This window comes from Micromys minutus (genome assembly GCF_963924665.1).
Source record: "Micromys minutus genome assembly, chromosome: 11".
NCBI classification, from domain to species: Eukaryota; Metazoa; Chordata; class Mammalia; order Rodentia; family Muridae; genus Micromys; species Micromys minutus.
Genome location: NC_137980.1, coordinates 34,792,597 through 34,936,775, shown reverse-complemented (window position 1 = coordinate 34,936,775; position 144,179 = coordinate 34,792,597). Strand labels below are relative to the sequence as shown.

The window sequence follows — 144,179 nt, the reverse complement described above, 5'->3', positions numbered from 1 at the left end:
GTGAGCCTATTTTGCTTTAAGCCGGTGAAAACTGAGGGTTCTTTCGTGTGAGCACATAATCTAACATGCTCTGGTAAATGCAGTCAGGATACCTGTCTTCTGTCCACTTCCCCTGAGCCAGAGTTGACTCTAGTTTTGCTTTTTTAAATTCCCCTTTGTGGCAATTTTTTGTCATTTGAAATTATTGAATTTGTCTGTTGTGTCTTCATTTCATTAGTTTATAGATGAACATGGCTTTACATACTGTCCTTATCAATTAGGCTGGGTCTGGCATGTTACTAACATCATGACAGAGGGGCTTTGTGGAGATAGCTTAGTTAGCAAAGTCTGAGTTTGATCTCTAGAATCTATGCCACACTAACTAACTAACTAACTAACTAACTAACTAACTAACTAACTAAACAAACCTGGGCTTAGTGGCATACATCTGTAATCCTAGTTCTGGGGAGAAGGAGAAAGGCAGACCCCTGAGTCTCACTGCTAGCTAGCATTAACCTACTTGGTAAACTACAAGCGAGTGATAGACCCTGTCTAAAACAAGACAGCGGAACAGCCTTTGAGAAATGCGCATATCTCCTCATGTACATTGCCTTCCAGCATACACGTGCACACACACACACACACACACACACCCGCACACCTTAACATACTCTCATGCCATGTAGCAGCATCAGAACATGGGACAAACATGCAGAGTGGCACTGTGAAGCCCTCCTGGCTTCCCTGTGAGCATCTTTGTTTTGGGAACACACTGCTAGACATGTTCAGGAATGCTACTAAAGAAGACATGAAGCAGAAGCACAGACAGTTTATCTAAGAGTCTGGTATCTATCGCTCTTAGTCTTATTTGTTTCCTTATGTATGATGTCTTGTGTTTTTACCCATCACTCCACTTAGTTTTTGAGACAGGGTCTCTTACTGGACCTGGGGCTGAGGACTTGGTCTAGGACTTCTGGTTGATGAAGTCTCATGATCCTTTTGTTTTCTGGTCCTGTGCCTTTCCATCTATGTGTTATATGTTTGTATCTATCTATCTATCCATCCATCCATCCACCCACCCACTGTCTGTCTATCCATTCATCTATCTACCCATCATTTTTACATCTGTCAGTTCATCCATCTGTCCATCTGTCTGTCCATTCATCTATCCTATTATATCTATGATGTGGGTCCTGAGATCTCAATCTTCATGTTTCCGTAGCAAGTACTTTATGTACTGAGCCATCTTACCAGGCCCTCTTTTAAGTCTTTTTAAGGATGCTTTGAAGGATTGATTGCCTCATCAGTAGTACTGACAGATGGAAGCAGGAAACAGAACACGGACAAACCCGTTAGAATGAGTCTGAGCTAAGAATGATTAGTGGTTAAGTTCAGTATGAAGTAGTTTGAAGATGACCAATCATGGTTCTGCTTGAGTCTAGCCTTTTATGTATGCGCAATAGTAATATGTGATAAAAGGCTGTCTAATTAAGTCTCAAATAATTCTTTCAATAAGTAAAATTAAAAATTTTCAGTGATAAGAAAGCATTGTGTCATGATTAATTGGCAGCATATTTCTCTTTCCTAGGAGAACAAAAAATAATGACGCCTTTTGCAGTTATGGGACTTGGGGCTGAAGCAGTGCAGCATTTCATCAGAAGCTTGTCCTATCACGAAGACATCTGCTATGTCATCCAATTCAAGTTCAACTGAGTTGAGACAAGGCCTCTGGACAACTGGAAAACTGGCTTCTTAGGACTGTGAGGTTCCTGAGGTTTCAGAGTAGAGTTGGCTGCACTGGAGAGAAAAACTGATGTCCTACTTGTGACACAACTGGCCTCAAAAGACACAGCTGCTGTAAGATCCTGAGCTGACTAGGATGGGACTCAGCTCCCCAAGGGGAGCCATTGAAGACCATGCTCACGTAGGCACCTCTAAGCACAGAACTCTCCTCTCCCTTTCCCTCCCTACCCCTTCCTTCTTCTCTCTTCTCCTTCCCTCCCCTCCCCTTCTCTTCCCCCTCCTCCTTCCCTCTTCTCTCTTCTCCTCTGCTCTTTTCTCTTCTTTCATTACCCTCCTTCATTTTGTACTCCATATCTTTCCTTCCTTCTTTCCTTCCTTCCTTTCTTCCTTCTTTTTATCTTGCTTTTATGAGACAGGGTCTTATGTATCCCTGGTTGGCTTCAAACCTCATATATATCCAAGTATGACCTTGAATTTATGATCTTCCTGCTTCCATCTCCTAAATGATGGGATTGCATGTATGTTCCATTATGCCCCCTTCTTCTATACAGGGAACCCAGGACTTCATGCATGCTTCTCGGGCAACCTATCAATTAGACTATACCCCCAGTCCTACAGTTTTTATTTTCAGTATAAATCAATTATTTGACACGTATTCAATGAATAGCTTTTTGTGTGAAGTCTTTCATTTACCATTGTTATAGGCCACTGAGATTTCTAAAGAGTCTAGAGAGATCCCAAGGACTGTTCATCCCATTTCCCCAATGTCAGTGGTTTGTATTTCAGACAGGATCTCATCATGAAACTTTAGCTTGCCTAGAACCCTATGTAGACCAGGCTGGCCTTGACCCCAAAGAGATCTACCTGTCTCTGCCTCTTAAGTGTTGAGATCAAAGATTTGTACCAGCATGCCTAGTTAATGTCAAGGTTTAATGAAACTATTTTACAGTATCAAAAGAAGGAAACCAACGTGGGTGCCACAGAATAAACCTTTTCTAAAGACTTCAGTTGGCATTCAGGAGATGCTCATAGTCTTCCATGTCTGCATGTGTGCAGTCCTATGCCATATTGTCATACATGTGAGGTCTATCCCTCTAGCCAAAGATATTCCTGGCCTGCAACCTCATGATCATATCCTGCCCTCATTGCTTCTCTGTTTCCTTAGCTGTGTCGTTATGCAAAGATTATTTCCAGTGAATATGCTAATGAGAATATGACTGTTTCTCTCCACTGAGTTCTTGAGATTTCACCAAATGGCTAGATATGTCCTGGATGGATGTATCCTGGGTATTCTTTTGCTTTGAACAGTGTTCCACAATATTGGTTTCTTACTTGTTAAAAGAATTTTGAGTTGTTTCAGATTTTGAGTATTGAAATAAAAGTGCCCATAAATGTTGATACACACTTTTTGTTACATTTTATTTATGTATTTTGTACACACACACATATACACACATACCCCACAGCATTCTTATGCTATAACTTTTAAGAGTCACTTCTCTCCATTACCAAATGAATGGGGATCAAACTTATTATTAAGGTTTGCCTTTATCTACTGAGCCACCTCATTGGCTCCAAATACAGTTTTGTATATGTAATACATATTCATTTTGCTGGGTTGTCTGGTAAAGTACACACTATAACTGTTTTCTGTCAACTTGACACAAGCTAGAGTCATCTAAGAGGAGAAACTTTCATTTCAGAAAATAAAGTTAGGGGCTGGAGAGATGGCTCAGTGGTTAGGAGCACTGACTGCTCTTCCAGAGGTCCAAAGTTCAATTCCCAGAAACCACATGGTAGCTCACAACCATCTGTAATGGAATCTGATGCCCTCTTCTAATGTGTCTGAAGGCAGCTACAGTATACTTACATAAAACAGATAAATCTTTAAAAATAGAAGAAGAAGAAGAAGAAGAAGAAGAAGAAGAAGAAGAAGAAGAAGAAGAAGAAGAAGAAGAAGAAGAAGAAGAAGAAGAAGAAGAAAAGAAGGTTAGGCTATAGGCAAATTTGTAAGACATTTTCTTAGTTAGGGATTGATGGGAGAGGGCCCAGCTCACTGGACTGGTGGTCCGGGATTCTATAAGAAAGCAGACTGAACAAGTTTGTAAGCAGCACTTGTCTATGACCTCTGCATCAGCTCCTGTTTTCAGGTTCCTACCCAGCTTGAGTTCCTGTCTGACTGTTTTTGATGATGGACTGTTATATGAAAGTGTTAGTGAAATAAACACTTTCTACCCAGGTTGATTTTGGTTATGTTGTTTCATCAAAGCAATAGTAATCATAACTAAGACAAATTGGTACCAGGAGTGGGGTATTGGAGACAATTGTGGAAAGACTTTGGAACTTTGGACTAGAAAAACCATTGAGTGTTGAGAGCATGGTGGGCTGTTCTCTAGGAGCTTCAAGGATAAGAATGTTGAGAGCAGTGCAGACAAAGAAAACCTCACTTTTGAAGTTTCAGAGGGAAGGGAAAACTTTCTTGGGCCATTTGTGTGAAGAATCTGTGGGCCCGGACAGCTGTAGCTGAAGAGTCAGCTGTGTAATAAATGCCCAGAACCACTGAGGCAAAACTTTTCCTCTGTCTGAACAATGGTTACTGATCAGCTGGGGCTGAAGAGTCAGATGTAATTAAGAAGAGACTAGCATCATTGAGGTGAACTAACTCTTCTGGGAGTATTTCCTCAGCATCAGCACACAGAAGCTGTGCTCCAGAGGTGGCTGAGGTTTTTCTTATTCTGGCAGCTAAACTTGGTAGTGTAAGAGTGCCCAGGTGGCACTGGTTTTGAAGGCATGAAGGAATCATGGAGAGAAGCTGTGGTTTGGCACTGTGTGACAGGGCTAGAATCTCTTTAAAACGCCCAGGAGAGGCTGTTGGTGCAGTTGCAGCAGAAGACCCCAACATTTTGAAGATACTTGTAACATGAGATGCCCACCAAGAACAACAGTAGTAGAGTGGAGCCATCCAGAGCCTGGAAGACGTACTGTATGTGCTGCAAAAGGCAGAGACAGAGCAGTGAGGGGCCCTTTGAAGGGACCCAGAAGATTATGAGTGAATCCCAGACATGGACATTGCATTATTTAGAGTGTTATAGCCCGGTTTTGCCTTGATCTGATTATGACCTTGCCCTGGTTCTTCCCTTTGGAATTTAGGAAGTATTTAACATAATTTTAATTTTTATAGGAGCCTACATTTGAGAGACTTCAATCTTTCAAAGGAGACTTTGGACTTTTAAAGAGATGAGATATTTTAAAGAGACTGAATTTTTAATGTGTTTGAATTTGAAGACTGTGGGACTTCTAAATTTATTTATGTTTTATATTGTGTCGTTAATATCCCATCTCGATGACAAATGAGAAAGAAGACATTCTAACTAAAAAGTAATATGTTTGTGTGTCAAGCTGACAAGGGGTCAGCTCTGATAACTAGCTTGTATGTCAACTTGACACGAGCTACAATCATCAGAGAGGAGGGATCCTTAATTGAAAAAAAAATGTCTTCATAAGGTCAGGGTGTGGGCATGCCTATAGGGCATTTTCTTAATTAGTGAATGATGGGGGTGTCAACCCACTGTGGATTTTGATGTCCCTGGGCAGGCAGTTTTGGATTTCTAGAAGAAAGCAGGTTGAGGAAACCATAAGGATAAAGCTAGTGAGCAGCACCTAATGGCTTCCGCATCAGCTCCCGCCTCTAGGTTCCCGCTTGCTTGAGTTCATCTTCTCCCTGATTTAAATGATGAACTGTTTTGAAGCCATAAGAGAAATAAGCCCTTCCTCTCAAATTGCAGTTGTTCATGGTGTTTCATCACAGTGATAAAAACCCTAATGAAGACAGCACATGTTTAGTTTTATAAGAAACTCCCACACTGCTTTCCAGAGTGGCCTTCCCATATAATATTCACAGTGTAGCATGTGAATGGTCAGCTTGTCTACAACTTGTCAGGATTAGGTGCTGGCATTTTAGATTCCAGCTGCCTTATAGGATAGTTTGCCCTGGGGTTTTCATTTCCTTCTTGAACAAGGTCTTATGTACCCCCTGGCTAGCCTAAAACTTGCTCTATTTCCCATTATAGCCTCAAGCTTGAATATATCCTTTTTCCTTAATCTCTCAAGTGCTAAAATTGCATCCTGGATTTTTTCTGCAGTTTTAAATTGTGTATTCTGATGTAAACAATATTGACCACCAATTTATGACCATCTCTGAGTAATGTGTGTGTTTACTGTTAAGTTTCAAGAGTTCTTTATATATTCTTGATATTGGGCCATTGTTAGGTAAGTGGTTTGCAAATATTTTCTTTCAATTTAAAGACTTTCTTTTCATCTTTTTAGGAAGATCCTTTGCAAGCCAAATGATGGGAATATTAATAAACTCTAATTTAATGATTCTTTTTCATTGTATTTTTGGTGTAATATCTAAGAACTCCTACCTTTAAGCCTAAACCTCAAAGTTTTCTTCTTAATTCTTAAATTCCTCTAGAATTCTTATAGCTTAACTCTGTTTTAAGTTTTATACAAAGTAAAAATTCTGTCTCCCCTACTTCTGACCAAGTCAAACTATTAGACATTATTCATTGAGAAGATGACTCTTCCTGCATTAAATTCTTGCCTCTTTTTCTGAGATTGTCTGACACAGTACCTGGGCTTATTTCTTCACCCTTTGTCCTGTGTTATTGAGCTGTGTCTATCCATCAAGCACCACACCGACTTGGTCACTGTTGCAATAAAGAAAGTCTTAAAATTAGGTGTTGAGATGCTTCTAATTGTTCAAAACACCATATTATCCACTCTGGGTCTTTCAACTATCTGTGTGAACTTTGATGTTACATTATAGTTTTCTTTAAGTTGACAGTTACTATTTTAGATACATATACCAGTTTTATATATCAAGTAGGTTTGTACTGTCATAGTTACAGTGAGCACGCATGTAACTATTACAGTTCTGAGATTTTATCTTTGAACCACGAATAGCAACCTCAGGAACTGATAGATTATCAAGGACCAGACTGTCCCAGAATCCAGGACAGAAAGCCTGTGGAATGCTTATCTCTCTGAGGAAGCTATCTTTGCATGACCATGTCTGTGCCTTGTGCCTCATTTGGTATAACTGATGGCCCTGTGTAGGCATATGAGGATAGCTCTTGGTGGTGGAACCCAGAGGAAGAGTTCTATTCAGCCAAGGGCCTCCATATGGTTCAAATGAGCCATCCAGAGCTTTTCTTAGTACAATCCAACATCACATGGAAGAAGAGGTGTGATGGTATGCTAGGCCCAGGGAGTAGCACTTTTAGAAAGTGTGACCTTGTTGGAGTAAGTGTGGCCTTGTTGGAGTAGGTATGTCACTGTGGGTGTGGGCTATAAGACCCTCATCCTAGCTGCCTGGAAGTCAGTATTCTAGCAGTTTTCAGGTGAAGATATAGAGTTCTCAGGTCTTCCTGCACCATGCCTGCCTGGATGCTGCCATGCTCCTGTCTTGATGATACTAGACTGAATCTCTGAACCTGTAAGCCAGTCCCAATTAAATGTTGTCCTTATAAGAGTTGTTTTGGTCATGGTGTCTGTTTACAATTGTAAAACCCTAAGACAAAAGTTGGTACCAGGGACTGAGGTATTGCTGTGATAGGCCTGACTTTGTAGCTGAGAGTGAATTGAACCTGTGCAGACTTGGCCCAAGAAGTTTCAGTGGAGAAGAACTTTAGAATGTAGCCTAGAGACTGTTTTTGTGGTAATTTGGTGAAGAATGTGGATGCTTTTTGCCATTGTCCAAAGAGTCTGCCTGAGGCTAAGGTAAAGAGATTTTTTATAATTGCTTTGAAAAAGAAATTATAAAAACAGCCTGGTGTAAATTCTGTTGTGTATTTAGTAAAGTTTATTCTTATGAAGAACATTTTAATGAAAAGGAGCAAGTTGAGAAAGGAAAAATACAAAATATATGGTTCAAGGGTTCAACTAAACGGGCACCAGGAAGTAGAATAGAGCTAAATTCTATGTTCTAGAAGATACCAGATTAAGGGAGTGGAATTTTGGGGCAAGGTCCCACCCTGCTAAGTTTAGGTCCAGGCATGGTAGTACACACCTTTAATCCTAGGAGACAAAGCCAAGCAGATCTCTGAGTTCAAGGCACCAGAAAGCTGGTAATAGAATGGAGGGGGGGGGTGTCATGTTCCAGCCCCAGAAAGCAGTAGAACTCAGCGGCTTTACCCATTTGGCTCTGGCCTCCTAGTCTAGAGGAGAAGGAGATAACTGGGACTATTGATGCTGGTCAGCTGGAGCTAAGAAATTAGTGGTGATTAAGAACAGACCAGCATCACTGAGGTAAAATCTTCTGGGAAGTATTTTCTGAGAGCACAAAGAAGTTGTGTTCCAGAAATATCCAATGTTCTACCTTGTGCTGCAGCTGGACTTAATAATACATAAGAATCACCCAGGTAGTACTGGTTTTGGAGGCATGCAGGAGCCATGGAGAGCAGCTGAGGCTTGGTGCTTTGAGAGGCCATGGAAGGCCATTGGTGAAGGTGCAACTTTAGTTGCATTTGATGATCCAGGACTGAGAGAGTCATGCAAAGAAGTTGGGGTTTGTCACCACGAAGAGAGCCCATGAAAGTCTCTTGTTGATGCCTAGTTGCATCAAAAGCCCCCAGAGTTTTGGAGATACCAGTACCATGGGGTGATCACCAAGAACAGCAGCAGCAGTGGAGTGGATCAAGCTGAGCCTAGAGCGCTGCAGAGGGCAGAGGTGGAGATGTGACCCAAGCCCTTTGGAGGATCCCAGAAGATCATGTGTAGACCACAGACATTGGAAAAAGAAGCAGTGAAGTTGTTGTATTGGAGACCACAAGCTGTTAAAGATGTCAGAGGCATGTGATGCCTGCTGAGGAAAGCTGCTAACAGGGAATGGAACTAGCCCATGAGAAAGAAGTTTATTGCAGTCAACAAAGATGAAAAAGGAGTAGAGATCTGAAGATAGCTTTGATATAAGACATGGAGATGCAGGGTTTGGAGTTTGCCCAGCTGGTTTCCTGTCTTGCTTTGGGGGTTACAGTTAAGTGATTGGATGAATCTGAGAAGAGACATAGAATTTAGGACTTTTAACATTGTTGATACTGCTATAGATTATGGGGATTCTGGAAGTTGGACCAAATGTACTTTATAATTATGCTATGGCAAGGTATGGCCCTATAGATTCATGTGTTTTAACAAGCCTGTGGAGACCAGGGAGTGGAATGTGATGGTTTATTTATGCCAGGCCCAGGGAATGGCACTATTAGGAAGTGTATCCTTTTTGGAGTAGGTGTGTCACTGTGGGTATGGGCTATAAGACTCTCACCCTAGCTGCTTGGTAGCTGGTATTTTACTAGCAACCTTCAGATGAAGATGTGGAACTCTCAGCTCCTGTACCATGATTGCGTTTGATGATAATGGACTGAACTTCTGAACTTCTGAACTCTGTAAGCCAGCCCCAATTAAATGTTGTCCTTATAAGACTTGCCTTGGTCATGATGTCTGCTCACAGCAGTAAAACCCTAAAACAAGGGACAATAGATGTCAGTGGGAATCTGTTGAGAGCCATGAGGAGTCATGGAAAAGAGTGTCCAGAGCATGCAGAAAGATATTTCCTCCCCTGGAAAGAAGGGCAAATTTCTATGGTGGGAAGCTGATACTCCTTGGGTCTAGACAGAAGCTGGGAAAGAAAGGAGCAATACCATCCAGCCCTGGTGCTGTCCCAGGTCCTGAGCGGGCTCTGGTGTCTCAGAGCCATGTCCTTGTCCTCCTCCACAGTCTTCCACACTGAGAAGGTGACTCCTTAGCTTAGGATTCATAGAGGGCTGAGGGCTAAGATAATCTTAACACACAGAACCTGGCCCTAAAAGGTGGAACATTACAGGATGAAGAAATTCCCGTAACCAAATGATCTTGGTCAAGAGCAAAGGGAAGAGCCAAAGACTGGTCCTTCCTTGTGTTCTTCAACATGAAGAAAAAGGCTCAGGGTCAGAGTCTCACAGAGGATGCTGGATTTTAACAAGACTACTCTATTGCAATTGTGGGTTTTAAATTATTTTATTTCTGTGTCTATTCATGTCTGTGTATGTGAGCACACATGTTGTCATGTGTGGGAGGTCAGAGGTCAACTTCTGACATTGTTCCTCAGGCACCATCCACTTCTTTGAGGTCAGGGTCTCTCACTTGCTTGTGACTCATGGATTAGACTGGACTAGTTGCCGAGTAAGCTGGGAATTCATCTGTGCCCACTTCCCCAAGGCTGATGTGATCAGCACACCATCACAGCTGAGGCTCTCACTGAGGTGTTCATGCATGCTGGAAAGGCCTTTAACCCCTGAGATTTCATAGCTCCCTAATCATTGACCAGCCCGTGTTTCCTTCCTCAGGTAGCATGGTGGAGGTTGCAATTTTCAGCCAACACATGATTGACTTGGATCTCTTTTGGATTCCTTTTTGATTTTTTGACTTTGTTCATCAATCCAATTGTAAATGTTTTGGGATTTTGTTCCTAGGGTTTAGCAAAGGATGAGCTTAGGAGACCAACTGTGTAACCAGCCTCATACCGTGTCCCATACAGGGGCACACATGTTCTAGAAAAACCTGCATGATAGTGGAGGTTACAAGCTGTTTCTAGGTCTCCAACAACAAAAGAAGGCTGTGTAACTCTGTTCTGAGACCACATCAGAAACTTGGCTACCCATTCTCCCTTCAGAGTTTCCCCCAGATGTCCTTTTGTCCTTGTGCTCTAGGTGGGCTTGTCTGTGCCTTGCTGACCTATGCCTACATAACTCTACAGGGAGTGTACCTCTTGCTTTTTTCCTCTACTTTTCCAGGCCTGATCCCTGAGCTGGAGGTCTTACGGGAATGGGAGGCCAGAGTGCCGTATAGTCTACTTTGAGGCCCTGCAGTAACCGGGATACCCGTCTGCAGTGTGGCCTCACCATCTCCTCTGATTGGCTGTTAATAATTGCCACGTGCCAAGCACCGCTGTGAGTCCTGCTAGTTCTTGCCTTAAAAGAAAATTCTCAACCAGGCCCGGAGCATTAGTGTTGTCGACATGACCATTTGCTTCCTTAAGAGTGAAGGTCAACATATCATTTTTAACTTTGTTTAAAGCCTTTTTAATGGGGTCTAGAAAATGCTCTAATTATGAGCGATTATCTGCTGAAGTGCTCGCAAGTTTTTTAAGCCTCTCTAAGCTTTTCTATACTGGTTCACTATACTCACAGGGTTCAACTTGTCGGAGGTACTTAAGCAAGATGAGGCAGTTTTTTTCTTTCCTTCCCCTTTTTTCCTTCTTCCCTCCCTTTCTTCCTCTTTTCTTTCTTCCTTCTTTCCTTTCTTTCTTCCTTTTTTTTTCTTTCTTCCTTATCATGTAATTTAGACCATTTACCAGGAAGGCTGACTCTCTCTTTTTCTATCCTGTCCCCCCTGCCCCCCCCCCCCCCGTAAATAAAAGCTGTCAAAATAAACTCAGACATCATGGTTGCCTTCCAAGTATGCACAGAACGCTCATGTCTTTCTCATCTGCACTCCACGAGGGAACCCACTCAGCAACGGTGGTATTAGGGATTGGATCCTCTTTGTGGGGCCATCGTCTGCCCTGAAGGATTTTCAGCAGCATCCCTAGTTTGTACCTTGGCTGTAACAATCAAACCATTTTAGACATTTCTGTATCCCCAAAGAACAAATTATTGGTAGCTGCCAACAGTAGATTCAGACCACTCTGCACAAGTGAGAGGAACCTGGGTGAAGGGAGGGGTCCTGAAGCCAGGGTGGGGGCCCTCTTACACACTGCTTAGGTTTTGTCAACACAACAAAACCTAGCATCACCTGGGAAGAGTCACCTCCACCAGATTGTTCTATAGGCAAGACTGGGATTTTTTTTTTTTTTTTTTTGATAATTGATGTGGGAGGTGGTTGGGTGGCCCTGGTTTCTGTAAGGAACCAGGCTGAGCAAGTGATGGGGAGCAATCTGATAGGCAGCACTCTCTGATGGTGTTTGCCTCAGCTCCTGCCTCCAGCTTTCTTCCTTGAGCTCTTGCCCTCTCTTCCCTTAAGACTGTGATCTGTAAACTGAAGTAAACCTTCCCTCCTCAGGCTGCTTTCGTTGGTGTTTATCACAGCAACAGGAACTAATAGGATATTCTATTTGTATTAATGGCTTCAGACATCCCCCTGTTCTTTCCTCTTTTGTCCTGCCACACTAATGTCTCCACCGTCTTTTGTCATTGTCTTTGCAGCAAGGATGCCTCTGTCACCTTGCTAGGATTTGTGCTTCGGGATTCTGAGCTTCTGCCTTCTTGGGGGGCAGGGAGCAGCCTATGATATCATATCTCCCAGCTTGGGCACAGTCTGTGGCTTGGAGGTGACAGTATACCTGAGAGCACCTTTCTGCCTCCTGTGGCCCCTGAGTTGTAGAAACGAAGAAAGACAGGACATACTAGCAGGTACCCACAGTTGTGAGAAAGCAGTCGTCCGTATTTGCTCTTGTTTGTGACAGAGCTGTAGTCTCAAGTTCATTGACAACTGTCTGCAGTACCAGGGGGAGAGTCCCAACTGGTGAACTCTGAGCTGCCTCATTTGCCCCTAGACCTCTCATCTAAAGTCTTGGGAATACCCAAGAAGAGGAAAAGAAGCTTCTCTGCTGCAGGACTTTTCAGAGCCTTTCCCTGCTGAGAACTATGATTATTCCGAGCCACAATGCTCCGTGGCATTTCTCGAAGTAGTTTGAACACGGAATCCATCCACTTCATTTTCAAGCAGCACCTCCTCCCACTGTTCACAGGACGTCCTTTGGAAAGAGTGTCACCTAGCAAAGGCAGTGTTTCTCATCTTGCTCCTCGATGGCTTGTTCTAAGGGAGTTTTGGAACCAAGAAAGACCACATACCTTACAACTGGATTTTAAGAGGGACCTTGGAGGAGAGAGTGTTGCTTAATGAATAGACCTGAAGGCTGGGTGAACATCTTACACACTGGTTTCTGTCTATACACAGTGGTAGTCGTGGGTGTGTAATGGCTGGAGGAGATGGGGTTGGGAGAGGTCTGGGGGTTCAGCAACCACCCTGATCTTCCTCCAGGGAAACCTTCGAGCAGAACAGAAGGAGAAAGATCGTGGAGAGAAGGAGAGCAGAACTTTCCATTTGTGCCCAATGGGTTTTTTTTTTTTTTTTTTTTTTTTTTTTTTTATCTGTTTGCAAATGTTCAGTGTAATGGTTTGAAACCCAGCCGTGAGCTGCCGCCGCCCACACAAAGCTGCCGTGGTGCTGAGCTCCGGCAGGCAAGCTATCTCCCCTGTGTCGGCCATTACCCCGAACCCACACCAGGGCAGGCTGCTCACTACCCCCCACCCGGGTCCCTCTGCCACCCCCCACCGCCTCGGCACCCCCGACTCCCACCACCCTCCACACACACACCATCCTTCTTTTTTTAAATCTCCAGCACTCGGGGTTTTCTCTAGAGGAGGCACAAAGAGAGCAGAGATGGGACGAGCAGGCAGAATGCTCCTGCCTCATCGGAGCCACCAGCTTTCAGGACAACGCAGCAGCCCCCCCTGCCTGTGGACTGACCACTGAAAGGTGAGAGAGGTCTTTGTGATTTCTTTGTGCAAGGCCAGGTGAAGGAAGGGCTCTGATGCTTGTGCCTGGTCTCTCGTCTCCCAAGCATGATGGGTACCTCTTTCCAACACATGCAGTTTCTGACACAATCCCCCACTCAGAGGCACACAAGAGCTCTGGAATACAGGGGTTTCTGGTCCCCACCCCAACCCCCATCTTCCAGCACAGTCTCCAAACCCTGAGGTGTGGAGCAATGTGCGAGCCTGCCTTCACCTTGACCTGTTGATTTCAAACAAAGGCTGCCGGCCCTTCCTCCCTGGAGTGAGCAGTGAGCCACACTTTGGGGGCCATATGGAATGGTCTTCCATCCAAGGGGCTTTGGAAAACCTCTTTCCCTAGTGGCCCCAAGCCGGGTAATCAGAAGCTATCAGATCCAGCTGTCCAGCTAATCTGTATGAAATAGGCTTCCTTCCTTGCAGAAATCAACAAAGTTTAAAATAGATGGGACTGTAATCGGAAACGAAGCTATAGAGTTGTATGTGATGTAACGGGCAGAGGTATCCGCATGGAAAATCGGAAGTACAAATGACAGGGTAATGACAGGGTCTCGGACCATGGGAGCCAGGAAAAGCAATGATTTCCTTGCTTATTAAGCATGTTTGTGGGTCATAGGGTAGCTAAGTGGGACCATCACTTCCAGAAGTGAGACCTCCCAATGCAAAGAAGAGAAGAACAACAAAGATGGGGAGAAAGAGGAGGGGGGTAAGGGTAAGGGAGAAGGAGAAAAAGAGAGGGACTGAGGAAGAAAGAGAGAGCATAATATATCGCACATGTAGAGAAGAAGCTGAGAGAGAGGCTCTGGATTCTGTGCAGTCAGAGATGAGTCAGTTGGCAAAAGCTCTATTTTTAGTTTTCCATCTCTGCTCTTGCAGTTTGCCTGGCATTAATTAATGTCACAGGCATGTTCCATACAAGGTTCTGAGGGGCCTTGGCGTGCGTGCCATTTAGGCTGGAGGTGTTGATCTTAAGCACGGATTCTCCACAAGGCCTTTCGGGCTGGTCTCTGACAAAAGCCTGTCCAGAATGTTCTGCCCTCTGCCCTTGGCCTCTCCGGGTGTATCCGCTAGTGTCTTGGCTCCCGCCCTTGACAGTCTGGCCATTGGCCAGGGGGAGAACTACAATTGTTATGCCTTGTTTTTCTTAAAGGAAGGGTTGTACAAACTGAAATTAGTGAGCTGTTGGGGCCGGGGGTCTGGGGGATGTTGGGTCATGGCTTGCGATAAGAAAGAGAGGCCCTGGGGACATTTCTAAAACTTCAGGAAGAGGGGTGCTGGCTTTGACAAGGTTAGTTTTACCCACCCCCTGCTTCAGTTTCAAGAGGAATGTTCTTCTGAAGAACAATATCAGAGCAGGAGGCCCCTGGCATGGAGCCATGTTTTTCAAGGAGAAGACAGAGGTGGTGGGCAGGTTGAGCAGAGGCAGAAGTAAGGATGGATGGGCAGTAGGCATTCCGGGTCTGAGGTAGCTGCCTCAGTGTATTAACGTCCTCACCAGCCCAATGAGAACAGCGAAATCTACCCACCATAGTCCTATCTCAAGAGACAAACCAACCTTATGTTCTCTTCATTGGTCTAGAATATTCTCCCACAGCTGGGAGTAAGCCTGAACCATCCATGGCTGTGTGTTACATCCATGGAGGCCAGCACACAGGTTTTTATCAGTGGATAAATGCCTTCTGATTGGCCAATCAAAGGCCAGGCCTTGGATAAACTCTTCGGAATGGGGTAGAAAAAGTCCCGCTGTACCCAGAGGCACATGAGAGTTCCCTCTGCATTGTGAAGAAAACTGAGTAGAGAAATCCTGATGATCATGGCCAGTTTTAAATTCTCAGGCCCTGGGGAATAATCTCCTTTTCTGAACTTCTGAAGCCTTGTGGATAATGGGCAAAATAGAGGTTGTGTGGCGTCAGGACACTGGTTCAGGTGTGATGTGGTCACTCCCACTCTTGCCTGGCATTCAAATGGGAGCATCAAGGACCCTGAGCCATACCATTGCAGATTCACAGGCATGTTCTATCCCCTACGCATCCCAAGTTCCCTGGCCACTTTCTCTCAGTCGTCCCCTGAAGCACCTTTGACCTAGGAAAAGGTGACCAGATGGATGCTGTAGGCCGGGATCACCGTCCACAGGAGATAAGTGCAGAGGACAGGTCTTTATTAATTATGAAAGTCCATGGTCCTTTGTAGGTTGGCCATACAGGTCCATGGTTGCATCTTGCCGAACCCAAGAGGAAAGTGATTTTTGATGTTCCTGGCCTCTGTTAGAGGTCTGAACGTAGCACACCATTAGCAAGCCATGATAGTACCAGGGGTTTCCTCAATGCTCTGGCTGCTATTGATGCTTAGGGTTTGACCTTTCACGCTGAAGCAGACCCACCACTGTCTCAGACTTGGTAGAAACATAAGTTCCCGGAGGGAAGGTCTCATCAAGGCGGTGGAGGCAGGGAAGAGTGACACTATCTTTGTGTGATGTCATCTTTGCAACTTGCCTGAAGGGTGGAAGCCTGCCCAGCATTTCTTAATGGGGAAGAATGTGGAACCCTGTGTTTTAATTTTTGGATTTTATCTGTTACTACATGCCAGGATATATCCACTGACTTTACCATACAATTTCTTTCCTGCACAAATCTTCAAAAGAAAAATTTCGCTCTTGGGTGCAGCACATGTCTTTTAGCAGTGTCCCTGTTCCCCAGGGTGAAAGGCCTGATCTGGCAAAGTCCTTAGGTGCAGAGCTGCCGCTCTCCCTAGTTATCACACATGGCTCATACGCCAGCTTGGTGTGTGCTCTCTCACCTTTCCTGGCTCTCAGGTAGCCTAGGATGGTCTGGAACTTGCTATATAGTCGAGAATGACCTAGACAGTCTGATCTTCCTGCTTCCACCTTTGTTGGGTGTTCTTCGCAGTCTGTAGGTGACAAACCTAGGGCCTTGGGCATGCTAGACAAGCACTCTACCAACTGAACCAAACTTAGACCCCTGGCTCCTTTACTAGTGTTTCTGAGCAGGCAGTGGAGCTGGGGTTTGAACTCTGATGCTGAGCTCTGCCCCATCCTGCACGGTGTTTCGCTTAGATACAGACTGTAGTTGGGTAAGTCTAGCATCATACTGAAGGTGGATCAGGGAAGACAGACTGAAGGCTGATCGAGAGCTTTGTAAATAACCACAGGGTTGGACTCCTGCTCCAACCCTGGACTGAAACAGCTTGCCTGGCCCACATGCAGTCTCCTTCCACCCCACCTCCCGCCCCAAGCTGTAGCTCCTGCCGCAGCTTGCCTCTTCCTCTGTGACCTGCCGCAGGCCTCACATCCTGTGAGGAGGCCCTAGAAACCAGCTCTGTTGATGAAAACACGCGTGCTCTTCACCACAGGAAGCATGGCCTCACGTTCACGGTGATAACCGCCCAGTCTCATCACAGAGAGTGAAGGGGAACACAATCTAGCTTTGTACCTAGATTAGGAAGCACATGTTCTCCTCCTTCCCCCTCAGCAATTCTCAATTTGCCTCACATGAAGCCTCCTGCCCCCCTGCTTCCTATCCCAGAGTAGGAAGCAGGACATTTGGGAAACAGAGACCATGTCCCCCCAGAGCTTTGTAAGGACGGTAAGAAAACAGGATATTAGTAATGACAGGAGCCCCCGGCCTTGGGCCCCAGGTAAGGTGTTTAGATAAAAATCTCGGACACAGGGCTAAATTTTGAATTTCAATTAAACAGTGACTATTGTCTTAATACACGGAGGCTGTATAGAAGCAATTCTTTCTGAAACACCACTCAACTAACTGTTCCCAAGAAATATAAACTGAAGAGTCCTGTAGTTTTGAGTTTGTGACAGTCACTGAGGCCTAGGGAGCCTACTTCTTCACCCAGAGGCGATTCTTGGACCTGTGATGCAGAGAAAGACCTTTCTACGTGTAAACAATATTTCACCCTGGACCTTTTATGTCAAAAGATTTTGCATGGAGCTGTCTCAGTATACATTGTCCAGGGGAGAAACTGAGGCTGGGAGGTTGTGTGAGTCTCTGGAGGGATCTGCTCTGATCTGCCAGCTCCCAGCCGGTCTCCATGCATAGTACTCACCGGCAGTGGGTGGGTGAGCGGCGGCGCCAACTTCAGAGAGGCAGTAATAACAGGTTAGCTTGGGAAAGCTCTGTGCAGAGATGGGAAGGGTTGTGTCAACACATGCAAATTATATGCAAATACACTTGGCCCTCCTGGCAGGCTCACCTAGGTGGGAGAGCCTTGAGTGCAGTCCCCAGTTGCCCATGGGTTTCTAGCAAGGGCAAAGGTAGCAGGTAGCCGCCGGCGTTCTCAGCGCACGTGGGCTGGGGTGAATGCACACACGTGTTCTCGTGTTCTCTCTGCGCGGATTCGGATGTGAGGGGGCTGGTGTGGAGGTGGATGCATGAGGCTGTGGGGCGTGGTGATGTGTGCGTGACCTGTCACCTTGATCTGTGTATTCCCAGCAAGCCACAGGGCTCCTGTCTCCTCAGATAACCTCCCCCCCAAAGCTCTGGTGTTGCTCTATGGAGAGAAGGAAGCATCCTCTTGAGACTGTGTCTACTAAGATGCCCTAGAACAAGAGGGGAACCCTTGGAGGATAATCCTAATCCCAACAACACTACCATTAGCTGTACCTGGCCCTGGGGCTAATGCTGTGTATTTAATTATCCAGGCCTGGGGTTTGTGTTGCCCTAAGGGAATACAGTAGGGTAGGTAGAGTCCCTAGCAGAGAATCAACTCCAGCGATTCTCTGTGATTTGTCCATGTCTTACCACAGGGGACCAGGAGAGTAACACATGCTGCATCCTGGTATGGATTCCCCACAGAAAGGAAGTTCCATGTGACAAAGGTTCTGCACATTTAGAGTTAGTAGGGTGGGCTTCCTATTATCACCAACATTGTCTGTTGGGAGATATTCTCCAGGGCAGAAGGCTGGGCTGAGGAGACACCCGGAAGAGAAGCCTTCCTGGCTTTTCTACTTGGCAGTGTGAGGGAAAGATCTCCACCAAAGGTTAATCTTACTTTTTAGAAAGTAAGAAAATGGGACAGTAACCTGAACCCATAATTTGACCCCTTGCTGGCTAGTCTAGGGCAAGTGACTTCATGGCCGTGGGCTTCCTGTCTTCATTTGTGAAATGATATATTTGGTAAGGTGCTTCTGTACCACGTAGCTTAGAGGTCTCACAGGCGTATCATTTGCTGGTCATACTTACTAGTGTAGAGATAAAAAGGGAGTCTCTCTCCTTTGAAAATCTTAGAGTTCTATGAACAAACCTAAGCCCACTGCAACACAAGACAGGCAAGGATTTACCCAAGAGGTTATCACAGATGTGATGTTGGTAGAGTTTGGAATATGGAAAGACTTCTAGCTGGAAGAGGTTCCTTAGGGCTTTGAGGAGGCAGCCCTTGGGTTCCACCATGTGTGTGTGGAAGGGGGCGGGGAGTAGGCTTTGACTGTGTGAATAAGGAAAGGATGGTAATTCCAGGTAGAAGGGGGTGACATACAACAACTATGAAGGAGAATGTTTAAGAGGAGAAACCACTGTTTGGCTGGAAGGTTCACTTATCCATTCACCCACCCATTTACCCATATATCTCTTCAGTTACACATCCACCTATCCACCTATCCACTCATCCATCCATCTAGCCACTCCATCATCCACTCATCCAACCACCCACCATTTACATACCTATCTATCTATCATCCATCCATCCATCCATCCACCCACCCATCCAACTACCCACCTTTCCACTCATGCATCTATCTACCCACCAGCACACTCACTTCTGGATAAGAGTGTAGAATAGGTAAGAGAATGATGCTGTCCCATGAGAACTATGTAACAACACATTTAATAATCACCACTGGCTGAAACAGCAGCTCAACCTGTGGGTTGTGACCCCTTTGAGGGGGGTTACCAATCAGATACCCTGCATGTCACATATCTACCCTACAATTCATATCAACAGAAATTTACAGTTACGAAGTAGCAATGAGGTAATTTTACAGTTGGGGGTCACCACAACATGAGGAACTGTGTTAGAGTGTCACAGCATTAGGAAGGTCGGGAACTGCTGACTCAGGACTTTCCTAAAGATGTGAAAGGTTAGCAAGAGATGGTGAGGTTTGGGAAGAGCATTCCAGGCCACGAGTGTGGCTCTCTAGAGACTGTGACCCAAGCAGGAGTTCAAGATGCTAGAGGCCAAAATGTGACTTTGCTGTAGATGACAAGAGGGATGGGAGGCAAGTGGAAGAAGTAAACATAGGACCTTATGAACCAGGAGACATCTCTATATCCCAGAGCAACAGGGCTGTTGATTTTCCCAACGAGGTTTCTCTTTGCCTTTGAGAGGATAGGCAGAACACATGTCCTGAACACTTGGACAAAAACCTCGCTTGGCTCCTAGCACCATTCTCAGTCTGGTGTCCTCAGATTCAACAGACATCGTCTCGGACCAACTCTGTTCCTAAGCTCTATGTTCCACTTGGCTCTGTGTTGCCTTTGCTTCAGAGAACGTGTGTGTGTGTGTGTGTGTGTGTGTGTGTGTGTGTGTGTGTGTGTTGGCTCTGGCTATCTAGCTCTGAGTTTGTCCTATTTGAGCCAAATCTCAGGGAATTTCACTTAAAGGGAACAGGAAGTTCACAAGATATGAAACATGCTCAAGACCCTACTGCCTGACTTTCAGGAAGGTCAGAGGCAGATTTCAGTTTGGCCCTCTCTGCTAGGCTGGGTGTATCCCATGGGGTGGATCCCTGAGGACTGAGAGGCTTGGCAGAAGCTGTGGATTGCTTCATGGAGAGTGAACACTGAGGCATCTAAGGTGAAATACTTACTACTACTCTAAATGGCTTGTCTGGGTCTCGCACAGCCAAGATCTCTAACTATGAGGCTGAAAGAGTGAGCTTGCTTCTCCCCTGGGTCACCAGCATGTCTTAGAAAGTGGCAGGCAATGTTGGTAGACGTGTTCCTGATTTCTGGGAGGTCAAGGACAGGGCCTGAGGAGACTTTGGTCCCTATGGTCTTGGAGAGCAAATTTTTTTGTTTGTTGTTTGTTTGGTTGGTTGGTTTTGTGTGGTAGTAAACTCTCTTAGAGAAAACCACAGGCATTCTTTGTTTCCAATACTGCTCAGGCTTCCCTGGGCAATCGTTCACCATGGGCTCACTTTGAATTACGTGACACAAGCTCAATGTTTGTTCACATTGTTAAGGAATGCATGGTTTAATGAGAGAGGCTTGACCTAAGGTTTCAAGGGTTCAGAACGTGCCCGGGGCTATGAGACCCTAGAGGCAGATGTGACTCCCCATGCCTCTTGGCTGCGTCAGACCTTATAGAAGGGACATCTGGGACCTGGATCTGTTTTTCTCACTTCACGGAGAGGAAACAGATGCATCCAGAAACTGGAACATCTCCAAAGATATCCAATATACATTTCCACACACCCTGGTGAACTCTATAGAATGCACACGTAGCCCTACGGGAAATGGAGCTCAGGCAATGAGCCTCCAAGCTGTTCTCTGGACATCAGACTAAGAGCTACAGACAGAGAGGCGCCAGGACTTGTCTCTTGAGCACTGGGAAGAAGCAGGTCCACCTCCACTCTCCAGGAGCTCTGCTGTCTGCTTATCCCATAGAAACTCCATATTCTGTTCTTCCTCCTTCTGTCCTGACCTGGGCATTTCTCCCACCTCTTCTCCCAACGCCATACCAAGTCCAGTGCTACTTGGCAGGCTGTTTCTCCTTTCACCAAGGGGATTCTGTGTCACATATCCCCTGCACGACCTCTGGCTTCTCCCGGCACTGTCTCACTAGCCTCTTGTTGGCTTTTGTGGCTTGCAAGCAAAAGGCCATCTCAAGGTCTCTGTGTCTTCTGTCTTCTCTGCTTTTGTCCCCAGATGTCTGTGGCTGGGCCCCCTATATTCTAGGTTCATGTGTGAGGGTCTCACTGTGGTGACAGCTTCTTACAGCTCCATTTCTTGCTCCCCATACATTCATTGGGGTTTATTTAATTTAACACACTTTCTTATTTATGGACATCTCTCCCAGACTGTCAGTCTCCTGAAAACAAGACTGAGCCATCTTCTTCTCTACAGGTAATCTGGCTGCAAGAAGGCCTGGGGCTAAGTTTGGCATTCCACCTGCATTTGTTGAACATTTGCATGATGGTTGAACGGGACTTTCCTGGTACCTGGGAGAGCATGTATAGTTTTCCTTTGTGGCTCTTTTAGTTAGAGACCATTCATTTAGTTTTTTGGGCATCGTTGCTCTCTCCAATTATCCTGATTATGATGCACCACACAAAAGATGATAGGGGAGTGGAGCAAAGACAAAAGAGTCCTTGGCAGAGGGAAGGAATGGAACAAATTAGAAAAAGTCAGAGCCTCTTTCAGCCACAGGGAAGTAGGCCACACTAGGTATGAAATACACTACTAATAATTTTTTTTATCTGCAAACACCTGTGTGAGTCTCTGTCTGTTAGTGTACTCAGAACACACTGGTTTGAACAGGAAAAATGGAATAGTGGTGGTTTGGGCCATGGTTGAGGGTCTGGTGAGAGGTAGGGCAGTTTCCATTTGTTTCTTCTCTGCTCTGTGCCCTAAGATAAGACAATGAGTGTCAAGTTGGTTTGAGAGCAGATGCTAAATCTGACTGAAGGGAAGGAAGTTTCAGAAGTGACTCAGGTTCTAGAGCAACATCTGTTGACATGTTGAATGAAGGATAATGGTGGACTGGACTTGACTTTGCTTGGTTGGATGAAGCCCAAAGCACTGTGGGTTCTTGACTTGGAGGGCCTTCATGGGCAATGAGAGGTGACCATCCCCTGGTAACTCAGGGGTGAGTTTAACTATTTTTTTTCTGAATTCTCAGCACCAAAAAATGAATCACTAGAAAAATGTGATGCACTGGATAATTTGGGGCAGAAGGTAGAAGGTTCTATACTTGTGGAGTCTTCACACCAATAAGGTGATTCAAATATCTACCACCGTCTAAAGTTTCCTCTGGCATCTTCTATCAGTGTGACAATTCTAGCAACAAAACTTACCTTAGCCTCACTCCCTAAGAACGTCTCCATGGAGAACTACAGGGGTGTTAGTTCCAGTGGCCATCTTGTATAGACCTCTGGATGCATTTGAAATGGTTAATATTAATATCGAATCCAAGTATCTTGAATCACCTACAGGACTAGCATCTGGGCATGCCTGTGAGTTATTATCTAGATGGAGCTTATTGAGTGGGAAGACCAGTGAGTGTGGGCAACAGCATCCCATGGTCTGGGGTCTTGGCTGAAACAAAATGGAGGAAGCAAGCTGAGTACATTGTTCTCTGCTGTCTGACTTTGAGTCCCATGTAAGGGATCAGCAGTTTCAAGCTGCTGCCACTCTGACTTTCCATGTCGCGCCATGATGGACCATACCGTAGGCCGGAACAATTAAGTTGCTTTTGCCAGGGTATTTTGCCATAGAAACAGGACAGGTCACTAACCATTAGAGAATCCATCCACCCCTTTGGCTATTTCCTCTACCCTCCCTGCTCATCACCATTCAACTCGGCTTGGACGTGTCTCTTGCACTGCCCGTGTGGCAGGATGCAGGACTTCCCGGTCTTTATGCCTGGCTTGCTTCCTTAGTATGGTGCTATCCGGGTCTGCACTGCTGTGAAGGCCAGAGAAACTTTTGTGTTTTTCAAAACTGAATATTTCCAGAAAGTACTTTTAATGAAGAACACACACACACACACACACACACACACACACAAAGTCCTAGTAGGAGCCAACTGGTGATCCCCATGCTTAGAGACAGAAGAGATGGCCTGAGGTCATATCGGTGCTTCCCTTTTTAGGGGATGTCAACTTTAGCTTAGGAACCAAACTGAATAGCTTTTGATCCCAGTTCTGCTTCTTTCCAAGAATGGATTTGAAGGGACTCAGGATAAGAACACAGACAGTTGAAAGTGACCCACAGGGAAAGCTCAAGAGACCACAAAGTCCCAAGGATGGTCAAGACCAGCCAGATCAGCCCTTGGATTCACGGACCAATTGTCAGCTGGCTTCACAAGGACAAAAGTCATCTTGACTTATAGAAATGCCTGGCTGAGGCTAGCACACACATCTGTGTTTTGATCTGTCTATTGAAATGTTTAAACACACTGCTTTTATAAATATAGCCAACCAGCACCAATTAGCCAGCCTTACCACCCCACCATGGCAGGTGTGGCAGGGTCTTACCCAGCCATATTGTTCTCCATCTGGATTGATGAACCCATCTCTTAAAAAGAAAAGAAAAAAAACAATCATTTACTTTGAGAACATAAGGAGAGGGAACAAGCTTTTGTTTGTTTGATTTTGCTGAAATTTCATGATTTTTCTTCTCCTTCTTTCTGGCCTCAAAAAATTTAATCTACCAAACAGTAGGTGATGCCAACAAAATCACTTCCGGTGCTGAAAGAAACAATTTCATTTTTACACTCTGTGATTAGAAATGGGAGAGCCAAGAGCTCAGGAGCCACATCACAGCTTCCTGAACAGAGACACAGTCTTAGGGAAATAAACACTCTGCTTTCCCCCTGGTTTTTCAGCTGTCACTCAATGCACTTTCATTGCAGGTGGCATACAGCCCACAGCGACAGTTTGGGCAATTACCTGCAGAAGAACATTGGTGTACCAGCCCTGGAAGGTGGCCATTGTACCTTTCCCCCAGAGTATTGGTCACAGCCTTCTGGATGGCATTAACTCTGCCAATGGGAAAAGAGCTGTTCTGAAATGAGCCCTGGGGGCATTTATTTCCCAAACAGCCTTGGCTGCTCAGGGATGGAGTGGGGCCACAGGCCAGAGGAGGTGAGAGGGTACACGGAGGTGTAGCTGCCTATTTTGGGGTCAGAAGGATCCTATCTTTTGAGCTCACCGAGGCTCTGTATCATTGTGGAGTATCCATCTCTCTGCTGTCTGGCACTGTGTCTACAGGGATTTGGGGTTAGAGAAAGCAACCCATGTGCCATACATTTGTTCAATGTATGGAAAATCACAGATGTGTAGGCCTGGCCTGACATCTCCCAGTAATGGTCTGCAAAGCCCTATGGATACTTGGTAAATTTTTGTTTTCTTGTTGTTGTTGTGGTTGTTTTTATAACACTTTTTGTAACTCTAGAAGGGACTCCTTCTATTATTACAAAATAACAACAATACTAGTTATTATTATCATTAATAAGCACACTGGTAAATATAGAAATTAGTATTGTCTTTGAATAAATTCTTCATTTGGAATTATTTTCCATTTACAGAGAGCTTGCAAACTTATCACAGGTGTCCTTATTCTCTTTGATACATTGACCTTCATGTGACATTGGCCATGACTGAAATGCACAAGTTGAAGCCCAGCCTTCTCATGGGTGCCACCAGCCTTGCTGGATGCCACCCTCTGGTTCTTGCTCCAAGCTGGGGTTGGCAGTATCTTTTGCTACACAACTTCTTAAAAGAGGTGCACTACTTAGGGCTGGGGAAAGATGGCTAAGTGGATAAAGTGATTGGCATCCGAGTGCAAAGGCCTGAGTTTAGATCTGTAGCACCCTTGCAAAATGCCAGGCCAGGTCTTCCTGTAATCTCAGGGAGACAGACAGATCCCGAGAACTTGTTGGCCAGTCAGTCTAGCTGCCTTGGTGATCTCCAGGTTCAGTGAGAGACCATCTCAAAAAAAAAAAAAAAAAAAAAAAAAAAAAAAAAACAAGATGGAGAGCTACTGAAGAAGATACACAACTTTTGCCATCTGCATATGCAAATGTGTGTATTCCTAGGAACACATACCACAAAGATTATGGAGTATTTTGTCATGTATATTACAAAAATGCATTATTTTAAAGTACCGCTTGGGACAAATGAGATGTTAAAAGCAAGCCTGCATGGCTGCAGGTGCCATGCATACAAATGAGCCACCACAGAGCACACGTGAGCAATGGGAGCAGTGGGACACATTTCTTCCACAGATCCCTAGGGAGGCTGATTTACTTCTGTGCTACTCTGTGGTTTTGGAGCCATGTCCTCGCTGGGGTGGGGCGGGGCTTGCAATATGGCATCCTTTAGTGGGGCACTTAGGACCTGGTCCCTGGTGCAGGGAGCTATGGAAACAAATGGAAAGGAGAGGAATCTCGAGAAGAATAAGGGTTTCCTTTTCAATTATTCAGCTGACCCCTGACCCCCGTCATCACAGGTAATCAAAAACTGCCTGGATTCATTGTGCTTGAAGTAAAAACATCATTTAAGTGGTCAGAAGACATGCAGACAGGTAATTGCACACGGTGCTGGGCCAATTACACTTCTAGAGATGCCCTTTCCTGTGTGCCGGCTAAACAGCGGCCCTCAGCACTCTCTCACACATCTGTAGAGTGCTCCTCCTTAGAGAGATGCCAAAGGCACAGCCTGGTTTCTCACACACCGCAATGGTGATTAGCACCTGCCTTTGACACTGGAAGGAACTCTGCAGTGGCTCTCAGGGAGACCAGGCCCCCAAAGCCACCAGCTCCACAACCCTGGTATAGGTGTTGGCAAGGCAGAAGAGTTGCTGAACCCCACAGGGACTCCTAACATGGGAGTGGTAGCTCTCCTCTTTGTTTCTCCCTGACCATGTTTTGAAGCTCTTGAGGCCTTTCAGTAATGAAGTTTCGACCTGGCATGCCCATTTTAAAGTGTCTCTAAGTCATATCAGGGAAAAAAGGTCTTTGACCCAGCACCGTTCAGTGGATGTTGACTGAGAGTTAACTTTGTTCTTGGAACTTAGCTCCGGAGAACCCAGAGCTAAGCGTGCAGCCATGTGTGCGACACGGATGTTCAATCTATGACGGCACAGGTGGTTGCCAAACTAGAGAAGGGTTGGGGACATACACTACGAGCAGGCTGCTGTGTGTCTGTAAGGGGATGAATGTCCGTTTCTCACAATAGGATGTGGGATGTTGACTCTTCTCAGATTGTGTCCTGCAGTTTAAGATCTGTATTGAAACAAGGGAGACCATTCCCCCAAATCCATTCGTTTGTCAAACACATACTTTGAAGGTCTTTCTGAGAATGTGAGAGGCAGTCAGTAGGAGGGGTGGTGGCTGGGCTCTGGCTCCTAGAAGGAGTCTTAAGGTCTCCTAGGAGTCTTAGGGTTGCCATGGATTTGACTTACAGAGACACCGGAAACCTTGCACATTGCTCCATTTGTCTTGAATCCCCGCAGTCAAGGCCCTCTGCATGGGTCAGGGACACCGTATCTGTCCCTGTAGCTTATCTGTCCTGTCCGGACTTCACATTCCCGAGGCCTCATATCTGTGGTGGCTTGTCTGGCTCATGCAGGAGGCCATGGGGAATTTGCTCAGTCTGATTCTTCCAGAGTCCAGAGGAAACAGCTCTTCTCCTAATGTGACTGAAAACGAGGTCGAGGCCTACAACCTTCATGATGTTGTGCAAAGGAGCAGCTGTCTCATGAGTTTCAAAGTCATGAACAATAAGTTGGCGGAGTCCCAGCCTGCCATGTCTCATGACCTTTTCTTTTTTGCTAGATCCCTTTCTGCTTCTCAGATTGCATTGCTAGAGAAACGCTGACATTGGAAGGCCAGCAGAGTACGTGCTCCTTCATTACTGCCCTCAGTGCTGCCTGGGTCACTGCCAGAACACAGTGGACACTGGGGTAGAAAAAGCAACTCCTTTCAAGGGAGAGGATTTGGGTGTGATATTCTAAGATAGAAATCCTATCTCCACAGACATGTGGACGTATCTCTCAAAACTGGCCTGGGCTCCCTGGCTTTCGAACAGAGCTTTGCTGGCTGCGAACTTACAGACATATGGATAGGCAGACATATCTGCATTGACCAAATTCACGTTTTAACTGAAAACAGCACCGCAGTGAAAAGGGATGCACCCTGCTCCCCTGCCGTGGCCATCTACAATGGAAGTGCTCATGCTCCGCCTTCCGTGCCTTCATGTCAGCCTACGTTCAGGAGGACCAACGCCTTCCATCTCATTCAGCATCATCTCTAGGGCAGAACATTGCACAGGGCTTTCTGGGCCTCTTGGGTTCCCAGTCATGGTCTCTGAAGGCCTTTTCGGTCTTTGCTTCTCCTGCTTCCTGTTTTCTGGGTGTCGCTACTGTCCTGTTGAGTCATTTGTCGAATTTCGTTTACTTCCTTTTTCTGGGCCAGACCGAGCATCTTCTCTGCTGCAGTGTCCTCCAGGTTTCTCAAGACACTTTGGTTTGTTTTCTTCAGTGAAACATGGAGTTGACTCAAATGCCAGCCTCTGGAACAGGGTCTTGTCTCTTTCCTGAGGTGTGTGGGGCATGTTTGGGACATCTGTCAGTGCTGAGAGTCTACTTGCAGAGCAAACACTGATAGAGACTGATAAAAGACCTTAGTGGCAGAGTAAGGGGGAGAGGGAGAGCGAGTGAGCGAGAGAGAGAGAGAGAGAGAGAGAGAGAGAGAGAGAGAGAGAGAGAATGAGAAAGAGGGGGAGGGAAAGGAAGAGTGAAGGAGAGAGGGAGAGAGGGAGAGGGAGAGGGAGAGGGAGAGAGGGAGAGGGAGAGAGAGAATGAGAGAGAAGAGGAGGAAGAGGGGAGAGAAGGAGAGAGAGATTGAATGAGAGGGGGGAGGGAGAAGGAGAGAGAGAATCAGAGAGGGGAAGGGAGAAGAAGAGAAAAGGAGAGAGAATGAGAGGGAGAGGAAAAGGGAGAGGGAGAAGAGGCAGGGGGGAAGAGAGAGGGAGAGAGGGAAAGAGAGAGCGCCCTTCTAGGATCCTCTCACTTCCATGGACCTGTGGACGTATCTCTCAGGACTAGCTTGGGCTACTTGGCTTTAGAGCAGAGCTTCACAATCTGAGAACCTACTACCCTTCATAAAGGTATGTGAATCTTGCAGGACTCAACATATAGAATCTTCTGGACATGTTTGTTTGTTTTTTTTTTTAAGCAACTGAATCTTTTGGTGTGTTTACTTCCATGGCTGTACCTGTTAAAATGTTTCTGCTGCTGACAATGGTTGTCAGAGACCAAGCGCATGGTCTGTGTTCTGTTAAACAGAAAAACAAATAAGAGGGCTGGAGAGGTGTCTCCGTAGTTAAGAGTACTTGTTGCTCCTACAGGAGACCTGGGTTGGCTTTTCTGGACCCACAATTGACCTAGTGCTCTCTTCTATCCTCCTTGAACAACAGGCACACACATGATGCACACACACACACACACACACACACACACACACAAAATACTCACACGCATAAAATAAAAGGATCCGCATTTTTAAAAGATTAATAAGGAAACACATTGCATTGCTTTATAACCCAATCTTCACCAAAAGTGGCCTAGAAACATATATTAGCCCAAGAGTTTTGAAAATGTACCCCTCCATACTCATCCCATGTCTCTACATCCATCCCTAAATATTCATGTATCCGTTAGTAATATCACTTAGAGCCATTCGGAGCAGCCACCCAGGAGAATGATTCCCACCCCCCCCCCCCAGTGGGAAAGTTGGAGGAATCTCAGATAAGTCTGGGAGGCAGGGCTGTGGGTAACACATCCTTTCTTGTCTTAGAGAAAGTATAGAGTTTAAGGCTGAGATGTTATCTGCTGACCCAGCAAGGGATGAGACATACTCCAGAGGTGTCATGAGTACAGCAGGCACAGTAAATGCCTGAGCTGATAACCCCCAGCCACTTTACCCATCTTTCCACTGAAAGCCAGTGTTTGGGATCACAGGTGAATGCAAACCAGAGTGGATGTTGGATTTGGGAGGCAGTTTTGGGGTTTGCAAGGAGACTCCAAGGCTGGATGTCAATCGTGGCTTTCTTTAATACTTGCTGGGCAGCCAAGGGAGGAAACTCTACAAAGGAGGAGCTCTCTGCTTGCTGGGTTACCCAAAAGGACAGAGAGACTGAGAGACTGCAGCATAGCTGCCTGGGGAAATGAGCTCACAGTGAGGGGCCAGGGGTCACCAGCCAGAGACACCTTTTCCCTGGCAGAGGCCATAAACATTGTCTACACAGAGCCAGGCCTGGAAAAGGAAGGTGGGCAGGCCCTGACTTGATGTGGGATAAGTCAAGGGGGAGCAAGCCTGGGCTACCAGTCACAGCTGCTGTCTCTCACCCAACAATTTGAACAAAGGCTGGAGAATCAATTGTGAGACATAGCAAAAACCTCAGAGAGAAGTCTCAAGATTTGTAGATAGCAAAGATGCAAGAATACAGTTTGTCTCTGGGGTCTCAGGCCTGTGTCACTCTGATGCACTAAATGTGGGATGTTATATATGTCAGTCATTCTGCAATGGAAGTTTGAGGCAGGGGCATCACTAAGAATTCCAGGCCAGCATTACGGAAAATGATCCATCAGAATCCATCAGTGGAACTCATGGCTCGGGGCATAGATTCGATTCTCTGTGGACATTGTGCTGAACGGGAACTTTCTTTTCCTTTTGGTCTGTTTATTCACTTGCTTTTATTTTAATCCTTTGGTCTTTTATGGAAATAATGGTAGATTTGTAAGAATCAAGCTGACTCCCTGGGTGCGTTTCATCTGCTTTCTGCACTGGCAATGATACAGGGCTCACCTATCGACTAGTCCTGCTAGTGTCTCCAACCTACCGTCCCATGTCCTGCCTTCCTCTGAAGCTTGGGTAGCCATCGCTCTGTCCTTTTGCCCTAGAATTTGCCACATTAGAAATGGTTTATTCTAGGATGGTGGGAGAGCCTAGCAGGTAAAAGCACTTGCTGCCAGGTTTGACAACCTGACTTTCATACCTAGGACCCTCACGGCAGAAAGATTTTCCTCTGGCTTCCACATTTGTGATATAGCATGCTCCCATCTGCACACCCACACATACACACAAGCTAAACAGATACACAAACGAACAAATGAATGCACGTAAACTCCAATTCTCCTTCACAAAAATTTAAGAAGAATATTTTATATATTGAAAAATTATATCGTATGTAGCTCTTGGGGTTTGGCTTTGCTCATTCAGTCTAATTCTCTGGAGATTTTCCCAACTTATTACTCTGCCCTCTTCTTCTTCTTCTTCTTCTTCTTCTTCTTCTTCTTCTTCTTCTTCTTCTTCTTCTTCTTCTTCTTCTTCTTCTTCTTCTTCTTCTTCTTCTTCTTCTTCTTCTTCTTCTTCTTCTTCTCCTTCTCCTTCTCCTTCTCCTTCTCCTTCTCCTTCTCCTTCTCCTTCTTCTTCTTCTTCTTCTTCTCCTTCTTCCTTTTTTTTGTTTCTACTTTTAAAGTTTTGGCGTTTGTGTTTCTGTGTGTGCAGGTATGCATGTATATGGGGGGGACATCATGTGCACGCATTTGTGTGTGCATGTGTGTGGAGGCCAGAGGTTAAGCTGATGCTTAATACCTCTTTAGGTATTATCCGTCTTATATTTTGAGATGAGATTTCTCACCAGTTTACAACATGCTAAGTAGATTAGGCTTGTTGGCCAGTGAGCCCCATCGATTCCCTTGGTTCTGCCTCTCCAGTGGTGGGCTGGCAGGAACCACACCCACCTTTTTTCAGGTGGGTTTTGGGATCGAACTCAGGTCCTCACTCTACAATGCTGGGTACTTAGGCCACTGAGATCCTCCCCCAGCCTCTCCTCTCTCTAGTCGGTGTCTTTTAATTGCTGAGTATGATTCTATGGTACAGATGCATACAGTTGGCTTAAACTCACACCTGTTGAAGCTCAGTGGGGCAGATGATGGTTTGGGCTATGAGGTATGAAGCTGGTGTGAGCATGGACAGTGCAGATGTGGGTGAGAGCATGCTTTTGTCTCTTTGGAAAGTTCTAGAGCTGTGTAGGGTGGTAGCTGGCTACATGCTTGTAATGGTCACACAGTCTTCTCGAAGGCTTGCAGAGCTGTGTGCCACAGGTAGATCTTTGTTAGCCTATCTCTTATACGCTCTGTTCATTTTCTACCTGTGTTACGGATGGATTTTTCCATGGTTAAGTGTCTATGACTCTTTATGAATTCTAGGTATGAGTCCTTTGGCAGCCATGTTGACTGCAAACACTTCCCCCCACCCACGTTTGTGGATGTGGTTTTCTCCTCCTTCTATAGACGGGCTTTTCACAGAGCAAAGAGCTTTCATTTTGGCAAGGTCTAACCTAGTAAAGGTCTAACCTTGTTTCATGGTCTCTGCTGCTGGCATTCCTCCTTAGGTCTGCGGGTTTTCCCTTGGCCTTTTCCCTTCGGAGAGTCTTACTTTCATAGTTTGCACTTAGCCTTACTCTGTGTTTGGAGTTCCTGTTTCTATAACTAAAGGTGATCTCATGTTAGGATCTCCCTTCTTGCTTTTGTGCCTCCACCGTCCCCAAAGAGTTGATTCCTCAGTACCTGTGTGTGGCAATGCTAGGCTTCCTCCAGTGAATTGTCTTGAAACTTTGTCAGAAATCAACTGGGAACACGTTTAGCCCTGCCCTGGAAAGGCAGAGCAGGTGCATCCCCGTGGTTTTGAAGCCAGCCTGGTCTACACACCTTGTCTCAGTTGGGTGCTTTTGTGTAGGTCTGTTTCTGTTTGTTATGGTGAGATGTCTGGCCTCCAGACAGCATGGCCTGGCCTTCGTTACCATGGTTGTATAATGAGTTTTCAAACCATGTGAATCGGGCTTTTCCTCATTTATTGTCCTTTTAGATTTTAAGAAATTCTTACTGGGATTTTAATAATACTTGGTCCACATCTTTATACCAATTAGGGGGATAATTGGCATTTTTTTTTCTAGGTTGAATCTTCAAACCCAGGGACTCAATAAGTCTTTTTTATTATTTATGTCTTCTTTGGGTGATTTTGTTAGTGTAAGATGCAATCTGTGAGCCCTTGGAATGTTTAGTTAGCCTTTTACATAGCTGTTCTGGGTATACGTGACATTGTAATTTGAATCTTGTAATTCACAAGTAGCATAGAAATATAATTAATTTTTGTGTGTTGATCTTGTAGCTATGGAACTTGTTATATAAAACTCCTAAAGGTTTTTCTTTTTAATTCTTTAGAAATTTATGCATAGTCGCGTTTCCTGCCAACAGGGACACTCATTTCTTCTTTTGCAGTCCATGTGTCTTTCATTGCTTGGGTTTTACATTTTTTTTTTTTCCATTTTGGGGCACTGAAGCTTGAGAAGTCTGTTGGGTCAGAGCAACGGACTTCTCTCCTTCCTATGGTTTTTCCTCTTACTGGCAAAGGTTCACTTTGCAGTGCTGCCGCCGGTACTTGAAACACTGAGAAGACAGCATTTTCTTCATGATGGCTGCTGGCTACTGGGTTGTGTAAAGCTGCTTCTGGGGTGACTAATGTAGCCACGTGCTTTCCTCCTCTACTCTGCTAATATATCTCTGCAGAGTATACTTGGTCATGGTGTGTGACGCTTCCTATGTGTTAGTTAGTATTTAATTAATAATGCTTTGCAAAGGGGGTTGGGTCTAGATTGGTGAGGAGTGCTGATCTCTGCCTGAACTTCCTGTTGGTGTGAGGATGACATCTGAGTCCATAACAATTCTCTCCTTCCCAGTCTCTGTTTAGAGCCTGTATTAATTTCTCTGGGAAGTTAATTTTCTATACCAGCATCTGGAGACTTCTTATTTGTGAGCTTTTTAAAAATCACAAATTCAATTTGATAATAGTTAGAACGCTGTCCACGTTATCGATTTCAGATGAAGTGGCTCGTGGCAGTTTATGGCTCTTGGAGAACTGGTCTACTCTGTGCACGTTATTGAGTGTGTGGGGTGGAGAGACTCCCTTGTGAGTCTTTTGAAGCGTGTGGGGTCTGTTGTGATAGCCACTGGTTCATTTCTGATATTGATAGTCTGTGTCTTATCTGATTCTCCCTTTGTCTGTCTTTGAAGAGATTCTAAATCAATTTTATTAAACTTGTCTAAGAACAAGCTTTCTGTTTCATTGATTTTTTTCCTTCTGTTATTTTTGTTTCAATTTTATTGATTTCTTCCCCAACCTTTATTATTTTCTTCCTTCTGCTTAGAATGGTTATACTTTTTTCCCTTTTTGCTAGATTAGATTGCAGAAGCTTTCACCCAAAAACTCTTTTTTCTAATGCAAACATTTCATGCTACAAATTTTTCTTTCACTACTCTCTTAGGTGTGCTCTACAGATTCTGAGCTGTTATCTTCTCGCTTTTATTCAGCAATGTTCTTTTGATTGCTTCTGAGGCCCCTTCTTTGGCCCATAGGTTATTTTCAAGTGTGTTGTTTACTTTCCAAGCATTTGGAGTTTTTCCTGTTTCCTCTCTCTTATTGATTTCTGGCTTTAGTCCATCATAGTTTAAGAACACACTTGGTCTAATTTTAATTCTTTAAATCTGTTTAAGCTACTTCAGAACTTAGGATTCAGCCCCTCTTTGTATAGCTGTTAGGATCTATCCAAGATGCAGAGGGCATAGTGTAGGTAAAACAGGAGATATTGAGAGTGGCTAGCTCTTCAAGAACCCCCACAATACAAAAGAGTATCCCACAGGAGGATGAAGAGAATCCTGAAAAACAAATAATATGGAGGAAAGCTGGACCTCTGCAGGTGATGTACTCCAACCCCTAGGTAGCAGAGCTGCTGGCTTATTTAGCCGGACTGTAACTTGCATGGAATAGCTAGGCAAATGGTAGGTTACATTCCAGAGTCTAGTGCACTCACAGCTAGAAACATAGGTGTGTGCTGAAAGCTTGGGTGTTGGGACACAGGTCTTCCCAGCTCACAGGTCACAGGGTTGTTCTCCATGGACATGCTAACCATAGGCAGACAGCACAGACTGGCCTTGTCCTTGTGTATGGACAGGTGGCTTCTCAGGTGAGGTGGCTATATCTCTGAGGAAGTGTGTTTGGAGGCTTATGGCTTGGGTAATTCCTTGGCCAACGCCACACCAACGCTTCTGACCCTCAACGTGCAATGCTTGGAAACTTTTGTCTTTTGAAGTATCCCTCCAGCCTCCTCTATTGGGAAAACGTAGCTCCATGTATGGTACAAGGAAAAAAGCCAGATAGAATTGCTCTGTTTCCCATACAGACTCTCAGCAGTGTGTTCCCTTGTGTTGAACTTTTTTCCAACCACATAGAGCTCTGTGTTTGCTTCACAAGAGGGGCGCATCCTCCCTGCTGAAGAGGTTCTCACCTGTCTGCAGGGTGAGAAGGTGGGGGGGGTGCTGTAGGCTGCAAAGGCTACACTCACCACTTCTCTAGCTCAACGAGGCCCTCAGCAAATATTTTCTTTGCTGAAGGCCAAGTCGTGAAGCTAAACACCAACACCTCAGGTATAAAATTAGAAGCAGTCAAGGAGTGTGGCCTTGTTAACAAAGACAAAGATATCCATCTGTAGTGTTCATAGAAAACCTTACACAGCTACCCAAGTGGCTTACTGGTTGTGTAACTGCTTAACAGCTACATTTTACTGCTTTGGCGTTCTTCTTCAGCAGCCATAACAGAATTCCCTCTCCTTTAGCTGTTTGCCTCTTGGAGAACCTGGTAATCCCTAAAGAGTATGAGAAATCCCTCTACTGATGCCACAGGCATCTTTTGAGAGTCTTAGGGCAAGAAGCCTGAGTGTCTGAGAGTCTGTGTCTACAGACTGTGTGGAGAGGCCTCTCTTTCCAGGGCAGGTAAGGGACCACAGATTTGTGACTTCACTCTGAGAAGGCAGGTGGGTGAGAGCTGAGGGTCTCTACCTGGGGGTTGGAGTAGTTTTCTTGTCCTTGATATCCTAGCAGGCTGATTACTCCTCCACTGCTAGGCACATCATGGCTCAGCAGCTGCTGTTACCAGTCTTCATGGGCTCATTGTTATCTGCGATCGACATGCCTATCTAGTCTTTCTGAATAAGTGCCACAGGAGGCTCTCCCTCCACTGTTCTGGAACCATCTCTGCCTTGTGGTGATAGAACGACTTCTCAGGATGGCCTCATCCTCAGGTCTCCCTGTCAACAGAGCTTGAGGGATGTGGGGACTCCCCTAAAGTTCTCAATGTTCCATCCAGGTACAGATGAGTCTTTATGAGAAATGAAGTTGGCCTAGGCCTTTGGGTTCCCTTGTCCTTGTCACCATGAGGGAAGCCTGGTGCTTTAACTTCATTAATTGGAGGCCACCATCACATCCAGATCTTTGCCTTCAAGCCTAGGACACAGGTAAAACTGTATCTTGCTGTGTGAACCAAAGAATCTCTGGGAACAATCCCTGTGTTTGTGAACTCCCAGGATCACTTCTGTTGGTCCTATCCTTCCTGATGGAAACTCTCAGGCTCATTTGCATATAGCGCTTGGTGTCTGCTGGTGTCTGTTACCATAGTCTCCTTGGTTGTCCCATCTCTTTCTTTTTGGACTTTACTGAGTGCTTCGCCCTAGTCATACAGCTCATGAGTCTCAGTAAAACGGAGCACCATTATGGTTCCATAAAGACTCAGCCATCTCTTAAAAGGTATCTGTCCCAGGGGCAGGTCTCAAAGGATCCCCAGATGACAGTGACTATTCAAAGAAACTAGAGGGTTCAGAGCAGCTGACTCATTACAACTCATTTCTATGAGTCTGGGATATTCCTATTCCAAGCTTCAGGATCCCCGTTAACCACCACCCCCCATCCTCACATGAAAACTTGCAAGACTCTGAATTCATCAACTTACATCAGCCAATTCTGTCTTTGATTTCCACCCATGTCAGCCCCACAGCTCCAGGAAACAAGAGACTCTTTCGGGCTGTCATGGAAGCCGTACGACTTTCAGAGCATGACCTGAGGTGGGAGTTAATGGGGCTGAGATTGTCACTTTCTCCGTATTAGAACTCAAGGACACTTAGGAAAATCCATCCCGCACCACAGTCCTTAAGTTCTGCACTGCTGTTACGTGCTCAGTGGAACTGCTCTGGTTCCCGGGGAGCCAGCTCTACCTGTCACTTTGTCTCAGTTGACCCCAATTGACAGCTTGATTAATTGTGATGTCCTGGCATGCCAGGAGTTTCAAGACTCAAATTTCTCACTGGAAAGGAACGTAGCATCCTGTTTGAGTGTAAAGCCATCTAAAGTCCATCCCAATATCCTGTCAGGATCTCTCCTTGGGACCAGTCTATAGTCTCAATCAGGAGACAAGCTTCATCCTGGATGCTATGTTGGGCAGTGTAACATAACAACAAACAGAAATCAGAGAATAGATATGCCAAGGAGTTAAAGGCATTACCATGAAACAGCACGTGTGGGTTGGTTTCTAAGCTTCTAGAGAAGCTGCAGTTTGGACTACCAGAGTGGGGTGCAGGTCTCTGGTTTGAGCAAATGGGGTCGGTCAGGATGCTGTGGAATACATGTTGAGGGGAATCACTAGCATGCAGGGTATGGCCATGCATTTTTGCTTTGGGTCATTTGCTGGATCAGCAGGTTTAGAATTTGTTCCTGGGTCATAGGGAGGGAAGCACGGCTTGGAGAGAACTCTGTTTGTTTGTTTGTTTGTTTGTTTGACAGCCAGGGTTTCTCCATATAACCCTGGTTGTCCTGGAAGTTACTCCATAGACCAGGCTGGTCTCAAACTCAGAGATCCACCTGCCTCTGCCTTCAGAGTGGAATTAAAGGAATGCACCACCACCTCACAGAGGGAGCCTCTTTATGTGGACTCCTGGCTACAGGAAGACATGTGTAGTTCAGACTATCACTGATCTGAGGCTGAGAGCAGAGATGTCTTATTTGTAGCCTGTGGTTTGAGAGGTTTCAGGGGACGGTTCTACGCCAGTGACTGCTAGGTACAGTCTGCCTCTGAAGTCACAAGTACTGCATCTGTGGCTTCAAACAACTGTGGACAGAGTGTATCTGAGAAGGCCTGGGAAGGTAACCCAGTGAGAAAAGGCACAGATAGCCCTGGGGGAACAATGCCTACCAGCCAAGCACGAAGATTTCCCTTCAGACCTCTAGCATCTATGTAAAAAGCCAGAAGCATCAGCACATGCCTATAATCCCAGAGCTGGGGAGGCAGAGACAGGCAGGTGTCTGAAGTTCATGAGCAAGACAGCCTAGCAAATTGATGAGCTTAATGTTCAACATGAGACCTGGCTCAGAAATCTAAAGTGACTAAGGAAGACACCTGACATCAGCTTAGGGAATTACTCATATACATATGTGTACACACACCAGACATGTATGAAGAAAGTAAGAACTGGGTCAGTAAAGACCTTTTCCTTCTTGTCAGTCTCAAATGAGACAGTCTGATAACCATTTGCATAGTGGCTATTTACACTAGGTACTGTAGGTCAACTAACTATACCTAAAGGCAACAAAGCATGTGTGTGGTTTCTACACAAAGTGACGCTAGTCTATTTCAGGGACTCGAGCATCCCTAGATTTGGGTATCCTTGGTCCAACCCCTGTGCACACTGGGGGAGTAGATTGGTCTGCATGTGTGTGGCTTGCCACAGTGGGTGGTTGTTACTGTTAGAGAAAAGTCTAGAAAGCTCTCTTTACTTTTCATTTTTGGGCATGTGTATGGTGCACTGTGCATGTGCATGCACGTTTATGTGTGAGTGCACAGGCACATGTTATCGTGTAGATGTGAAGACATGGATGGACATTAGGTACCTCTTTTGCTTGCTCTCTGCCTTTATTTTCTGAGAAGGGTCTCTCACTGAACCGGGGCCATCAATTTGGCTAGACCAATGAGCTTCAGGGATCTACTTGCCTGTACCGCCCACTCTCCAAAACTGGAGTTACAGGAACACACGGCCACGATCAGTTTCTTGTGTGGGTGTGGGTTTGGGGGGCCAAACTGAGCTTTCCATGCCTGCACAGCGTACACTTTATTCACCACTGAGCCAGTTTCACAGCTGCCCCTCTCTTTACGTCTTGAATTTAAATTGCTTTCTGCACAAATACCCAACACCATGCCAAACGGTATTCTAATGCTTATCTTAGCCATGAAACATAATTTTAAAAGTCCAAGATAATTTAATAAGTTCTCTCCCTCATACTTTCCTCTTTTGTGCCATTCTTGCTCATTTCTGCAGTCCCAGGGGTTTTCCCTGCTCCTTCATCTACACCCCCTCTGCCCCTTGAAGAGCTAGTGACTCTCAACCATGGAATTGTTCTGTCACTACTTTATAATTCTGCACCGTTATGGATATTAATGTAAATATCTAATATGAGACTCCCAAAGGGATCGAGACCCACAGGCTGAGAACCAGTGCTCTGGGTTGTCCCCTTACTGGAGACCATCTTGTTCCATCTCCATCTAGAAGAGTCACTGAATAAAAGAGTTAGTGTTGGCTGCTTTTCTCTCTCATCCCTGGACAGTGTCTTAGCCTTCTGCTGGCCCCCAGGTGCTGAGGAGATGCTGTCCCAGTGGGAAAGGTGCCTCATACCCAGCATGGTCAAATTTCTTCATCTTTAGACGCAGAAGTTTGGCACTGATGTGATGTAGTGAGGAACTCTGTGTGTTAAGGTTGGGATTGGGAATAGGGATAAGTTTAGGTTTTAGGATAGGACTGGGGTTAGGATTAGGGTTAGGAATTAGTTGTTATTCTTAGGGTAAGTGTTCAGAGTGGGGCAAAGTTTAAGCATAGATTTCGATTTGGCTAATGTTCATATTTCACGTTGGGTTGGGGTTTACTGCACTTAATATAAATATAGGTTATGCCTTTTGCTGTATTGGAGCTTCCATTAATATTTCTTGAATACCCCTTTGTTTTGTTTTGTTTTGTTTTGAGAGAAGGCCTTGCATTATAGCCCAGACCAATAATGAAATGAAAATCTTCCTGCCTCATTGCTAGGGTCACTGGAATTCATTACTAAGCCCAGTTCTTTCAGAAACTTGTGAATGCATCCTCCTTCGTAAGGTGTTTCTGTGTCTGTGTACATTCACGTGTGTGTGTGTGAATGCAGATTTTCACATGCCATGCTGTGCCTGTGGACGTCAGAGGTGTCAGCCATCACTCTCTGCCTGTTTGACATGGTGTATGCTCTGTTTTTCATTGCACTGGCCAGACCATCCAGCCCTCGGTCTTCATGCAGACATCCTGGCCACGAGAATGCTAAGATCACAGATGGGCTACCACCTCGGGCTGCGCTGCAAGCACTTTTACCCACCCAGCCATCTTCCCAGCCATCCATCAGCATTTGTAATTCCCACCTTCCTTTTCCTGTTTTTCCAGATTTCTGATGTCATAAATGTCAGATCCTTTTTGGTCTCCTGGGTCTCCGACACTCTTGTCTCTATTTCCTTCTGTGTTTCTTTATGTTGTCCGGAGAGGTTAGCCTTAATTATCTCATTGTTCAATCTTCAGTTCTCCTTGTTGCTGCTGCTCTCTTCTGTTTCCTGGCGAGCCATGTACTGAGTATTGAAACCTTTGACTAGAGCATTTCCCTCTCCACCTTCTAAAATAACTGTTTTCCACATGCTCACAGTTTATCTGCAAATGCTCACTGAAACAGTCTATCATGGTTGGCTTTCTATTGGCCAGATAACGGATTTCTTCCTTGTTGGTTTCTCTGGATCTCTGACCCCATCCTCTTTGAAGTCTTCCTGGGTCTTGATATGACTTATGCTTTGCTGGGCATTTGGGGAATTTTACTGTGAGAGTCTGAATCTATTGAGCCCTCCGCTGGAGCTGGTGTGTCTGCTGCTTCCCATTGTGGATTGGTTAGATCGCAAAACACCCGAGATGAGGAGAGAGGTCCTTTGGGTACATCTGTGAGGGTATTTCTAGGGAGAGTAAGATGGGGGAAGAAAACAAGACTGGCCTGGATATGGGGATCACTGTCCTCTGGGCTGTCCATGTCCCATGTGACCTCCTCTGATAGTGCAAACATCAGGCACATCCACTGATGGAGTTAAACTGAACAATGAAAAGAAGAAGGCCATTGAAGCACACTATGGTGTGGGCAAGTCTCAACAGCATTGTCTCCAACATCAGATGCAGGACTGAACATGCTACTCTTTCCACACTTCCATTACATGATAGTCTAGAAAGGGCAAACTTTGGGCCTAGAAACAGATCTTTGGTGACCAGGGTTTGGTGGTGGGAGGAGCAGGCTTACCACAGCATGGTCTGGGGAACCTTGGAGGAATGATCTACTTTGTGTTCATTCTGTTGGATGTTATACGGTTATATCTGCATCTCAAAGTATATAGAAATGTACTCCAGAGAAGGTATGTACTTCACAGTATATACATGGTGCTTAATTAAAGACCAGCTCCTTGTGGGGATGGGTGCTCAATTAAAGACCAGCCCTCTGTAGGGATGAGGAGCTCTGAGAGCTGCTGTTTGTCCCTGCTCTGTCGTTTGCAGCCAAAGGATCTTAGTTTCAGCTTTCCAGATATAAACCCTCAGCTCCCATGATGCATTTCTATTTCAGGTGTTTATACCAGACACAGTATTTGTACAGAATATGCCTATTGCACTCTGTGTTTCCCGAGTGGATGGCTAATGTGGTAGTATACTGTCTGCTTTCAGGTCATCTTGACAAAAGTAACTTAGGGGAGAAAGGGTTTATTTTAGATCTGTACCTGAAGGTTCCATAAATCATGGAAGCTATGGCAGGGCGGCAGGAGAGAGCAGCTGCTTGCTCACATCTGGATGGGTCAGAAAGCAGAGATAAATGAATGCTCTTTCTCTTTCTCCTTTTTATTCAGTTTTGGGATGCTGTGCTTCCTGAATTTGGGGTATGCCCAGACATGCATCTCGTAGGCGATTCTGAGTCCAGCCAAATTGGCAATGAAGGTTAACCAGCCAAGCCATTCTTCCTTGCCACCTATGTAGCCAAGAGCACTCTAAGCCAGGAGTGTCCAGCCTTTGGGCCACATGAACCCAGGATAACAGTCATGCAGCCTCAGTTCACTTAACCTATCATGAGACTTGCTTTGTTTTAACTTGATTGCCCAGTTTTCTAGCACAAACTTTGTAAATGACAGAATGGCCCAGAGAAGCCGAATTTTTTTTTTTCTTAATCCAATCAAGGTGACCTTGGAAATTAGCCGTCAGAAGGGGAGGGAGGTGTTTAACTCTTGCAGAAGGTTGACTCACACAGGCTCTGGGGACTCTATTATCTCGCTTTGAACTCAGCATGCTATCTGTTTGCTGCTTTCCTGGCAAATTATTGTAATTATATAAAACAATAACCATCCACAGTACAGTGTTCAGAATTACATTATCTCGCATCCCAGCAGCTCTGTTTATGACCTAAGGCAACTGAGAGCAGCATCATTTCATCTGACGTGTTCTAGGGAGCAGGAAGCATGGACAGCCTCCAGCTACCCTTGGGCTCTGTAAGGCTTGGTGTTCACAGAAGAGCAGCCCTGGCTGGTTTTTTGGTCTCAGCACCATCTTCCAGTGAGTAGAAAGGCTTAAGACCTTCCTTTTCTCTGCTTGGCACACAGAACAGCTACCGCAGCCTGAGGCCAGTCTCTTCCCTTGTCACTGAACAGAGCACAGTCTCCAGTATCCGTCACCTCAGGCCTTTTTGTACTTTTGTTCTTTCTTTCCTCTTTCTCCTTCTCTTTCTCTCCCTTCTCCTCTTCCTCCTCTTCTTCTTCCTCCTCCTCCTCCTCTTACTTCTTCTCCTCTTCTTCTTTTACCCAAAGCCCCAGAGAAATAAAAGACTTGCCCAGAAAGAATCACAAAATATTGTCAAGCATCTATAAACACAATTACTTTAACTTAGAGGGAGAAGCCTTAGGGCCACGAATGTGGCAAAATAAAACAGTACTTGCCTAGAAGATATGAAGGCTTGAAGTCCCCAGGACATGAGAAATGTATCTATGTCTCAAACATGTCACGTATGCTCCTGGATCAGGGCTTTTGCACTGGCTGTCTATGTTTGGTTTGGGTCTTCTGTTTGTCTTTCCCTTCCCTACCAGGTCCCAAATGTGTTCCTTCACAGGTTTTATACCAGGATTGTTTCAACTTTCTCTGTGAGACTTGCCCCGCCCATACCACTTAAAATGACCACCCTGAAGCCCTCCCCTCCCCCTTACACCCTGTCCTGCCCTCATCAACCCCTTTCATTACATGTTTTCCAGCACATTATATAATTGTTTATTCATAAACAATCTCTTGCTGCTTAACTAAACTATAAGTCCCATAACCCAATTTCTTTTATTTAGTGGTGTCCTGTAGTACTTAAGTGATCAAATCATAAGCCCACAAGTCCCTCATCCTTGGAGTTCCCTCTGTTCTAGCAAAGATGAGATCCATGACTGTCAATGTTGAAGGTGGTGCTTTGCTATAAGCAAATGTCAGAACAGAATGGGTGGGTTTTCTACAGGTGAAGGCTAAACTGGAATTCACAGTTACCTGGTTTTTACAAGTCACATGCCTGTTTAATGTCTTTCAGGGTCTCATTTCATTGTCATTATATCAGACTTAGTGACTATGAGCTACATGGGTCCCAGTTGATGAGCCTCAGTGTGGTAGGCTGTGTGGAAGACCTAAGCCGAGCACTGTTGGTGGTGTTTGGTATCCCCCTTTCTCAACTGAATTCTAGCAAAATCTTTGCCTTGAAACAGTGTCAAAAATGTATCTAAGCATCGGGGAGACGTTTGACATACCAGCAGAGGGACCTGAGTTCGATCTACACCTGCGTGTAAAAGCTGGGTGTGGTGACTTGTTCTAGTAACTCCAGTGATGGGGAGGCAGAGACAAGCAGATCCCTGGGGCTTGCTAGTCAGCAGGCGAGTCTGATGGGCGCATTCCAGGAGAGGCCCCGACTGGATCAAATAAAATAATCAGTGCCTGAAGAGCTATGTCCAAAGTTGACTTCTGGCACCCATGTGCATGTCCTTATACCTGCACACACACACACACACACACACACACACACACACACACACACACACACACACACCACTACTGTTACCTCCCTTCTAAAAGAAAAAAAAAAGATATAAGTAATTGGAGCTAAGAAACCAAGAAAGGGAACTTTCCTGATTTTAAATGCATATGAGTGGACTGCCCAAGGCTCTTAAGAAAGGCAGATGGAAAGCTTAGGCTACCACACTGGCTTGGGGTTCCCACAGGCTGAAGGAACTCTGGTTGGGCTCATACTATGCATGGACATGGTTCTTCACCATGGCTGAAGAAATGGTGGGTACCTTGCAATCTCTTCTCAGGCCCAATGACATCTTTTAACATCCATAAGTTCATGACCTGTTCTAGCAATGCTACCTGGGAAAGTGGGTGTCAGCTGGTCATAAGGCAAAGACATCCTTGGCTCAAATGGCCCTTTAATGCTCTTCAGGAGACTGTCTTCATGCAATTCCTCTGGACCTTGCTGTCTAACATCACTAAACATGGCCATGTAGATTGACCATCTTGTGTTTGGTTTGTGAATCTGTGCAGTTTAAATCTGATTCCCCATAGTGTTCTTCTTGTTTTGCTGGCATATGGAGCTGTCCAAGGTTGAGGGAATGTCTGCTGGGGTTCCACTTACCACCCAGTACACTATCCTGGGCTAGTTCTCATAGTCAAGGCAAGAATACTATAAGCATCTTGAGTCTTGGGCTCAAGTCTTGAGATGATGATGCTCATAGATCACCCAGCACTGAGAAATGGTTCAAAAAGTGACCACATCCGTGTGCCAGAGCTGTAAGGTAGAAACAAGGAAAAGAAGGATGAGGTAGGTGGTTTGGAGTTGGCTACAAATGGCATAATTTTTAAATATTCCTACCCAGCCAGGTTGCCCTCCATGTTGAATCTTATCATGTTCTATAAAGTATTTTTTTTCACTGCATTTATATACTTTAGTGTGCATATGCACCAGAGGGGGCTATCTTGTGTGAAGGTCAGAAGACAATCTGCAGAAGTCGTGTCTCTCCTGGGGATCTATTCAGGTCATCAGGCTTATTCCACTGAGCTATCTTGCCAGTCCTGCCATGTATCTGTGTTAATTCAGCAGATGCATTGAAGGCTTACATTTGATGCACACTGTTGCTGCAGCCACACTTGGTACACACAGTGGAAATGAGGAGTACTGTGTGCCTCAACCCACTCAGGGAGCCTGGGCTGGCATCTCTTCTTTTCTTTCAGCTGTGTGGTTACTGTCTGCTGACTAGGGCAGTACCCAGTGGAAAGGGTCTCTCTCTCTCTCTCTCTCTCTCTCTCTCTCTCTCTCTCTCTCTCTCTCTCTCTCTCTCTCTCTCTTCGTTTTTGTGCAACCCACAAATGAACACTGGGGGATTGTTGAGGGAGGGTGTTGTCATTTCAGAGCCATTGCATTGATGCTGTACAATGAGTTTGGTAGTTCCAGGAACTCAGAGATAAGAACTGTGTGGCTCCATTCAGGGAGAGGAACTCTAGCCCCAAGGTGATCGTGGTAAAACTGAATTTTCTGGGAAAAGCAATATGTGAATAGTTTTCAGCAGACTACTCTCGTCTGGCTGAGATAGAGATTTTGGGAGATCCCGAAACTTCTAGAAACTTACTGAGCCATGCAACTTTGTCATGGATTGTATTAGTTTCCTACTTGCCTCTTTGCAGCAACAAAATATCTGACAAAAGAAACTTCAAATCCCCGGAATATGAAGGGATACAATCCATCATGATAGGGAAAGCATGGCAGCAGGAACATGAGGCAGCTGGTCACATTGTATCCACAGTCAGGAAGTAGGGCGACTGATTACATTGTATTCACAGCCAGGAAGTGAATAGAGGGTTGCTAGAATAGCTTTCTTCCTTCTATGCAGTCTGATAACCCCCCTCCCCTGAGAATTGCCCCATTCACATTCAGGGTGGGTCTTCCCACTTCAGTTAACTAAATCCAGACAATCTTCACAGTGTACCAAGAGGTTTATCTCCTAAGTGGTTCTAGAATTTGTCAAGGTGATGCGTACCCTGAGTCAGCAGAGGGCCAACTTGGGATTTAAACTTAACATTTTTTTTTTCTCTATTGAGCCTAAGGCAAAGCCAGTTGAACACCAGAATTTCTCCTTGGAGCATCTGCAACCTATTGCCAATCTTTACATGAGCCATGCCATTTGTGTATGAAAACATGGGTTGCTTTGTGCTTGAATTCACTCACTCATGCTTTCTGCACATTGTCTCTTTGTAAACTCTCTCTTGGCCTGCCCAATTATCCTAATTTATTTAAGCAAAACATAATTTCATCACCAAATAGAATTAATTTAGGTGAAACTCTAGTCTGACTAACAAGCAATTGAGCCTGGCAGGTCCTGCGCATCCTTGGAGATGGGTTCTTTTGTTCAGGGGATGGAACACAGAACCAGGAAATCCTGCCCTTGTATAGACCCTTCTAGGTCTTTTATGACCATGACAAAAGTTACAGAGACTCCTTGTGCACACACACACACACACACACACACACACACACACACAGAGGTGCTCATGAGTGATTCAGAACTTTGTGTTTGTACAGAGAGGGCCTAGTTAAGGGGTGTGGATGCTTAGAAGGTAACAGGGCTGTTGAGGGAGGGTGTTGTCATTTCAGAGCCATGATTAAAATGGGAAGGAATCTCCTGGGAGAAGTGTGGTCTCTAGTAGGGGCCAGAGGCAATCAGAGCTGGTACCTACCTTTCTTCTTTTCATCTGCAGTATCTCTCATAGAGCAAAGCCAGCTGGTGCCAGAGGACTGACTGGGAAGCCATTGCTACTGTCCTGGGTATTCAGGGAAGGGAGGAACTGGTATCCCAGGTTAGGATTTAAATTAGAGAAGTCTCAAGGGTCACAACCACATCCTGTGGCCACTGATACACACACTTCGAAACAATCTAGAGGCTGTGTGTTTGTTTTAATGTTTCCTACAGTGACAAAGCACAGTATTTGTGGGAACACCTGCCTGTTGTTGGTAGTGAGGACGGCCTTCTGTTCATGGGTAATGCTTCTAAACATTACTTGGATTTTTTTTTTAAACGTAGTTGATACACATTTTAGAGCAGTTTTAGGCCAATTAAACAGTTGGGCAATGGCTCCACCCATAATATACTTATTTCAAAAGCCAGAGAACTTGGTTTTGATTCCTTAGGACCTATGTATGAAACTGGGTATGCCAGTACATGTTGGAGACTTTTGTAATTTGGATAGAGGAGGGTACATGGACGATCCCTGTACAGGAATACCCTATGTAGCCCAGGCTGGCCTTAAACTAGAAGCATACCTTATACTTATCAGTACTGAGATCATAAGCAGGAGTCACAATGTCCACCTCTCTTTACATGTGTGTGTATGTGCATGTATATGTACATATGCATGTGTGTATGCATGCATGTGTGTGAGCATGCGTGTACATGTGCATGAGGGTACAGACAGATCCCTAAGGCTCCATGGCCACTTAGCCCAATGGAACAAGTGAGCTCCAAGGTCAAGTAAGTAACTCTGCCTCAAGTGGAGAGTGATTGAGAAAGATACCTGCCCTCTATGTACAGCTACAGACACATGTGAATATGAACATGCACACCTACACAGGCACATGTGCATATGTACCTGGACACACAGAACTACAAAGACACATGTACATCTGCACACGTGTACCTACACAGTCCACTGTGTCCAGTCTAGTGATCCTCCTGTCTTCATCACCAGACCCAGTGTTGGGATTACAGGTGGGCTCTGCCACACCTCACTTTATATAGCTTCTGGGAATCCAAACTCGGGTTCTCATGCTAGCAACAGCAAATGCTTTATTCACTGAGCCACCTCCTTGTATCTGGTTTTTGACAGTGGTCTACTGCCTGCTACCCCTGGACTGTATGACCCAGAATGGATTCATGGTTTCGAGTATCGCTTGGGCTATGTCTATTTACCCCTTCCTCCCCTCCAATCTGTGGCACTCACAGATCTTATTGGTCCACATTTGTTCTAGAGTGCCTGAGGCTGGAGTTACACAGGGAGCAGCCTGCTGAGAGTGGCTTCTTTCGCTTAACAGCATGCACTGAAGGTTCCCCGTGTTTCTCTGTGGTTTAACATGTCTCTCTGTGGCTTGATGGCTCATTTCCTTTTTATTTCTGAATAATACACAATTGTCTGGCTGTGCCAGTGACTGTTTATTCTTTCCCACACCGAAGGACATCTCAGTTGCGGCTCTGTTCTTCACTGTGACATTAATAATTAATAAGCTGACATTAATCATCTGTGTGCGAGCTTTTTGGGTTTTCAGCCCATTGCAGGGTGATGACTTCTTACGTTTGAGAGTCACAGGAGAGCATGGGCAGATACAAGAGTCACATTATGTTCACGCACTCTCAGGCATCCAATTCCCTCTTAAAATGAGGAGTTTTTCACCCCCCCACCAAAAAAAAAGGAAGGGGAAAGAATTATGCAGGAATAGAAAGATAAGAAAGCCTACAGTCCACACTGGGTGGCCAAGCACCGTGGCACACAGTGGATTGAAATTAGGCAATGCTGTCAGAGAAGCCACTACATCTGCATCCAACACACTTAGTGACTCTGGGGGCTCCACCGCTGGCCCCCTCATGCATCTCACCTTGGATGTGAACTTTGCAAACTCATCTGGGGTTTATATTCCTCTCTGCCATGGCCCCCTTAGGGGCTGGCTGTTCTTGCTATCAAAAGCTTTGAAAATCACCATTGCTACCTTTGTCCTACCAGTCTCCTCTTGGATAAGGCCAGTAACTCCGTAAAGCCAAAGGTCTGTGCTGGAGAATGTGACCTTGATGGGCACGCAAGTGGCAGGACAGGGGCAGGAGTCCTGTTATCGGTGTGATAGCCCTTGAGGGAACATTTGACATTGGGTCTAGGAGATTGAGCAATCTCGATCTTGCTCTTTCTTCCTATACCCTTCCATCAATCCAAACAAGGATATCACAACTAACCCTTTCTTGATTAAAATCAGCGGTGCCTGCAGAGTCTGCCCTGGACCAAAGGGTCATTATCCCAATAGAAGGGTGTTATTTGTTTGGTCCTAGCAGGCATCAGCTATGATTATAGATCAGGCTCAGACAGCCAAGCAGTAAGTGTGGCAGGTGGGTCTGCTCTGTTTCTAAATGCTGAGCCTCCTACCCACGACAGTCAGTCAGTTCCGGCTGAGATTTTCATTCTCCCCAGTAATGGGCTTCTTTGCCGGGAGCCACCTGTCACTGGGCTTCAGCTACCCAGCTACCTGCAGAGACTCCTTCCTTATGAGGCATCTTCCCCCTCTGCAGGGACACAGCACTGTAGGAGGACATCAGGGCTGCTGGTTACTCCCAGGCAGAGGACTCTGTGGGCTGTCTTCCCCTCCCATCAGGACACTTGCTTTTTGCAGACTGCCTGGCATGGGGTCCTACTTACCTCTCCCTCAACTCCCCATGAGGCAGGCTGAGGTGGGAAGTACTCCTCCCTTCCTTCTGGCTCCCCTCCCTTCCACTTCCTCCCCACCCGCCTACTGGGACTCTCAGAGAAGTGCTAGTGGCTCAGGCTCTGCTCAGAGTACTTCCTTCCTTAGAATTTGGGCTCAGAACTTCGTTGTCTTGACTGTGATTCTGCAGCAGGGACTTCAGCCGATCCTCAGGCACCATTTCAGAACCAGTTGGGGCATCTTTGCCTGCTAGGTCCCAGATGCCAGGAGACAATGTCTCCCAGGGCAGTCTGAGGAGGTCAACCCCAGATTTGCTGGCAGTCCCTGTGCCCATGGCCAGACCTAAGGGGCGGTACAGCAACTTGGCCGTGTACTCCACTACAGTCTTTCTAATTACCTCTCCCTGAGACCCACGCTAGAGTCACATCCCATGAATGGCGGGTGAGAGGTGGATAATGCCGAGGGCTGGAGAGAGAGGCAGGGGTGAGAAAAGTCACTGGATAATAGTTCAGAATATCATATTATTTTTGAATACTATTATTGAAAACAGAGATGAATCCAGCTCTTCTCCACAGTAAATGCAGACATAATTTTTTTTCCACACAAATTATTTCACCTACAAAAATTCCTGGCAGTACATATTTGTAAACCCAGTATCCAGAGCACTGAGACTGGAGGATGGCAAATTCCAGACCATCCTGGACTCCACAGCCAGATCTTAAGTCAATAAGAACAAAGAAAAGGAAGAAAGGAAGCAAGGAAGAAAAGAAATTATGTTGGACATAGTGGTACATGTCTGTGATCCCAGAAATCAGGAGACTGAGGCAGAGGGATTGCTATATATTCAAAGTCAGACAGAGGACATTATCTTAAAACAAAACAAAAGAAAACAAAACAGAACAACACGAAACAAAATTTGATGAACCGAGGGGCTTATTGGGGTCATAGTAACACAGTGACAAAAGCATCCACGTTACCTGGGAGCTCAGACACAGTTTGCAGGCATCTCCACCAAAGAGTCTCCTTTCTCAGCACCTATACTATGTGTAGAACTTGAGGGCAGGCCCTTGTAACTTCCCTAGCCTTGAGTCTGCGGAACCTAGTTACTTCTTGTGCAAGAGAGAACATTTGAATTCAGAGGAAATGGTCACATACTACCACCAAACTGTTTTGTGGAGGCCTCATGGGGTCACCCTTACGAGGACTTGACTCACTATACTCAGCTCCCTGTCCTTTCTGTGCCATGCTAGCCAGTGAGAAATAATCCTTTTGGCTTTTTCTTTCCAAATGTGTTTTAGGCAGGGCCTTTCTAGGTAGCTTAGATAAAACCCAATCTTGAGATCCTCTCATCTCTGTCTCTCCAATGCCCTTGCTCATTAATTACACTTATTTAATTGTGTATTGTGTGTGTGTGTGGGGGGGGACATGGTCATGTATGGAGGTCAGAGGACTATTTGTGGGAGTTATATTCTTCTTCCACATGTCAGCCCCAGGGCTGAAATTCAGGTCTGTACCTTTACCCACTGAGCTACCATTTAGGTCCTGCTCATTTTAAATTTGAATCATTTGGATTTTTGTCATTGAGTTCTAAATAGTTCTGTGTATGTATGTATGAGTGTATACGTGCTTGTGATCACATGTGTGTATGCGTGGGAAGGTCAGAGGTCAACTCTGAGCGTCTTCCTCAACCTCTCTCTGCTTATTAACTTTTATTGCTTTGAAGTCTTTTATTTTATTTATTTATTACTACTATTTGAGTACACGTATATGAGTGTGTGTGTGTGTATGTGTGTGTGTGTGTGTGTGTGTGTGTGTGTATGCATGCATGGTGGTGAACTGTGTGCATATACCACAATGTTCACGTGGAGTCAGTTCTTTCCTTCTACCTTTGTGTGGGTTCTGGGGTTTGAAGCTAAGTCGTGGGGCTCATGCATGAAGCATCTTCACCTTCTGCATAGTACTGCTGGCCCCTCAGCTTTGTCGCAGCAGAGCCTCGAGCTGACATTGGAGCTCACTGGTTTAGCTAGTGTGGCTGGGCATCAAGCTCCAGGGGTCTGTCTATCTTGCCTCCCCAGCACTGGGACTACAGGCATCCACCACTGCACCTGCTTTCACACAGGCGCTGGGGATCCAAACCCAGGCCTCCATGCCTGTATGGCAGACACCTAAGCCCCAGTCTCATGTCCTTTCTACCGTCAGATTTTTCATTTCCTCCCATTGTGTGGCTCTTTGCTCTCGTTAGTGTTCTTAACATACGAATGTTTTAACAAGCCAATTTTTTTTCTACTTTTCCTCTTGCTGGCCATGCCTTCGGCATGTATCATGGAGCCACTGACAAATCCAAAGTCCAGATTTAACTCTCTGTCTTCCAAGAGTCCTATAGCTTTTGATCTTTCATTTATGTCTCTGATCTATTTCGAATTATTCTTTTGCCTATTGCATGAAGCAGAGCTAACTTTAATCCTTTGTGTGTGTGTGTGTATGTGTGTGTTTGTGTGAGTGTGTAAGGCCTCAAGTTGTAAAACGTAATAGCTAAAGAGACTTAGTGCTTTCGAAAGTCTGGTGTCATGAGTTCAATCCTTGGGACTCACATAAAAGCAGACAGACAATTGATTCTACAAAGTTGTCCTCTGAGCTCTGTGCACCCACACATATCATGCACACATAGTAACAACAGTTTCCGAGAAGAACATATGTAATTGTAGTATCTTTTCTTTCAACATAATTTATTTCCTAGCCTATTTATAAAACTTCCTTTTTTTTCTCAGTTTCTTAAAACAGAGCATTTCTATGTGGCCCAGGCTGGCCTGGACCCATAATCTTTCTGCTTTGGCCCCTAAATGCTGGCACTGCAGGCACACACCACTACATCTAGCACAATTTGATTTTAAGTGAGGTTGTGTTTTGCACCTGGCCCACAAACTTGCTGGAAAATCAAAGATCTGCTTTCCGAGCCAGTGCTTGGTCACAGTGGCCTTGTTATCCTAGCACAGTGATTTGTGGGGAGGGGCAGAGACAACCTGCTAAAGACTGGAGTTTTAGTTTCTTTGAGGAACTGTCCCATGGGTGGTACAATGTTCACATTAGCTTAGGTGGGGGATGGATGTCACCAGCCTACCTAACATGTCCCTCTAGCATCTGACTTTCCCTGCATAATTTGAAGAATGCATGTAGCCTGGTAGTTAGTGGTTTATCTGCTCCTCCTGGCTTACCAGCAATTGACTTAATCTCAACTGTATGGGACAGGGATTTGAGTAGAGACATAGGCTTCATCCTGAAGTTGGATGAGTACTTCTCAGCATAAACACAATCCTTTGGGCGCAGGGACAAGCTTATACTATGAGAACTCATTGTGCAATATTTGGGCCATGCTTCTATGCGTTCAAAGTATGTTGTGGTAATTTTTCTGAAATTCAAGTTTGTCTCACAGCCCTGTGTTTTAGTTGCCTAATCTAGGAAGCCCCAGTCCTACTGTACCCTACCAAGGTCGGTTCTTACTATAGTCCTCCTGGTCGAAGGCTCAGAACATCAGGGTAAGAAGGGCCTTACCCTGGAATCTTACAGATCTAGAAATAGCATCATAGGCAGGAAGGGGATTTGCACTTGCTGGAGTAGTCAGAGTGGATGTTAACCACTTCAACAGGGTGCTCCACTGTGTGCATGTAGGTGTGTGTGACTGTATAGGTATGTGTGTATGTAGGGGTGTGTGTAACTGTCTGTGTGCAGGGGTGTGTGTGTTTGGCACTGAGTATTCAGCTGAGAGCCCTGTTGCGTGCTCATTAAGTTTTCTATTACTGAGGCACATCCCTAGTTCTTTCTGTATGATTTATTTTGAGACAGGGTCTTACTCTGTTGAAACGGGGTTATAAACTTGTAGTCCTCCTGCCTCAGACCTTTGAGTAGCTAGACTCACAGTTTGGTGACACTACATTTTTTTGAACTTGGGGCAAGAGATTGTTGTTGGGATTTGCAGAGGGTACTATTATACCTTCTACTGGGGAGAAAAAAGACCCCATGGTAAAGCGTGGTTCTCACCCACAGGTTGACATATCCGGGACCACTCAGAGGATGAGGAATGGAGACTTCAGAACCTACCCGCCCTACCCCATCGGCCACGGACCAGCTAGCTTCTGTACCTGGCATTCCAGGCTGCCCAAGTGGGCAGGCCTCACCTCGTCTGACCCTGGGTCCTGTCATTCTGCCACCAGAGCAGAGCCTAGCCCCAACTGTGTTCTTGAAGGCCTTGCCTGTCCCATTATACCACACGGTACCTCCCGGGGGCCTCCAGCCACGCGCACCCCTGGTGACAGGCAGTCTGGAGGGAGCCAGCATACCCTTCATCCTCAGCCCCTTGCTTCAGCCTGAAGGGCCCAGTACCACCCAGGTGGGCAAGCCAGCCACCCCAGCCCTGACTGTGAACATCGTAGGCGCTCTGCCTGTACTGTCCCCAGGCGCGGGGTCCGCACTGGTCAGCACAGGAAGGGTCAAGAACACCGGTAAGTACCTGTGCCCACACTGTGGCCGGGACTGCTTGAAGCCCAGTGTGCTGGAGAAACACATCCGGTCCCACACAGGCGAGAGGCCCTTCCCGTGCCCTACCTGCGGCATCGCCTTCAAGACCCAGAGCAACCTGTATAAACACAGGCGGACACAAACACATCTCAACAACTCCCGCTTGTCCTTGGAGTCTGAGGGGAGTGGGAGCAGCCTTCTTGAGGAGGGAGACAGGCTCGGAGAGACTGCCTCAGTGGATAGTCGTGGAGATGAAGGAGCTCCAGAGAGAGCCCTTTCCCCAGGCGCCCATCCCACCCTTGCTGCTCAGAACAGGGAAAGGAAGGTAGAGTCGTCTCTCTCTCTCGGAGCCACCCTTTCCCACAGGGAGGCTTCTGTGGATCAGACCCAGATGGTGTCACCAGAGTTCCCACTAGCCAGCCCGCAACCTAGGCGGAAGCTGCCAGAACCAAAGCCATGCTTCCCGCAGCGACAGCAGGAGACCTGTTCAGAGAAACCCTGGGACCCCAAGGCCTTGGAGGGCCAGTTGAAGAAGTGTGAGAGCACAGACTCTGGCTACCTGTCTCGCTCAGACAGCGTGGAGCAGCCCCCGGTTGCCTCTAGCCCTTTGCATAGTCTATCAGAGCACAGTGCAGAATCTGAGGGGGAAGGAGGCCCTGGCTCTTCCTCTTCAGGCCACAGGGCTGAACAGGGAACACCAGGGCCCAGCCTGGAGATAGAGAAGAAGAAACTGGAGGAACGAATTGCCCAGCTCATCTCTCACAACCAGGCGGTGGTAGATGACCCACAGTTGGACCATGTGCGGCCCCGCAAGACTGTGCTGTCCAAGCAGGGGAGCATTGATTTACCCATGCCCTACACCTACAAGGATTCCTTCCACTTTGACATCCGGGCACTGGAGCCCAGCCGCCGGAGGGTTGCCCTCAGCCCGGCCCGCTCCACCTTCACACCCCTGGAAAAGGCCAGACCTCTCTTTTTCCACTCAGTCCCCACTCAGCTCTCCACCACAGTGGAGTGTGTTCCTGTCACCAGAAGCAACTCGCTGCCTTTCGTCGAAGGTTCTAAGGTGTGGCCAGATCCTCTTGACTCACAAGATACTGTCCCAGGGATGCAGAAGGCCCTGAGCCCCAGGCTCTCCTCACCCCGACTAGGGTGCCGCCCAGGACTGACCTTGGCAAGCATCCCCAGTGGTCACCCTCGGGCCCTGGTGAGACAGGCTGCTGTGGAAGACATGCCATGTACCCTCACCGGAGACCCCTCAGCTGTTGCTGAGGACCTAGATGGAAAGAAAGCTGTGGCAAAGGAAGGCATGGTATACAAGGGCAGAGCCAGTAAAAAGTGTAGCCAGAGGAAGCAAAGGATGTTCTCCCAGGAGAAATGGCAAGTGTATGGAAATGAGACTTTCAAGAGAATATACCAGAAAATGAAGAGCAACCACCAGGGAAGACAGAAACACAGGGAGGTGAGGCAGGGCCAGGGAACAGAACTGGACCTTTCTCCTCCTCAGGAGCAGCTAGGAGGGAGTGATGACTCAGGCCTGTCTCAGGACAATAGGATCCCTCTCCTTGGAGACACTACAGCAGGGGCCAAGCTGGGATCTTGGAGAAGTCAGCCCACCCTGGAAGAGTCACTGGAGGCAGAGTCTCCTGAGCAGCTGAAGGCAGTGGCCAAAGTCAAGTCATCTCCTACCCTTGGCAGCGCAGATGGCCTTTGTTTGAGTGGAAAAGGCCCTTTGCTTTCTCCAAGTGGGAAGTTGGACCCGGGATGCCAGCTGCTTCCAATGTCTGGGCCTTGTCAAAGAGGAGACTTAGAAGCTCCTGAGACAGCTTCACCAGACCCCAGTGCTGAAACCAGCCCTGGGGTCCAAACTGTCCTCCGACAGTCCAGTGGTATGTCTGTGACTCCACAGCTTGCAGAAGACAAGTTACCTTCAGAGAGGAAGAGACTGAAGGTAGAGGGGCTGGACCACCAGGAGCAGCCAGGGCCTCTAGAAGCTGAGACCTCAGAAAGCTCTGTGCAGGCTGACCCTCAGCCATCCCAAAAAAAGGACAGTGACCCTGGGGAGGTGCTAGCTTACTCAAATAAGAGTATTCAGCATGTGACCACAGTCCCAGAGCCCCCAGATGTCTCCTCAGCTGCTTCTGCTGTTGCCCTGAGATGGCCAGGGGTAGGAGACAAGGATTCCTCAATGCCTTCTGTACCTAGTCCTCCTGGGCTTCATTCCCTGCTGCCTGCTCAGCCCCAGGATCCTGGTGTTCCTACTACTCAGTCAGGCGGCTCCTTTGCTCCCAAGTACCACCTCAGGTTACCCCAGGGAGAGAACTCCTCATCCATGGTTGCTCCAGGTCCTAGAAAAAGCCCAGACTCTCTGTTTACAAGTACTCAGCCTGTAGAGCAGGCTCTTCTTGTTGGATCAGAACTGGGAATGCTCCAGCCACCTGGAGCATACTCAGGCCCAGGAAAGGCAGGTAGTAGCTCAGAGGACCCTAATTGGTCCAAGTCAAGGGATGGAAAAGAAGAGGCAAAGATAGGAAGAGAGAGAAGAGACAAGACCAACAACAGCATCCCAGTGGCTAGATGCTCTCCTGATCCCAGTACTAGCATCATGAAGGAGAAAGCCTCCATTCTGTCTACTCACTCCTGTGACATTCACGTGGCCCAGGATGCAGTGAGTGAGACTCACACCACTCATTGCCTCTACATAGAGAGCCCACCAGCAACTGGTAGAATGTATGGGAATCTTTTAAACCCTTGGACATCATCCCAGAAGCTGGGGATACCTCCTAAGAATACCCTAGAAGGTCCTCCTTCAGAAACCAAGGAAGAGCTGCCTGCCTGCTTTTCCTCTCAAGCACACTATTTCCTTACAACTTTCACAAAACACCAGGATATTTCTCTGAACCAGCATAAACCAGCTTTGTCACACTTCTTAGGAATCCCCAGGAGCTGTGAGGCCCCAAGCTCCTTCCCCTCACTTAAAGCTGAGCCCCAGCTCACATGGTGTTGCTTGAGTCAAAGCCTGCCCCTGTCTGCAGAGCAGCAGAGGACAGCTCCTGGACACTTGGCTTCATCCTTGCCTAATAGAAACCTCCAGGGCGACAGTAACAAAACATTGCCCAAGAGCAGTGGAGGAAGGACCCAGATGAGCCGAGGAGGAGAAGGGTCTACACAGGCACCCGAGGTAACACCAGCTCAGCCTGGGGCCTGGGCAAGCATGAGGATGAGACAGGAAGAAAGAGAGGGAGGGAGAAAACGGGGAAGAGAAAGGAGCTCAGGAGTCTATCTCTGAGGATATCATTAGGACCACCAGTAGGAGGTCCTCTGCCCCCGGTGGTCCTCTGTTCCCAAGAGAGACTAGTACTGCCATAAATGCGCTGGGAAAAATAAAGGCCCCAGATATGAACAAAACTAATCAAATTCATAAAAATAACATAGTTAAAAAAAAAAAACTATTGTACTAGGGTCTGGGTCATGGCTGAGTTGGTAAAGTACTTGCCACTTAACCATGAGGGCCTGAGAATCCACAATTAAAAAGCCAAGTATGATGGCAGAGTGTGTTCTAATCCCAGCACTGGGGAGATGGTCTCTGGGGGTTTAAATTAGCCTAACCAGTGAGTCGCAGAACAATGAGAGATCCTGGCTCAAAATACAAGCTGATGGCTCCTGAGAAATCACTCTGGAGATTGTTCTCTATCCTTTACATGCATGTACACACACACACACACACACACACACACACACACACGCACGCACGCACGCACGCATGCACGCACACATGCACGCACACACAGAGGGGGGAGAGATACAGAGAGATAGTCAGACAGAGAGACACACAGAGAGAAACAGACATAGAGACAGAGAAAGAGAGACACAGAGAGAGTGACACATAGAGAGAAACAGAGAGAGAGAGAGAGAGAGAGAGAGAGAGAGAGAGAGAGAGAGAGAGAGAGAGAGAGATATTTTACTAGCATATCCAGGTAAGATATTTGCGATTAGACATAAGATTTCATTTTATTCATGGTAATAGACACATAAATAAAAACAGCAGAAGCAACAACAACAACAAAAGCATTTATTTTATTTTGAATTATGTCCATGTGATTCAGAGAACAGACATCAACTCCTCTTGAGCTGGAGTTAAAGACAGCTGTGAGCCACTTGATGTTGGTGCTGGGACTATTTAGGCCCCTTGCAAAAGCAACAAGTGCTCTCAACTTCTGAGTCACCTCTCCAGAAACTAGAAACTCATGCTGATGGGTAAATTCCAGACAGAAAATCAAAGCAGAGCAAACGAGGGAACACATAGGCTCTTCAATGGAGAAACTCACCATCCCAAAGGCACTAGAAAAACTGCTCCACTATAATCACCAGAGCCATTCACACCTAACTCTGAGGGTCTCAGGAGCCAGTCTTAGTCCTGTTAAGAGATGGCTAAAGGTAGCAATGAGACCTCAGCTTTAATTGGGCTTCTGAAACAATGACAAGGGTGGCACCTGAGACTTACAAACAATCTTGCTTCCCCCCAGGGGCTGAGAGTAGGGATTGAAGGACTGGTTTAAATCTTTTTCTTCCAAATTGTAGGGATTCCTGAGGGTGGGGGACTATGGATGATGGTTAATTCTCTACTAACATCAAAGGTCCAGCATTTCCACTAAAGGTCTACCTGGGCATGGTTCTGGAATGTTCCATGTGGCACAAAACCATGTGGCCTGGTAAAAATACTGAACAGGTTCAGGGCATTTGGTAACACAACATTTGGGTGAAATGATTTCCATAGGTAGGGTCCTTTCTGTCCAGAAAGAACTCATCATGGTGGTCCCCAACATGAGGGCTTTGAGTGACATAATGCCAACATGCCTGGTATTTTCAGCTTCCCTATCCAACAGTCCCAGGGCTGAGGGCTGAGGACCAAGTGTCCAGACCACGGTGGAAGAAAGAACTGTTGCGTAAGAGGATGAAGACATCTCGTGAGAACACCAAGCAGAAAAAACTGATGCCTCATTCCAAGAGGTAAGATACCTGGCTTCTTCTTCTCCTTCCCTGCTAGTCTAGTATTAGGAACAGCATATAGTTACTTAGTTAAACCCCCAGGAACTTAATGTGGCATTAAATGGCAGCTCAGCTCTAGAGGGAATCTCCTATTCTATTGGTCTTAAATTTTGTGGCTCCAGATCTGCTTCTGCTACCCACTGCCCATCTAGCATGATCCCACTAACCATGTAATTGTTTACTGGTATATTTCTAAGAAAAAACACAGCAAATATTTGAGATAATCAAGTTAATCAAGTTGAAAATCCATCTATCAAGTTCTGTGAGAGTATGTGTTAATTATTGCTTTTAAGCCTTTTTTTTTTTTTTTTTTTTTTTTTTTTGCAAGCTATGTGTATCTTTTGCAGAAAAAAAATATTTTTTTAAATCCAGAGAAGCAAAGATAGTCTCTCAGCAATCTTAAGGCTTGGTGATACTGCTATAAACATTTAAAAGAACTATTTTCTAGGTAAGGCCAGAGACATCTTTTAGGAGGCCTTAAGAGCTCAGCAACAGCTCTTGTGCCAAGAGTATCAAGCAAGGGGTCTGTCTAAAAATTACAGCAACATCATCAAAATCAGATTTCATACAAGTGTCTTTATTTTCCATTCATTTCAAGCTATCAAAAGTTGTGAGGACACAAGACTTGTCTTCTTGGGTGGTCAAAACTGGGCAGAGAGTAGTAGTAACCACCCTGTTAGGTGGGAGCTGTGCTTTGTGAATACCCTGGTTCCTACCTCTCTCAGTATTGGATCTTCAACTTTGTTTTTCAGCTGTCTTACATACATACCCCCACAGACTATTAAATTTGAAGATCTTTATCTTAATAGTTGACTTTTTGGGAGTCAAGAACAGGCATCTTTTTTAGGGAACCTCTCTAGAAGATTCTCAAAGTTGAATATGTGAAGTTGGGCACAGAGGAGCAAAAAAGCTCTGAGCAAGGGCCTTGTCTGAGTTACTTTTCAATTGCCTAAAAAACACCACGACCAAGGCAACTTATAAAAGAAAGTACTTAATTTGAGGTTCATGATTCCAAAGAGTTAGGGTACGTTGCCATCTTGATAGGCAGCATGACAGAAGGCAGGCAGGCATGGCACTGGGGCAGTAGCTTGTGTATTTATCCATCCATCCATCCATCCATCCATCCATCCATCCATCCATCTATCCATCCATCCATCCATATATCTAGCTGTCCAGTTACCTACCTACTCACCTACCTATCCATCTTCCTGACATTGCTGTGAGGTATTACATTCTGTGAATGAGGTTCACTCTTCTTTGATGCTTGTTAATGTTAACTGTTTTGAATCTTTTAAATGATGAATATAATTTACAGGATCCTGTGAGAGTCTAGATAGTATAGATTTTTTACCTGTTAAAAGTGAAGTATACATTCTTCTGTCTAGAATTTAGTTTTTAAAGCCATCTTATTCATCTTGGCCTATGAAATTGCCTCATTTTTTATTTCTGGATGCATTTTGGATCGTCCTAGTGGTATTCTCTTCAGGATTCCTGCAAGAAAAAAAAACCTACCCTGGTTGTCATCAGTTTGAAATAGCTGCATTCATCCTGATGACGTGCAGTATTTCTTATGGCTACAAAGCTCTAGCTAAACACTCCTTTTCACTTGGGGCATCAAGGCTCTTCTTCCATCATCTTTACTTTCTGTTTTGTTGAAGTTTGATGTCAGCCACTTCTCTGTCTATGAAATGTCTTTATGTCCTGCTACTGTTAAAGCTGTTCCTTTAGTGTTTGTGCTTCACCATTTTACTATGATGTGTTAGAGGTTACCCTTTATGTAACCAATCTAGAATCCTCATCCATTATTTCTCAAGTACCATTTCCATCCCACTCTCTCCTTTCTTTCTAAATACAGAAAATTAATGTTTCTTAGACTTTCTCATCTGTGTATATGTGTGTGTTTGTGCAAATGTGTATGTGCATGTTCATGTGTATGTATGTTCTTGTGTGTGTGGTACATATATATGAACATTCACATGTGTACCAGTGCATATGAAGGCCAGAGATATATTTCAGGTCTGTTCTCAGCTTCACTTTATTTTTGAGTCAGGATCTCTTACTGGCCTGTACCTTACTCAGGCATCTGCTCCTGTGTGCTTTCCCAGTGCTTGCATTACAAGTGCATGTTAACATTTCTGTTTGTTCTTTGGTTTTGTATGTGGGTTCTGAGATTATAGCTCAGGGATTTGTTCATCTCAGGTCTTCATGTTTGTTCAACAATCACCAAGCTGGCCTGCACTGATGATTCTCCTGCCTCAGCCTCCTGAATGTGGTCTCACTGAATGTACCACCAGGCCTGACTTGCATGTCTTCTACCTTTAATAACATTTGTGTCTGTATGGGTACACAATGTGGATGCATTGTTCAGTGGTATCCTTAAAATTTTACTAATTTTCTTAGTTCATTAAGTCACTTCTTTGTTAAAGCTTTATTGATATATAACTGAGTTTTAATAAATTTCATATCTTTAAGACATATAATTTAATTGACATAAATATGTAGTACACCAATAGAAGAAAGTTTTCACCACATCTCTGATACTCCTCTCTTCTGTTCACTTTGCCTCTCCTGTTCCCAGTGAATCTTTAATGTGCTTTCTGTCAGTATAGATTTAATTGTTTCTTCTAGACTAAGAGAGAAACAAACTCATTGTCTTTGTGTAGGAGTTACTCTTCTCTGAGGTTAGCTTTCCCAGACACCTTGATTATTCTCAGACTCATTGCTTTATTGGGTTTAATTTCTGTTGCCAAAGTAAAACATAGTACAAATAAAATGCCAGAAGTAAGCTTATGGGAGAAAGAATTTATTTCAATTCACAGTCCTAAGTTATGGTTCCTCATAGCAGGGATGTCAAGTCTACAGTAGCTAGAAGCAGCTGTCACATGACTGTCACTTGACACCTACAGTCAAGAGCAGAGAGAGAATGAATGCATGCTTCTTCCTTCACTTGCTTGCTTGTGTTTAGTTTGAGTTTTTCATTCTTACATGCCCCCGGAGTCAACACCAGGAAGTGATGTCCACTCTGGGCTGGGTGTTCTCACATCAATTAACGTAAGACAACCCCTCACAGACAAAGTCTCTGGCCAGCCTGGCCTGATTAGTTCCTCATTGTGATTCTCTTCCTAGGTTGTTTTATGCTGTATTGAGTTGCCAGTTAAAGGTGACCACTACATTTATGTTGTGTGCATGAACACTTTATCTCTTTTTGGTCGAGTTGTATGCCTGTGGCTGTCTGGGACTCAGCTCATGTTTAGGTAGCTACATTGGTGATAGTTTTTGAAGGTAAGCCCATAGATTCTCACCAACATGACTACCTAAATATTTTTTATTTTTTTTTTGAGACAAGTGTTTTCTGAATGTGAGACTATGGGTATGTGCTACAATGCCTGGTCCAAATAGTTCCCTTATTCTTTATTTGGGTTCTTGGGACTAAACCCATACAAATGTCAAGCTCTACCACTGTCCTACATCTCAAATTTGCAGGTTTTATTTCCCTTATGTCTTCAACTTTGAGAAATACATTTTCTTCCTTTCCCCTTTTGCTGTGCTTGCTCTCAGTGTAAGATCTCCAAAGTTTCTTTCTGACCATATTATACACTTTCCCCACCACTCTGTACCTTAGGCTCCACACTTAAGCCTGGGCTGAATCTTCACTTCACTTTTCTCTGTGGTATGGGTTATGGATAAAAGCTCAGAGTTTTGCTGATGGCCATCTGCTTGTCCTGACATGGGCAATTTGTTTATTTTGATACAAATAGCATTTTGATTATAACACCTTAACCCAAGAGTTTTTTTTTTTTTTTTTTTTTTTTTTAATAAAGCTGGTGAATTCAAAACAGTGTGGTACTTCTGTCAGAATAGATGGAGATGGATTGGAAAGACAAGGTGGTGAAGAGGAACTTTTGATAAGATTTTAAGGGAAAGTCAGGTGAGAGAAGGAGCAGGGATTGTCGAAAAGTCCCTGGTAAGCAGAAGGAAGCCTTGGGTGGACATCTCATCCCACTCCGCTCTAGGGAGTGACTTCATCACACAATGTCCACCAGTCCACACAACGTCCAGATTGTAAGTCAAATGAATCACCCCTCATCTCCACCTGTAGCTTCCCACAGTGGTCTCTTGTTCATTGACATCCTGACCTTTTAAACAGTTATATTACATTTATTTGTTTGTACATTCTGTGTCTGTTGAGGTCAGAAAACAGTGTGTAAGGTCTCTCCTTCCACTGTGTGTGTCCTGGGGATGGAACTTTGATTCTCAGGCTTAGTGGCAACATCTTTATCCATTGAGAGAGCGATCTTAAAGCCACTGATTTTTTTTTCAAATGTAGTTATTCATGGACATTGTGTTTTATCTCCAAGAAGTTCATACATACAGAATCTTTCCACCTTATCCTCTGAAGTGGGGAGTCTTACTGAACCTGGAGCTTGTGAATTCAACTCGGCTGTCTGGCCAGGACAGATCAGGCATTCTTCCTGCCTGAACTGCCAGTGTGTCAGCCGGCATGGGGTAACACACTCTCACAGTCACTTTGCCTGGCTTTTGTGCTCATGCTGAGTATCTAGAGCAGCACGGTGTTAGCATGGCAAATACCTTGCTGACTTAGCAATCTCTCCAGGCCCCCAATCCTTTTGAAACTGCACTTCAGTTTTTGAAACTGCTCTTGACTATCCCAGCAGTTAAAGTCCCCGGTCTGCCTCTGTTTACATATTAAGTCTCACAGTAACTGACTTCCTTATGTTCATGGTATGGGAACACTGAGACCTGGGTTGAAAGCACCCCTCTTAGGGTGCAGTGGAGAGTACTTGTTTTGCTTCTGTGAACCCGGCCAGGCTCTAGTCTAAGTGAAGCTCTTGATGTTTTAAGGTTTTCCTGGTCTCAGCCCACAGGAATCAGGGAAGGTCTCTTCTGTTTATGAAGGATTTCTCCCTATTCCCTGTGGGCACTCATTTCTCAGGAGTGGTGAATGCATGGCATGAAGGGGCCAATAGGAATTGCCCCCTTGAAATCCATTAAGGTCCTGTCCCATCAAGCTAGGGGACATATCCAAAAATCACGGGGTCTATAGAAACCATTGAGATGAAAACAGATTACCTACCCAGGTTTTCTTTCTTTTGTATTTTAACTGTTTTGTACCTTCCAATCAGACTATCAATACATTTAAATCTATTTAACTTTTAAGAACAACTAACTTAAAGTTGCAGTTGGTTTTTGTAAAAGGAGGACCTTGGGACCAGAGAGTTAGGTCAGGGCTCAGAACTCAGGAGACTAGGTTCACATTTAATTTGTTGTGCCTTATTTTTAAGAAGTTGCTTTTATTCCTAATGTTTTAAAATTCTGGTTCTGCTTATTTGGTTAAGCCAATCTCAGACTTTTGATGGAGCTCCTAAGAGCTGGGATGGTGTGTGAGAAGTTGTACATTTCCATGTGTCTATAAGGCTATCTTTTTTTTTGTAGTTACCCAGTGATGGTCATGTTAAAGATACCTTCCCTAACTTCCCAATATCATGAGCATGTAAAGACTTCCTCTGATACTTTTCTAAAACACATAAATACACTGCCATATGTATGGGAAGGATTTGGTTTGATTTTTGTGATTTAGGCAACCAGGGGGCATAAACCAAATGTGATTTTTCTTAATTTGTTGTATCAACTAGTTATGACTTAGTGTTTTTGAAGCTACAGATATGCTATTATATTATCCATACATTTTTCACACATAGAGATTTTTATCTTATTGGAAAGTTTTAAAACATAGTGTAGAATTTACATAAAAATCAAAGATCCCTTGGCTGTTTGCTGTGTTTGGGTCCCATTTACATTCGAAGTTCATTTCAGGGCCTTTCCGTTTGGTTTCATTTCTCTCTCCCTCTCTCTATTCCAACATTACCTCACTAATGACACCGCTCATGTTAAAGGAGAGGGAGTCAAAAACCCGGGATCCATTTCGAGAGCGAAAATGGAAATTCATCGAAGCGTCATGCTTGCATGCCTAATTACTTAGATGTTAACTTGAGGCCCAAAGATTCACAAAGTTCTCGGAATACATCTGTGCCAGGCCCACAGCAAGCAATGGACCATGGAATTGGGTTTTGCTGATTAATTTGTGCCTGTGTACAAGCATGACATGCTCAGAGACTTGTCTGAGGAAGTTTCTAGCAAATGCCAATATAGCCAGCTCTAAGGAAGTGGGGATTATAGGCACTGTGTGTGTGTGTGTGTGTGTGTGTGTGTGTGTCTGAGTCCTAAAGGACACATTTGGCCCCGAGGACAGGATTCTATTCATCACAAGGGTCTATACATCACAAATGTATGCATTTGCTCTTCCTGTCTTCAGTCAAGATGTGATTTACTCAGAGAAGTCTGTGGGGTGAGGTTCACAGATAGGTGGACAATGGGCCTGACTTCTGAGTTCAGGTGGCCTTTGCTGTCTATGCCTCCCACACATGGCTGAGAGCCTGTGACTGATTGGCCTCAGAGCCAGAGTTTTGAGCATGGTCACAGATACCTCTCAGCTTCTCTCTGCTTTGACATGTCCTTAGGGCCACGAGAGAAGCTAGGAGAAGCAGCAGGGCTGAGCTCTCCCTTGGAGGAGCTTGTATGAAGCTGGCCTGTCCACCTACTTGCCAGGTCTCTCCTGAGATCTCATTACATCAATATTGCAGAGCAACAGCAGGGTTAATACACTTCAACACGTCAAGACTCGTGACAGAAACCTCAGCCCTTCTATCTCCCGTGTGAACCAAGAGCCTCCACTGAAGGCCACATGATCAGGATCTTAACCTACCAGTCTTCAGGGATCCTTGCTGCACTGACCTGGGCAAGAAATGCTCACTGGTCTCCATAAGTCCAAGGAGCACAGATATGCTGAAACTCATGGCGAGGACCCAGAGGAAGCAGAAAAGAGGCTGTGGTCCAGTTCACAATCCAAAACTTCAGGGGCTTTTTAAAAGTATGAAGGGGAGAAATGAATCAGCTCAGTGTCATAGATTAGATGTGAACTTAGAAAACTAAGTTGATCTTAAACTCAGCCTGGAGTAAGCTGAAAGGGAGAGAGGGAACAGGCCTTGCATCACGTACTAAGTAGACATGTACTTAGGGCCATGTGTACACTCAAGGTCCTTCACATCAAAGCAAGCATTCCGAGAGGCGACACCCACATCAACCTCTGTTGGGTTCTTTAGAAAGTGGGGCTTGGGTTATAAGTGAGCTCTTAGGAGGAGGCCATGAGAGGCAGCTGAAGTCAGGGAAAGGGGCGTAGAGACACTTAAAGAGTCTGGCTTCAGCCTGGGTCTGTAGGGTTTCTGAAGTGGGACTTGTACCATACAGATGGTCCTACTTAGAGATAAGTATGTCTGAACCACGGCACCCCATACCAGCCAGTCAGCCACAAGGGAGTGGAGGTGAGGTGGAAAGTTTCTCATGTATACACAAGCAAGTCAAGCCCCCACTGGCCCAGACGGTGTGTCCCCCTCAGCAGGGGCAGAGATGGGTAACCCTAGGGAGAACTCTTAGATGATAATTCGCAGCATCTGGCATGCCTTAGGGTTCCCTGAATGGCAGCAGATGAGAAACTGCCCAATCAGGCTAATTCTCTGAAAGCATCAGAGAGACGGGGGCCTCCCCGGCCCACAGCTAAACAAAGCATCTCTTCAAAGATGGCACCAGCATCTATATAGGTTCTCCTCAAGTGTGACAGGGTCCAGATGCCACTTTGGTAAGACTGCCTGGAGGGCCAGGAACTGTCCTGACAGACCCCCTGGCCACTTTGATTGAATGGAGTCTCCAAGGTACAGGTTATGTGCCATTTGTAAAGCCTGCAAGCCAGCTGCAGTTGCCAGTGGTCTTGGGGACAAAGGTGAGCCTTCACACTCACTGGCTGTGCGTCCCCCCAGGTCCCACCTCCCTTTCTTTGTGTGCTTTAAAATCATTCAGCAGAAGCTCCAGTCCCCTGGTAGCTCTTCAGGGATCCTGTGGTCTTGACAAATGGGACCAAGGCTTCAGGAAAGGAGTTAGTCCTTCCACCCCCACCCCAGAGGATGACAGCCCCTGCTCCAGGCTGGGAAGGCAAGTTGCTTTCGAATGTAGACACCCAGTGGAGAAGGGTGAAAACCCCCTGTCTCATGGCTAGTGCATTCTTCAGCCCTGGCTTAAAATTCTGCAGTAGACCCTGGTGGCATGGTACTGTGGTTGGGTCTTGGAGGAAACTCAAACAACTAGGCGGGAAGAATGCTAAGCATATTGCTTCTTCTCAAGAAGGTTCTGTGGAACACCATTGGAGTCGAGAGCTGGGAAGTCAAAACCTGTACAAGAGGGCGGCTCATCTAAGGATTTGCAAAGAGCTTTCAAATGAGCTTAAGGCATGTGTCAGCGAACTTTCATCTCAACTTACTTTTCCCTAAAATGTGGGTGCTAGACAAAATGGCTGGTCTCCTTAGAGCTATACCTGCCTGTCAATAAAATATTGTGAGCCTGAATCAGGAGGATCAGAATCATCCTCAGCTATGGAGGAAGTTCAAGGCCAGATTGGGCTCCATGAGACCACTCCCTGTCCAGCTCCGAGTTTCCCAGTCATTCCCAGAGCCTCTTCGCTGGCACATTCCCTTCCACACAATGATTACAGATGCATTGCTCTGCCCCACAGGTGTGAAGGGAGTTTCTGGCAGAGAGCCAAACGACTGTGCAAGCCACCCTGGTTGCCGAGAAGAAGCTGTCTTCCTCACCGACTTGAGGGGTTAGAGCCACAGGGGACCCATGGGAAGAGCTCGGCAGAAGTGGCAGGTAACATTTTCCTTGGTGGTGAATCCAGACTAAGTGTACAAACTCATGGGTTCCTAGCATTTAAGTAGGGAAACCAGTAGATGGGCAAGGCAAATCCAGAATGGCAAAATGAATCAAGGACCACGATGAGGTTTTTAATCTGTGAGACAACCAGCCCTGATCTGTGGGAAATGGCGGGACATAAGAAATCAAGATGCGGAGCTGGAGAGATGGCTCAGCATTTAAGAGAACTAACTACTCTTCCAGAGGTTCTGAGTTAAATTCCCAGCAACCACATGGTGACTCACAATCATCTGTAATGAGATCAAATGCCCTCTTCTGGTGTGTCTGAAGACAGCTACAGTGTACTTATATGTAATAAATAAATCTTTAAAGAAAGAAAAAGAAAAAAAAATCAAGATGCCAACATGTCCCAGGCCTTGGCTACAAGAGCCAGGCCTTAAACAGCTACAGATTCCCTCTGGGAATGTGTGCATCAGGACTGGTGCCTCTACCTCCCCCATCTCTGGACAGGAAGTATGCTCAGTTTTTTGCACAGTCCCATCATTGTAAAGCTTTGGGAGGTGGGTGGAGGCAGTAGGGGAGTATCACAGCCCATGACAAATACTATGGTTCTGTGAAAGGCACGTTTCTAATGCTTACCTGGGCAACAATCAGACCATGGCCCAGAGGGAAATGGGATATAGACTTATGAAAGCTACTTCCTGGAATAGGGGCATCTTAAACCCTGTCCCTGAGCAACTAGGACAAGTCAGAGGACTTCTCTGGATCAATATGTCTGCCCCCTTACACGCAGCAGTGGTGACTCCGGCCTTGAAGAGGGTTGATTGGGAAGAATGGAGCCATCTTTGTGGAGCCCATCCAGCCAAGCACATCTGAATTACCAACCCTTTCTGTCTGGTTGTTAACTGATTGGTTCAAGGGCTGACTAGAGCCTTTGTCTGGTGCCCCAGTTTTGATTTTTAGGGACCACAGTGGGGCAATTACTCCTCCTCTGTGTAGCTCCAGCACCCCCTACAGGTAAATGGCACTTGCTCCACCCCTGTCCCCAGTCCCCAAAGTCTTCTCTCCATGTAGAGAGGGAGATTGGTGTGTAGTGCTTGATACTCAGAATCAAACCAATGTAGGAAGGTACTCACTCCTACTGTTGGATGGCCAGCTAGGGAAGGGAAAATACTGCTCTGGGTAAGGTATCTGAAGGGTCTAGATCCAGGAGGCAGAAAGGCTGGGGTGCAGAAGGATGTAGGAGTTCAGCTCTACTCTATCTGTGGTGCATGGCTCTCACCTTTGTCTACATCTCTTTGTTCCTTATTCAGTGAAATCATCTACTAAGCTCTACGATGCCCTTTGTGGAGGACATAACATTGATAAATACAGTTTTGCCTGTACATAAGAACACAGGCTTCCTTCTGTACAATGGTCAGAGCTTCCTGTGAGGCTATACCTTCTCAGTGGGCCTTCATAGGACAGTATGGATGGCATCTCTGTGCTTTCTAGACTCTAGGGCAAGCCTCTTCCCATTCCCTGAGAGCCTCTTCAACTTGCAGTCTACTGTTAGGACTCCAGACCTCAGAGCACTGCAAGGTGAGAAACTAGAGGCACAAGGGGCACCACATAGAAAGGTCCTCACGTGGGAACCATGGTCTCTGCTGTCTGGTTCTTCATTCTTTGTCTCTATGTGCTTCATCTTTACATAGCTCCATGAGTGTTTGGTTCTAGGGTTTTCCTTTATGTGGCAGGGAGTTCCAGTAACATGGCTGTTGGACTCTGCTGCTGAGCTGTCTGGGAGCTGATGGTCCTGTCTTTCCATAGGCAAGAGGTTGCCAATGGTCACAGCAGAAATAAATGAGAGCAGTTGGATTCCGCCAGTTGTCCCCAGGATGGAGGTCTCCGGCTCTCTTTTCAACAGCTTAATGGTGAATCCAGCTGTATTGGGAGCTTACACCAGCCAAGTCATAGGCCTAGGCTCTGTGTCCTACAGGTAGGAGGGACCAAGAAAGTAGGAAAGACAGGTTGGCTGGCTCCTTGTTGTCTTTGACCAAGCCATACTGAGAATGGAATAGGTGACCTGCTCACTTCTACATGGAGGATTTTGACTGGAAAGCTAAGACACATAAGCTCTGGCCTATAGACCCAAATGCTCAGTATTAGATCACAGTAGCTTCTGGGTATAGCCTTACCCAACTTACTTACAGCATCCAAAACAACCAGTGATATTGATTGCTAATACACACACGTGTGTGACAGTGACACACACACAGAGTGCCGAGTGAAGGAGAGACCCATGGTGACTAGAGCCCTTGCTATAGGAATATGAGGCTACTCTCATGAGTCTTGGGAGGAGGATCTCTTTGGAGACCAGGGCTTCTTAATGGAAAGGTAGTTGTGGTTTTCTTTCTGGCTGGGTGTTGAGCACAGGGAGGAAAATGACCAGGATGGAGATGCAGCAGAGGTGGGTAGAATGTAGGAGCTGCCATGTGGGACTGTCCAGCAAAGGACACATCATCACCTGCATGCTTGCTGGATGTAAGAAAGTTGTCTTGCTGTCCCCTTCCAGCATCATCACAAGCTGGTGCTTCTTATCTCCGTACAGTTCTCCCAGGCATCCCTGGGGCACATCACAGGAGCTTATTGCCTGCAGTTTCCCACTCAGCTCTTTTCTTACATGGCCAGTCGTCACTGGATTTAGAGACCTCACTAAACCTGGGGTCCTCTCACCTTAAGAATCATGCATCGATTTGTTCTGTGGACTCTACCAACATCATTTTCACAGATCCCAACAGTTGGGAAGCCGCTCTTCAGCCTTCATAAGTCACTCCCATCCAATCCCACATAAGGGGTGTACACGCCTTTCTGAATGACAAGAGGGCAGGGTGTGTGCAGACGTCAGGTGCGTAAACAGGCTTGTTGCCTGGGATTTCCTGGATGGAAAACACATTGGGTAGAGCATTGCAGTTAGCCTAAGCCATAAAAGAACAGAATCCTAGGGCTGGGAGGTGGCTCACTGGGTAAACTGCTTGCTGGGGAAGGGTGTAGGCCTGAGTTCATCAGTCCCTGATACCTGAATGAAAAGCCAGGTGTGCTGTCTCGTGATCTCATCACTGGGGAGGAGGGGACAGGAGACTCTCTAGGCTTCTCTGAATAGCCAGTGTGGCCAAACCAATGAAGAACAGGTTCAGTGAGAGACCGTGTCTCTTTACACACACACACTCACACACACACACACACACAGAGAGAGAGAGAGAGAGAGAGAGAGAGAGAGAGAGATTCTCCATCCCTACCTACTCTAAGCAGTAGGCTCTGTAACACTCTGGGATTCTCAGACTGCATGAGACCTTTCAGTGTCCCTTTAAGGAGAAGACTGGGGGACCAGTTCAGGGAGCTGGGTAAGGCCTTTCATTGGCTTTGTGGGCAATGCAGACATTCAGCTCCACATTCCCTTAGAGTGTGCCTAGCCTTACCCAGTGGCCCAGGCCATGGACCATGTAGGCCAAAGAAAAGTACATCTACTCTCTGGTTCTCTCCAGGGTTACCTGTGCAGCCCTGGTCCTGCTCATGGGCACTGGCTTAATCATAGAGACACAGGGGTCTTGGGAACACAGAGTCGTCTTAGAAACCCACTAACTCTGCCTTTTATCAATCCAAAAACTTCTCTCAGGCTGGAGGGAGGCTCTGAATTCACATAGCAGGATGTCCGAGAGGCCTCAGACATCCCCTCCATCTCCCTTCCCTTGGAGATAATCCACTCTGTACGGTCCAAATTCAACAGTAGCCTTCCATGGCTTTGTCACACTCCCAGGAGCAAAGGTTCGAGCTAATGAATAAGAGCAGGTCTCCACAGAAACAGAATCCAAAGATGGATAGCACTAAGTTAATTTCCCTCCGGGAACCCAGCTCCGGGCTTGCACCCCATGTAGGTATAGTACCCTGAACAGCCTGCGGGGCTCTCAGATGTCTAATCTCTCTTGTCTGATATTTGAGGAGCAAGATGAGCCAAGTCCAGGGTTCCTAGTGCCCATTTTTAAAGGCTTCCTGTCCCTGCAATTAGTCAGAGCTGGGAGCATGGGCACTGCAGGGCAGGTATGAACCTTCAGGGAGAGGTCCACACAGTGGCCTAGGAAAAATTAATCACTGTGTGTTTTTATTGAAGTGTCAGAGGGGGACCTCAGAAATGATGGTAGGGCAAATCAGCAAGCTGGGGTTGACAAAGTATGATGGACACCTGAGTTGAGGGGTGGGAAAGCATGTCAAAATAAACACTGCTTGGAAACCAGGGGTCAAGGGGTTTCATTACCGTTGCTCATCAGTAAGTGAAGGGTGTCAAAGACAAAATGCTCCAACTTCAAAGGAAGTCAGGCTGGACTCTGGTGGTCTACCATTAATAAATAACTGTGTCAGGTGTCCTTTGAAAGGGTGGATGCTAGCGAGACATCTGAGCTGGTCCCCAGGGGTAAGGATGCCTTGATGATATGCCTGTTACTATGTGTGCCACTGTGCTGTGTGAGTACTTGCCAACTGTGAGTATTGTGACTATGTAGAATTTGTGGCTGGGAATACCTGTAATCATGTATACCTGTGACTGTGTGAACTTGTGACTGTGTGTACTTGTGACTGTTGTGTACTTGTGACTGTTGTGTACCTGTGACTGTGTGTACTATTACTGTTGTGTACCTGTGACTGTGTGTACCTGTGACTGTGTGTACCTGTGACTGTGTGGGCCTGTACTGTGTATACATGTGAGTGGGAGTACCCGTGTGTACCTGTGGGTGTGTGGCTTTTTGGAGGTGAGGGAGGAGGAGCTGTAACCCAGGGTAGATCAGAATGTGCCACCTTGTTAAGGGTGGTGCAGGAGGCTGTAGTTGGTGAAATGTAATGGAATTAAATGATGGAATTGAGAATTCCCATCATTTTGGGTTGGGAGATTTGCCTATTCTAAGGTAGAAAAACAGTGGATTCTGGCTCTGGAGTATCCTATGGAACTGGCTTTTCTAAATGTTGGTCAAGAACACACCTTTCCAAGAACAAGTTAGATCTAACATTTGTTGTTGTTTTGTTTTGTTTTGTTTTCTTGGAGACTCTTGCTGTCAATAACTTGGAATGACACAGAGTGAGAGGATGTTTTTTTTAAAAAAAATATTTTTAAAGATGTTTGTTTTCTCTCTAAACCATTCCAACAGCTCAGAGCTAATCATTCAGATTAACAGATGGTGTGGTGATTAAGCTGTCTGTAAGCAGAAGGCAAAGGAAGTTACAAAGGATAGAGACCCAAGTCACAAGATTCTACACTGATTACAGAGTGAAGTATTCCTAAGAACAGAGAGAACAGAGGTTTTTTCCTTAAATCTAAACCCAATAGTATCTCAGCCAACTTTTCAGCAAATGAAGGAGGGATCTAGAACTTTCTATGTACATATGAAGACTTTTCAGACCTCCCAATACAGAATATGTTCACGTGTGTGTGTGTGTGTGTGTATGTGTGTGTGTGCATGTATGTGTCTATGTCTGTGTATGTAATAGAAAGCAATTCTGTAGATTTAATCTTGCAAACTTAAACTACTTTATTGTAAGTACTGGTTTTTAAGTAGCAAATTTCTGAGTATACCAAGAAAGCAGATGTCTGCCTTATAATCCAGATGGCTGGGGTGCCACCAGATGGTTGGGGAGCCCCAAACATGAAAGTGGTTGCCTAGCTGGGAACAGGGGATCCTCCCCAAGCCCCTCTAACAAGCAGAATGCTAGCCCCATCCCCCTTCCTCCTTCACCTCCTTTCCTCTGCTTCTCTACTTTTTTATGCTGGCCTCCCATTTCTTCTCATCGCTGACTGCCTGCCTCTCCCCTTTGTCTTCATCCCAGACTTGAACATGCCCTTCAGAACAGTTTCACTGTAGACTCCCCTTCTCTGCTCCTGTACCTTTTGCTGTTTCAGTTAACCTAGTCTGGTAGAAACATTACATGGAAACTTCTAGAAACAAAGTTTACAAGTTCCAAGACACTTTTATAACATCATTGCTATAAATATTCAACTTTATTTCTAGTTAATCTCTTTGTGGGTCTAGTTTATAAATGAACTGTGATTGTGAGCAGCGGTGTTCAGGTAAATAGAGTCCGCTTTGGGCTTTGGTCTGAAGTCCCGGTCACCTGTGGTGGGTTTTGACACGTATTCCCTGTGAGAAAGGGGACAGCTGTGAATTGGCTGTTAAGTGAAAATTACAGGCAGGATGTTGAAGGTCGTGGAACTGATGGAAGTGACCATGGGAAGCCCACTTCATTCACACTCATGGGGGGAGTCAGGGCAGGTGAAAAACGAACCGGAGAAATCCAACCAGGATTACAATGGGAAGAGAGACTCAGGGGTCTTGGGCTTAAGAGACGCCCCTTGAAGAAATTGATGGAGCCTTGCAATGTGTTTATGAAGGAAAAGAACAAAAAAAAAGTTATTCTAGGGAGACTTGGTGTGGAAGTCAATTGAAAGTGAGGGTAGGTTCTTGGGTACCTAGTAGTTATGTGTCAAACACACTCCATATTCATCAATACCTAATTGGCTTTTATCGATATTCCGAGTTAGTGCAAGTCTGGCATCATAACCTCTAATAATAGCTCCATTCTTATCGCTGCACCCCCATCATCTTAGCTTTTCAAGACAAACTCTGAAAGTTATTCTCTCTGCATCCAGTGAGATCTTGGTCCCCATTGTTTGTTAGTGAATCTTAGGTGCCTTCTCAGGAACTATATGATTTCAGAGTTGGCTGTGCCAGCAGGCTCTGCCTTCAGGTGCCCAATGCTGTGGTAAGTTCTATGTCCACTGAACAAACGCCCAAAAAGGTCTCATTGCTTTCTGCTGAACTTCATCCAACAGTTTAGTCAGAAGCCAGTTTCCAGTAGTTCAATGGTAGAGCAAGACCCTAGATCGGATCTGCAGCATAATAACAATAGATTGCACAGACAGACAGACAGACAGACAGATAGACAGACAGACAGACAGATGAAGTCAACCCAGACATAGTGGCATGTACCAGGAATCCCAGTGTGCAGAGGCGAAGGCAGTAGAATCAAGGCTTAGGATCAGGATTCAAGATTCCCTTGGCTCCAGTTTGAGTCCAGCCTGGGACACAGGAGATCCTGCCTCTGATAAACAAACAAATAACATGTAAGTAAGATTGAATAAGGCCAAGCACAGGCTTGGACATTTGTTTTCTCATTGTGCTTTCAAGTTGTATCAACCATGGAAGAACACAGACAGCAGGTGTCTAGTTTGGGCAGCAGTGGAAGACCAGCAAAATTCAATTTCACAGACCCATAATCACCAATCTTTGGACACATCGCTGTTACCTCGTTTTTTTTTTTTTTTTTTTTTTTTTGGTTTTTTTTTTTTTTTTTTTTTTTGTTTTTTAACAGATGAAAACTCTAGGGAGATGAAGGTAGCTAGTGCAAACCTACAAATGTTCCTTTCCTTTCCTCCACCTCAGTCTTTTCCTACACTGTAGTGAGGACCAGGGTCTTGAAGGGTGCCCTAAGGCAAGAAAGAAAATTATTCATGATGAAAATTGTAATTAAAGATTCTGAAAAAAAATCTATTCTTAGGTATGATTTGTGTATAAAACTCAAAGCAGAAATGTCCTCTGACAGTGTGTTGGCGGACAAGCTAAGAGGAGGGGAAAGGCTATCCTGCCATCTACCCACCCAGGTCACCCTGAAGATAAGCAGTAAATCCACCCACAGAAGACAGGGTGTGAGAAGGTCTCAGGTGTCCCTGCTTCTCTTCAAGGCGTGGGCCTCCTGGTTTAGCACTAAGCCTCCGAAAGGCCTGACATCGGAATGGATTGGTTCGTTGTGATGGGGATTAGAGGAGATGACAGAGTTGCAGTCTTCCCAGGACAGGGGAGGGTTGAGACACAGGTGTCCCGACGTCATTTACATGCATATGTGATGGGGTTTAGCCTTTACCTTGAACACCTGAGCCTTCTCTCACCAGCTTGGGGACAAGAAGGCAATTTTTCACCAAGTGCCAGCTTGAGCCAGCTGAAGCCAGCTAGCTCAAGACTGACCTTTCAAGGACATGGGAGAAGCCTTGGTCTGAATGTGATTTTTCCACTGTGTTTCCAAAGTCAGGGTCTCACTTGAGAAGAGAATAGAAGCATTTCAGGTACAGTTTACACACACACACACACACACACACACACACACACACACACACACAGTCTCCTATTTCCATTAGGAAAGGCAACTGAAGGGGGGGGGGAGATGCTCAACATTTAAGATGATAGACTGCTCTTACAGAGGACCTGAGTTGGATTCCCAGCATGCACCTGGGGCAGCTCACTGTTGTCTGTTAGAAAAAAGCAACTGAAAACTTCATAAGTCTGTGCAAACCAAGGGCTGAGCAAGGCTGCTGAGGCAGCATGTCCTGTGACATGGTGCGTGTATGTTTGGAAATGCTGCACCCTCTCTTTCAGAACATAATGGGGGAGAGGTGGAGATGGGTGCCACATCTCTGGGATGTGTTTATGTTTCCAATGGGACATTCTCTTCTCGGGGAGCTGGAAACGGAGCCACTTCCAGCCTCATTACCATTCGCCTAATGTCACAGCTATTGACCCAGGGCTGCAGAAAGAATCTGGTAATTAGCTTGGTCCTGTTGCTGTGTTTCTGTGCACATCTCCCAAACGGATGACATATCCGCTTTGATTATTATTATTACTGAGATTCCTTGTGGTAAAAGGGCCTTTTCCATTAAGTGAGCCCTGTCCTGTTTACTCAGAGCTGGGGCTGGGGTACATTAGAACATTCTGTGGCAGAAAGTGTGCTCTTATACATTTCCTTAGAAACGAGTTTTGCGGAAGCAAAGGGAGAACATTGATGTAATGGAGGTTAATTATTTGGGTTTTCTCTGGGTGATTGGAAGGCCCACCGCTCCTCTCTGTACACAGACTAAAATTGGAACACTGAAGAGGACCCCAGTGTGGCCCTGTGCCCAATGACACATCCAAAGTCACTGATTGAAGTAGATGTTTTATAGAATGGTAAGGAGTACATTGGGTTTAAGGTCTGCAGTTTCCGGCAGTCAGTATGGCTCACAGCAGTAAACATGCAGATGTTCTCGCTGCACTCTGAAGGGAGGCTTTAGAAACTTCTCTCAGAACTAAGCTTCTGAAGGAGCCTCTCCAGTCTAGAAGGCGCATCTGCATCTGTGCTTCTGAACAAACTCGGAGGAATGACTTTGTCCTCGTGTGAATAGAGCAACGGGAGGTGTGAGTCTAGCAACCTATATGCAGTCTCTCATATGAGGAGTCTGTGATGACCAGCATATTTGTGGGCTTTCCTCCATTCACACCCTTCATGTGTGCCTAGGGCTAGAAGAAGGCTTGGACCATAATCCCAGCCCCGGGACGCTGTGGTAGGGGGATCATTACGAGTTTGGTCGGTGGAGTAAGACATTGTCTCAAAAAGTAACAAAACAAAACGCAAAACCCAACAAACTAAAGCCAAAAACCAAAGAACAAAACAAAGAGAAAGAGAAAAACTAACAGACAAGACCCACTACCACCACCAAATCCCAACAAGAAAATCCTAAAAAAAAAACCAAACTAAACCAAACCAAAAACCATGGTTGCATCCACTGTGCTCTAAGTATTACTGATTTGTTTTCTTTCAAGAGCACTCAAAAACAAACAAACCGACAACAACAACAACAAAAACCAGAATCCCTTACACTTATTTTAAACAGAAACTGCTTACCACTTCATCAAGAGGAAGACTGATCTGGAGTGCCCTAAACAAGTATTTTTTGGGGGGGGGGTAAATACACTGTAGCCAGAGTCCCATGGGTGTTTCCCCCAAGAATGTTGCCATACCATAAAGGAGGCTAAGGCTTGGGCAGCCCACCAGCCTTCTCAGAGGTAGGATTTTGGGTGCAAAGCTAGAACTGCAGTCCTGGTTGTGTGGTAACCACTGAACTATCTCCTAGGTCTCCTCTTACACACATTAGTGCAACCCTCCAAATTGCTTGCTAATTAGTCTCTGCCAGGAGCATATTAGGAAATTCCTAACTCATCTCATCCAGCTGGGTCCTCTGACCCTGAGATGTGTGGTACATGCTGTCCTCGAACCCATAAACCCCAGGCCTCTCCTGCTGCCCACTTGCTTCTTTCAGGGTTTCCTCCCCATGTCTCAGAGTTGGTAGAAACCTGAGCGTACTGCTTGCTAAGAATCCGTTTCTGTTTAGACCTCAAAGAAGTTTCTTCTGTGCAAACCTGAAGTCTACTGGGCACAGTTTGATGTTCCTTCCAAATATTAATTGATTTGTTCTCCGGCATGATGTCTCAGCCTTGCTCAGGGACAGTCTTGTCACTGCTAAGGACACAGAGCCACGCAGGACTTCCTCTGTGCCTGGCCAATTCATTAGACCCGGTTAGCAATTTGCAAAAGAGATGAATTGATTTGCAGGCTGCTGAGCCCTGAGTGTTAGTCAGCTGCCTCCTGGCAGCAAGCTTCTGCCCACCCCTGGGAAGCCAAGAGAGTCAACAGCAATATGAAAGGCTTTGGGTAAAGATTGGGGTGGGGCTGACTTCATTTTTCATCATAAACAGGAGCTTAGACATGGCCGTCTTAGTTCTTTCTGAATCAGGGACTTCTGGGATAAAATGAGAAGAGTGGCCACAGAGAAAGAGGATTTCTTAAAAGTGTGTGTGTGTGTGTGTGTGTGTGTGTGTACCAGTGTGTGTAGGTACACACATACACTTCACTTTTTTTGTTGTTTGTTTTGATTTTTTCAGAGGCAGGGCCTCACTATGTAGCTTGGTCTGTCCTGTAACTTACAATGTAGACCAGGCTAGCCTTGAATTCACAGTGGTGCATCGCTGGGATTAAATTTGTATAACACGATGGCCAACTGGACCATTATTTTTCCCTCCCTTCCTTCCTTTCTTTTGTAAATTTAATTTGTGTGTGTGTGGGGGGGGGGGGAGGAGGTCAGAGGGAATTTGAACTCTAGTCTTCTATAAGAGTAGTAGGTGTCCCTAACCAGTGAGCAGCTTCCCTAGTGTTCCTAACCAATGAGCAATCTCTTCAGTGTTCCTACCCACTGAAGAGTTCCTCCAGTGTCCCTAAGCACTGAGCAGTGTCTCCAGCCTTCTCCACCATATTTTCTGAGACACAGTCACTAGACAGACAACTAGGGATATCCCTCAACTTCTCCTCTCTTTCCTTTAACATTAGTGTTTTTTAATGGGCTTAATCTTTGAGTGTGAGCCCCTTGTGCACTGAGCCATTTCTGAAGCCCCTTAAAGCTTTTATTGTCCCTAACTGACACCAAGCTGTCTTATTATGGACATTGTACATTGTATGCTTATGTTAGGAAGATTCCGTTGTGAGGAAAGAAGACATTTGTCTACACACACACACACACACACACACACACACACACACACACACAAGCACACATGCTGGAGAACAAATAAGAAGGGGTGGTAAGAAAAGGAAGGAAACAGCCATTATTTTATGTAGAAAAAAAGATGGCTTCTACTGATGTCTGCTGGGCTCAGTTACTTTGTCTCTAGGCAACAAGGAACCTCTACAGTCTTCCCATGCTTTGTGACCCCAATTCTTGTTCCAGCCCAAGTCCTTAAACTAAATCTCTCAGGCCTAGTCTAGGTCACTACCTGTCTTTAATCCTGCTACAGAGATATTGTATGGCTGGCCAGACCAGACTGAGCCACCCTTGTGGAGCTCTTGAAAGTAAAGAAGAGCCGGTTGTCTAAAAGAGGAGGGGGTCAGGCAAGTGACAAGAGTTGCTTCTGCACATCCTTATGAACTTGGAGATGGTGTCTCACTCCTAGGTTAAAGCAATAAATCATGTTCTCATGAGCAGGTGCATGCCTTGACACCCCAGGAGAAGGGATGGGGAAGGGGGGAGGCAGAAGACACCGTGGGCTCTCCCCGAGGTGCTCAGGGACTAGAGGGCCATGACACTTTTGTGAGGGAGATGAGTCCTGAGGTTTGCTTGCAATTACCAGGCCCTGCTGTGTGCCAGGCAGTGTGTGGGAGCAGAAGACAGGCAAAATGAGAACAGGACACAGCCCGGTCCTCAGGGAGAGCTGGGTCTGGCAAGGGGAGCCGACAGAGACTGGTAAACAGGTCATTACACATGCAGAGCGGAGCTCTCTGATGTGATTAAGCTTCCGAATGAGGGGTCCTGACAAGGCCGGTTGGAGGAGAAAGAGAGCCGAGGCACAAACAGGAACTGGAGGGCTGCAGCAGGCCCTGTCCCCGCGGCCTCTCCATCCGGTCTCTCCCTCTAGCCCCCACTGCAGATGGAGGACGGGAGGGAAGCTGGGGTGGGGGAGAGCTGTTATCTCCAGCCTCCTTGCTTCCCCCCTTGAGTCATAAAGGTTTTTTGTTTTTAAATCTGTACATGCTACAACAGTCAGTGAAGACACATAACACTTAACTACTATTTACTTGTTTACCTAAAATCCTAAGTGTTTCCTTAGCAACCGTTAATAGAGTCGTGTTGACTTGTGGGCTAGCTTTCTTCTTTTCTCTGTCTCTGTGTCTCCAAGTCGGGGTCTCATGTAACCCAGGCAGGCCTTGAACTCTCTATGTAGGCCAGGCTGACTTTGAACTTCTGATCTTCCTGTCTCCCCAAGCCTTGTTTGTGCTGTGCTGGGGGATTGAACCCAGCTTTGTGTATGGCAGGCAAGTACTCTCTACCTACTGAGTCCCCATACCCAGCCCTCAGAAGCTGGGGACGAGTCTCCTGAAAGCAAGCCTTTTGGCAAACCACTCTTCCCCGGAGTACTACAGAGGAAGCCTGAATTTTGTTCTAGAAGTTTCTCTGTGGATATGTTGGAACAGGCAACCAGATGAGAGTAGAAGATGGGGTGGATGAGAGGTGAGCTGTCGGACCCTCCCTCTCACCCGCCCCGCCACCCCCCCCCAATTCCCAACTGTCCCTTTCGGTTAGAATCTTTAGGATTAATTCTAACTAAGGTGTTACCAGAAATCTGAGACTGGAAAATGTCCAAAACAGTGAGTCCTGGAGACGTTAGGTGATCTGCCACCAACCTTAGGTGACAGAATCACAAGGAGAAGGGACTTTGCTGTTCAGTCCTTTAAGCCCCCTAATGATGTCATGGGGAACTTTGATTCTGATGCTAATGGCCCTCCGCCACCTGCCTGACCTTTTCGTAATCCCTTTGCATCAAGAGGGGTTAGGTGTCCACATCTGTCTGGGAGCTGAGAACAGGTTGTTTTGATGGAAGCTTTTGTGCAACATCTGCTCTCCTGATTTGCCTTGTACTCAGTTCACCTGAGAAGCTGAAGCTGCTGTCCTGTCTCCTAGTTCCCTGTGAAGCGGGGGTGTTATAGAAACCGGTAATTTCATTTGTGGACTTAGAATTAAATTTTTTTTTTAAGTCGAGGGACATCTGTCTCTTTTTGCCCGAGGCCTTCATCTGTAAAATGGAGTATGGCTAATGTCTAATCTGGCTCCTGTCTAGAAGTCCTGACTCATTCCAAGGGGGAGGGGGGAGGTTCGCTGAGAGGCCCACCTCACAGGGTCCTCTAGGTCCTGGTAGGAAGCTGTTACAAAATTACCGCACTCAGTAGCGTGTGACCAGGGTGGCAAACAGTAGGGGGCGCTACCGTTTTCACCCCACATCTAGAGACGCAGTTTTTAGGCCAGAGGACTGAGCCAGAAGCTGTGGAGTCTCATTCTGCTGCCTGGGAGTGGGTACCTAGTGAGACACGGGAAAGGCTAGGGTATTCATGCTTCATGAGCACCTCTGATGGATGTTCCAGAGGGAGCTCAAAGAGTCCCTGGTGCTCTGCTCAAGGTCCCCAACCTCCAGACGAGGCTCCGGCTCACGTTGGCCTTCACCTCAACCTTGGATGCTGGCAGGGAGCTCGGAGAATCAGCTCCAACAACAAGCAGCTTCCTGCTTCCGCGTTTGAGGGTTTCCGCCAAATGTTTTCCCTCACCTGATTTTCGATATGACCTTTGGGGTCAGAGGCTACCCCCTCCCCATCCTCACTGGCAGGCAGTCGTGTCCAAGTTCATAGGTGAACAAAAAGATAGGGTCCTAATGCCCCCCTCCCCTTCTGCTAAAACTCTTAAAACGTTGGCTTATTTTTTTTTAACTTTCAGATTTTTTTTTTTTTTTTTGTCCCAGCCTAAAAGGCATTAACGTTTGATGGCTATGAGGCACCTGCCATGCCGGAGACGGACAAAAGCCACCTCTAAGCACGAACATTTGGAATTATTAAGTGTTCATTAAAGCACCCCCGGGTGCACAGCACTCTTAGGGATGTTTGCTTCTCAATTTTCTATAATTTCCTTATTTTTCTCTTCTAGCTAAAGGCAGATGAAAAACGAACTCGGCGCATTTGAGTCTCTGAATCATAGTTAATGTGCGACGCCCCCTCCCTTAACTGCGCTGTTTCCCTCTGCCTCCTCCAGTCTCCTTTCCTATCAATCGGATAAACTTCTTATTCCTTTTAACCCCTACTCCGACTGCCACTCGGAAAATGTATGCAAAGACCCTGACCAGCTCTCTCAATACCCCCTCTCGCTTTAGGTAGGGGTCTGCGGGCTGGGAGCTGTAGAAAAATCGAGAAGGCTGAATCACTGCAGCCCAGGCGCCCGCACGGACTCGGGGTTGGGGTGGGGCTGTCTGGCAGGTGGCTGCAGGCTGGGGTGCAGAGCACAACGCTGGGCAGCCACCCACGGCCCCCAGCCCCACCGACGAGCTTCCGGGGGGGGGGACTGGGGAGCTGCTGCTGTGCTTGGACTGTTCTGGAAAAACACCAAGCTCCAAGCCCCCTCCCGTCCGCTCTCCTGTGACTCTGGTCTTACATGAGCAGAGAGGGAACAACAGCTAAAAGCTGTTTTTCTCTTTCCCTTTCTTTTTATTTTTTTGACAACAACCTCACATAACCTCAAAAAGTTACCCATGAATTTACCAAAAACTTTTTATGAAACTACTTTAACCTCTGGTGGGGGTTAAAAACAAGCTCTGTGGATTTATTACCCGGAAAAAAAAAAAGCGAAGCATGACTCTGTATTTGCTGGAAAATCGTCTACCAAGCTTCAACGGCGCCCCCTACCGCTGCCTGCGAGGAATAGCGGGCGCCGACTGCAAGCAGGAGCTGCTGGCTGCTTGCTGGCTGCCCAGGACCTGGCAGGACCTGGCAGGACCTGATCCCTGGCCGGTGACTGGACCCCCTCCACAGCAACCCGGGTCTGCTCCGAACCCGGACCCCTTGCTGGGTTTTAGCTTATATTCTTTGAAGTTCAAATGACTAAACCTGGAGCAGGCTAATCTCCAGCTGGGCTTGTACTGCCAGCCTGGGTTGGACCCCTGCAGAACAGGTGAAGCTTTCATTCTGAGCACGCAGGTGACCCTTGCTTGTTTGTTCCTTTTTGCTGCTTTCACGTAAATGCCACCCAGATGTACTGAAGGAAGAATGATGACCCTCCAGAGGAAGAAAGGACAGGCAGGGGACCTCGTAGGAGGCTGAGACTCAGAGAAGCTGAGCATTGCAGAGAGCAGGTTGAAAGAGATGGGCAAAGAGAAGATCTGAGAACTGGGAAGGACCGGGAGATGGGGGTGAGGGTTTCTGTGAGGAGGAATGTGGATGTGGTCAGGCCTCCCCAATTTCAAACCACCCCAGTTCTCGCTCAGAACTACCATGTTTTTACGAAGTACACGAGAGAGGGGAAAAAAAAAAAAGCCGTTCAGAAAAACAAATGTAAATCGAGCCGAGGAGCCGGCTCTGCAGCCTGCCCAGCAGACACAGCCTGCGGCACTCAGATTGTCTGGGCCCTAACACCTAGAGTCCTCTTGCTAAGGACTGAGCTTTAACAGTACTGAAAGAAAGAAAGAAAGAAAAAAAAAAACAACTAAACAAAACAAAAGCGAAAGAACAACAACAAACCAAACTATCTTTCTAGTAATCTTAGCTCCTATACAGGGAGAAAGCCATCTCCGATCTCTTTGGAAGAATCTAGAATTTGACACTAAATAGTGTTTACATAATGGTAATTTAAACACATTGTCTGTCTGTCTGTCTGTCTGTCTGTCTGTCTCTCTCTGTCTCTCTGTCTCTCTCTGTCTCTCTCTCTCTCTCTCTCTCTCTCTCTCTCTCTCTCTCTCTCACACACACACACACACACACACACACACACACACACCTGCCAGAGATCTTTATTGAGGTTCGGGGAGGGGGGTGCTCACTGCCATCTCTCCTTGTCATCTAACACCCACACAAGCAGCATCAGGCTCAGGAGAGGCAAATGCCAAACCCAGATTATCTGTGGCTCTTTTGGGGTTCAGGGGTTACATTTGGGAGGAATCTTTCTTTTCCTTTTATCTTCTGACCCTGGAGACTATAGGAAGACAGCTGCTTCTCCACACCCTCAACTTCCTAAAAGTCTCGAGGGGAATGTGGTGGCACTTGGGGGAGGGGAGCTTTTTCTTCTTATACCAGAAAGATCTGTGCCCCTCCCCTCCTGGTGGGTATGTTTTTCCTTTTCCAGCTTCTCACTTCAAGTTTGGTACTTAGATCCGAAGCTACGCTTGTGATTTGGGGGCATCTTTCCCAAGATGGACTTTCTGGGTATCCTGTATCCCTACCCCACCCCGCATCCCCATCCCTCTGCTCCGACCCAGCCTAGGCTCCCTTGGTCCCTCCTGATGGTAGAACCTAGTGTTCTGACGCCTCTAGTGGTGGACTCCAGAATAGCAGCCTGTTGCTTTAGCAAGGCAGACAGGCATTCTTGCTTTGTTCACTAGCTATTTCCTGGGGTTGCTGTTGTGGGTTCTAATCTTTCCTTTCCTATTTTCTCTCTTGACATAAGATCTGGCTACATAGCACAGGCTGCCTCAAACTTATGGAAATCTTCCTGCATCATAATTGCTACCCCACCAGCTTTACCCATTGTTTCTCAAAGGACAACCTAATATCTCTTTGTCTTCCTTATATATTAAGCTGTTGAACATTGCAATGGAGACCATAGAGAATCAGACATGTCTGCATCTACCGCTGCACAAATGAGTTAAACAGACCATGTTTTTAACTCTCACAAACTCACACATTAATGGCTCAAACAAAATCGGTGGTATATGTTTTCGTCAGAAAACAATTGTTTTCCTTTTACGTTGCTTCCGGGTTCTGCAGGGTTTTCATGTCTGTGCCTTCTGCCCTCCCCTTTCAAGCTGCAGTGTTAGCATGAGATGCTGCATGTTCCTCAGCGGCAGAGGAAGCTCTTCATTTGCTGTTATTAATTTCTATCTGTTGTGTTCTGTTGTGTTTAATTTTAATTAATTGAAGTGACATTCATTATAAATGCAATGTATAATTAAAAAAATAAAATAAAAAAGGAGAAATCTTCTTAGTCTGTTCTAAGTAACTACATTTTGAAGCTCAGACTGAGCCCAGTCTGACATGTTCTGGAAACTTCTCTGAAGCATAAGTTTGGCTTCCCATTTGGTTTGGTTTTGTGTTGACTTTTCCTGTCAGTCCATGCCTTTTCCGTAGCTGGGTTAACGAGATTGGAGTCGGTTTCAACAGCTTGACTTCCCAGAAGCTCACGAGCACACACACATTTTTCTTCTTTGCTCCTCATCATGCCTGTCCATAAATTTAAGGCTCTGCCTTGCAGCCGTCTGAGGAGTTAGATAAGGAAGGAATTGATGGCCATGCGCACAGCAGAATGGGAAGCCAGAGGGACCGGTGCAGGCTGCAAATGGCTATTTCTAGAAAAGACTTCATTGCATCAATCTGTGATTTGTTTCTCAAATGTAGACTCATTAGATGCTTCCTGGGGGAAGCAAGCTTTGCGTTTACGTCTACCATTAGGTAATGTTAATTAAATCTTTCATCCCACCTTCAACATGAGCAGGAAGGTGCTAGGGGTCAACTGACATTCAGAATATATACCTACCTTATCCTCTGAGGTCTACAGAGACATCATTGTCCCTGTGGATTAGGAAAATGTTTGAATATCTATCACTACTGGTACCAACAGACGAAAATCCAACTCAAAAAAAGACTTAGGCACAAAAGCAAATTTGCTTGTTTTAAGGGTGTTCAGCTGGGTGGGGGGGCTTAAGCAATGCCCCTACATGTTATTCCTAGGTCACCAGGGCTATCTCTGATGGCTTCCAGTGGCTTCTAGTGGCTCCATGTAGGCCCTCCCCACTTAGTAATAACATTAGGGAGACTATAGGCCCAAGTCCCAGCATGTCTAATTTAGGGAGATCTGGCTGTGTGTAGCCCCGGGTAGGGGGTGGGTGTGGGCTACCTCATGCTTAGGAAGGGTGTCTGTCACTGAGGAGCGCTGAGAAAAGAAGGGCTGCTGAACATAGGGCAGAAGGTGTTGGGGGACTTTTCACCTCCAAAGAGGCAGAGGAGAGTGAAAATGTTTACAGCCATGAGTTCTATTCTGCACACTGTAGGTTACATGCCAAGGGTCTCAGATCCTGGGAGTGCTGTGCACTGATCCTCTTTCGGATGGTTCTCATTCCCATATCCTGTCTACAGCTCTCACCTCTCTGAAGGGTTGCCAGAAGAAGCCATCTTTCTCCAGTTTCCTCTTAACCTGTACTTCTCCCAGGACTTCTTGAGAAAGTCATCTCTAGGAGAACCCAAGACACTAGTTATCTGTAAGTTTCACGATGGAGTCATGTACTGTATAGGCCCCATACCTTTTTTTTTCTCCTCCCCTCAACCCAAAGAAGGCCTAGAGTCTTAGGACAACCTAAAGCAATGTAGAGAGATGTAGATGCCACAGGTCAGCTTCCACTTCTGACCTTTAATTGATTACTCCTGTGGTCCAGGCCCCTTTAAGTAATCGTTACATAAAGCATTGGTTTGGTGCAATGTGTTCTGCTCACATTCACGAGGCAGCTGAGCTGAACTTGCAGTGCGCGTCTTTAATAACGTCTTTGTCATCCCCAGAGCCGCTGGCTTGAGTCACCTAATGTGGCTTTCAGAGAACAGCTCTCTGCTTTCATCCCCGGCTCTTTGAGATTTAGTACCTTTAGACCGGGAGGACAATGACATCATAGAGACTTTATCCTAAGAGCCCATTTTCAGTCGGTATTAGGACAGTCACTTTCTTTTTTCCAGTAGATGCCTGTTCGCAATTTTCACAAAATATGTTCCATTTTGCTTTTCTAAGGCAGTCTTTAAGAGATTTGTTTACAGCAACACGTAAGGCTTATAATTGTACCCCCAAATGTCTGGGACTAATGACTGCATTTGTGTTAAAATCACCCCCCATTACCTTTTCTAAAACTAATTTTGTCAGATAATGTCTCTGAATAAACCAAACCAGCACCCATTGGCGTCATATCAGGCTAATGTGTTTTTCTGAGTAACGTTTTGTAATTCAACGTGAAGGCCTCATGTTCCTTGGCTCAGGATGGGGCCGTGTCCTGATATCCCCATGGCTAAACTGGGAGCACCTAGCACCCAGAGGGCACTGAATTTCTAACTTACCTACCACACATCCTGACTTGGGACACTGTGGGCTGTCAGTTGTCCTTCATGGTGGTGGGGGCTGAAAAATGGTTGCAATCCACTGGCAAGAGACTGTAGGGTCCCACAGAGTCAACACCAACGTGGGTGAGACTCACTCTCTACTGAACGTGTGCTGCCCTTCCACCAGACTGTGTGGATTTGGTCATGCCCTCTTTTCTGAGGGTAGGTTTTTTTTTGGGAGGGGGACTTGTTTTGTAGAGAGACTTTAATCTTGATGCTAAAAAGGTTCAGTGGAACTGAACTTGGGCCGGTGCTGTGTCTGGAGAGCCGGATGGGCTTTTGTTGGATATGAGACAAGAATGCTTGTTTTATCCTAATATAAACAGAAGACCTACCACCCAAATAGTACCCTGCACATAACGCTTTAGGGTCACTTTTACTTCTATGTGTCATTTTAAATAGTCATTCATTTTTATTGGTTATTTCATTTACTTACATTTCAAATGTTATCCCCCTTCCCGGTTTCCCCTCCATAAGCCCCCACCCCATCTCTTCCCACCTGTTTCAATGAGGGTGCTCCCCCATCTACTCCCACCACACCACCCTAGCATTCTCCTACATTGGGGCATCGAGCCCTCACAGGACCAAAGGCCTCTTCTCCCATTGTTTCCAGACAATGCCATCCTCTGCTACATATGCAGTTGGAGCCATGGGTCTCTCCATGTGTGCTCTTTGGTTGGTGGTTCAGTTCCTGGGAGCTCAGGGGGCTCTGGTTAGTTGATATTATTGTTCTTCCTATGGGGTTGAAGACCCCGTCAGCTCCTTCAATTCTTCCTCTAAGTCCTCCATTGGGGTTCCTATGCTCAATCCAATGGTTGGCTGTGAGCATCCGCCTCTATATTTGTCAGCCTCTGGAAGGGCCTTTCAGGAGACAGCTATTTAGGCTCCTGTCAGCAAGCAATTCTTGGCATCAGAAATATTGTCTGAATTTGGGGGATTCATATGGGATGGATCCCCAGGTGGGGCAGTCTCTAGATGGCCTTTCCTTCAGTCTCTGCTCCACTTTTTGTCCCTGTTTCTTTAGACAGGAGAAATTTTGGGTTAGTATTTTTGAGATGGGTGGTGACCCTATCACTCAACCAGGGGCTTTGACTAATCTCTGGACATGGTCTCTACAGGTTCTCTCTCTCTTTGTTGGGTATTTTGGCTAATGTCATTTCCATTGGCTCCTGGGAGCCTCTTGATTTCTTGGCATATAGGACTTTCTGGTGGCTACCCCAGTTCCCCATCACCCACTACTACACACCTCTGTTCAACTTCTTGACCTTCTGTACATCTCTCCCATCTCCTTTCACACCTGGTCTTGACCCCCTTTTCCCCTCCCCATCCTCTCTCCCTCCCAAGTCACTTTCTCCCTCTACCTGTCGTTATTATTTTGTTACTCCTTCTAAGTAGGACCAAAGCATCTACATTTGGTCTTCCTTTATTTGAGCTTCATATAGTCTATGAGTTGTATCATGGGTATTCTGAGCTGTTTTCCTCATATCTACTTATCAGTGAGTGCATACCATGTGTGTTCTTTTGTAACTGGGTTACATCACTCAGGGTATTTTCTAGATCCATTCATTTACCTAAGAATTTCATGAAGTCATTGTTTTTAATAGCTGAGCAGTACTTTATTGTGTAAATGTATTGCATTTTTCTGTATCTATTCCTCCATTGAGGGACATCTGGGTCGTTATAGCCTCTGGCTATTATAAATAAGGCTGCTATGAACATAGTGAAGCATGTGTCCATGTTATATGTTGGAGCATCGTTTTATAGCTGGGTCCTCAGGCAGTACTATGCCCAATTTTCTGACGAACCACCAGACTGATTTCCCAAGTAGTTGTACCAGCTTGAAATCCTACCAGCAGTGGAGGAGTGTTCATCTTTCTCCACATCCTTGCCAGCACCTGTTGTCATCTGAGTTTTTGATCTTAGATATTCTGACTGGAGTAAGGTGGAATCTCAGGGTTGTTTTGATTTGCATTTCCCTGATGACTAGGGATTTTGAACATTTCTTTAAGTGCTTCTTGGCCATTAGAGATTCCTCAGTTGAGAATTCTTTGTTTAGTTTCATACCCCATTTTTAATAGAGGTATTTGGTTCTCTGGAGTCTAACTTCTTTAGTTCTTTGTATATATTAGATATTAGCCCTCTATCAGATGTAGGATTGGTAAAGGTCTTTTTCCAATCTGTAGGTTACCATTTTGTCCTGATGACAGTGTCCTTAGCCTTACAGAATGTTTCCAATTTTATTAGATCCCATTTGTCTATAGTTGATCTTAGAGGCTAAGCCATTGGTGTTCTGTTCATGAAAATTTCCCCCGTGCTGATGTTTTCGAGGATCTTTCCCACTTTCTCTTCTATTAGATTTAGTGTATCTGATTTTATGTAGAGGTCCTAGATCCACTTGGACTTGAACTTTGTACAAGGAGATAGGAGTGGATCAATTTGCATTCTTCTACATGCCAACCATCTGTTGAACCAGCACCGTTTGTTGAATATGTTCTTTTTTCCCACTGGATGATTTTGGGTTTTTTGTCAAAGATCAGGTGAGCATATGTGTGTGGGTTTAATTCTGGGTCTTCAATTCTATTGATCTACTTGTCTGTCTCTGTACCAGTACCTTGTGTGTGTGTGTGTGTGTGTGTGTGTTTGTGTGTGTGTGTATGTGTGTGTGTGTGTGTGTGTTTGTGTGTGTGTGTGTGTGTGTGTGTGTGTGTGTGTGAGTGTATGTGTGTTTATCACTATTGCTCTGAAGTACAGCTTGAGGTCAAGGATGGTGATTACTCCAGAAACTTCTTATTGTTGAGAATAGTTTTCACTATTCTGTATTTTATTTTTGTTGTTCCAAAGGAAGTTGAGAATTGCTCTTTCTATTTCTGTAAAAAATTGAGTTGGAATTTTAATGGGGATTGCATTGAATCTGTAGATTGCTTTTGGTAAGATGGCCGTTTTTACTATGTTAATCCTGCTGATTCATGAGCATGAAAGATTTACCATCTTTTGAGGTTTTCTTCCATTTTTTTCTTCAGAGACTTGAATTTCTTGTTGTACAGATCTTTCACCTGCATGGTTAGAGTCACACCAAGGTATTTTATATTATTTTAATAGTCATCCATTTTAACCTTCATTAAGAATGTAGATATCCACAGGACTGGTACACATATAAATTCAGGCACTGTGGCAGTGTGTACGGGGCCTGCATGTGTCTGCACCAAATGGGGTCATAGAGATGAAAGGAGAGATGGGCATAAAGCCCCATCCTTAACCTGGAAGCTAGTCCCAACTGATAATCACTTGCAAATGAAAAATTCACTTTCTCCAAGGAACTCTCACTGAGGACAGAAGCCACTCTCCTGGCTCTATGTTCATCAGTAGATGGTCAACACAAAATAAAGGCAATATCATCTTTAGAGCTCTTTGTTAAGTCAGGACATTTTTAAGACCTTACAGATCCTTTATGTGTACATTATGGCTTCTGATTTTAGGTTATGGGATCCCTGTATATGGGAACCCATGTACCTCTGTGTATACCCACGTTTCTTGTGCTTTTTCTTTGAATCCTTTTCTTGTTTGGCTGTTTTGTCCCTTCTGATTTGATTGTTCTTTTTTTTTTCTTGATTTATTTTATTATTATTTCTTACATACCTGTTTGTTTTCTAAGGAGAGACAGAAAGGAGGTTGATCTGGAAGAGAGGGGGGAAACTGAGAGGAATAGGGGGAGGGGAAACACAATCAAAACATAATGTATGAAGAAAATCTATTTTCAATAAAGAAAAAAAAGTGTGTGGTGGGGAACGTAGACCAAAGATTGATGTCAGGTGTCTTCCTTATATTCTCTGCCTTAATTTCTAGGACAGGGTCGATCACATGACTGTGCTGATAGAGTTAGATGGCTGGTTAGTGAGCCTTGGGCATGTCTCTGCTCCTCACCTCCATCCCCCAGTGCTTGCTCATAGGTTCTGGAGATTAATTCTTATGCTTATACACTAAAAACTCTACCAACAGACATGCTAGCCTCATAATGAGTATCTTTATTTTTACAGTTCGGTGCTGTTTACTTATCAGTCTTGATGTGGCCAGTTTCTCTTGTCTTGAATGCCTTAACAAAGGTCAAATCTAGAGTCCTTTTAGCTAATGCCCATGGACCATTTACTATAGCTCAATCACAGCAATGAGCCCTACCAACATCACCTTTAAATTTCTTGTTTTCCAATGTCGTTTTTATTTTTATGAGTATGTGTGTGGGTTATGTGCAGAAGAGTGCAGTTACCCACAAAGGCCAGTGGAGGGATTTATAGGCGGTTGGGAGCCTTGATGTGGGTACGGGGAACTGAACTTGGGTCCTCTGAATGAGCAGCAAGTGCTCTTAATCACTGAGTCATCTCTCCAGCTGTATTTTAAGCCTGTTGTTGTTGTTACTGCTGCTGCTCCTCCTTCTCCTCCTCTTCTTCTTTCTTCTTCCTTCTTCCTCCTCCTTCTCCCCTTCTTCCTCCACCACCTCTTCCTCCTCTTCTTCCTTCTTCCTTTTCTCCTCCTTCTCTTTCTCCTTCTCCTCCTCTTCCTCCTTCTCCTTCTGGACTAGAATACAAGTGCTTTAATGAGACTCTTTCCACATATGAGAAAATGGCCACTGGCGATCTCACCAGTGCCCCAGTGTTCCTAGCTCTCCAGTAATATTGTGAGCTTCCTGTGGGTAGCAAGGTCCCTGAGAAACCCCTCAGGCTCCCACGTTTGTGTGTGAGATGGGCAATGGAGATAAGCCTCAGGAGCTATCTGGCTGTTCTTGGCCAATAAGGAAAACTCAGAAACCACAGTTTAGCTCCAAAGAGTTTGCACCATTGCTGGGGTTAGCTTTCTATAGCACCTCCAGCAAACTTCACCTCAGCTGTTGTCCTGTTGTCTGGTCAGGAGGCGGCCTGGCGTCAGAGTCCAGAACAATGTTCTAGAGAGTTCCAGACAGCTTCTTGCTTTTGTTGGCAAGAAAGTGAGAGAAGAAAAGATAATTCCATCTTGATCTCACATGGCTTTCATTTAAGGCAGGGGCACAAATCCTATGTGTAAATAATTTTATTTAGAACCCAGAGTTAACTTGGTGAGTTACAGAAGCACTAGGACCTGAGTTTGATCCCCAGAAGCCATGTAAAAAAGTGTGGTGTCATGTGATTGTAACATCAGTAGAGGGAAGGAGGAGGCAGGTGGATCCCTGGGACACACTACCCAGCCAGCGTAGTCTACATGGTGAGTTCTAGTGAAGTATGAGCAGCTCTAGCTGGGCTCAGTAGTATACCTGAATCTATAGGTATATCTATACTGATATATAGATATCTAAGAAGTCATGTTTGTGCAAGGGCGTGCACAGGAAGAGTTAGAGGACAGCAGGGAAAACACTGAGATGATGTAATAACAACACTCATGTGTGACGAAGGTGTACTCTTTCTGAGGAATGACACCCAAGGTTGACCTTTGTTTTCACATGTACTCATGTGAACCCTCACCCCAAAACACACAAATATCACAATTATACACAGGCACACACACACACACACACACACATACATACACACACACACACACACACACACACACACACACACGCACACACACACACACACACTGTTTAAAGGAAAAAAAGATTTCACTAAACCTTTGCATGTTATTACCCGCATCAAGCATTGGCAAACATCTTCTGTAAAGACCAAGCCTCGGGAAGCACTCAACCACATTGCTGGAGTAAGCATCTAGCCATGAGTAGGTGGGCCAATAAAACTTTATTTACTAAAACAAACAGATCAGATCTGGCCTTCAGACTATTGTTTGCTGGTTGCTGGTCCAGATAATCTACAGAGAGGATGAAATGATGATAAGGGCTTGGTATTTGGGGATCATCAGACAAGAGCATGGTCACCAAACATACAGGGAGGTTGTACCTGTGGAGTAGGCAAACAGTGGTGCTTTCACTGATGTGTTACATTACTGTGGAATTAAATATGACAAAGTCTGAGCTTCTCTGATAAAAACCAAAAGCACAATAGGTTTAGGAAGCTTTGTTTCTCTCACCTGGTGCAGGCCTGGTCCAGGACTTTGTGGCGTGCTGAGGACCAGACCTCCTCCTTCTTAACTCTTTGATTCTTTTTCACGTCCTAGAAGGGCTGCAGTCGTTCCTGCTGTTAGGTCGGTGCTCTCGTGAATAGGAAGGAGAAAGGAGAGGGCACGCACACTCCTGCGAGAAGCATGCCTTGAAAACTGTATACAACTTCCCCTCATATAGCATAAACTGGAACTTAACAGGCTAGCTGTGCTCAGCGGCAGAGACAAATGGAGAAAGCTTGTTTCAGCCCAGTGGTCCTCCACATCTGCTGGGAAGTGGCTCCTTATAGCGCCAAGGAAGGAGATCGGAAGGGGACCACACAGAGGCCTGGCACACAAGTTCAGTTACAAGCAGGACGTCTAAAGAGGCTCCATTTGTTTCTTTAGAAGGAACTTGTTTAGTACTGTTTTCTAGACAGAGTTGACTTGCTAGTACCCAGGGGCCACAATCACATCAACTTTACTTCCCATTTCTTTGGTCAGAATTGGTAAGTCCTGGGACTCCTGTCTTTCTGAGCACAGCAAACTTTTCATCATTATAACACTCTGGGAGATGTGACTGGAGAGACAGAAAGGGGTCAGCCTTGAAGTTATCCTCAGGAACATGGCTGTTTCTCTGACAACTTTTTAAGAGTCTTGTCCAATGCTCCACACTGTTCATGAGCTTAGCCCGTCCCCCATTTTTCTTCCCCCACCTTTCCTCTTTCACCTGTCTGTCTCCTCTCCTGTACCCCCAAGGAGTGAAGTCTCTCCTCTGTCTCCAAACCGCCATGGTTGGTTTTACCATCCCCACCAAGCTTCTGCTTCCCACTCCTAACCACTGAAGAAGCCTCAAATTATGATGAGGCACAGTCATAACAGCAGAGAAACACCTCGCTATTGTTTACAGGGAACGAGGCGTGAGAGTCTGTCAAAACTCCAGGGAGCGGGCCTATCACTTACTCATGTTTACTGCTTCCCAACCCCCTTCACCCACCACTCAGGGAGAGCCCGGCGATGTCTACACTGTGAGGGAATTCCACGAGGAGACCCTCTGCAACCACCACCGCCATCAGCAAGGATGCCCCTTCCATCCCAGTGTGGTGCCTGCTGTCCTAGAGCTCACAGTCATGCCCTTCAAAAGACCTTCAAACTTCGCGTCCGGTCTTTAAATGAAACTACTTCTTTAAAAGGAGGAAAACAACAACAAGCCTTGATGGGTGCACACTGACATTAAGTGGAGTTTAAAAGAAATGATTAGGGTTTACAATATGATTATAGTCAACGAGGAGAGAAGGATTTAGCCCGTCATTACCTCTCTCGCTGGAACGTGGGAGGCCCAAGTGGCTGCTAAGTCATCTGGAAACAAGATTTTCTTGAATGCTGGTCTGACTTAGGCTACTCCATGGAGCCCAGCTCATCCCTTGACTCTCTCAGAATCTAAGCTCTTAATATACCCTGGAACTAACCTCTCCCAGAGTCTTTAAGTTGTGATAAAGGGGTAGGGGTTAGCTTCATGAAGAGATGAAATTTGGGATTCTGGAAATAAAATTTTGAAGACGGGCTGGTTTACATCCAATAAGTTCATTTGATTGCCTTTTTAAAAAATTCCAATTGCATAGTGTGTGTGTGTGTGTGTGTGTGTGTGTGTTTGTGTGTGTTTGTGTGTGTGTGTGTTTGTGTGTGTGTGTGTACGTGTGTGTGTGTGTGTGTGTGTGTGTTTGTGTGTGTGTTGGGGTGTGATCACATTTGGTAGTCAGGAGACAACTTTCAGAACTGAGCTCTTGCCTTCCACCATGTGGGCTCCGAGGATAAACCTCAAACACCTTGATCCTCAGAGCCACCCTCAGCCCTTAATTGCTTTTAATTAGCACCTATGTAGAAAGCTGTGTTGACCAAGACCAAGCACTCTAGTATCTGCTAATGAGCTGGAAGAAAAAGACTTCAGGTTATCAGTGACACAGTCACACTTGAAGAATAAAGAAGAAAATGCCAGTGTCCGCTCTGTGCTCTCTACCCTGGGTTTAGATATGAGATTTGGGAATCTAGAATCACCTGGGACACAAATACCTGGATTGTGTCCTTGAGGGAGATTCCAGACCTGGTTCACTGGGAAGACCTGCCCTACATGTGGATAGCCCCATTCCATGGGCAGAGACAAACTGAACAAGAAGGAGCCAGTAAGTTGAGTACCAGTATTCACCTCTCTCTACTCCCTGGCTTTGGTTATTGTGACCTGCTGCCTCACACTCCTGTCACTCTTCTGCCACCAAGACTTATATGCTGTGATGAACTGGACCCTTGGATTGTGAGCCAAGGTCAACCCTTTCTTAAATTGTGTTTGTCACATATGTTGTTGAAGCAAGCAACAAGCTCATTGTTGAATAAGCACACATACCCAAGAACCCACCCCCTGTGTGGACAGTTGCCATTGTATTGTGCCTTCTCATTCGTCCACTAAGTTCTGAATGTGTAGCAGGAATCAAAAGGAAACCTTTCAAGGGTGTTCTGGAGCCTTTTCAATCTCGTGAATCAGAAACCACAGCTGTAATTATTCATGTTTGTTGCTGACGAGGTCTTAAATTAGGACAGGTATTTGTGGAGCTTACAATATCCCCCAACTTCTCAAAAAGAATAGAGGCAAATTTACCCCCTGTGGTGTATGATAGCATCTGGAGGGGTATTCTGCCTGTACAGCATGTGCTCTCCAGACATCTCTTGCTCTTTGTTGTGGTGATTGACATTGTTGGCATCAGATCTTCATCATAAGCAACAAATTCCTTCTACCTTAGCGGTCTCATTGAGGTAGGTCCAAAACTTTCACTAGGTTTGCTCGTCTCTCTCTCTCTCTCTCTCTCTCTCTCTCTCTCTCTCTCTCTCTCTCTCTGTGTGTGTGTGTGTGTGTGTGTGTATATGTGTGTGCATTCGTGCATGGATGTGCATAAAGGAGCACTTATAGAATATGAGAGTCAGAGATCAGAAACCATCACCCTGGTTTTTGAGATGGTATCTTTCACCAGCCTGGAAATGTCCAAGTAGCCTAGACTAGTTCCTACCTCAACCAGGGCTTCTCCTGTCCCCATCATCCAGTGCTGAGATTAGTTACCGTGCCCAGCTTTTTCACCTGGGTTATGGAGTTCCACCTTAGATCCTCCCATGTGCAAGGCAAGGACTTTGTCATTGAAGTCATCTTCCTAGCCCTATGGAGGTCCTGAATTGGGGAGGGGAGGGAGGATGGGCTACCAGCTAGTTGGTCCCTAAGATTGCTAAAGAAGATGGCTAAAGATGAAGACAAAAAGCAAATGTGTGTTTATTTTAAAGACCATCATGGATGGAGTGACATGTTGCGATCCCATCTCAGAAGAACAAGGAGACAATGTGGGCTTCTGGAAGGTTCCTTAACAGTCGGTGTTCTCAGACACACAGAATCTCCTACTTCCAACTTCTCCCACAAGAGAAAGGTGGTTCTCCTAGGCCTTCAAAGAAGATTTAGGGCCCTGGATTTTTCAACTTTAAATACACCTTGAGAGAGACGCTGTGAAGTTCTGTTTACTTGGTCTCTCTTACTGAAAACATCTACTGTGAACAAGGTGCTGGAATACCTGTGACATTCTATGAACCCATGATCATTAGGAAACTCCACAGTCTTTCTTATCACAGAATCCTTTCTGGACTACAACATGTCATATAGGCACCTCTCTGAGCTTCTCTTGGCTAGAACCATTCTTAGACTATCTCTGTGGTAACTTCTGGAGGAGTACTGGGGATGACCCTCCATCCAACTTTGTCTGATGTTTCCACATGATTAGACATGGCCATGGGGGCTAGGAAAGGAAGTCATGGAGAGGAAAGTCATTGTACCAACTCTGGGGTTATTGTCTCTGATCGGCTGGTCAAGGTCACACACTTGTCGGGTTCTCCACGGTCAGGCTTCTTATCTTTAGACATTTCAAAATTTCTTCTGGCTTAGAAGGATCTAATGCCAGGGTCCTTCTCTCCCCTCCACAGCTGTCTCAGAACCACACTATGCCTTCTATCCTTGGGAGTCTACCATGTACCACGTTCCTCTTTCCTCTGACAGGGGAGCTACTTGGTATTCCTGCAGCAGGCTCCAAGCTCCCTTCTTCAGAGCCATGGTGTGAAGCCGAGGTCGCGCAGTCTTTAGCAACCCAAACTGTGACCGGAGAAGTAAATTGCTCATATTTTCCTTGAAAATATTTGATATGAACAACATTAAAATCCTCACTGAGAAAATATACCCCGAGCCTATAATCAGAGAGGAGATGATGTCTATAAAACATAAAGAACCATAGGGTACATTGCTGTGCAAAAACCTACTTTAAAATTTTATGATTTGCCCCATACAATTTCATCAGCTCCCGTCTCTCGCTCCTTATTTATTAGAAGGTGGATTCGGCTTTCTCCCTCAAATAAACATCCTAATAGCAGCTCATGAGCCCATTCTCTCCAGCAAGCAGGGGCCGATGATGTTTACTGCAGAAAGATTGATAGCCTTGGGTCTTCATAAGGAGGGAAGACATATTTCGGAAGCAAATAGACTAATTCTTTATAAAGATAGGGCTTTTGAAGGTTGAATTTGTATACAAAAGTTTCAGATGACCCAGACAGACATCAGGGTTAGGTTACTAAATACAGAATACTGACTTCAACTACCTACCATCTACCATCAACCTATATTGTAACTTCCTGAGCCTGTTTGGTATCCTAATAGACTCGTCCTTCCTCCTGGGCTTGCCCAATGTCCCTCTAAAGAAGTTGTCATGACTTGGTTGTATCCATTTCTGTATATATACAACCACATGATGTCTACATCCGAGTTTGTCCAGCTAAACTCCACCTTAAGTTACATCTTTCTTCTCCCTTGACCCTTCTCCAGGTGTGGAAGAAAACATCAGTACCTGGAAGTCTAAGTTTGTTCTGAGCACTGGCTGACTTGGAAGTCAGTATGTAGAGAAGGCTGGCCTCAAACTCACAACAATCTCCTTGCCCTAGCACGGATGGGAATTCACGGATGTAAGCCACCAGGCTCAGCTGGCAGAAAAGTCTTGGCTTATTCCCTCAAAGACCTTTCTCCTAGAGGGCCAATCCTTCTTCTTCCTGTGAGTGTGGGGGCCTTTCTTAACAAGGCCCTTGACCTCAGATGATGAACAAAGATGTTTCTGGTGGGGGAAAGTCTGCTCTTACCTTTCTCTGAGATCCATACTTTGGACACATTCTACAGAAGTTTGTGGGTTTTATTTTTTTGTTTCTTTCGCCTTAGTTTAAGGGTAGGTTCTTTGCTTTTCATTTTATTTTTCTCTCTCTCTCTTTCATTTTAAAGATCTTGAGGGGAAAGTTTGAAGCATAACAAAACTATCATGTAGAAAATGTGGTCGAACCTGCAATTACTGGAGTTTGGCCGCCTTGTGCAGAACCTGCAGGCTTGTTTCTCTCTAATGTGCCTTTTAAAGGTTATTATTCCCATCCGGCTGCCGAGGCTCTCTCAGCCTTCCCTGGAGTTTCGGGGAGGCTGGTTCAGGCTCTGCACCCGAAAAAACCTTCAAAGCAATGGGCTCTGTTTAATAGTATCTCCTGGTGGTTAGGGGGCCATCCGTGGAGAAAATGGATAGCCTTGAGTTCTCCAATAGTGGGTAGAACAAAAATGGTTTTCTTTTGTTTGTTTAGATATCACATTTACTAATCATATTTCAAAATAGACTTTTTGAAGATTGTTTTTTATTCTGGTCTTAAATATACGCACATGCGCGCACACACACAATGCTCTCTCTCTCTCTCTCTCTCACACACACAAACACTCACACATGTACACTCACATACATGCATACATGTACATGTACACATAGAAACCACTCTGAGAAAGGACATGAGGTCCTCACTGACCGTGCACCACCCCACATTGCTTTCTGCCTGCCAACAAATTTCTTGATGCTCTTTCTATAATCTTTTTCCTTTTGAGGACCATCAAGGACTTCCCTACCTAGGGATATTTATAAAGTGCCCACTTAAATAAAGGTATATTTATTGGTAATTAGTGTTCATTCAAAGTTAACTGGGTACCCCACAGGCAGTCCTAGATTAACAGTCTCCCAATCATACAGAGCCTGGAGCAAGGGTGAGAGTCATGGTTGGCTCTCCAACTCAGTCTTCAAATACATTTCCTTCTGACTTGTGTCCTTGTCCTTCATCCTAATGTAAGTTAGTCAGATCTAACAAATAAAAATACTAGACACCAGTTAAAGCTTATTTCTAGATGTTAAATTTCAATTCTAAACGGACAACACCATATACATATATATAATTTTAGATTTATTTATTATATATATGTTTTGCCTGCATGTGTGTCTGTGCACACATTTATGCCTGCCGCCCATGGAGGTCAGAGGGTACTGGTTGTCCAGAGTAGGGTTATAGATAGTTGTGAGCCACCATGTGGGTGGGCTCTGAGAACCAAGTCCAGGTCCTCTGCAAAAACATCACATGCACTTTACCAAGGAGCCAACTCTCCGCTCTGGCATATATATTTCTAAACATAAATATGTTCCAGTATTATTTAAGATATACCCATGTCCATGCACTGTTACATGCCTGCGACTCCCATGGATCAGATCAGGCGACCATATTTTGTTGGCAACCCTTCCTACAGCAACACAGAGGGGACAGAACAAAATCACTCTCTCTGGTGCAGCTCTTCCTGTGGGGAGTTTCAAATCTGATTTCTCTCCCTCACGCTGGTCAGCAGGAGACTCCTTGCTCATGCCTGCCCAGGCTGCCTGGGGCCCTTCTTCCAGCCAGGTGGATTTCTAGGCGGTTATTCCAACACTTAGCTGATTACCTCTTTTGAGATAGGAAACTGGTTCCTACCTGCGGGGCGACCTGACCCCCTGGGGTCTCTGAAATCAGTGCTTTTGATTTGTCCCACTCATCTGTCCACGGGGACAGCTGGGCTCTGATGAGCTTATTGCCTGCTCAGGATGTGGCCGCCTCAGCAGGGCACTGTGGCTGGCCGGCTGACGCAATGGAAGATGTCCACCATGAAGGGCCACAGCGCTTCCCTTCTTTCTAAAAGCTAGTGTACTAGGAAAGTAATTGCCAGTTCTCTTTGAAATGGATGAGGAGGACATCAAAGGTGGGCATTCTGGTGGAGAAAGACATTCAGAAGCCACACTTGGGGGCTGCGATCACACAGGCAGGGTGTGTGTCTATAGGAATCCATTACAGCACCTCATGTCATTTCCTCTCCTTACCCCCTCTCCACCTCGATTTTTTAAGAGCCTGGGTATGGATTTCTTTCTTGGATGGAACTTCTGCAATAATGAAGTATGCTTGACAGGAATTCACAGCTTACACGGGGTTAGAGGATGCTCTTGTGAGAAAGTTCTCACCCACTTTCCTCTGTGGTGGACAAGTGGCCTGGGTAACCTCGACTACTATCTGCTTTAAAAGAAGTTGAAACTTTTTGGAGGGACAAGCAGGCATGTAGGGGGCACTGCCAGCACAGTGGTCCCAGAAGGCTATGGAGTGTCACGCCCACTCACGCCCTACTGCATGTTCCCATATTCCTCCGGTTTCCCGATGATGTTCCTCAGAAGCTCACGTGAGGAAGCTCCACCCACCACACTCTTTATGTCTCCAGACCGCATTCCTCAGTGAATGCACACGCAATCTTCCTCATTCTTCTTCCCCCATTCATACAATCAGTGTAAGCTATTTTATTTCAAGACCATTGTGCTGATTATGAGTCCCCAGGCTGTGTATTCCTTTTCTAGGTTGAATTTATGATGCACATGTTTTAAAAACCAGGACAAGTCCCCCAATAAAACCCCATCCGCCATGTCTGACTTATACCTCTACGAGATCTCAGTCAGAGTCTCGTCTGTTACCCGTGTTCTCTGTGAGTGTTGTAAGAACACAGTCTGGCCTCCATCAGGGGACAGTTTGAGGAGGGTTCTCTTGTGTATGTGGTTGTCTCTACTTTGTGAAAATATTCAAGTAGACAGGTGCTTGGGAGTTCATGTGAGCCATGGTGCCTCAGCCCTGCCCGAGACCATCCTCTTGAAAGGAGTCTGGGAACAGCCTAAAGTTCCTAATGGTTGCTTTCTCTTTCTCTGGGAAGGTCTAAATATTTGTTGTTGTTGTTTTTTTTTTCATGTACCTTTAGTTTCTCTATATAGTCTCCAAGATTAGCTCCCTATACCTGCCAGCCCCCTCCCTAAGGGAATATTCTGTGTTGTTTACATTTTTTTTTTTTAACCAAGGATCCCAGATCACAGAATGAAGTCCATTGGTGAGTGTTGGGGTAAAAATCTTTTGGGGAAGATCAGACTTTTAAAAAATGATATTTATTTGTGAGGATGGGGTAGGGGTATCACTTGTGTCTCAGGGTAGGTGTGGCGGTAAGAGGGCAACATGTGGGAGTCTTCTTCTTCTTCTTCTCTTCTCTTCTCTTCTCTTCTCTTCTCTTCTCTTCTCTTCTCTTCTCTTCTCTTCTCCTCTCCTCTCCTCTCCTCTCCTCTCCTCTCCTCTTTCCTTTCCTCTCCTCCCCTGCCCTCCTCTCTTCTCTTCTTAAACATAGGTTCTGGGACCAAATTTAGGTGTTTTTGCTCACAGGGTTAGCACCTTATCAAACAGGCTGCCTCCCCAGCCTGAGATAAAGAATCTTTCCAAAGTCCATATTTATTTTTGACCCTCTCTTTTTTCCTACCTGTATTTTTGGGCTTCACTTTTCACAAGTTTGTGAGCTACCGAGGTTTTGGATTGAAAGTGATTTTTAACCAGACTGGTTGCAGTGATGGTGAGTCTAACCAAGAGCTCCCAGGATAAGAAAGTGGTCTACCTCCACTTTCATATCACAAAAAAGAGAGCTGGTATGAGGTTGCACAGTGACTTTGTAGGATTCTGTAAGGGTTGGGTCCATCTACCCCATCTTGCTTTGCAACTCCTGCCTCAACTTTTAAGCAACACAGACAGCCTCCAAGTTCAAGACCACATGATCCACTCTGTAGACCAGCTCAGCTGACTCTTGTACTATATGCTCCACTCTGGTGGAGTGTGAAAGAACTTATGACCACACCCTTGAGTTTTTAATGGAACCCCATAGAAACTACAGCAAGCTTCTATGGAGAAAGCACTACATGAGTGGGTCACCATGAAGCTGTATTGCAAGACAAAGCCACGAGGAACACACTCCAGCATCCCGTGCCCTCCCAATTAGTCACCTCACATGCAGGTGAGAAAGTGTTGGCTTCTGAGTGAGCTTCAGCCAGAGTACTTCTTCTCTAAAGAAAACTGTGGTCTGCTTTATTCTCTTATCTTTGTCTCAGTCCCCTCACTTTTAAAAAATATTGTCTCTACCCTTCCACTCATATGGTTTGGAAGAAGCTTCAGTGTGCTGGGTTTCCCAAGGCCTCTTTTCCTCAGCACAGAGAGGAAAGATGGCCAGGGATAGTTTTGCAAGTAAGAAAAAGGAAAATGGTCAGAGCTGTTCACTCGGAAGGAAGGAAACCATGGCCTCCTTCCTTCTTGGCCTTTCTGACATTTGAGATTTGATCAAAGACTGAAGCTCTCTCTGAGCATCTATCTTTTTCACAGACTACACCTAATTCTGTTTCTCCCTGAGGTGATTGAAAAAAAAAAAAAAAAAAAAAAACCAGAATTGATGGGGCCAGCTCCCAAGGTCTCTTTCTTGTCTCTGCTTCTTCTTTGATATAAGCCAGCCCTCCTACCTCAGCCCTCTCAGGATTAATGGAGGAACCAAGAGAAGATCTTTCTTCCTGGATGTTATTATTGAAATGGATCAATTTCTCCTTTTTAAGGATGCAAGGAAAAATGAGCTCTACCAAATAACTCAGTTATATTTTGAGAAATGAAGTGTCTTTGACAGGCTCATTCAGTTGTAAGAAACATTAAGAAGTAATGATTCAGAGTCTCTGTGTTTGTGTGTGTGTGGTATAACCATGTGTCTGTACACAAACGTGTATGTGGGCATGTACACATGGAGTTAAGAAGCACCTCAGGGTGATATTCCCCAGTAGCCATTCACCTTGTGTTTTAGAATATATTTTTTCTCTGGGATCTGGGGCTCAGCCATTAGGCCAGATAATCAGGCTACCTGACTCTACCTCCCAACTCTGAGATTACAGGTGAACACTACCACACTCAGCTCCTTCCACAGAGCTGGGGACCCTAACTCAGGTCCTCCTGTGCCCAAGCTTATGAGATATCTCTTCAGCCTTTGGGATGGGTCACTGGAGTTCAGTCACAGCATTTCAGGGCTCAACACATTTCAGTAAAGGTATTCCTCCCTGCCCTCCTCCCCCTTCTCCTCCTCCTCTTTCTTTTCCTAGTTTTCTTCTTCCCCACCCCAACTCCTCTACCCTCTTCTTACATTTTTAGGTGCAAGCTGTGATTTTTGGCAAAAAGTTTAATTTGAGCACTGATTTTTGAACGTGACTCTACATATATTGACATGTTTTTCAGAGAAAAGAGGAAAACTAACCTTTAAAAGAGAAATGTTAAATTAATTGGCTTTCACCAACGAAATAGCAAGAATCCAAGTGGACAAAGGCAGACTCCGAAGTAAAGTGTCTCATTACTTCAGAGAGACAAAGTTTCAGAAATTCGCAATAGAAGAAGGATGTGCTCTTCTCCGGAGTGAGATTTTGACAAGTGTGATTTTCTGATCCCTTGACCCTGTCTCTCGGGTGAGCTGGGGTTGAGGCTCAATGGCCATGGTGGCTCTTCTTGAATGGTTTTGAGAGGTGACATTTCCATGATTTCTGAGGCTGTTCACTTCTGACACTTGAACCAGATGAGGTGCCCTTACAGCATAATTTGCAGCCCATCTCTTTGTGGCATTTACCATGGCAGCCATCAGTGGATAATTAGTCTCTAATTCCTTCTCTTTAGCCAAGTGAACACTACAACTTCCAGAACTTAATTCCTTCAATTATTAGCAATGAACTTGTACTTGACTACGGGGCAGGGCGGGGCAAGGATTGTTATCATTTTTTATTCCTTGTCTCTAAGACTTCTTTGGAAATTTCACATAGCTAACAGATGTATTTTAACTGGACACACACACACACACACAAACACATACACATATATGTACACACAACACACACACACATATACACATTCACACACTCTTGTGGAGTTGCCTTTCATTTAAGAAAAACTGAAGAAGTGAAGTGTTCTGACAGGGCTAAAATTGTCTACCTAACTGTAAGAGGCAGAAGAACGAAGTGTTTCTGTGTGTGTGTGTGTGTGTGTGTGTGTGTGTGTGTGTGTGTACCTTGTGTGTACCATGTAGAGTTGGGGGTTATGGGTTGACTTCATCACACAGCATCCCAGAATGTTTTCTCCAGCAGAATCAAGATGGCAGGCGGAGCTGCAGAGCTCTCTCACCCACGGACTCCCTCCCTTCTCTCTGACGAGAGCTAATGGGTCTGCAACATTATTTTTCCTGTCAAAATTAATAGGAGATATTCTTTCCCAAAGCCATTATTTAAGTAATATTGCTTACAGAATTGCTGAAGCAGGATAACACCTCCTTCTGCAGGGTGTAAATCTTCAGAAACGATGAAATGATGGCTTCCACACATCAATTATACCCAAAGCCCGGACTTCTTCTCTTCCATTTTCATTTAGACTTAAGAAAGTTTGAAATTAATGACCCATAAGGTAGATTCTCTGGAATTAATCTTGGCACTAAAGAATTCAAATAATACTACACTCACAACACCCCCCCCCCTTTTAGTTTCCTTTCCTCTCTGCAAATTGTCCTTTCTTGATTTTAGAGCATTCTCTTAGTATCTGGCCATGATTAAAGGTTTGGCTTACCAAAAGATTTTAAGTATACTTCCCTACTGGAATACAGGGTGTTTTCTTGCTGTTGTTGTTGTCATTGATGATGATGTTTGGCAGAGGTGGGGAAGGCTGGTAAGTGAAGGGTTCTCAGATTGATTGCCTTTCATCAAAGAAGAGAACAGAGAAGAGAGACTTGAAAGGTGGGTTGGGAGAGGCAAGGTTGAAAACAGAGCAGCACAAAGACACCACAGATTTAGTTAGAGATGAAAACATCAATAACACCTTTTCTCCATCTTCGTTCACTGAACCTCTCAATTCTGCCAGAGAAACTAACCTCTAGTCACTGGCCTGTGAGAGTCCATCTTCCATCCCAAGCTACATGTTCTGACCCTCTGGCAATAGGATGGCGTGGTCTCTCTCTGCATCTTAACAAATGTGCACACATGCTGGGACATTTCCTCATCATGTTTTAGCCCAAATTTTAGAGGTGATGTCATAATTTGCCTTTTAGTTTTTCTTCATAACAAACAGCAACAGCAAGTGGCCAAGGAAAAAGGCAAGAAGTCAGCCCTGTAAACCCTACATGGTCAGCTTGATACACTGCCATCCACATCTCTCTCCATACAGACAGAGTCATGCAGACATGTTGAACCAAAAAAATTACATCATAAATAGTCCAAAATTGTAGCGTGTCTTTTGAGTTAATTCCCCCCTGTGTGTGTAGGGTTGGGGTGCTTGTGTGTGTATATGCATGTGTGGGTAGATATGCATGTTACAGAGTACATGTAGAGGTCAGTTCTTTTCTCTCATTATTCATCATACTTTGCTTCCTGACTGTTTGATGAGCTGCTGCTAGCTCTAGCTCCCGCTGCTGCCTCGATTCCTCAACATGGTGGACTGCCCCTTGAACTGGGAGCCAGAATCAGCCCTTTCTCCTTTAAGTTGCTCTCGTCAGTGTTTTATCATAGCAACAGGGAAGGAAACCAAGATGAGCAGCAAGGAGCAATCCTTTCCTTCTTACACATTTTATGCAAAATTCTCTCTAAACACACACACACACACACACACACACACACACACACACACACACAAATAAAAACCTTCCCCATTTAGTCACCCAACCTCTACTCTGTTGACAGCAGTTTCTGACATGGGTTCCTCTTAGACCTATTGCTCTAACATTTTTCACCTCAAGAGCCATGCACTCTTGGATGGTGTCATGAGTATTATCTCACTTTATGGTTCTACCAAATTGCTTCCCCAAAGCAGGTCTCACAGTCTGGCAAATATTTTTGACACTATTTCATATTTTATACATTTTTTGACAGAGCTTTTTATAGCCCAAACTAGCTCCCCTCCCCCTGCATATAATGTAGCACAACACTACATTTCTGATTCTCCTGCCTCTGCCTGACAAATCTTGGAGACCCACCATGCCTGATTAAATAGTGTTTTCCAAGGTTAAGTTTGCCCTTACAATCCAGTCCTTGTACTTGAGCGGTTTAAACACTAGGTAGGAGGAAAACAGGCCACAGTGCTGGCCTCCAAAGGTCAAGTTCAGGGCACAGAGCTGTTGGGTAAACACAGGTTATGTTTAGAAAATAGCAAGGATAAAAGGTATGTAAAATACCAATTTCTGTGTATTCCTTGCAAACTCTGAGCATGTGTGCTGAGTGAATAAGAGCCTCTGTCCTCTCTTGGCTTTCTCTGTTGAATCCAAGGGTCAAGAATGCATCTCCAGGGTCTGGTCCCAAAGTTCCTGCTCCTTGGCAGCCATTTTATTCACACCAATTTATTCACTTCACATCTGGATTGTAGCCCCCCTTCCAGTCCCTGCCTCACATGGTTCTTCATCCCAGTCTCTTTCCCTTTTGAGAAGAAGGAGGTCTCTCTTTGGTACCAATCTACCCTGGCACCTCAAGTCACTGAAGGGCTAAGTACATTTTTTTTTCGCTGAGGCCAGATAAGACAGCCTAGTTAGGGGATCAGGATCCACAGGTGGGCAACAGAGTCAGGGTAAGCCTCCACTCCAGCTGTTAAGGGACCAAGTTGCACATTTCCTATTTAAGTGCAGGGGGTCTATGTCCAGTACATGTATGCTCTTAGGTTGGTGGTTCAGTCTGTGGGAGCCCCCAAGGGTCCAGGTTAGATGACTCAGTTCAACTTCTCATGGAGTCCTTGTCTCCTCTGTGTCCTTCATTCCTCCCCCCAACTCTTCCATAAGACTTCCCAAGCTCTGCCTAATATTTCAATGTGGGTCTCTGCATCTGTTTTGGTCAGTTGCTGAATGGCACCTCTCAGAGGATAGTTATGCTAGGAACCTGTCTGCAGTCATAACAGGGTACTACTAATAATGTCAGGAATTGGTCCTTGCCCATGGGATGGGTTTCAAGTTGAGCCAGTCATTGGTCATTGGTTGGCCATTCCTTAGACTCTGCTTCATCTTTGTTCCTGTACTTCTTGTAGGCAGGACACATTCTGGGTTGAAGGTTTTGTGGGTAGCTTGGTGACCTCATCCCTCCACTGGGGCTCCTGCCTAGCTACATGAGGTGGCCACTTCAGGTTTCATATCCCCTACTGCTTAGGGTTTTAGCTGGAGGTACCTTCATAAAATCCCTCGGAGCCTCCCTTTCCCAGGTCTCTATCACCTCCTTCATTTCTGTCCACTCTCCTGGCCATCTTTACCTAACTCTCCCTACACCCAACTCCCCCACTCCCCCTTTACCCCCTCTCCCACAAAGTTCTTTTCATATATCTACCTCCAATGACAATTTTCCCTTCTGAATGAAATTCAAGCATCCTCCTTTGGGCCTTCCTTGTTACTTGGCTTCTTTGGGTCTATGGATTGTAGCATGATTATCCTGTACTTTATGGTTAATATCCCCTTATCAGTGACTACATATCGTGTAAATCTTTTTGAATCTGGGTTACCTCACTCAGGATGGTATTTTCAGGGTCCATCCATTTGCCTGCAAATTTTATGGTGTCATTGTTTAATATTGCAGTTGTATTCCATTGTGTAAATGAACCACATTTTTTGTATCCATTCTTTGGTTGAGGGGCATCTGAGTTGTTTCCAGCTTCTAGCTATTATGAATAAGACTGCTATGAACATAGTGGAGCATGTGTCCTTATGGTATGGAGGGGTATCTTTTGGGTATATTCCCAGAAGTGATATAGCTGGATCTTGAGGTAGGACTATTCACAATTTTCTAAGAAACTGCCAAATTGATTTTCAGAGTGGCTGTACAAGTTTGTACTCCTACCAGAAATGGAGGAGTTTTACTCTTGCTGTACATTCTCACCAGCAACTACTGCTGCTTGAGTTTATGGTCTTAGCCATTCTGATGTGTTTAAGGTGCAATCTCAAAGTTGTTTTGATTTACATTTCCCTGATGAATATGGACATTAAATAATTCAAGTGCTTCTCAGCCATTTAAGAGTCTTCTGTTGAGAATTCTCTTTTAGCTCTGCACACCAATTTTTAAAATTGGGCTATTTGGGTTGTTGGTGTTTATTAACCTACTATTGGATGTAGGGTTGGTGAAGATCCTTTTCCAATCTGTAGGCTGCCATTTTGTCATATTGACAGTATCCTTAGCCTTATATGAAATTGATCCTAGAGTATGAGCCATTAGTGTTCTTAGTGTATTCAGTTTTATATTGAGGTCTTTGATCCACTTGGACGTGAGTTTTGTGCAGGATAATAAGTATGGATCTGCAGACATCCAGTTAGACAAGTGCCATTTATTGAAAATGCTTTCTTTTCTTTCTTCTTCTTCTTCTTCTTCTTCTTCTTCTTCTTCTTCTTCTTCTTCTTCTTCTTCTTCTTCTTCTTCTTCTTCTTCTTCTTCTTCTTCTTCTTTTTTTCATTATATGGTTTTGGCTTCTTTGTCAAAGGTATGTGGATTCATTTCATAGTATTTGATTTTTTTCTATCAATCAACCTGTTGTGTCTATACCAAGACCAGGCAGTTTTTTATCACCATTTCTCTGTTGTATAGCTTTGAAGTCAGAGATGGTGATACCTCCGGAAATTCTTTTATTGTGCAAGATTGTTTTAATTATCCAGGGATTTTCATTTTCCAAACATTCTACCAGAGAATTCCTACAGCTAATAAATACCTTCAGCAGAGTGGCTAGATATAAAATTCACTAAAAAAAAAAAAAAAATCAGTAGCCCTCCTTTATACAAACAATGAACAAGCTAAGCTAAATATCAGGGAAACAACACCCTTTACAATAACCACAAATATATAAAAAATATCAAATATAAAATACGTTGATGTGACTTTAACCAAACAAGTGAAAGGCCCATATGACAAGAACTTCACATCTCTGAAGAAAGAAACTGAAGAAGATACCAGAAGATGGAAAGACCTCCCATGCTCATGGATAGGCAGGAGTAACATAGTGAAAACAGCCAGCTTACAAAAAGCAATCTATAGATTCAGCTCAATCTCCATCCAAATTCCAACTCAGTTCTTCACAGGCCTTGGAAGGATAATACTCACTTTCATATGGGAAAAGAAAAACCCAGGCAGCCATTTGTTAGGTCTTTTGCCAGTAAGGAGACTCTCCAGTGCCCCACGCTTTTGTTCCTCTCTGCTTGCAGAGCCCTGTTTTACACAGACCACTTAGGCTGGTTTTCCTCAGTAAAAACGTGAGACAGACATTCCTAGTGATGCCACCTGAGATTTTTGAGCACTTCACCGGGCAGGGTGAATCTCATCTCATAACCAGGTTTGAGGACCTGGTTAGCCCCATCTGTGGAACTAAAAGGAACCAAGAGGATCACATGACCCAGACACGTTGCTTCACCCTGGGAATGAGACTTGAGGAACATGGCAATGACAAGGTTCGACAATGAAGTTTTCTAATGACAGCCACACAAGAGGCACAGATTTCTAATTAGTATGTGCAAAGGGCTTCAGATGATCCTGGTGAGAAGCTGTACCCTTCCTTTGTTGACTGCTGTTAGTTTTAATGGTTTCCCTCATGGGCAGTGCCCTCCTTGGATTATCTCACCTGCCCTGGGGCCTGGCCTCTGGCCTCAGGCCTGTGATTCTGTAGGGTGGTTCTCATAAGGGGACCCTGAAGTATAGCAGTCCTTCCCTCTCTGACAGGCCCTTCTACATCTCTTATAATGACCTCCTTCTCGGTACCTTTTTTTTATTATTAGGATTAATGGAGGAGTATTAATTCCTTCTCTAAAGCTGTTAGTTAAATCACACTTCTCTGAAATTGCTGAGACAGAATAATTTCTCCCCGTTCCTGGCTGTATGAATCTGAAGGAGCGATGAACCTCTGTGGCAGGTTTGTTGATTGCATCCCAGGAAGAAACCCACACACGCTTTTCACTTGACCAAAGACTTTAAAAATAAGAACTCTTAAAGAGCTGGTTCGGGCTCAGCCTCCAAATTTAATGGTCTCGGTGACATCTCTTTAATCATCTTCTGCTTCTTTCCTTCCATGATTTCAGAATCCATATCTGAAGGGTACACTTTTATAGAATGGACATGGTTTTTGAAAAGGGTTTTCTTTCTTTTTTTTTTTTTTTTTTTTAAAAACTCATGACAAGATTTTTAAGCACCATTTTGTCCTAAACATAGTCAAGGTACAGGATGTCCACAAGGGGAGAGTGCTTGGCCTGATTGCCTCTCATCAGAGAAACCAAGTGCCGAGAGTGACTGAGAGAATGACAGGAGAGACAGGAGGACTCTGAGGAGAACTTTCCAAAGATTGCATTAGAACAGAAATACCAGATAAACACACATTTCCGGTCCTCTCCTAGGTCCCTCCTGCTGGTACAAGTGGAGATTGACGCTGCTTCTGCCAGCTCTCCAGCCGCCCACCAGCTTCTGGGTTTCCCATTACTTCCTGACTGCCTCCAGCATCCAACAGTGCCCATCTTTTTCTCTGCCCAGGGGGATGGACGGCTCTCTGCCACCATGACACATCATCCTGTTTCCCTAAAGAGATTGCATAAGCAGTAGGGTGTACGTAACATGTGAAGGTACCCTCAGACTACGGCAGCTATGCAGAGGGGCTCCAAGAAAAAACCCCCAAAATGACATGGCCGAGTAGTTCAGATTTATTAGTGACACGGCTCTGGGAACTGGCACTTTTTGGATGGTTTCAACTCTTCCTGTGGACAGAGGTTGAGACATGGCCTTGCTGTCTGAGCACTGTTTTGCTGTCTCTTTCGTAATGCTGATGGCACCTGCTTGGTGACGTTTTGTGTGTACGTGTGATTATGGCTCAGTAGGTAAAGGTGTGCGTAGTCAAACATGACGGTTTGATGTCAATCCCTGGACCCCATGTGGTAGGAGGGAAGAACCAACCTCCTGAAAGCTGTCCTCTGAGTTCCACATGTGCACCGTGGTATGTGTAAACCCCCCAACAGTAATTATATCCAATTAAGAATAAAATAGATCTCTATCCCCAGTAGATAGTGATTTCTGTGGGGTGGTATCAGCCTCCCTTACCACTGAACAAACACCTTAGCTCTTGGCAAGATATTGGCTGCACTCAGTGTCTGGTCAATACCCATGCTCAACAATATAGGCTCGAAAAAATATAGACTTAAAATGCATTCAATAAATACTTCAATGAATGAGCAAGTAACCGTTTGCAACGTGATTAGTTTTAAAGATCTACCCAGCTCTCTTGTAAGCGATTGCTTGTTTTAATTGCCAGCACATTGTGTGCCCTTTAATGGCAGAGATACTTTTGAACAATTTAATCTCAAATCAATTACCAGTTCCAGAGACAAACCCACCTTCCTGTTTATAATTTCTGCTTGCTTAGAAGGGTAGCTAGGCCGATCTTGGAGCTTCTCTTTCTTATTTCTGATTTCTGAGTCTGTGGACTCCACATGAATAGAGTTTGGGGAGGTATTGGGACAAACCAAAAGAAATTATTCAAATTACTCACATTTTGAGATAATGATATTTGAGTAATCCATTTATTAGCATTTTAATAAGGGCTGGAAATGAGCCAGCCTGAAGCAGATCTGACATTAAAGAGGCCGATAATCCCACTGTCAACTCTTCCCTGTTGTCTCTGCCTGCGTTTTCTTTTTAATTATTTTACCGTTTCTTATAGCCTTTTCAAGAGGGCTAAATTTGCAACTGCTGTAACCGCTTAAGCAGTCTCTTCCTCCTGACGTGGCACAACAATTATTTCTGAGAGAAATTATTAAGAGTGCGTGCGGCCTTTAATCAGGAGAAGAACACGCAGCAGAGAGCCTCAGCGAGAGATGAGTCTGTAATAAGATTCCTGTAATTGAGTGTGGGCAGCTGGGCTCTGACGAAGTGTGGAAATGACAGAATCTGTAATTCTGAAGATGGGGGAGGTGATTCATAGGGTATAGAGCTGAAGCTTAAACAGGGTGGCATTTGCACTTTAAAACTTGACCAGGGCACGGCTTAGTTTTTGAGAGGGGCCATTCATTCCAAAGCAAGTTAGTGTCCTGCTTCAATAATCCAAATTAGTTTAACACACTTCGGTGACATTTTTTTTGGACATTTTTCACGATTATTAGAGATAATTCACTTTTCTCTGTAGACTGTGGGGTTGAAAGCAAATTAAATCAATAGATTTTCTTTCTTCACTCTCCCTTTTGAGCCAGAAGTTATCAGTCAAATGTTCGAAAGACCTTTCTGCTTAAGCTTAAGAGCCCAAACAACCTGTTGGGAATACATTTGGCTAATCTGATTAGTTTCTCTATACTAATTGGTTTTATTTCTTTATTGAATTGAATGAATTGCCCTGTCCTTTTGTCACTGTGGGGATGAAGTCTGAGCTACTTAGATTAAGCGCCCCGTCTTTGGCACACAGGGGCCTGGGACACGTTAGCATTGAGACAACTTCCCGTTGACATGTCACAGGTGAGGATGAAGCAGAGCCTTTGGAGACCCCAGGAACCCCTGTCCTCCACTCTCCCTCCGAGCCCACCTTCAGCTGGCATCTGTTCACTCTGCTCACTTTGAGAACCCTGGGAGAACTTAGGTGTCTAATGGGCTTGCAGTGTCCATGCCCAGAGGAGACGATTCAGGGAGCTGATACCATGTGTGAGGCATCAGGTGCCATGTACTTTGTTTTTTGAGAGAGCTTCTCACTGGCCTAGAGCTCACGCACTGGGCTAGGCTGGCCAGCCAGCAAGAGCCAGGGATCCTCTTGTTTTTGCTTCCCCTGTGCTGGGATTACATTCATTTCATCCAATCTAACTTAGACCCTATCATAGTGAGGTCTACAATGTGAAGACCACTACATTGTTTTTTTTTTTAAATTAACATCTCTTTTCTGTCCCTTTCTCCATCATTTATTTTTCCCTCCTTCAATTTTCTTGCCTCTTCCACCCTCCCACCTTCTCTCTCTCCCTCTTTACTCCCTCCCCTCCTTTGTTTCTTCATTCTTTTTAAATGAGGGGAAAAAAGAACCCTCAGAATTTATGACATGCTGAAGGCATGAGTTTTAGCTTGCCCAGAGAGAAATCAAACCATAGACAGTTTGATTTTAATATCAAACTAGGGAGTGATTTTAATATGTTTCTAGAAAGGTAAACAGGGAAAGTGGTGGGGACCTCAGAACTTATTAACTCCGAGAAAAACAATTTTGTTTTGTTTTGTTTTTAAACAATGCAATATTATTGTTCAATACAGCTCAGTGGTGACAGGTGAGCACCTAGACTTGATGTAGACTTAAAAGAGCCATGCACACAAGGCGTGGCATCAAGGATATGCACATGAAAGCCCAGAGGGTGGAGGTGACAGTTATGCTGTGCACAAGGGAGTTAAAGTCTTGGGGGTAGAGTCGTAGAGGGATAGCTGCTCTCTTCCAATGTTATGGAGGTCATAGGTCAACCTGCAAGCATTGAAGTATGAGAGAGAGATAAATCTTGGAAGACTCCGAAATGAAACAAGTTGGCTGTGTGAAGGGCTGCCAGCTTTCCTCATGAGCAGAGAGGCTTAAGGTTTTCAAACTCCATGCTTGTATAACTTTCATCAAAACAAGCACAGATTTGATGGTGTGCCCGGTTCATCTTCCGAGGATCCACGCATTCCGGATCTTCACTCCCCCCACCAGTCATCTCATAACACAGCCTCACTTCTCGGAAAGGGCCACCCTGCGGTTCTTCTGGCCCGGTTGTAGGTCCTTGTGAGGAAATGGAAGGGAGAGCAATGGGGGACCAGGGCGAGCAGGTGGGAGAGGCTAGTCTATCTCTTCCTTTCCCACAGGGAGACAGCTGCCTCACTAAATATCAGTGTCCTGGGTACCCACCGCATCCCCTGCTGCCTGGCACTCTGGTGGAGAGCTAGTCACCAAGAATCCCAGTGTTTAATGAGTTCTTTAATTCTGCCACCTGGCTCCAGGACTTGGGGACTCAAATCGATATAAAATTAACCCAGTGAAACCCGGGTAGAGGATGAATCTGTGACAATAATAGACACCATGTGGGACATTATTTACAATGAATATGGTTATGGAGTTTGACTTAGGGGCTTGTTTTTTCCACGTTTTTCCTTGCAGGAAGTGGAGACAACTCATTTGGCTGGGTGTGAGTTGGCTGGAGGTAGTCAGGGTGCGGTGCCCACCATGTGAGCTGAGGCTCATGGAGCTGAGGGTGGTTGTGGAGACTCAGACAACCTCTGTGTCATTCTTTCGAGTCTAGATGTACAGTAACGAACACATTCCCTCTTTCAGGTCTAAATGTACAAGGAGAGCCATCTTGTGCCAGCAAAGACTTGTCTGTTGATCATAGGAACAAAGAGAAGGAAGGTGATTGTAATCAGACTCCAGGACCCATGTCTCCTGCCATGAGCTCAAAAACCATCTTGGAAATAGACAAATCGACTCTGAAGGTAGGAACCACCACTCTAAGCCACCAACGTCTATCTGTCCTCTAGACTTACGTTTTTATTCCTAAATCTCTGCCATATGATAAAACATACTGGTCTTCTTCGAGGACTCCCCAGAACCCTAAAATCAATCCAAAAATCCCCAAACATTCTACACTGACAAATTAACCAACTTTGCAGCTGGGGAGTCAGCTCAGCAAGGAAATGACCTGCTGTGCAAGTGTGAGGACCTGAGTTCAAAACCCCGGGCCCTTATAAAAGCAATCTCAGAGCCCATATCAAAGCTGGGTGCATGTTTGAGAGTCTATAACCTTAGCGCTTCTTCAGGGATATGAGAAGTAGAGACAGGAAAACCTCTAAAAGTTCTTGAGCTAACTAGCCTAGTGTGTACAGAGAAAAACAAGTTGTGACCAAGGTGGAAGGTTGACTTACACCCTTTACTAGCCTGACTTTGATGTGTCACATGTACAGTCAGCTGACTTTGGTTGTGGAACCCTTAGGATGCTTTCCTGAAAACCTCAAGTCTGTGTAATTAATCCCCACGGGAGAAGATGCTACCATGCTTCAGATGTCCCTGTTGTGCAAAATCGCTTCAGGCAGACTGTGTTGGAACCACACACCCGCTTTACCAGTTCTGTTGGCTGGGGACAGGATGTGTGGGACAGGCCTTGAGAGCCACATTAAGATCTCACAGTGATGGGCTGGAGAGATGGCTCAGGGGTTAAGAGCACTGCTGCTCTTCCGAAGGTCCTGAGTTCAATTCCCAGCAACCACATGATGGCTCACAACCATCTATAATGAGATCTGATGCCCTCTTCTGGTGTGTCTGAAGACAGCAACAGTGTTCTTATATATAATAAATAAGTCTTAAAAAAAAAAATCCCACAGTGACTTGTTTTGTGTCAGTCAGGAGCTTGGCTGGGGTCAATGTATCGATTAGTTATCAATCAGCTTTATTAATTAGAAATGTATTGAGGGATCCTATTGAGGCCCTTGCTCAGGAAAAATTCATCAGGACCTCAAGACCTTGCTTTCATTGCGGACCATGTTTCTGACCTCACTTTTCCTTATGCCAATTAATCTTTTCCCTATTTCTTTCCCTTTACACTCCGTTGTAGATTTCTCCAGAGGCTGGTGAGCGTCATGCCTGTTCTCAGAAGGAGCATGCTGATGGGTCCGGATTATCTCTGCAATCTACTAGGTACTCTTCAGGGTTTCAGGAAGATCTGCCTCAGGGCAAAGGTCTTGATGTTGGACCTCCAGGAACTCAGCTGAGCCCTCTGCAGGATCAAGTCTCCGTAATTCCCAACTTGTGCTTCTCTGCAGATCTTCCAGAGCTGCCTTCTTCCTTGAGATCCAAAGGAATATTTCCCCACCATGACACAGCTACCTCTGTGGCCGCCATCAGTGTTTCTGAGGGGATAAGAACAGGACACAAGACACCAGGGCCTCTCGGCGCAGAGTCCTGTGCACAGGAATCTCTGGAACGAAGCTCCTCAGACAGAAGAGCCACACCAGACAGCAGACCACAGGTGCCCCTGCCAGGGAGGCCTTCACCTGGTAAACAATCACCCGGAAAAACCCGAAAAATACCACCTTCAGGACCAAGTTCAGTCAGTTCACACCAGGAGGAAGCAAGAGCCCAGGCAGAATGTTCTTGGTTGGGTCAACACGGGTGTGCGGATCTGACCGTCCAAGTTGCTGCTTGTCAAGCGGAAGGTTTAATTACCCCCAAGACGGTCACAGCTCCTTCTGACCAAGGACAACCCTCCTCAGAAGTTCCCGAAGCTCGTTTGAGATCCATCCGAAAGAGGAGTTTGGAAGGAATGAGGAAGCAGACTCGGGTGGAACTCAGCGATACCAGCAGTGACGACGAAGACAGACTGGTCATCGAGATATGACGTACTTCCAGAGAGAGACAGTGGCAATGGCCAGGACCTGGCGATCTTCTGAGATAAACATCACCAAGTGTCATGGGCACTGACCTTTATTTATAAAACATCTATAGACCAGGAAAGCCATGTAAGATTTCATCAAGCCAACTCTAACCAACGTGCCCAGATCCAGCCATACCTTTCTTTAGCTAATCTTAGATAGAACTGGGACTCTTCTACATTCATCTAGAAACGTCATTATGGCCAAGAAGGGCCACTGCAAGAGACTCCAAAGTACACAGTTCCAATCTTCATAGCTTCGTCCGGTAAAATGACACTAATCAGAAGAGCCATATGGGACTTTGTACCCGATCAGTGGGATCCCATAGGGTCAGCACATCTGACGTCACTGCCACTAAATTAAGAGTGGCAAACACATCTGGTGTTATTGGGGTAGCTTAAGAGAGAAGGATGGGGTTAGAACTGAGCACCAAGATGGCACCATGTACTTTGGAGACTAACTCCAGATACATTAAAAAACTGGTCAGGGCCAGCCATCTTCTTAATGAAAACTGTAAATATATATCGTGATGCCTAAGGTCTTATCATATGTTGCACAAATGGTCGATACTTGTTTCTGGTCTAATAACACAAGCACGTGTGTTCCTTGTACCTGGCACCTTTTCTGTGAGACCCCCCTCCCCAACCCCAAGCCTTGGGTTTGTTTTCTTTTTCCCCTTCTCTAATTTTTAGGTCTTGCAAAAGAACATTGCATTAAGTTAGTAAAATAGTCACTGTAATGAGTCATTTTTATTTTTGAGGAAAAAATTCACTTATTTTCCTCTGCTTCTTCTTGTCATCTTAGGCTCTGAGCAATTTCAATTAGAGGGTTACATTTAAGTAATCTGTGCTGCCTGAACTGATGATGCCGGTGCCTCGTGATGGAGCCGTTCCGACTTCCTCCAGAAGCTTCCACGGCATAAAACTAATTGGAGTTTGACGCTGTTTTACATCTTGGTAATTTTATTTTGGGGGCTTAGTGTTACTTTGCTGTCAAATTAAATCAGCCTCTGTATTGTGAATCTCAGAACAGCACAGATCAAAGCCCTCAGCCTTCCAAGCCTGTGTGCCGCTGTGCGGAGGCAAGGTCTGTGTGAGCCAGCCCACTACGCAGGCCTCAGGTTCCCAGCCATCTTCTCCTTCCCCTTAAGTGGGAGAGGGAAACTTCAAGAAGTTTACACTGCCCGGTCCTCTACGATTTTCTACTTGCCGTGGCATGAATTTTGTACAATTTGTGATTTCCAGCCCAACTGTTGGCTTAACGTCGAGGTAGGGATGATCACATGACATCTCGTGCTCTCAGGCAAGGCAGCCAGAAGCACTGGCCTCACGTGCGCACTCGCAAACATACTTCCAAGTCCTCAGCTGTGAAGAAGTATGTATGGTCCATTCCGTTTTTGCTGCTCCTCAGAGAGAACTTCAATGCAAAGAGCAGCCTCTCGTTACTTAGCGTACGTCTGTGGTCCACACACATGTTCAGAAATATCTCACCGATTAAATCCGGGCCAACAACGGCCCAGAGGAGCTGGAAAGAGCTAGACATCACCTCTCTATACGGCTTCTCCTCCTCTTCCTTCTTCTTTTAATTACTTTTTAAAATAGTCCAGTTGTTATCCCCCTTCAGGTCTACTCTCCAACAGGACAGTTCCTCATCCCATGTCTCCTCCCTCTGTCTCCAAGAGGATGTCTCCACTCCTCCCCAATCTTCATCCGCCCCCACTCCACCCCACCTCCATCACCCCCACTCTACCCCACCCTACTCCCCCCACCACCCCCACCAGGCCTCCCCACTCCCTGGGGCCTCAAGCCTCTCAAGGGTTAGGCGAATCTTCTCTCACTGAGATCAGGCGATCCTCTGCTGTATGTGACTAGCTGCCCTTTGGATGACCTGGCCTGAGAAAAGCAGTGGAGGAAGCTGTCAGAGCCCTGTTGAAAGGCCGCTATGCATGAGGCATGAATGAAGTTGAGTCCTGGACCGGGGAGCTGAACACAACTGTGGGGCTGGATCCTGATGGGAGTGGCCGACAGAGATGTCTTGTAAGATGCTCAAGAACATTCTGGGGAGAGGATGCACAAATACTGTTAGGACTACTACTATATAGTTTGTGAGCTGAGGGAAGGGTCATCTCATGCACCTCCCTGGATTTCATGATTTAGTTACCTACCTTATAAATCAGGATTTCTATAACAAGAAGCATAACACGAAATGGAAGAGACCATGTATGTATGTAGGTGGAACTAGTTCCTCGGCCTCCGGAGGTACAAGGCAGGACCACCTTCTAGTGGTTTCTCAACCTGTGAGTCATGACCCATTTAGGGCTCAAATGACCCTTTCAAAGGGGTTGCCTATGGCTCTTGGAAAACACAGGCAATTACAGTACGATTCATAGCAGTATCAAGATTACGGTAATGAAGTAGCGACAAAAATAATTTTATGGTCAGAGGCCATCACAACACAAGAAGCCATATTGAAGGGTCACAGCATTAGGGAGGTTGAGAACCATTGTCCCAGATCCTTATTTCCAGGGAACAATTGAGTCTAAGAGGGTCACCAGGCCCACGTTATAACCATAGCTCCAAAAGGCACGCTGGAAGCTCTGCCCCTTCTGAGCCACCGTAGCTAGCTCAGGCTGCATCTGAAATAGCAGAATATTGATTCCATCCTTTTAAACCCCCCTGTCTGGCTCACTTAGTGCCAGTCTTCCCAGGGGTTGCTTACTTTAAATCAACACCGGTTTGTGACCCCTGTATTTCAAGATAATTAAAAAAAAAAAATCAAACAAATATTTTAAATGACCTTGGGAGGAGCTAGCAAAACATCCTAAAGTAAGACTTTTTTTGGGGGGGGGGTCAGTTTGGTTTTAAAGGGGAGTCCTTTTGATAATGTGCCAAACAGTCACTGTTTTGTTTGTTGTTGTTGTTTTTTTTTTAATCTACCTTTTTTAAGGTGAAATACAATGCTAAGAAAACTTTTACCAGTAAAATCCAAAACTCAGCTTGGGTTATTAAATAAAATTCTAGTATTAGCAGTCGATTGTTGCTGTGGTTTGACAATATTGCAAGTGTGTACCACAGGATGGATCACAAAACACGTATCTATTTCTCAGTGCTGGGGATGAAGCTCAGTGGTCTAGTGCTTGCCTAGAAGCTCGAGATTCGGTTCCCAACAACACACGTAAGGAGCATGTTAGGGCAAGGCCAGCTCCGTGTTCGCCAGTGCTGTTACTCTTATGCACTTCATGCAGGAGTCTTGAGTAAATGGTGGCTCCACTTCCCTCATGGAGCTGAGCACCAGGCTGTCAGCACAGATGGAGAGAAAGAGGACTTTGGATTCTCTGCTGTGTGAGAACCACTCCTCATGGTGTCCGATGCTGGCCACTGACTGGCCTCCTGAATGCTGTGCCTGGCCACATTTTCAGATGCATGGAGGAGCAGGGTCTCACCTCTCTGCTTGACCAACTCTTAAAGCTTTGTGAGTTTGGATGGCTGGCCTGACCATTCCTGTTGTTAGGTGCCTTGGGAAATGCTTTTCCCTTCCTTGGGACTAAGCTTGGCATTTCTGAGGAAGCTAAGACCCTGTGGTGTGTTAGCAGGGTGGTGGTGGTGGGGAGGTCGCTAGGCAGGGAAAGGGAGCTACAGAGGGAGAGAGAGGGGTGGGGAGGGAGAGAGAGGAGTGGGGAGGGAGAGAGACATAGTAGAGAGAGAGAAAAAAAGAAATAGGAGGGAAAGAGAGAGGTGGGGTGAGGGGGGGAGAAAAGAGAGACTCAAAAGGGGGAGGAGTGAGGGAGGGGAGGGAGGGAAAGAAGGAGAGATAAACAGATGGATTTTCTGGATTCTAATAAAAGCATAGCTGACAACTTGGGCAGTAACTTAGAAGAGACTGGGACTTCCTTCTCCTGAATGCTACCTTCTAAAGCTGGGGTCTAGAGTCTTAGTCTTGCACCAGTAAAGGCATGACCACTGTCTTCAGCATGAGAGATGAAGGATTCTCAGTCTCATGCCAAAACTACGTCATGGTGTTCGCATTCATTACTCATTATTCATTTCTCCCCCAGCAGAGAAATTTGCATTTTGCACAGAATTTACCTGGTACAGCAGATCTTTACAGTCTCGGGATGTGGGGCTGCTCAGATTCCTAGCTGAGGGAGGGGATGGCCCACCTGGCTCAGGACTATCAAATTCCTACAATAGCCAAAGGGGGGCTGCGTGTTTTTCTTTACTCCAGTTAGCCCCCAGTTCAAGAAGCACTGGCTTTTGAAATACTACATTTCTCCATCCCTTTCAAAACTCCTTACACACAAGTATCAGGCTGTAGAACAGTGCTGAGTGCTGAACTTCAAAGTGCGTCTCCTTCATACTCTTCATGGATGTGGTAAATGCAGAGTTTGGTCTGAAGGGCACAGGAACATGAGAGCACACTGTGTCATCATGGGGAGAAGAGGAGTCAGGAGAAGTCAGACCTGGCCGGGAGCACCAGAGAGTGGCTCTCTTGCTTTTGAGTACACACAATTCCCTTGCTCAAGGTGGGAAACACTTTGCTTCTTGGGTGATGAATACTCCCCACTTCTTTCTATGGTTATGTTATTTTGTTTTGATAAAAATAAAACTCAAAAATAAAAACGTCTTGTGTGATTCATTAATTTCCACTCAAACCATCCACCACATGCAGTGACTTCCTGTAAAATGCTATTTCTGATCATTTCCAACCTGTTCACCAGCAGCTATGTCAGCCATATTGGAATTCCATACCAGTCAGTGAAAGGATAGATAATAGCAAATTGCCCTGCCTTCCTGTGCTATTGCTTGCCCCCAGTGCCCGCCTTAATTCATAGGTTCTAACTTAAAAATGCCTCCTAAAATTCTTAAATGTAGCTAAACTTTGCAACCACATCAGGGTACTTAATATCCACCGTGCAACTCTCTCTTTTGGAATTGATGTTTCTCGAAAGCTTAATAATATTCATCAACAAAGATGCATCCAAATCCTACCTCTTCGTGAAGATGGCTTGCGTGTTCATTTGGAGGATAAGGCATCAGGTTTTCTGACCCAGCGTAGTGCCATCCTTCCGCACACGCAGCCTCGGGGAGTCAGGGGGTCTGATGCTTTCTTTGGAAGAAACATTGTGAGTAGGGTCTGGGAACCTGTGCTCCGTCTGATGGCTTGTGGCTGCTCAGTTCCTAGCTCCTCAAACTCAGGCCTGTAAGAGATTAGCCCATTAATATTCAAACTTCAATCCTTTGAAAACTATCTCAGTTTTTCTTTTGTCATATGTTTCAATGCATCACTCACAGATATGTTATTTACTTAATCTTTCTATTTAAAAGTCTCTGCACTATGGGAAAGATTATTGCTCTGAGCAACAATATCTGTGAAATGGCTCTAGTTACATGAACTAGTTAGGTGTCTTTTCTAATATACATTTAAGCACAAAATCATTAAAATTGTTCATCTGTGTAACACTTAAATATCATCTTTATTGCCATGAACAGTGTGTTCATTGCACTTGAGGAAAGAATGAGATGATCTAAAAGATGTAGCTTCTCTCAGAGCCTCCCCCAATTATTCTAGGTCCCAGTAAGTATACTTTCTGCGTTCATCGTTTGTTTTCCCTCCAAGATACTAAAGTTGATGACCACACATAGAATTGTAAATATCCAAGTATGTTTTCTCCATCAAAATGTGCAGCTGAGGGCTGGAGAGGTGACTCAGTGGTTAAGAGCACTGACTGCTCTTCCAGAGGTCCTGAGTTCAATTCCCAGCAACCACATGATGGCTCACAACCATCTGTAATGAGATCTGATGCCCTCTTCCGGTGTGTCTGAAGACAGCTACAGTGTACTCGTATAAGTTAAATAAATAACATTAAAAAATGTAGACAAATGGCTCAGTAGTTAAGAGTGTGGTATTGGTTTTGTAAAGGACCCAAGTTCAGTTCCCAGCGTCCACATTAGATGATTCACTATTGTCCATAACTCCAGCTCCAGGGTAGAAATAGTGCCTTCTTTTGGCCACCACTGGTACCTACATTCACACGCACACACACATACACACACTGCCTCACATGCATGCACATGTCAGTGTTCACCTTTAATCATGCCACTCAATAGGTGGAGGCAGACAGATCAACGTGAGTTCCAGCCAGCCAGATACAGTACGTAGTGGTGCTCTATCTCAAACAAGCAAACAAACAAAGCTGGTTTTGCCCTGTGGCCCATTTGGTGTGTATGTGGCTCGGGACTAGCTGACGACTATATTCTGCTAAGTGAATGGGCAGCTCACAATGACCTACTGCTGTAGCCACAGACCACCACAGAAGCTTTTTGCAATAGATGGTAATTAACACAGAACCCCACAGCTAGACAGTGTCCAGCGACAGAGGGACTTTGGAGTACTCAAGCCCAACAGGGATATCTTTATCAAGCCCTTCCCCTTGAGGCTCAGGGACTTATGCCCAAGAGTGCTGGGAGACTGTGAGATTCAGAGGTGATGGACGATTTTAAGGAAACGCCATCTCTAGGCACACAAGGGTCGGACACATAAACTCACAGAGACTGAGACAGTACACAGGACAACTGCACAGGTTCAAACCAGACGAAATGCGAGCCTGGACAAAAGGGGGGAGTGGGAGAGAAATTCTGCTAGTGTTATTTTACAGTTGATAGTGGCTGGCAGAGGGAAACGAGTTTTCTCTAATAGAGTATATGATGGTTTGAGTAAAAACTGGCGCCCATGGGCTTATATATTCAAATACTTGGAGTTGTACTATTTGAAAAGACTAGGAGGTGTGCCCTTGTGCCACTGGGGGGGGTACTTTGAGCTTTCAGAAGCCCATGGCAGAGCACTCTGTCTCTGTCTCTGTCTCTGTCTCTGCCTCTGGACTAGGATTCAGCTCTTAGCTACCTTTCCAATTACTACACCTGCATGCTGCCATACTTCTCACTATGGTGATAATTGGCTGAATCTCTGAAACTCTAAGCCAGCCCCCAATTCAACACTTTCCTTTATAAGAGTATCTGTGGCCACAGTGTCTCTTCACAGTAACAGAACAGTCACTTCTTTTATATAGGTAGGGTTTCTATTGCTGCAATAAAATACCATGGGGAGGAAAGGGTTGATTTGGCTTATACTTCCATATCGCTGTTCATTGCAGAAGGAAGTAGGACTTGGCCTTCCCTCATCAATCACATTAAAGAAAATGTCTTGCTGGTTTGCATACAGCCTGATCTTATAAAGGCATTTTCTTAATTGAGGTCTCCTCATCTGACTTTAACCTATGTCAAGTTGACATAAAACTATCCAGCACAGTGACTAAGACAGAGTGTAAGCCATGCTTTTTTGTGTGATTTTTGTTGTGGTTGTTTAGTTTGGGTGTTTTTTCCTTTGTCTTCTGTGGTTTGGGATTATGATTTCTTTTTTATTTTGTTTAGGGAAGGGAGATAGGGACAATCTGGGAGGCGTTAGGAGAAAGGAAAGGATATATTCAAACTGTATTACATAACAAATTATTTGGAAAGACAATACATGGAGATTTTCAGCATCCCTCCATTTCTCTGATTTCAATTCCTCTGTTCCATCTCTCCCCTGCAGACCACCTCCCTCCCTCCCCTTCTCCCATCTCCAGTGGATCACATATGTCCTCCCCTCACACTTTCAACTCCACGCATGGCTTTATCCCTTTTGCCAACCCATGCAGGTATTCCATGGAACCTACAGTGACCAGGGAAGCAGGTACGTTGATTTCAGATCTTCTCTCCTCCAAATCTGGTACACTACTCTCATCCCCATCTCTGTAGCAGACTACTTTCCTCCCTCTCCAGTGGATCACGTAAATCTTCTTCAACTTCCCCCTTCTCACCCCATTACCACCCTCCCATCTGTGCATGCACTCCCTGGGAATTCAAGAAGATGGTCAGACAAGAGTAACCAGTGAAACCCTCTATGTCCCTGAGTCTCATCCCCAGCTCTGCAGCAGACTACTTCCTGTAGCCTCTCCTCACTCTCTGCCCCTATTCCCAGGGAAATAAGCAGATCCTGATGTAACACCTTGCTTTTCTCCCTCCTGTGGATCCCCTCAGAGCTCTCCTAGCCCATTTCCATTCCTAAGTGTCAGCTCCCAAAACCTAGAAACACAGTTTACCTGGAGTCCTCCCAGTAGACATAGCTATCAGGACCCCAAAAGGATTCCCTATCAGTCAACACACAGTCACCATATACTTCTAAGAACCCGAGAGAGCAAAAGAAACCAAAGAACACAACAGCCACCCAACAAAAAAGACAAGAGCAGACATTACCACCTAGAATTACAATCATCCCAAACCTAAATGCCAAGACACCAGCATCAAAACACAATCAATAACAGCCAAGGCAATATGTTCCTATTAGAGCACAGTAACTCTACAACAGTAGGGTCCTGAGAAAAGCAACATAGCTGACACAGAAGACAGAGAATTCAAAATACCCTCTATGAATATAATAGATGTCCTTAAAGAGGAAATGGAGACATCCCTTGAAGAAATCAATGAAATCATAAACAGTGAAAAGAAATGAATAAAACAGTTTAGTGGAGATGTGAAAGTGGAAAGAGAGAGAGAGAGAGAGAGAGAGAGAGAGAGAGAGAGAGAGAGAGAGAGAGAGAGAGAGAAAGCCTAAACTGAGAGAAACCTGGAAGTGAAAGACTTAGGAACTCAAAAGGAAAGCTCAAACAAAAGCCTTACCAACAGAATAATAGACCAGAGAGAGACTCTTAGGCATAGAAGACACAATAGAGGAAATGGATACCTTAGTTGAAAAAAAATTAAATAAAAAAGAATCTGGCAGAAAATATCCAAGAAATCTGGAACCCTATGAAAAGATCAAATTTAAAAATATATAGGAATAGAAGGAAGGGAAGACATGCAGGTCAAAGGAACAGAAAATATTTTCAACAAAAAAATCATAGAAGAAAATTTCCTCACCTAAAGAAGGAGATAACTATTAAGGTACACGAAGCAAACAGCACCAAACAACCTAGACCAGAAAAAGAAAGTCCTTCTAGTACATAATAATCAAAATACTAAACATATTGAGCAAATGTTTAAAAAATCTAAAGTCTGAAAGGGAAAGAGACAAAGTAACATAAAGGCAGACCTAATAGAATAACACCTGATTTCTCAGTGGAGACTTTAGGAGCCAAAAGGGTCTGGACAGATGTTCCTCAGACTCTAAGAGACCACAGGTGCCAGGATAGACTACTATACCAAGCAAAATTTTCAGTTACAGTAGATGGAGAAAATAAGACATTCGATGATAAAATCAGATTTAAGTAATATATATTAACAAAAGGTACCAGAAGGAAAACTCCAACTTAAATAGGTTAAACACATCCAAGAAAACACAATGAATAATCTTAGACCGGAAAATCAAAAGAGGACACACACACACACACACACACACACACACCACATATACATGTACACATACCACACTTCACACAAATATACACACACATACACACCACACCACATATTATTACATTCACACATATAAATACAAAAGCCACCATACACACACATACACACCATGTATAGACACACACCACACTGCACACACACTACCACTACCACCACAGACACACATACACACATACCATATACAGACATACACACCACAGATACACATATCACATCATATACCAATACTCTACATACATATACCACACACCACCATACACACACATACACACACAGTTATACTACACACATACACCACACATATACCACACTGCACGCACACACACACACACACACACACACACACACACACACCACATGATCATATCACACATCAAACCACACTAAACTACACACACCATTCACAGGCCATAGAAACAAAATAAAAAAACTGAGAAGAATAAACAAACCCTGCTCATTGATATCTTTCAACATCAATGGTCTCATTTCCCTCCAATAAAAAGAAACAGAGTACACAAGGGTTGTGAAAATAGGACCTGTCCTTATGCTGCAGACAAGAAACACACCATAACATCAAGGATAGACATCTCCTCAGAGCAAATGCATGGAAAAAGATATTCCAAGCAACAGACCTAAGAAGCAAGCTGGTGTAGTCATTTTAATTGACAAAATAGACTTTAAGCCAAAACTAATAGAGCTAGGGAAGGAACTACATTTTCATGAAGGAAAAACACCCAGAGTATCATAATTCTAAGCACAAATGCACCAAACGCAAGGACATCCAACTTCATAAAAGACACTACTCCAGCTTACCCTCACGTTGACCTTCACTCTCTAATAGTGGGAGAATTTAACACCCCACTCTTGCCATCCAGACAAAAGAGTGAATGGAGTGATGTTGGTGTCAATGACACCAGGAGCCAAATGGTTATACCTAATACTAACTGAACATGTCAAGCATGTGCTTAACAGGACCTCATAGGACTTTCTCCAAAACTGACTGCAGACTATGACACAAAGCAAGTCTCAACATATACAACTTAAAGTAACACCCTGCATTCTATCTGACCATGACAGATTGAAACTAGAGATCTACAACAACAGAAACAACAGAAGGCTTACAAACTCACGGACACCGAGCACCTTTCTACTGAATGAAAAATGGGTCAAGACAGAAATTCAGAAATTAAACACTTTTTAGAATTAGATGAAAATGAACACACCATGCACCCAGACTTACAGGACATGCTGGAGGAAGTTTTGAGAGTCATGTCCAGAGCACTAAGGGCCTACATACAAAAACAGGAGAGAGAGCTCATTTCGGTAACTTATAAACACAAATGGAAGATCAAAAACAAAAGGAAGAAATAAAAAACAAAATTAGACAGCAAAAAAGTATTCAAGCTCAGGGCTGAACTCAGTAAAATACAAACAACATCAACAACCACAAAACTGCAAAGATCAAGGAAACAGTTGTTTTTTTTTTTTTTTTTTTTTTTTTTTTTTTTTTTGAGAATTTAATAAGACTGACAAACTCTTATCGAAATTAGCTAAAAGGCAGACAGAAAATATCCAAATTTAAAAAGTTGGCAAAGTCCTTCAAGGTAAACATCCTGGAGAGATTAGGGGTCCAAGAGACAAATCTCAACACAATAAGGCACTTTATAGCGAGTCCATAGTCAATACCAACTTCAGTGGAAAGAAACTCAAAGTAATTCCATCAAGAACAAGACAAAGTTGTCCAACTTCTCTATACCTATTCAGTATAGTACTCGAAGTCTTAGTTAGAAAAATAAGACAGTTGAAGGTATCTTACAAATCGGAAGTCCAAAAACTCCACCAGGGAACTGATAATAGCAAAGTAGCCAAACACAAAATAAACTCACAAAAGTCAGTAACCCTTTTATATACTGTAGTGGCTACTTCTGGTTGTCAACTTGACCATATCTGGAATGAACCACAATCCAGAATTGGAAGGTCCACCTTTGATCTTGATCTTGAGGCATAGAGGCTAAGAATCTTAGGAAACTAAGGCAAGGAGATCATTGAGCTCAAGGTCATCTGGGACAAGCAATTTCCAAATCCTGGTGTGGTGGCACACACCTTTAATCTGGGACACACCTTCTGTTGGAGACCTACATAAGGACATTGAAACAAGGAAGGCTCTCTCTCTCTCTCTCTCTCTCTCTCTCTCTCTCTCTCTCTCTCTCTCTCTCTCTCTCTCTCGCCTGCCTGCCTTCTGGGACTTTTCCTGCTTGCCTTTTGGGGCTCTGCCTGCTTGCCCTGTGGAACTGAGCATCTGCTAGATCCTTGGACTTTACAGCTGCTGCCAGCCATTGTTAAGGGATTGGACTACAGACTGTAAGTCACCAATAAATACCTCGCTATATAGAGACTATTCATAAGTTCTGTGACTCTAGAGAGCTCTGACTAATACACATACAAATGACAAACAGACCGGGAGAGAAATAAGAAAAGTAACACCTTTCACAATAGTCTCAAATAATATAAAATATCTTGAAGTAACTCTAACCAAGCAAGTGAAAGATTTACATGACAAAAAAATTATGACACTGAAGAAAGAAATTGAAGAAGACATCAGAAGATGGAAGATCTTCCATGTTCATGGATCATTAGGATTAATATAGTAAAAAATGGCTGCCATGCCAAACACAATCTACTCAGTGCAATCCCCATTGACATAATTTTTCATAGATTTTGAAGGGACAATTCTTAGTTTCATATGGAAACATAAAAAGCCCAGGATAGCTAAAACCATCCTGAATTATAAACAAAGGGGTGAATGCATTTCTATCCTTGAGTTCAAGTTAAACTCCAAAGTTAGAGCAACAAAAACAGCACAGTATTGACATAAAAATGACACATGATCAGTGGAATCAAATTGAAGGCCCAGACATATTATGGATGCCTGATTTTTGATAAAAAAAGAAAAAGATGAGAAATACACACTGGAAAAAGGAAAACATCTTCAACAAATGGTGCTTGTCTAACTGGATGTCTGCACGTGGAAGAATGCAAATGGATTTATACTTATCACTGTATACAAATCTCAAGTCCAAGGGAGTCAAATACCTCAATATAAAACCAGATACACTGAACCCAATAGAAGAGAAAACATAGACTAACCTTGAACTCGCTGATACGGGAGCAGTCTTTCTGAACAGAACATGGCACAGGCACAAAGAACAACAATCAATAAACGAGAGATTATGAAGCCGAAAAGCTTCTGCTTAGCAAAGGACGCCTTCATTTGGACAAAGCATCAGCCTACAGGACAGAAAAAGATTTTTGCTAACCACACTCCCATTAAAGGGCTACTACCCAAAACATGAAGAACTTTTTAAAAAGCCTATATATCAAGAAAACATATAACCTCATTTTAAAATGGGGTCAAGATCTAAGCAGAGATATCTCAAAAGAGGAAACTGAGAAGGCTAGAAACATTTGTTCAACATCCTTACTCATCATGGAAATGCAAATCAAAAGTACCTTGATGTTTCATCTTACACCTGTCAGAATGTCTAAGACCAGTAACACAAATGACAGCTTAGGCTGGCGAGGATGTGGAGCAAGGGATACACTCCTCCATTACTGGTGGAATTCTGAACTTATAGTGTGGCTGTTCTTTAAAAATATGAGTATGGATCTACCTCAAAATCCAGTTATACAACTCCATAATAATAATAATAATAATAATAATAATAATAATAATAATAATAATAATAATAATAATACAACCCATTATCCTACCTCAGAGACATCTGCTCAACCATGGACACTGTTGCTCTATTCATAATAGCTAGAAATTGGAAACAATCTAAATGTCCCTCAACAGAATGGATAAAGAAAATTTAGTATATGTATTTATCCAGTGGAGTAGTACTCAGCCCTTAAAAAAATGAAATAATAAAATTTGCAGGCAAATAGCTGGAACTAGAAAAAAATCACCATGAGTGAAGTAACCCAGACTCAGAAAAAGAAATATGGTACTCACTCACTTACATGTGGACATTAGCTTTTAAGAGAAATATGGTACTCACTCACTTACATGTGGATATTAGCTTTTAAGTCAATGATAAGAAACCTACTCTGTAAAACCACAGCAGTTAGGTATAGAGTAAGGGATATCAGAGAGATCTCCCCAGGAAAGGGAAACATAATAGATAGTTATGGATGGATGTGGGATGGTTTGAATTGGAGAATCAAGTGGGAAATATTGGGAGAGACAGATAAAACTTGGGGAAATTGGATGGTTAGTTTGTAAACCTAATACAGTAAAAACTCTCTAAACTATACACATAAATGAAGGCAATCTAAATGAAATTGCCAAATAATGGGAGAGACAGAGCCCCGACTGGCCATCTCTTGACATCAGATGAAGTTCTCAATAATGGAACTGGGTTATGTATAATTGAGCTGTTGGCCAAAGGGGCCTCCTGGGAGTCCCCAAACAGGCTGTTGCTAAGACTCGAGGTTGCTCTCCACAAACTGACTAAAAGACCCCATTACAGAAGACAACATCTATACAACTCATGGAACACGGAGAAGACAAGCTCATGCCTACACAGGGCCCTCACCCCTACGTGCTAGTGTCTTTGGTACAGGAAGGTATTATGCGTGATACTGAAAGTTATGTAAACATCAAGCCAGCCACAAAGCCTCTGATCTATGTGATGGTCTGTTTGCAAGCTACAGTAGGGCAATGGTGGTGCAAAGCTTGTAGGAGTAGCCAACCAATATCCAATTTGACTTAAGGCTCATTCAAAGAGATAAAACCTGTACCTGACAATTCTTGAGTAACCAGTATCCTGAGACTGAATAGTCCAGGGACCTAAGGTAAAACCAAATACTACTGTTCAAAAACAAAACAAAACAAAACAAAATTAAAAAAAAAAAAACCTCAAACATGTAGCCATAAGCTGACTCCCAATGCCACTCTTCTATACTCATAGGCCAGTGTCTTATTCAGCCATCACCAGAGAAGCTCTCTCCTCCAGCAATGGGAACAAATACAGCTTGTCGATGTACAGAGAGTGAGAGACCTAGGGACACTCAGCCTTAAATGGGATGTCTACATTAAATCCTTTCTCTAAGGGTTCAGGGAACCTTGCAGAAGAGGAGGCAGAAAGAGTCTCAGAACCAAAAACCAAGGCTTTCTAAATCAACATGCAAAAGGAGCAGTGGACACATGCCCCCGTCCCTAGCCCAGAAATAATCTCTCATTGATATTTACTTGCAAATGAAGGTTTAGTTTTCTCCAAGGGAGTCTCACTGGAGAAACTGCATGTCCAGTAGTAGAGAGCCAAAAGAAAACAAGCACAGTGGTATCTGGAGTTTCCTCATAATTTCTTATAATGTAGCATCAGGACTTAAAAAAGAATTCTATCTTATATATCTTCTCTCTTTTCATCCTACAGGTCCTTTGTGTATACATTATGGCTTCCAGTTTAGTGTTTTTGTGGAGTCCCTTAGTTTACAAAATGTGGGTCTCTAGTTCTTGTGCCTTCTCTTGCATACTTGCCTTTCTGTGTCTTGTCCAATTCTGCTGTGTTGCTATTTGTTTTATCTTATTATTTTATACTATTAAGTTTTATTCCATTATTATCCCTTAGTAGCCCTGTGTTTTTAAAAGAGAGATGGAACATGTGTATGGGGTATGTTTCTGGATGGGAGGGGAGGAGGAAGGAGCCAGGAGGAATAGAAGAAAGGGAAACCATAATCAGGATATACTAAGTGAGAAAAATTAAAGTTCTACTTTCAATAAAAGGGGGGAAAGCCAATTAATAAAATCAATAAATAAGCAAATTAATAATAAAATAAATAAGCAAATAAATAAAAACATAGAGATGGATACCTACCCTTCCAAATCACAGTGGCATGATATTAGTCTCATAGAAGTTATGATGTATTTATTCTCTTGTTGCTTGGGATGATTTTCTGTTCGGTAGTGAGTTGTTTGCCTGGTGAAATGTAAAGGAACTTCTAAGGATGGGTAATTAGGTGTTCCTGCTCACACAGCATGAGGTGATAGTGCAGATGGGCCTGTTCCCATACTTCCTTTGCTTCTAAATGTGAAGCAAATGGATTTGGCTACGCTAACAACTGTGGAGAGCAACTTTTGAGCCTCCTGCTTGGTGATCATCAGGCTGTGACTGGGGAAAGACTCGCTCTATGGCATCTGGGTCCCTTGCCTCCTGCTGTGGCAGGCTTGTTTTTAGTTTTTCTCAATTTTTGCCAGAGGCAAAACCAATGTCCTTTATCACCCAGCATCCCAGGGTTAGTCCACGGCTATCTCAGCTCAGGCGTTCGTAGATGATTATCCTGAGCCTGTTTATGATGAGCCCTAAAGGAGATGGATCATTCTCACCCTGTCCTTCTAGAGACACCCAGCCTTGCCTACCCTCGGAGTGGTGCTGTGTGTAACAGACTAGCAACTTTTAACAGGACTGAGGCTTCTGGGCTCCGTTGTAAACAACTCCATTGTTTTTGTCCTGGATCCTGCAGCAGGCATAATAAAGATTTGAGAATGAAAAAGATGTATGGGAATGAATGAAATATGGGTGCGTCTTTAGCCTCATTGAAATGTTGAATGCAAATATGCATTTCCTCAGGTAAGAAGGAGGTAATCCTGGAAGCATTCAAACCCACTTCTCTCCTGCTCCAGGCCAACTTTCTCCAACATCAGCAGGAGTAGCTGAGAAGGTGGTAAACACAGCATCTGGTGCTTAGAATATCTCTTTTTTTAAGTTGAGTTTAAGTTTATTCTGTTTTTTTTAAGGCATTTTGGCATAACATTATATGAATAATTTTGTCGGTACTTAATTCTTTTAGAGGTTTGATAGCATGCATAGACATCCCACTAGTTACCATAGCATGAAGTACATGTAGGACAGCAGGTAATATGGAAACAGATTTCTTGTTGGGTATAGATTAAGCATAATGGTCTGTGAATACCAAGAATTGCCACAAGGCTATTATCTTGGTGCTTAGAGTCTTAATGATCCTCCTGGGAGCTTCAGTTTGTCCCAAGGATCATGGGGCGCCCCTGCATGGTGACCCAGAATAACTTTGGTGTGCATGCTGATTCCCAAGTACCAGCCTGCAGGCCGCCAATAGCTCCTTGACTCCAAGTGTTTGATGCTTGGTGTGTTCCTTTCCAATTCTTTTCCCCCAGGAAAAGCTGATACCACCCTTGTAGGTCATGCTTGTCAAGAAGGAAACACTGTGTTACCCAGAGGATACTGGGCAATGTCTAGACAGTGCTGATGGCACAGCATGAGCCAGTAGCTAGAGGTGTAGATTGAACTTTAGCATCCACCAGTTCACAGAAAAGATGTTCCCATAACAAAGAGGAGCCTGGATTGCAGTATCCATGGTGATGAGCAAAGGTGTCCTGGTGTAGAGAGGCAAGCTTATAGTCTGCCAAACAGATCATCCCATGCATTCTGGACTGTCCAGGCTCCTTGTCTAGACAGAAGCCCAAATTTTACTTAGCGATGCCCCTTGAGGATCCTCCCTTGAGGAAAAAGAATCAGGAGGAAGGATGGTAACTCAAAGGCTGTTTGCTGTTTTCCCATCACTTTACATAATTGGCAGTTATCCATTAACTATTATTTTGTTGCTGTGACAACACACCTGACAAGAGCAACTTAAGAAAGGGTATATTTTTGTCTCACAGTTTGAGGTTTTGGTCCATTATAGTGAGACAGTCAAGGCAGCATGAGGCAGCTGGTCAGGCGCATCTGCAGTCAGAAAGTGGAGAGCAATGGCCGCCAGCGTTCCGCTCACTTTCTCCTTGTCATTCAGCTCACGCTCCAGCTTGTGGAATGGTGCTGTCCACATCCAGAATGGCTCTTCTTACCGCCACTCACAGAGTCTAGAAATCCCCTCATAGACACGCTCAAAGCTGCATTTCCTATGTGATTCCCGAGCCTGCCTGGTTGACAATCAGTGTTAACCATCAAACATGAAGTAGACTCGCCTGGCACATCAGAGGACTGGGTGTAGCTCAAACTATACCAATCTATTCAGACAAGCACAGATAGGTGAGTTCTGGTCCTGTGCACTTCCGTTTGGTTGTGATGAATCCTGTTTTTGGTTGGTACCTTTTTCCTTTTAGGGAAAACTAAATCCTCAAGAGGAGATTCTGTGTCTTGAGTATGCGGCAAAGCTGTTGCTGATACCAAGGCACCATCCCTGTGTCTACCACCTCTACAAAGGCCACATCCACCCTCCCAGATTTTCCACTGTGCCCTGCCATCCTAGGTAGGAATGGGAAGAATGCCATATTTTTAAAAGAGATTTTCTGCTTTGAGGTTTGAAAGTATGGATGGATTTCTGGTTAACAGAAAATTACCCAGAAAATGAAATGGTCCAGTCTCTCACCTGACACCCCCCAAATGTTCTAGTTCACCAAGGTCCCATTGTGTTTGTTTCTGTGAAAATAAAAGTCTTCTGAAGATGCACAGACTGAAGAAGATGCCCATGGCTCTTATGCGGCCTCATAATTTATGTACTTCCATTGCCTTCCTCGGGCACTTTGGCAGAGATCGCAAGAGTAGACAAAGGGAGATTCGAGCAGCGGGAGGACAGGACCAGAAACAGAAGCACACATCTTCCATTATGACACAGCCTGATACTGAGAGAGCATAAATTAATTTCAAAGCCCCCCACACAAAGGAAATAATGAAAAAATACATCTCAGGTAGTTATCCCTTTTGTGCTAAAAACAAGTGATTTGGAGAAAATAACCACAGAGGGCTTGATAGGTTCATCTTATTATATTCCCCCCCAACCCCCGGTTTTGAAGTTTTAAGGGAAGAACAGAGAACAAGAAAGATGCCTTTGTTGTTTTGACAAACATTGATTGGATGTTTAGTATGTTGCCAGGCACCGGGATACACTTTCTGTGACTTTTTCTGCTCTTAGAATTATTTTCAATGGTGAGAAGGAAACTTCTAGATATCTTATTACCAATTCCAAACATAGTCCCAGAAAGGCCATTTCTTCTCAGTTTTTTTTCTTTTTCCTTTCAACATCATTATGATTCTACTTAGGGGTGCAGCTGAAATTACTGCGCAGTGTTTTTTCCACCGAGTCTTCTGTGTGTAGGGGCGGGGGGTCAGCTCTAGTCCCGGCTTGAATGTAAATGGACAATAACCTAGAGGGATCACAGTGTTCCTGAGAGTAGATATGGCTGAGCTAAAAACATCTTTATTCAATGTCACTGGAGGAGCTGAGCGAAGTCCCCACAGACCCCTTTGGGTTTTTGTCTTGCTATCTCATTTATGCTGATCTGTGTAATTTTCACAAGAGCTCATTTAAATGGAACATTCCAGATGATGAAACGAGACTTGGAAATAGTCGGTGATAACCACACTTCATAAACCTCTGAATAGACTCATAGATGGCTCATGCGGCCTTACGACTTTCACCTCCATCCATATGAAAAGGCTCCGCTGGCTTCTAGAAGATTCCAAATGTCTACTGTTGTGTCCCATACAACTCACAATATAAGAAGTGTCTCTGGGAGACTTGGGAACAGAATTTAAATGAGCTGAAATCTGAGAACATTCTAGAAGCTCAGACATCTATTTAGTCTCTGTGCCCTTTGCTGCCCTTTCTTCAGATAATGGCAGAAGAGAGTTCTGAAAACACCTGTTTGTGGTGGGGGCAGAACCAGAGGGTCTGTGGACCTGCTTGGGATTCATTCAGTGCCTTCACTGGCCGGATTCATTTTGTTCAGCTCAGACTTTATTTAACATAGATTTAGGCTTTGAAAAGCTTAATCTTTTCAATTAGTAGCTGAGCTCTCCCCCGTGGAGATCATCCAATTAAAAATCCAATTCATAGGTCAGTATCTCTGGCTCGTCTTTTATTTGCTGCTTATCAAAAATGGTCCACATCCGCCAAGGGGCTCATGGGGAAAAGCGCTTTAACATGTGCTAGCTATGGGCGGGTGAGATCACTCAGCAGGTAAAGAAAGACTCATGCTGTCAAGAATCACAACCTGAGTTTGATCCCTAAGACTCACACGGTGTGAAAAGAAGAGAATAGATCCTCACAAGCTGATCTAAATGCACATGCACGTAGGCACACACACGTGTGCACACACTTAAACACACACACACACAATTTTTATAGATATATTCAGTCTTCAGTGAGGCAATGCTAGGAGACTGGGAACAGAGGCACATACTGGTCTCTTGGTAAGAAAACCGTGGAGAGTCTAGGTTGTTTAACATTTTAAGCCACCTGTAGCCCATAGACAGCAGGAAACCTGTATAGCAATGATGGGCCACGATCAATGTCCCACCCTCCAGATTCCTGCCTGGGCTAGAGCAGGTGACCCAAAGCTAGATGCTCCTTGGTGGGGGCTTATAAACAACCAGAAAGCTCTTGCTGAAGTAACTCATTTCTTTCAAGTGGCAAAGAAAAGTAAAACTGAGGTCTCCTCTCACGGGACACATTTGCCATAGTGCTTTAACAGAGCCAGAGGTTGTTGTGGTCCTCAGCCAGGACAGGCCCATGGACAGGGACGCAAGCGAGACCCTTCAATTACCAGAGCCTCATTGTGTGGGTTTCATCGTGATCTCATCTAAGGAAGGTAGCATTTGTGGGGTGGGGTACACTGCTGGCTTTATAATCAGTTCTTCGGATATTACAGTCAGATTGAATAAAACAATTGGCTACGGAGCAGCAGGGAACCTAAAGGTGGAAATTGAACTGACTGCTACCCTGAACCAAGATGCTGGGCTGGGCGTTGGAGCTGTATTATTTATCACCATGGTGGGCTCTCTTTTCTGGTTTCCTACGCAGCAAGAGGAAATGTACCTTTCAATTACAGACACATGAAGTTCAAATGAATACCTGGTACACTTGCCAGAATGCATGCAGTCCTGGGCCTCAGCCATGTGCAGAGGGCGGTGGCAAAGCCATCACCTTGTAAAAGGTGCAGTTAGAGAAGAAGAAGGGGTGGGTGCCACTGGGGGACATGTACAGCTCCCCATCTTGAGGGTCCCAGTTGGCTGGTGCTCTGCGGAAGCATACGGAGTTTCCTGTCCTTCGGACAAACTCTTGTTTGCACGTCTGCCTTGCATACAAGCACCTGAGTTTGCTCTCGGCCATTTTCAGTCCTGGAAGTCATGGGATAAAGGGCAGATTGATCTGGCTTTGAATGATATTCCGGAGGTCTCCAATATCAAGATCAGTGTAGCATTGGGGAGCTTCTTCTGATTATGAGTTTTTTCAGCATCAGATAGTTCTGGAACCTTCTCTGTTGAGCTTCCAGATGCTGCCTTGAATTTCTACAGATTACTGAAATGGAGTTAATTCTAAGAATGGATGCTGGTTGTCTTTACCAAGAAGGACATTTGCTTTCAGAAAAAGGAGGAACTCTCTCTAAAATTTAATTTCAATCTCACCACACCTCCCCTGGGCTTGAGGCTGGCTCCGAGTCTCCTCCTGCCTCAGTCTCTCCTCCAGTGAAAAAGGAAGCATAAGAAACACCTCCCAGGTTGAGGACATTCATCTAGAAACAGTTGTGGTCATTGGCACCCTAAAAAACAGCCAAGAACCCCAAAGCGTGTGTCAGTTAAGAATTCTTTATTGTAGATCAACTAAAACTTATTAAATGAAGAAAATTAATTCCTGAAATATCTATTATAAAGTAGCCACCCATGTTTCTTGGTTTATAAATTAAAACGAGAAGCGTGTAAATCTGTTAGTTAATCCATTTTGTACTAATAATCCTGACAATAGGAAACACACTGCATATTTTTAAATAGAATAGAACACTTTCCAAAACAATTTCATGAAAAGACAAGCTCGGCCCACTCTGCTTGCACATGTCTTTAATTTTTCTCTCTCTTCACCCCTCCCCTCATTTATTTATTTTACTTTACATGTGTGAGCGCTTTGGATGCATGCATGTCTGTGCTGTGTGCATGAAGTGCTTCAGAGGTCAAGAGAGGACCCTGGAATGAGAGTTAAGTGAGCTGCCGTGCAGTTACTGGGAATTGAACCTGGGTCCTCTGGAAGAGCAGCCAGTGCTCTTAACCTTCGAGCCGTCTCTCCAGCACCTCTCTTGAATGTCTCTTGCCATTTCACATCCTTCATTGCCTCTGGAAGGCAACTCTCTCCGTTTAATCTACTTCCTGAAGGAGCTTGAGGTGGAAAGCCTACACAGCCCCTTTAAGAACTCCTGGATCATTATTTGGGGGAGGAGTGAACTGTGTAACAGGAGGGCTTAGGTCCAGGCCTTTGGAGGGGGAGCAGAGCTGGCCTTTGCACAAAGCTGTTAGCTTCTAGCTTCTGTGAGTCTGCCTCCACCATCATACACAATGCTGTCAGCTAAAGGGGGGTCTGGGTCCCCATAGACAGCTGGGACAGCCATGAGACATCACGACGTCTCTCTGCTGTGGTGATGGAGATATCCCCCGCAGGCCTCCAGGAGCTCCTTTACAGTCCCCCAACATCACTGCGATAGCACGTTGGACTTGAGACTCATTGCACATCTGAGTGTTTAAAGACTTGAACCCCATCTGAGGGCAGCTCCAGGCCTGGAAGCCACTCAGTGCACAAGCATATCTCTGCCCATTCTGAGAGTTCCAGAAACCCATTGGCCACAGGACCGGTTCCTTGGTTTGCCTTGTGGAGGAGTCAAAGCAGATGTGTCCACAGCAAACAAATGAAAAGGGTGCATTGAAGATCTAATGAGATGGCCACTCCAGCAAGGAGCAAAGCTCTGTCACCTAGCTTGATTTGACAAAAAGTGGTGGGCAGTTCATCAAAATGACTTGCATCTGGGGTACATTTGGAAGTCAAGCAAAATAGTCCCTTCTTTCTTCCCCTTCTCCTCCCTTCCTTCCCTTCCTCTTTTCCTCTCCCTCTTCCTTTCCTCCCTTTCCCTCCTTCCCTCCCTTGAACTCCTCCTCCTCTCTTCCCCACCTCAAACTCCTCCTCCTCTCTTCCCCATCCTTCTCCCTTGTCCACAAACCCCTTATCTCTTTCCCATGGGTCATTTGTTCTCCAGACTCAAAGCACTTCAGAGCACCTCACATATCTGCAGGTGCCAATCAAAAAGAAAAATAGGAGAGGGGAGAAAAGTCACATTAGAATTCATAGAAGAAATGAGATTGTTTTTGAAATACCAGCAACTGCATTTCTTTGTTTTATTAGCATAAGCAAATTACTAATTCAGCATAGATAAGGCATAGATCTTTGTCACATAAGACACGATCCATCCCACCAGAGACCCTCACACATGGGCATGATGATAATATATCCCTCTATTTGCATAATTCTCTGCACTTTCCGAGGCCCTGTCATATACTCCATGGATTTAACTCTGGTAACTATGTGGAATAGAGTTTTTGCCCTAGGTGAAACCCGCAAGAAAGCACAGGGGCTTTACCTCATTACCACTGTGCCCCCAACATGAGCAAACACTTCAGATTCAGCCAGTCACACCTCAGGAAAAAAATGCCATTAATATTTAGCACGTAACATATTTTATTGCATTCCAAAACATAAACTTTCTCTCTCTCATAGTTGGCCTTGGAGAATGCAGAGATCTGGGCCTAGCTTTGGGGAGCAACCCTGTAAGTAAATACTCTTCCTAATTAGTGGGACTGCTATTGGCAAGGTGTCTCAGCACACGGCAAAGGTACTGGGCCTTTGATCCTGTTGCTGTGTATGTGCTGACACATAGACACACATGCAAGAAGATCCAGGTGTATCCTATGATGGACTTCACCTGTACACAGGTACAGACCTACTCAGGTCAAGATACAACAGACCTCCAGCTTCCAGAAGGCTCCCTTGTACCTCTCACAGCCCATTACTCAGAGATAGACATTTTCTGGCTGTCACCATTGCTGCAGACACACACACACACAGAGACAGACAGACAGACACACCTTCCCCTTTCATTTGTTTATGTGTTTGGTGTGCACGAACATGTTTGCATGTGTGTGAACTGTGTGTGTGTTCACGTGTGTACATACTTGTGGAGGCCTGCAATTGATGTTGGGAATCATCGCTGGTCCTTCCATTCTGCTGTTGCTCTGTGTGTGCCTGCACACAGACACCAGCGAGGGCTCTGCCATTTTATTCATTGAGGCAGGGTCTCTCGAGCAAACACAGAATTCATGAATATGACTAGTTTTTCTAGACAACATATTCTGGGGCCGGGGGGAGGGGGAAGGGTGTCTCATCTCGAATGTCCTGGGCTGGAATTATAGCCAGGTTGTCACAGCAAGTCTCTATTTACATGAGTTTCTGGGAATCTGAATTTTGGTTCTCACATTTACCTGCCAAGTATTTAAACTGCTACAGGCTGGGCTCCTGCTTGAATTAACAGGAGACACCAAGCTGAGCTGCCACCTTCATCTCCACCTGCTTCCTGACTGTGGACACAACCTGACCGGCTTGCTGCTTTACTGTCCTGCCTTCCCCATCTGCACAGCGTGTACCTCCAGACTGTGAGCCGAAAAACAAAAACAAAAACAAAAACCTTTCTTAAGTTGCTTCTTTTACATGATGGGCACTCCAGTGAGAAAAGTAAATCATGCAGATGATTTCAATGAGTTCAGTTTTGGAAACCACTTACAGAGGTGTGTGGACAGCAGTATGGATGCCACTGGAGATCCTTGCCAAACTGGATGCTGTGGGAAAACTTGTGCAAAGGTCAAGAAGGCCTCTGCCTCCACCCATCTGTCCTTGGAACGATGGAACCCAGCCCTTCAGGGCAGACTCTCTAAGGAAGCAGCAAATCCTTCTCATCCTGTGTAATTTTGGAAAGATCCAGAAGGTTCTACAAAAGAGGATTTGGTAGCTGAAGTTGATAGCAAAGGAAAATAAATAAATTAGAGAAAATAATCATCATTTCTCTAGCATCAACACAGCCCAATTCCATGATAATTCAACCCAGACAAAGATAACTTCAAACCCAGCCCTGGGCCACTCCATCTGGACACTGTGGTACTAACAGTAACAGACCCCTTGGTGGTGGAATGGATCCTGACAAAGTAGCCAGCTCTAAGCACCAGCACTGACCAAAAAACTATAAGAGCAAGATCAAGAATTGGGCAAGACTGAGCCCAGTCTGTCTTTCCTCAGCAGTGAAGTGATCAGGGTGTTGACTACACATTTCTCAACATTAGGTTTCCTTGTCTGTAAAATGAATATGAATGTCCTTGTCGCCCACAGCTAAAGACACTCAGAACTCTGGCATTCAGCAGCAATGCCCAACTAACATACCAAAGTGAGCTTTTTGTACTGACATCACAGAACACAGCTATATGGCCCCTCTGGGTAGCAGCCACTTGCTAGTCGGGTGGGGTTGGTCCACAGTGTTATGTTTGTACAGGTTCCCGCCCATGGGACAGATTTACTGATGCGCTGTATGTACACAAGATGGTGGGAAAGTCCGCAGCATCACATAGAATGAGTTGATGGGTGTGTGTGATGAGCCCCCTTTCCATAGCCAGATCTCTGTAGACACAAGGAAGATAGAACAAGAAGTCTAAGCTTCACACAAAAGGAGACCAGGGAGTGGTGTGTCAACAGCGAATGTGTGTTTTCTTGGATTCTGGTTTTGCCTAGTCAGTGACGACCACTTCTGAAACTGGACCCTGCGCTAACCTAGTCACTGATCTGTAGCCACACAACAAGCTGAGGTGCATCACAATATACCAGGAGATTTAACCTTAAAGAGCTCTGGGGCTCTCCTCTATTAGTGACAAGTCCCTCCCCAAACCTTCTGATCATCCCCATTCCTGACTCTATTTAGTGAAGCCAGGACTAGAGGAGGAAGGGGCAACCTCTATCAAAACCTTAGGCATGGAAGCCAGCCTGTGGGTGGGTGTTTGAAGAGTGATGACCAAAGTTTCTGTGGACAGAAAGGATGTGAGAACTTAGGAGGTGCAGTCATTAAGCTTTGGTGCATACATGCAAGGGCTGGGAGAGAGGGGACCTTCTGAGGAGTCCCTGTGGGTCAGTCTGGAGGCGCCTGAGGACATGGGGACACAGACGTCTTAGTGAGGGGAGGAGGTGCATGCTTGAGCAGCCAGGATCTTGGAAGGACATGTGTGTTTTTACTTGCACTGGGGTGAGGGAGCTGTGCTTTGAAGATACAGCAAGGGGAATGTGAGAACTTGGGGCTCTGGTGGAAAGTTGGCCCTCCTGATCAGAAGCAGCTGTGGACCTTTGACTTCTGGGAGGAGTAGAAACTTTGGTGTCTTTCTGGAGTTAGAGGTTACTCCAGATGACTTCCTGCCACCCAGAGTGGATCATAACCATTTTCCAACTTGCACAGGCACCTAGACCTTACATAGGTTCTAGATGGTAGCGGAACACCCCATCCCTCTCAATCAGAGGCACCATGTTTCTCTCCCCTGCAGCACTCTGACGATTGAATTACCCCAAGACTCTCAGCATCCAGGCCCTACAGGATGTATTTCTTTTCTTTTCCTCAGAGCAATTTGGGTCACTCAGACTTCTGAGCAGAGAAATTGGCATGTCAAGTTCTTCTTCATGATCTAATTCTCTGGAGCCCCAGGGCAAACAGTCACATCTTAGAGAAGGGTCTGAGGAACTGGTGGATGATAATCATGTTAGGAGACAATGCTTTGAACTTCTCTGGACAGTCCACTTATCTGTCACTTAGGGTGAAAGAAAGCACCTTCCCTTGAATCATAGATTATCATGTATGTATATGTTTGTGTATGTAAGGGTTCATGTGCATGTGGATTTTATACATGGAGACCAGAAGTATGTGTGAAAAAGTATGTGAATACCAGAGGCCCACCCAGGGCTTTTATCCTTGGGTGAAACCCATCTTTTCCGTCAAGACAGGGTCTTTTGATGAATCCTCCCAAATAGGCTGGCCCGGGGATCTATCTGCCTCTGCCTTCTCAGTGCTGGAATTATAAGTATGCCGTGTTCAGCTTTTGATTTTTTTTCTCTTTTAGTTATGTGGGTTGGAAGATGGGACTCAGGTCTTTATACCTGTGGGACAGTCTCTGCTGGCTGGGCTATCTCAGGACATGCTCTTCTCCCTGGGCTACTTTCCCATCCTTGATGTTTCAGTCCTCTAGTGAATTATTTTAAAATCATCTTATATTTAAAAGATAAGTTGCAAAGCCAACGAGACTCCCAGAAATTTTTCATCCAGTTTCCTCTGCTGATGACATTGGTTTCTCTGGAGTGAATATGTCACAGACAGGATAAGACTCTGGTCCATTCCTGTTGATGAAACCATATAGTTTGCTGCCTCCCACCAATGTTCTCCTAACATCCTGAGTCTGGTCTGGGCCTTCATTTGGATACCATATTACATTTATGTATAATGTCTTCTTAGTCGGTGCCTTTGGTTTTAGTTTTTTGTTCTGTTTTGTTTTTATTTCCTTATCTTTTCATGACTGTGTAAGCTTTTTGTTGCTGTTTGTTGCCCACAACCCAGGGGGCCTTTTAAAGGGGCAGGGGTTCACTTTGGCTCACAGTTTACAGTTTTCAGTCCACAGTCAACTGTCATTTCAGGTGAAATAGAGCACATTTCCTTTGAATCATAGATTATCATGTATGTATATGTTTGTGCATGTAAGGGCATATAAGAGCCATTCCTGTAGCTCAGTGGAAAGGCAGAAGAACATCAGACGGGAAAACAAAATTCTTTACTTCATACTGAACAGGTAACAGAAATGGAGATATGAAAAAGGTAAGTGCAAAGGTGTTCCTTTCCAGAACATGTCTTGGGATGACCTATGTCCTTCAACCAGACCCCACCTCCTACTCTACTGAATCCCTATTACACTCTCAAGTTAAAAACCGATCCAGGATCCGTCCATCCAGTTCAGAGATTTCACGGTTGAGTAAGGTCTCAGATTGGGTCTGGAGACCAAGCCTTCAGCACTTGACCTTGATATGACTGAACATTCTGAGGAAGTATGACCATATCTTTTATGCAGTTTCCCTCAGGGCAGGTTTGCCTGGTGTTTTCACCACAACCGACTGGGTTCATAGTTTTTAGGGAAGAAGCTGACAGAGGGGACATGTCTCTTTGTGCTGTCAAAGATAGTGGCCTTGATTCCACTGGGTCACTTAGAAGATGGCGAGCATGGAAGGAGCTAAGAAGAGCACACACCCAGACCATTATGCCTGGGTGGATAAAGCAAGTAGGTTTAGAGGACTTTTCACCTCCTCAGTTTCCCACAAAGATGAACCAGGCTGAGTTCTGTCCTTGAGGAACCCGAAATCGGGGAAATCAATGACGTCTTCACCTCCATTCCAGTATTGGCTCCAGTCTCTTTGTTTTGTTCAGCAGCTCCTGAACAATCGACTCTGCTCAGAGCAAAGGCTGAAGCTCTTGACACCCGGGGTGTGTGGGAAACCAGAATATGAAACAGCATAGCAATTGCTGGCCAGGGATGAACAGCCCAGAAGACAAAAGGCAGAGGATTAGAATGAAGGGCCCAGCATGCGGTGGGGGACAGCAAGCCACAAGAAGGGAGACCCTTTGTGTAGCAGAATGACTCTCAGGAGAACAGTGTGGTCAGGAAGGTCATCCGCTGCGGCTCTTGTTAACCTCTCAGGCCACGACGGAAAGATCCGTGCCAAGCATCC

The 144,179-nt window shown here is 45.0% G+C and overlaps 1 protein-coding gene across 1 annotated transcript; it reads left to right on the top strand.

The window, feature by feature from the left end:
* Positions 1 to 52,595: 52,595 nt before the first annotated feature.
* On the top strand, positions 52,596 to 116,051 carry ZNF831 (zinc finger protein 831; the record flags this gene model as incomplete). Its single annotated transcript, XM_080925530.1, has 5 exons — positions 52,596 to 56,213; positions 57,903 to 58,042; positions 66,723 to 66,859; positions 113,996 to 114,153; positions 115,269 to 116,051. 5 exons carry the CDS (start codon positions 52,596 to 52,598, stop codon positions 116,049 to 116,051), a joined length of 4,836 nt encoding a protein of 1,611 aa, XP_080781656.1.
* Positions 116,052 to 144,179: the final 28,128 nt, after the last annotated feature.